General features: G+C 46.7%; 1 protein-coding gene across 4 annotated transcripts; it reads left to right on the top strand.

Annotated features, from left to right (window-relative positions):
- Positions 1 to 30039: 30039 nt before the first annotated feature.
- On the top strand, positions 30040 to 135936 carry SKOR2 (SKI family transcriptional corepressor 2). 4 transcript variants are annotated; one of them, XM_069626940.1, is made up of 9 exons: positions 30040 to 30274; positions 54302 to 55963; positions 57019 to 57082; positions 58769 to 58843; positions 98489 to 98554; positions 98929 to 99027; positions 102300 to 102367; positions 111516 to 111581; positions 135239 to 135936. In XM_069626940.1, exons 2-8 carry the CDS (start codon positions 54335 to 54337, stop codon positions 111576 to 111578), a joined length of 2064 nt encoding a protein of 687 aa, XP_069483041.1. In that variant the 5' UTR covers positions 30040 to 30274; positions 54302 to 54334; the 3' UTR covers positions 111579 to 111581; positions 135239 to 135936. The 4 variants fall into 4 exon arrangements, with proteins under 4 accessions (XP_069483041.1, XP_069483039.1, XP_069483040.1 ...); XM_069626938.1 differs by having other exon boundaries at positions 54299 to 55963; XM_069626939.1 differs by lacking the exon at positions 30040 to 30274 and adding an exon at positions 51166 to 51524.
- Positions 135937 to 144179: the final 8243 nt, after the last annotated feature.

The raw sequence follows: 144179 nt of genomic DNA, 5'->3' as shown, positions 1-144179 counted from the left end.
CTGTAAGCGGTATTGGACTGAAAGACTTTACCTTTGAAAAATGGAGTGATGCCAGCAGGGCAACCTGAATCAAGATCATGAGACACTGGAAGCAAGTTGGCGCCTGGCATTGGTGATCGCTTTGGTGAAAAAGAAAAGCATTGTGCGACCTGGGTACTTACTATATGGCTTTGTAAAAGCACAGATCAGTCTGAGGTACCATTGACCAGCTATGATTGCATTGCACAAATGAGTTTGTGATTAGGCAGTTACACCCCGTATGGTTGAGTGTAAATAAGCCCCCAGAAACATGCAGAAAGGTGATAAATAATTGCAGTAGCAATGACAAAGTGTGTAGTTACCTGATGAGACTTTTTGAAGATGGGGGTGGTATTATGGGAAGGGGTGGATAACGCTGATATTGAAGTTTTGATGACATCCTAACATTTCTGTTTGTATTTTGCCTAGGCAAAGCACGACAAGACATTTCATAATATCAGAAATTAATATGCAGTTTGTGGGTGACACTGATCAAAGAAGGGTCAGACGCATTCTCAGAGAAAGCGAGCCACTGCGACATGCTATTTCAACTTTAACGTGCCCTGCACCGCACTCAATGCTGTAACCTGCGAATAGTGTCCAACAGAGTAATAACTTTTGCTGAACTGGCACGATGCAGACTTGGCTAATTATCAAGTATTTGATGCTACACATTTAAATGACATGTTTTGCCCTTTCTTGTTTAAAGGACTATGGACAATGAATTGTGGACTGTAACATCAGGCACCACATACAGCTGTGTGACACAGCAATTGAATGCTAACACATTGAAAAATGGTTTTTAAATGCACTGTTGAGATGAATCTGAAAAAACCAAATGGTTTTACTCTTCCAACTGAATGGCTTTAACCAGAGATGTTTTGTTTTTTGAAAAAAAAAAAATATTCTACATTGCACGTAGGCAGGAGAATGATTTATGAACTGTTGGGGCAGCAGAATTATGCAAGCAGGAGTGTAATTAATTTTGAGATAAGATGAGTGCGCACATCAAAGTCACCTGTGCGTAGGTTAAGATTCTTAATTGAAGTAATGCTGCCAAGTGTATGAGCTATAATTTGAAATGGTAATCTTTGAAACACTGGATACTTTTACAGCCAGCTTAAGGCAGGTAAATGAAACCATGACTGACTTGATGTTTGATTTTTATGACACAGAGTGTGACACGGTTTTTGTTAAACCAACCAGTTTCATGTTTTTGTGGGGACAGCTGTCTCCAGCACACTAATGCAAAGAGTCACCTTTTGATTGTAAACATTTGGAATAATTCTTTGGAAAAGCGCTGCAAATGAGTATCCACATGGAATTGCTAGAGTACTGGCCTGGCACATTGTCAGGCATCTTTTGTCACTGAATGGATACCATTTGTTTAATTTGTCTAATGTGATGTTTTTCTGACCAAGAACTGCAGCGAGTGTTCTCGCCAAGATTTAATGAACTATAACTTGACTAAATGAATTTTTTCCATGGTGTGATGAAACAGCCACTGCCGGATAGTAGTATGGTGTTTGTGGCTAAAGTTAATATTGTATATGGTAGATATCCCACTTGAAGAAGGGTATTCTCCAAGTCACAGAAGGTAGACACTGTGAACCTGTTAGATTTTCCAGTGGTAAGACAACATGTAAATTGTAGACTGGTAATGCACACCTTCATTATTACAGTGCTACACTTAGACATAGATTTATCATGAGGCAATGTTTCCTTAGTACTACCAAGCTGCTACAAATGGAGTCCATTTCTATGGCCCATCACTAGAGTGCGCGTAGCTAGGGAGCTAGATTCATTAATTGCAGGAGCTTTATATGCTTGTGACATAGAAACTGTGCACAATAAGCTAGCCACTATGGGTTCTGATGCCAGCTCTGCTATAGAACTTCTGGCCTAGTGGGGCCCATTGATATGCCCAGCACTGCTACAAGTATTGACAGCCAATTGAAGATGACAGAATTTTAGACATGAAGACATTTTTGTCTGCCATAGGGCAGGTCAACAAGACTGCTAAATACACACGATGCATTGTATGGCAAACATTGTTAAATCAGCAGGTGTTGGCTTTTTACTGGGTGGGGGCAACCATCCTCCACACACTGGCACGCAGAGCTACAGTTACCAGCATACATATGGATTGAATTGCTTGCTTTTGATTGCATGAATAACACATGCCATGCTTTGATGTAAATTAGTAGAATTGTTTTTATTTAGACAACCTGGTGCCCATGGGTTCACCTTGTTCACGAAATTAGATGGTTTCTGGTTGGGTTCCACCTACCTGGGGGAAGTGTCTAGTCACACAGCCCATAGTCACGCTTGAATGCCCTGGGATCAGGGGGAGGGTAGGCCCTTAGGGTGAAAGGCTGCCAGGTTTTAGAATTGGTAACCATACATAAATGCAATAATGCATTGTAGATTAGACTACACCGGATTGCCTTGACATTCTAACTGCATGCTGCTTTTTAACTGACAATCAGTTATACAAAATTGATTTAGGTATTTTTGTGTAGGCCATGTTTTGGCTAGAGTAAATGTCCATGTTCACTTGGTGCAGGTATTTTTGTGTAGGCCAGGTTTTGGCAAGGGTATATGTCACTGTTCACTTTGTGTACATTTTTGTTTAGGTAGTGTTTTACCTTGCATGCCACGCTAACTAACCGCTAGAAGATAGTTTGCTTAAACCTCTTGCAAAGCCCCAAGGTCTTTATCACTGCACTAAATACTATATTGATAGGTATTAGTCAGCATTTTGTCGCACAAACGTTGAATAGGGGTGGAATGTAGTGATACACGAAATTGCAACCTTGCCAATCAGGGCTTTAGATGACAGCATTAGCCGCTGAAAGCCAATAGTGTATTCAAAGTATGTGCTAAAAATGCTGACAGTAGTCTGTTGTAGCACTTCCATTATGCAGTAGTGAGCTACAAGGAATATGCAGGCCTAGTATGAAATAGGTCAAATTAAGCATTGTTGATAGACAGGCAGGGAGGGCCCCTAGCTATGTAGCTAATAGGTATTTTTGGAGTGTTTGGAACATCATGGCACCTATATAGCGCTTAGATAGCCAGTCTTAAGCGCTATAAACACTAAGCTATGAGTGCATGCCTCTTAGAGCTTGCAGATGGGGTTAATACATCCCTGCTTCCCTTAGAATATTCAGCCTCACTAACGTTAGCCCTGGCTCCAAGCTAATCTTCCTTTTCTCTGGGAAGGTACTGATAAGACATTCCTCAGCCAGCGCAGATGGGAACAAGGGAGGGGGTAGGAGCAAGCAGGGAGCATCTCAGAGAGAGCTGGGTTTTTTCCATGAGCCAGTTGCACAGGGAAAGTTCTGGAACTGTGCGTCATGGTGACTGACAGCAAGAGATTATAAAATATCCATGCACACATGGATCAGGGGGAGATCGCCTGTGGACTTGATTCGTGTACAGTCAGGTGCCCGGAATTGGCTCTCACGGTGTCCTCCAGCCTTGTTTTTCTATGAGCGGGGCTTGTTTTACAGCTAGCTTATGAGAAACCCAGGTCTCCCAGGGCTGAGATTAAGGGACGTAAGACTGTGTTTCTCTATGTTTCTCTATATTTCTCTATGTTTCTCTATGTTTATCTAAGTTCCATGTTTCACTATATTTTGCATTGCTCTTTGTTTTATGCTTTGTAATATTCTCTAACTTGAATCCCAAATGTATATGAAATTCACTGCTTAGAATAAATATGCTAATAACACTTTGAGGGTGTCATTTGTCACTAGCATGAGATCACTGCTCAGCACAATAGAACCTGTATTTTGGGCTGAATTGGGTATTTTTGCTCTCAAAGGGCTGGCCCCGAGGAAGATTTTGCCCAATATCAAGACACCTACCATATGACCGGGGGGGGGCGTGAAGCTGCCAAACCTAGAAAAGTAGTATCTGGCGGCCCAACTTTGCCATGTGGTCAAATGGCTGTCTGACGACCCCACCTCAGAGACTGTCCTGCTACAACAGCTGGTTGCGCCTCTCACACTAAAAGAAATACTCTGGGTAACCCTCAGGGCTGCGAAACACACTCCAATGGTGGTGACACTAGGGCGGAAGATATGAAAAAGAACGCGAGCGGTACTGGGGACCACACATCCTTATACCACAGAGATACCAATAGCGGCAGATGCATGCCAGGACAGTTCGGGCCTGGCGGCTCTGCGAAGATGGGAAGGACATGGGATGTACACGTGGGGGGGCATGTATGATGAAGGGGTCTTCAGGGAACTCAGTGCAATACGGGAGCGGGAGGGGGTCCCTGGTGGGCAGTTCCTGTGGTATCAACGGGTCCGAAAGGTGGCAAGAGATGGCTGGGAGGGCTGGCCGGACGAGCCGCAGGCTGACCAATTCTTACCCTAATGTACAACCTTGATGGTGGCTGGCGCCCATCCTCTAGCCTGTATAGTACGCTCACAGACATGCCCAACCCCAAGAGTGCAGCATTGAAAGAACAATGGGAGGCAGACCTGGGCACAACATTAAGAGAATGGGATTGGGAGAGGGCACTGAGTTACCCCAAAGCAGTCTCACGGAACAATTGGTTGAAACTGATACAACTAAACGTGCTGTACCTACATGACCCCACACAGAATAGCCACCTTCAACAGGAGCGCCAGCTTGGTTTGCCCATGGTGCGGTAGGGAGGAGGCAGACATGATACATATGTTTTTGGGCTGCGAGCGGGCGAGGGTTCTTTGGGTGTGGATAGAACAAGCCTGTAGAGCTGCTGGCGTCGCCCGGTCTGAGTGGTCACCGAAACCGAAAAAGTGCCTGCTTGGTGCTTACCCCAGGATCAGCAAACATAAGCATGTGCATAAATTCATGGACCTTGCATGCATCCTGGACAAGAGAACCATTGCCATGTCATGGAAGAGGGCTGGGGGGCCACGGTACCAACATTGGCATAGGGAATTCGAGAGGTGGGCAGAGGCTGACACTAAGGTATGGGTGGAGGCGGTAAGCAGATCAGAGCTGGATAGTAGTGACAAATGGGCTGCCTGGAAAGCACTAGTATGGGACATGTTTCACCCCTCCGACGACAAACCTCCATGAACGAACTGCACACCATGATGAGCACTCACCCCACGCCTGGGTGGCAAGCTGCCCACCCCCACCATGCGTGAACTGGAGGGGTTGCCCCCAAGAAGGGCAAGAATGGCACCCAGATGAGGAGACATCCGCTTGCTCTCATGTTTCACATGCCAAGACTGTAACGAGAATCGCTTTTTCTGTTTGTTTGTTTTTTTGTTTGTTTGATGGTTATTATTTAAACTGGCACTACTGCATAATTAACCTCTTGTAACGCGAACGTCTTTTACCAAAATGCCAATAAAAACATTTAAAAATAAAATGGCAGTTATTAGTAAAATTATAAAATGTTTCCACATGAAAATATTTGACATGAGAACAAATGGGGCTTGTAAATTAAGCTGCAATATGTCTGCTCTAGACTCCTAAACCAATCCTGACTGGGAGCCTGGGAGGCTGGGTTTGGGAAGAGAGAGAAGTGTAACTGTCCAATCCTATTTGCGTGACCTCTTTCAGGGTACTTCCTTTAGATTGTAAAATTGGTGGTGTCATTGCTGCTATATAAGGTGAGCTGCACTAGGAGGAGGGGACAGGGCTGCTGCAATGTACCATTGAATAGCACTGATGAAACTTGACATCTGACAGCTGCAAGGTAACACCAGAGGAGATTTCTGAGAGTGCATCTGGGTGAAGCTGTATATTCTAGGAAGTCCTAAATGCTGACTGGGTCCTATGGTGGAGAGCGGGAGGCCATCCTTGATAGTGGAGTGACCAGACCCCTGCTCTATCTTGGCAGAGGGTCCTAGCATGTAGCTGGCTGTCCTGAACTTTAAACAGAGGCTTTCTATGTAAGTAGAACTGAGCCCTGGGAGACCAAAAGGTGGGGAAATCTGGTTGCCTTAAATACTTTCTATTTATAGTGGGTGGGGGGAGGGGATGTGTAGATTCTTAGGCTATTTGACTAAAAAGATGAATTTAATTAATTCCCCATTTGGTGGAACACCAAGGGGTGATTTCTGTTAAAATTCAAAATTAACAAAGCTCACTTCCCAGTGTGTGCTGAAAAACTATAGCCTCTAATTTAATTGTGTAATCATTTTTGTCCTAATGACCCCGACTTTTTTAAGGAAGAGGATTTTTTTTGTTCTTAAATCAGTCCAATCTTTTTGACCAACTTTCCCCTAACACAGGCCTTTAAGTGAGGGGAGGGGAGCTGAAAATCTTAAATTCTCAACTCATACTGTTACGCTCACCTGGTATGTGCGGAGGCGTTGGGGCACGGTTTCAGCCCTCCCTGAACTTGAATCCCCCCTTCAGGCCTCTCCCCCAGTAGAAAAGCTGTATCTGTGATTGTTGTACCTCTCGAACCCTTCACCCCAAAGTATGGTTTCTGTGAGCATACGCCGGCCCATAAAGCTCACCTGTGAATTATGGAAGATAAGCTCTCCGTCCTGCTACTTCTGGCAGGGGCGCGTCAAATGTTTCTCCTATTTATGCCTGCAATAATGTCTCTCAATGTGGCCTCAATGCAGCTGTGAGACGCGAGACGCGGCCGGATGGAAGATGGATGCAACCACAATGCTCGATAGCAGGTAAGTGATGGTTTAAGGGAAAGCGCAAATTATGGGAAAGCGCAAAGTATGGTAAAGCGCAAACTTAAACTGACTGTTTTTTCGATGTCTAACCTTGTTTTCTGTTTTTCCTTGCAGGCGCTGCTGTCGACGATGGAGTGTGCTGTGCTGCTGTGCCAAGATGAAGATTTCTGCGTTCTGGAAAGTGTAAAGATGAATACTTGGTTCGCCGAAGAGATGTACTAGTAAGAACAGCTTCCCCCAGTTGGTTAATATGCTGGCAGGAAGCAGGATGTCCAGGAAGCAGGATCTTCAAAGTTAAGTCTGGCCTCAGGCGACAGTGAGCGTTACGCTGCTTGCAAGTGCAGAATAACGCAAAGCGTCTGTCTTGAGGATCGGGCAGCTTATATAGCTGAGATTGTGGGCACACCCATTAGGGCCGGCTTGCCAACCACACCATGCCACTCCTAGAGAGTGAGCACGTGCAAAGGCAATCCATTAGCAGCCATACCCAAGAATACACTTGGAGCTGCTTAATGGATGGAATGTTCAAGGTTAATGCATCATGCTTAATGGATGGAATGTTCAAGGTTAATACATCCGAAATGCTATGTCCATAATAAAAGTCTTTTGCTGTAAAATGGATGTTCTTGTTTACTTTTGTTCATGAGCCTGGCGCCAAAGGTGCCAGGACAGTGTCCACCCAGGTCTCCTGTGCATGCGACCCCTGCATGCCTGTGCCCCTTACTTCATGACCATGACCACACTCCTCCTCAAGGCCCCTCTCAAGGGTGGTTCTCCTCCTGGTCATGGTTTGGTGGGATTATTGCGATGGAACGGTCTGATTAAACGTGGAGCATGGACGTGTTCACTGGGTTCCCAAATTCGGTCTTGCAGTCCATAACCATTCCAGTCAATTAGGTAATACAATTTTGATCAAACCACCTTGGAGTCCAGGATGGATTTGACTTCATATTCTGGTTCTCCATCTATTACTTTGGGCTCTGGCGGAGAACTAAGCCGTGTATTGGATTTCATTGGTTTGAGGAGAGAGACATGAAATACGGGGTGAATTTTCATGTGAGATGGTAACTCCAATTTCATGGCGACAGGATTGATTATGGACTTTATGGTATAGGGGCCCAAGTATCTTGGGCTGAAAGCTCTTGGCCCCTTACGGGAATATATTTGGATGCTAACTACATCTTTTCTCCAATCTGGTAGGCGGGAGGTAATGTCTCCAGGCCTTGAATGCTGCTTTAATCACCAGTAATTCCTTATCTGTGATGGCGCAGTTCAACTCAGGTGCTGAAAATTTGCGGGTCCAGAATGCGACCGGGTGTAGTTGTCCTGTTTCAGCGTCTCGTTGTGACAATACTGCTCCCATGGCTATTTTTGAAGCATCTGTCTCAACTGTGTAAGGTAGGTCTGGTCGTGGGTGTCGAAGGACTAGTGATGTACTGAATGCTAGTTTCAACTTCTGGAAGGCTTCTTCAGCTTCTGTCGACCAATGGAACATTTGATTTTTCTTTAACAAGAAGGTCATTGGATGTACAATTTGTGAAAACCCAGGTATAAACCGACGATAAAATTTGGCGAATCCGAGCAAGCTCAGCACTCCTTTTGTGGATATTGGTGAGGGACATTGGAGGATTGCATCAACCTTTCGTGTATCCATATGTACGTCTTGTGGTGTGACATGAAACCAAGAAACTCGACCTCGGTTGCATGGAGAAAAAATAATGTCCAACTTGGCATACAATTGGTGTTGTCAAAGCTTCTCTAAGACTGCCCGGACATGGCCTACATGTTCTTCCATGGAATTAGAGTAGATAAGAATGTCGTCAATGTAAACAAGAGCGTAAACGTCCAGTAGTTCACGGAGTACATCATTCATGAAGAATTGGAACGCCACGGGGGCATTGCATAGCCCGAAGGGCATGACCTGGTATTCAAAGAGACCGTACTTCGTGCGGAAGGCCGTTTTCCACTTGTCTCCCTCTTTTACTCTTACAAGATGGTATGCTCCTCTTAAATCCAGTTTTGTGTAGATCTGAGCATGTTTCACTTGGTCCAGGAGCTTTGGTATAAGTGGTAAAGGATATTGATTTTTTACTGTGATCTGATTGATGGCTCTATTGTCGATGCAAGTTCTTAAGCCCTCCTCCTTTTTAGGCATGAAGAATAAGGGCGAGGAGGCAGGTGACTTGGACGGGCGAATGAAACCGTTTGCCAGGTACTGATCCAGATAAGTTCTAAGATGCTGATTTTCCTGTTCTGTCGGAGCGTATATTCGGCTGCAAGGGATCTGGGCTCTGGATACAAGATCTCTTTGACAATCGTAGGCTCTGTGCGGGGGCAGAACGTTAACTTGCTCTTTTTTGAAGACATCCTGGTAATCTTGGCATTCGAGCGGTAAGGAGCTGATGAGACCCAGCACGATTCCTTTCTTCGGTTTCAGATTGGTGTCATCTTTTTTGTAACATGTGTCGACACAATCATGAGGAAATGTCAGAACTCGTTTTCGCCAGTCGATCCCAGGATTGTGGGTCTCCAGCCAGGGCATTCCCAATATCATCTGGAACTGAGGAACACTGATGAGATCGAAAGTAATGTCCTCTTGATGCCCGTCCTGACACAGAAGCTTGACTTTTTCTGTGTATTGTGTCACCGGGCCAGATGATAGCTGAGAACCATCCACGGCAGTGACTTTTTCCGATTTCTGCTTCTGTCGGAGAGGAAGGCCTATTCGGAGAGCCAAATCTTGGTCAATGTAGTTATCCACAACTCCACAATCAATATATGCCTCTAAGGCATGTATTTTTGATGGTTGCTTGTGATTCACCAAAAGCACTGGACTCCCACTCCTGTATAGATTATTGGTTCATTAGTTCATCCCTCTCTGAGGCGATCGCTGACTGTGCAATACACCCCTGCACGCTCTCAGACCACTCGCCGATAACACTAGACATCAGCCTAGATGACTCCCCACCTCCGGCTAAAAGGTGGAGAATGCCCTCTGCGATCCTTAGGGACCCCAATATCTGTGAGGCACTACATATTGAAATTGAGGAATTTCTGGAGTTGAACGAGGGTAACGGTGAGCACATATGCTACCCTATGAGAGGCATTCAAGGTTTGGATCCGGGTACTATACTGGGTAAGTCTACAGGTATGCTGAAAGCGGTGAGAAGGGAACTGGGTGTGGCTGAAGCCACAATAGACGCATTACAGACGGAATATAGCGCCACATTGAACAAGGAAACCCTATCTAAGATGCATGCTTCCCTCAAGGAATTCAATGAGCTAGCCAGTAGGGAAGTCTTATACATGGCTGCAGGTACGGGGAGAGTAATAGAGCGGGGAGATTTCTGGCCAACATGCTTAGAACAGACAGGCACCTCAACCCAATCGCTAGCATCCAGAACCCGGCTGGGGTCACGCTCAATAAAGAAAGTGACATTAATTCTACTTTTGCTGATTTCTACTCTGCTCTGTACTCTGATCACGATGTTAAAACCAGGGAAGACACGTTCAGGTACCTGGACTCCCTCGATCTCCCAACACTTACCCAAACGACACGAAACATTTTGGATCAACCCGTTACTATTGAAGAACTCACTGAGGACATTAAATCTCTATCCGGTGGCCGCGCCCCTGGCTCAGACGGCCTGACCACCGAACTGTACAAAGAATTTCAGGGTGAGCTAGCCCCACTGTTACTGAAAGTGTGGGAAGAGGCCATGAATTGTGGTATCCTTCCAGACTCGATGCGTGAAGCAGTTATTACGGTCCTTTTGAAGCCACGCAGACCAGCACAGGATATGGCCTCCTACAAGCCCCTCTCCCTAATCAACACTGATGCGAAAATCTTCGCCAAGGTGCTGACCACCAGACTCCTGCCGTACATGCCAATCCTGGTCCACCCTGACCAAGCTGGCTTTATACCAACTAGATCTACAGCTGTAAACCTGAGACGATTATTTAATGTGCTGGCGCAAATAGATCCAGAGGCAAAAGCGGCTGTAGAGGCCCTAGATACCGAAAAGGCCTTTGATTCCGTCTCCTGGACGTACCTTAGTTCTCGGAATATTCAGGATATAAAATCAATGTCCCCAAATCTGAAATATTTCCATTGACCCCTAATACAGGTGACCTATCCCACATTACAGGGTTTAAGCCTTCCCCCACGCAGGTAAGATACCTGGGAATCATGGTAGCCAGAGATAGACAGCTGCTGTACTCGCATAATCACGGCGAATTACTTCTCACCCTTACGACCAAGCTCCAACTATGGGCTAATCTCCCTCTGTCCTTATACGGCCGAGTGGCCCTACTTAAAATGGTAGTTCTACCCAAACTCTTATATCTCTTCAACAACATCCCGATATGGCCCGGTAAACCCTTTTTTGCGAAACTTAGATCTTTGGCGTCTTCCTTTATTTGGAACAGGAAAACTGCTAGGCTGGGTTGGGACAAGATGGTGGAGCCATACTCACAGGGCGGTATTGCGGCCCCTGATTTTGAATTGTATTGTATAGCAGCACAGGCACAATTTGTGAAGCATTGGTTTGACCCCGAAGACACAGCCCCACACATTCTTCTTGAAAAGCACGCAGTCCGCCCTAATGATATACGATCGGTCCTTTTGAACCCCACTTATGGTAACAACTGCCCTTTTGACCCGGTACACATCACCACACCAGCTTGGTCCAAGGTTTACAGGAGGATTGGCCTGGAGATCCCTATGACCCAGATATACCCCTGTGGAACTTCTCTAGTATTTTCCCGACTTTTGACAAGGCCCTTCAGCGAACCTGGGACCCAAATAAACTCTTCAGGATGCAAGATATGTTCCCCGATGGCATGTTTTGTGAACTCGCAGACTTCATAGATGCAGTGGGGGGGGTCAGCTTAAGCGGCTTCAATATTACCGTATGAGAACAGCTTTTGCTGCTAAATGGCATGAATGTATCAGAGCTATGGTGACGACGGATGGTCATGATAAGGGAATCTCGTCGCTATACACCTTGGTGCAAACGCACTCCCCCTCACGAAACACTATCAGAGAAACCTGGGAGCGGGTTTTGGGTACCCAGATTGATGACGTGAGATGGGCCCGATATTGTCAACTCACCAAATCGGTCTCCATGAACTCAGGACTCTGACTGATCCAATTTAAAACCCTGAATCAGTTACATTACTCCCCGGCTAGGCTAGCTAAGTTTGTAGAGGGTTGCACAGGGACATGTTCGAAATGTGGTAACCCCGATGCTGGAGCGTATCATATGTAGTGGTTGTGCCCTGTTATTGCAGACTTTTGGCGAGAAGTGGCTGAGCTCCTTGAGGAGATAACGGCGATCCCAGCTGCTCTGCCCCCCCTGAAATACCTGTTTGGTGACATTGGAAAGGTGAAGGAAACCACGAGAAGGTTTTTTAATATCTCATGTGTTACTGCCAAATGCTGCATCCTTAAATGTTGGAAATACGCCGCAGGGCCTACCCGATCCAACTTTCTGAAAGACTTATGTATGGTGAATGATGATGAGGAACTTTTTGTCTTATCAGTCCCGATGCCCTGTCGTCCCAAAGATATATGGTCGCTGCTACATCTGTACCTATGTGATTTAATGTCTGATGCTGATGTAACACCTACTCCGTCACCTTAGGTGACGATGCCTGCCTCATTGCCACAGATGTATGTCATTGTCGAAATTATGCACATGCTGTGCTGCACTGCTTATGAGAATTGTCTTGCTGTGAACCGTTCCCTTAATAAACAAAGTTTTTTTTTAAAAAGCCATAGGTATGCAGGGGGGTACGCCCAGGATCGTCGCCAAAATTTCCCCTTGATGACCTGGAGCCCTTTCAGGTCTGAGTGCAAGAGTGCTTCTAGACCATACGTCATCATTGGGGGAAAACTTGTATGCATAATTGGCGAGTACCCCACAAGGGGAACCCTCCCTGCTTAATCGTAAAACTATGTAGCAAGGCAACCATTTGCGCAGCTCTGGTGGTGCGGGTTTGTTAGCATATAGCATAATCACTGCTGGGTTTGAAATCAATTCCCAGATAGCGATAGTGTGGGACATACAAGATTTTAACATTGCCTACCATAAGGTTAACTGGTGTTGGTCTTTTCCAAATTAATGGTAAGTCCGTTGCTAGCAGCATATACCCATAAGGCTGTTGCAAATCGTCACAACCCACTGATGGTATAATCAAAAATTACCAGATCATCTGCGTACGCTAGAACAGGGTAGGAGACCTCACCAATTTTGGGAGGACAGTTTTTAGCTGCAGATATTGCCACTGATATGTCATACACATAATGATTATAGATTAGTGGTGCAGTGACACATCCCTGCTTAACCCCCCTGTTCTGAGAAACCTTTTGTGTCGTACGCCCTTCCTGGTCTAATTTGAGTATGACTGAGGTATTTTGGTGTAGTAGTCTAAGATAATACAACAGCCTCACTGGGCAGCCCATAGCTTCCAGTTTCCACCACAATCGACCTCTGGGAATAGAATCGAACGCAGCTTTAATATCTATGTACAATGCATACAAGGGGGGCTGCCCCCCTACTCGTGCCCTAGTGCAAAGGATGTCCATCACCATAAGATTGTGGGCGGTGGAATAACCCTGTCGAAACCCACTTTGAAATATAAACAAGATGTTTGTTTGATCAACCCATGTCTGCAACTCTATGAGTATTAATGAAGCAAACAATTTTCCTGTTGTATCCAACAATGATAGTTGACGATAATTGTACGGGTCCAAATGGTCTACCTTTTTGAATAAAGGTATCAGGACAGCCATTTGCCAGGAGCAAGGAATTTTGCCTTCTGTTAAGATCTTCTTGAATAAGATGGCTAACAAACTGGCCCAAAACTCTGGATGACTCTTAATAACTAATTGGCCAATCCATTGGGACAGGGTGCCCTTGAAGATTTTAATTGTTTAATCTTACTTAATATTGTACCATAGGATGATTCAATGGGTGGTATCAATGGGACTTTACTCAATGGGATAGAATTAATTGCATTAAGGTGGAGGCAAAGTCGTCTTTCTTTTATTTAAGTGCCAGGACTTTACCCCTTAGTTCCAGGGAGGTATATAGGTGAAACATTAAGATTGTGTAAGAATTGATTTTTCTGAGGAAATCAAGCAGTAACAGGGTAATTGTGCCCCTGCATAAAGAAAGTTTTACTAAGGTGCAAAAAGCGATTGGGAAAATGACTACTGTACAAATTGGTGACGCCAGGACACATCTCCTAGCTAAATAATTTCTTAAAGGAGAATGGGTTGAGGACGATGCTGGAAACTGGCAACCCCGAATTGTGTGGGGTGGTTACCTCAGAAGGCAATGACATTTGGCTTGAAGGTGGAATGTTACACAAGGCACCTGAGGCATTTTATATGACCACAACCGCACGTGATGAACAGATACAAATGGCTCAGCTAACTGCTCAGTTTTATTTTTATTTGCTTTTAGTGGGAGAGTGTTGGCAGAATAGTGAGGTTGGCAGGATGAATCTGGCTGGAGACCTGTCACAGGCCCAGGATCTAATTGAACAACTCACAAATGAGTTAAAATCCCAGCAGCAAAGGAGTGCAGAGTGTGAAACATAGTTTCCTGCACTGCAAAATGCACATAAAGAGTGTGTGGAAAATGTGAGCAAACTGCAACATAGGTTTAATGACTAGACTATTTAAAATAGAGGGTTGTTCGATGACATTGTGACCCTCAAACAACAAATGAAGACCGTAGAAAGTGAAAATAGCCAGTTTATCATTAAAGCAATGGACTCCCAAAAGGAATTTGATGACATTTACCAAGGAATAAGTACTCTGAAACAACAGAAGATGAAGCAGATTCAGGAAACATACCTCTTGAATCAGGATAACAGCATCCAGTTACAGAGGATACATCATTTAGAAATGGAGGTGGAAAAGGAACAGGTGTCAGGTTCTCAGAAACTGACAAGAATTAGAGAAGAAAGGAATCAGCTAGAAAGGCGTGTGAGACAAATAGAAGCAGAACTATCAGAGGCAGCGGTATGGATGTGCAAGAGAAAGAGATTAGCCTCCTAAAGCAAAAGCGCCTTGAATATGCACGCAGCATACAAGGCTCACAGAGGGAGAATGAATCATTTGAGCATGAGATGCAGCAAACAAAAGATTGGTTGGTAGTTCAGAGCAGAGTGCATGAAAGTAGTCATCCCTTAGTGTCAGAATTAAAAGGCCAGCTCTCTGAATACCAACAGGAAAGAAGGATAGAGAGAAGCAGGTGTCAGATTCTCACAAAGGAAATTCAGAATTGCAAACAGGCTGAGAGGCAGCCTGACCAATCAGGATATGGGATAAGGCCCACTGATCCAGGTGAGATTCCCATCCCTTCAGGGGCCTCAAGCCCATCTTTTACAACCTCATGGGAAACTGACCTCATGTTTGTCACTGACAAAGAACAGGTGAACATGAATCAGTTTAACTTAGTCAGGTTTAGCCCAGCTGATCCAGAAGGCCAGTCCTTGTCTGATAAGGCTGAATACTCATCTCTACCACACAGAAGGGAAAGTGGCAAGACCAGTAGGTCCTGGGAAGTAAGGAATAATACTGTAAGTACTTCACACCATCAAATCTCGTGTGATGAGAAAGTCAGGGAGTTAGATTGGCTGAAGATGTGACTACAAAGAGACCACCTTGCCCGCTTCAGTGAAGGATACAAGCCAGACCCTCAGCCTAGGAAGGGCATTCTAAAAACCTCTGTATATTCAGGGGATGGGGAGAATTCCCCAGACTCCCTGGTAGGATGGATGAGCAAGCTGGGTTCTATCCCGGGCCAAAAGGAAACTCCAGGGAGAGTGACCCTGAGGGTTCACTTTGGTCCAGGCGAGAGTAGTCCAGACACCGTGGTTCTGGGAGATATTCCCAGTTGTTTCTAGAGATGGGGAGTGCCTAGAAGATAGGGAAGGGAGTACTGATAGCATTTCTGAGTCAGAAGGAGAATGGACTTTGGTGCATAAGAAGGAAACAAAAAAAAGGTTTTGTCAAAGACCCAATCGACAGATCAAGGCCATAAAAGGATTTCTGGCCCCATATCACAAGAATGCCAAGTGTTCGATATGGGAGTACCTGGAACTTTATGAGCAGATGATGGCATCATTCTAGATCAGGACAGACGTGAATTGCATAGCACTTGCAAAATAGACGTTCTCATCTGAGCACTCCAGCTTCTTTGCGGGACTGGAGGATCAGGATCATTATAAATGGTCCACCTATAAGGTCGCCATTTCGAAACATTTTTCAACACATAGGAACCAACAAGTGGCCCATAAGTCTGCATATATCTTGCAGTGTGGGGAGGATCAGGCACCTAGGGAGTTTGTGCAGGGGTAAAGCAGGCATTTGCTCAGACTTCCTGGCAGGTGAACACCAATAGTAGGGAGTTCATAACTACATATTTCCATGCACTCCCCAAATACATAATGACTCAGTTGGTGCATGACTTTCACGAGCATAGGACCCTGGATTGGGTGATTGAACAGGCCACCAGGCTTTATGAGGTCCAGAAGCCTGCTGAGAGCACAAATACCAAGAAAACCCCCAAACCATCTAACCCCCCTGCTGCTGCGAAGGTGGTGGAGGTAAAAACAGCCACTCCATTGGATCTGGAGAGAGGGGGGCCTAAAAGTAACACTCCTGCCAACAAGCAAAATGGAAGGCAGAAGGGACCCAATAACCCAGTCTAATTGAATCGTAGTCAGGCAGGGGCCCAGAACAATAATCCCTCTGACCCTCCCATCAATATAAATCCTGGGTACAAGGGTACTAAACCAATCCTGTGGTATGTATACACTCCTCCGGCCCAAGGTGGGGAACTGATCAGGTATGTACTACCCCAGGAAACTTCCCTCCAAACTGTCCTGAGGAGAGAAGTATCACTCCACCACCCAATCTAAGCGTTTTCCCCAGTTATTCCCCAAAAGCATAACTTCCAGAACAATCCTCCTCTCTCTCCCCAGTTCCAGGACAATAGATCCCTGAACCCAGTAGATGGGAGATTCCGGATGGAAAATTATGGGGGACATTTCCAGTACCTGAGCTACTCCAAGAGAAGGGACAGTTACCCTTTTCGGGAGCAGCAGATGTATGACTTGAGACCTCCCTACCACCCAGACAAGGTATCACAACTGGAGTGACAGGTCCAGCAACTGACCTATGATCTGGGGCACATGCTGAGGGCTCCGTCCAACTCTCAACCGAACCCCCAGGTCTGATGCCCCAGGGGGGAAATTATAGGAAGAAACCTCCAACAAATCACAGGTTCCTGAGGAGAGGTGCCCAGGTGGAGGGGAGATGCCAAGCCCTAGAGGAAGTTTCCTTTCTCACCCAAACAGAACCCAGAGAGCAAAATGGTAAGTAGGAGGGGCCAAAGAAGAACCCACTTTGTGGAGGAGCTCCGTTTATCCCCTTTGAAAGAGAAGAATCCCTGGAGGATTCAGGTAAGCAGACCTTCTCTTCCAAAACGGGGATATCCCTCCCAAAGAAAAATGGGTCCCAAAAGACCCTGAGTGGAACAAGGTAAGTATGGGGACCGACTCAGAACCAGAAACTATTTAACCCCAAATAAGTGAGCCAGACAAAATGGAAATGGAGAAGGTGTCCTTTCTCCAAACAGGTTCTGAGAACTGTCACCAGGTAAAGGTGGACAGCCAAGGAGCCAGGCAAAAGAAGGATTCCCCAACAACTCACATTGCAAGTTGCAACAATTATTTTACAGATTCCGGAACTCTGACACAGAAAACTGCCCAAGATCACACAGTGTCAGAGTTCATTATTAAGAAAATGACCACCGGGCTGTCAAATAACTCACACTTTATTTACACCATGGAGGAGAAATAAGGAAGATTTTATGCACCGAACAAGGTGCAGGGTCAGTGTAAATTATCAGCTCTGGAGGATACTGCATCTCAGGCTACCCTCCTGTCCTAAAGAGCCTTTAAACTTAGAACAGAGGGAGGGCCACACATTCCATTCACACAACTTGCCAGACAACTCAAAAATTTCAATGGGAATGAAATTTCCATCGAAGTGACTGCGGATCTAGAAATAAAAATTGGACGGCATTGGCTGAAACATTCGGTAATAGTTGTGACTCCAGCGGCACACCTTGTTTACTGGGGAACTATCTCCTAAGGAGGTTATCACCGCTGATCGACTGTGTAAACAAGGTCTCTGGACTCAGACTAACCACCCTGTAAAATTAAAAATGAGTACCAATTATGTTAGCCTGAATGGTCCTCTCACGTAATTGATCAACGTTCTCAGAATGTAGAGTTCCATTTCAAGAATAGCCAAGTTACAGACATCACTGTCATCTTTATTGGAGAATAGACTGGTGGTGAGAACCCTTCTCCATTCTTGAAACTCAACCTTTCTCCTAGTTTTAAGTGGCAATCCACACTGTAAGAAAACACCCTAAAATATTAAACCAGTCAAAAATCAGAAGAAACATTGAGTCCTGTGAAACCAGACAAGGAAGAACCTGCTCAAAGTCTGACAGACATTCAGAAAAAGGGCGAGCAGTTGCTTTTACCCATACAGTTAAATGAGGGGGAGGAGTGGTGCTTGCCAGAGTATGCCTGAATAATGGAAGGAGCTTCATCAGCGAAGAATTATTCAGGAAACTCGCAAAAGATCAGACCATTCCCACATTTAAATTGATTGAGAAATGGAAAGTAGGTCTGGAAATCTCAAATTCCAAACATCTCCTGCCTGGAAGGAGTTTGCAAAAAATGTCCATTGGTGACAAAAGCATACAGCATAATTGTTGGGTCGTGAGAGATGTCCCTTCTGCTTTTTATCTGTGGAGTGATATTCTCAACCGATTCACAATCAATTTGGACCTAATTAATAATAAAGCCTGGTCCCGACTGGGGGGTAATCCCATGGGCTTTGACAACACTGCAAAAGCATTCCAGTTGGCTCAATTGATGCCTTATGCGGTTGATGTTCTTGTGTGAGAAGAGGTTACCATTCCAGGGCAGGTGCGACAATTTTCTCTCCCCCTCAAAGTTAAGCATGGACAGAACCTCATAGATCAGGACGCCTATATAAATCTAAATTCCCATCTCCAACAACAAGGTTGGTATTTAAATACAACACCTCTAGTAGATCTAGAAAATGACACCATTTGAATATTGGTGAATAACAGCGACCCTCGGGAGTATCACTTTGGGCGGAAACAGCTTTATTGGAATGGCAGTTGATGCCCAACATTATTCTATTGATTTAGGTAATGAAATCAAGGGACTAATCCCAAACTACTGTTTCCACCTCGGCAACGGTATTCCTACAGAAAAGATTTTTACACGAAATGGGGGAATTTCATTGTGTACTCTTCCTGCCCCTACGGTGTGGAAGAGGTGAGCTGTGACATTAGGAGGAGGAGATAGTGTTCAGAGTCAAGGACCACTACCTCGAATCCCCGCTCCAGGTCGACACTATCAAAGGAGATCTCTCCATCCAACTGGAGGATACAGCTGAAATTGCCATACCCGAGGTCTTTCCAAGTTTCAAGAAAATCTGCCTTATGGTTGCTGGGGAAAAGGCCTTAGTTATAATACTCCTTTTAAATTAATTGTACATCTTCTTGTGGGACACATGGTAACTCTCCTGCCTTCAGGCCATATGGTCTCACTGGGTCAGCCTGTAACCAGAGTTTTTATTGTTCGCTTTGTGTTTCAGCTTGCTGTTTGAAGTTGGTTCCCTGTTTGAAGTTGTAGCCCCCAGACTTCACCCTTTTAGTCATGCTCCAGCCAAGGGGAACTTGTACTGCAGTAACTGCCTTCAGAGTCAGCAAGTCTGGTGAACACTGCGCTTTCCACACCTTTAGCAGGACGCACTTTATTGCAGTTGTAATTAGATGGGGGATGTCACTTTCCAGTGGGAGAGTATGTGGTGGCATGTGTCCAACAGCCAGCGAAAGGGTTTGCCTAGAGGCACTTTTTCATGAAAACAAAGTGGCTTTTCAAATGTCACTGGCATTCCGTATGTGAAACATAATATAAATTACTTTTTCTATGACATGTTCCTGTTAGCAGTGGTATATTTTCACATTTAAACTGCAGATACACATGTCAAGCCGCTTTTGGGGTCAGTGCTTAAGAATCCTACTTTTCATGTGAAAGAGACCTTCAGTTTTCACTCGCAGCCACAAGCAAAGCAGTTTTTGTGTCAGTGTTAAAAAATCCTACTTTTCATATGAAAGATACTTCTGTTTGGGGCCTTTGAAAGCACCCCACATCCTTCCCTGTTCTTCCATGACTCTTTGGTGGGGAAGAGCAGGGCAGGGTGGGGATTCATTAGACGCAAACCCCTTCATTAGGGAGTGGGCAATCCAGCCTCCCCTTCCCTCTTTGGGTGGGAAGGATGTAATTGTAATTGTAATTGGATATTTATAACGTGCTTAATACCCAAAGGTTTCTAATTGCGGACTTGTAGATTGAACCTGTGTTGCTTGGCGCCGTCTTGCTCCCAAGATGAACATGTTTCCACTGAGCTATCCTCCCAAGATATATATATATGTCTTGGTTTCCATCCAATTTTTTCATTCTTCCTTTTTATTCTTCAGAGGGTTCCTCTATTCGACTTTCATTTGGCTCTTCAATCAGTTGAAAAGCATGTCTGGGATGACAGATTTTCAACTGATTGATGTGGACCCATTTTTCTTCTGTCTTTTCTCCTTTTGGGATGCGGCAACAGGTGATATTGTATCTACAATTTCAATGGCTATTAAGCTCAATAGCTATTAATTTCAATGCAACTAAGCTCAATGTCTGTAATGCAACTAAGATCAATGTCTGTAACAGTGCCGCGATGCGCCTGGGCTGATGCGCGCTTTATAAATACTAAATAATAAATAATAAAATGGCACCACGCCAAGATGGGAGGAATTTCCGTTCCTTGACCTGATTCCTTTTAAAATTGTACAAGTAAACCTTGTCCCCTACTTCATACTCTTTCTTCGCGGTCTTTAGATCATAATAGGTCTTCGTTCCTTCAGTCGACTTTTCTAAATTGCTCTGAGCATATGAAAAAGCATGCTGGAGATGCTTCCTTAAATTCTCAATGTACTCATGAGTAGTGGAGGCATTCATCAGTGTATGCTCGTGTGTCCTATAGAGCAGATGCTGTGGTAACACCATTTTTCATCTGGTCATGGTTCAAATGGAGACATCTTTGTTGCAGAAGATGTTGCAGACCTAATGTCAAATAAGCAATTATATCGTGCCTCCTATTGCAATAAATATATGTATATTGGCCTATGCCAAGCTGCTTATAAGTCGCTTGCGAAGAAATCCATGTTGCAAGGTCCTGACCTTAAAATCAATGTAAGCCGCCATTTTAGGTCAATCCGCCATTTTAGGTTCGCTTTGTAAAGTCACCCTGTGAGTTAAAATGGTGGACGATGTCATTCCAGAATACAACATGGCCGTCTTGACCTCTGTATGTAGCTAATATTTAACTTGCCTGCAGGCCACTTGTTGAGGTCGTGAACTGAGACCTTGTCCTTCGTTGACCTGTGTGTAAAGGATTACTCGTGCAATGAAACTAAACCGCAAGCATATATTAAGAACAATGTATTCAAATACTGAACGTGGAACACTTGTTTAACTACACTGTATTAATGTTTGAGAAGACCTGCATGGGAAATCCCAGGATACACGGTTGCCGTATAGGCTTGTTGATATATGTATTAAAAGCAAACCAGTTATATGCGGATGTGCGAGACTTGGCATGAACCCTAGATCGGTGATGCATTAGCGGAATATTAACCCAAAGTAGGGCTGGACATCGTGCTCACAAAGAGTATAAAAAACCAATGCATTCTAATGTACAGCATCTCTCACTGAACACACTGAACCACGCTGGTGTTTGTTATGTTGCACTGAGGGCCGAAAGCTATCTGATTTTTGCTCTGTTCTTCGTAACTGGATTCAGTATAAAATAAAGTACTTTGTATGTTCCTTTGTAACCCTTGTTCGGTGTATTTCCTTTTGGGGGTACTCAGCCTCGATATTTTGATTTTGTTTTCACAGTTGGCGCCCGAATAGGGACCCTCAAGATTGATGCCGGATTGTTGAAGGTTGACGCAGGCTATCGGACCGGGATCTGACGGTGTGACAAAAAGGGGCCCCACTGAACGAGACGCGACACCTCAGCATCGCTGCACGACCCGATCCCTGAACGATTAGCTTGTGGTCCGAGACGGCATCTTGACGAGGGTCCACTTACCGAGGCGGGTAGATTTGCCGAAGACAAATCGGTTGCGAAGAAATCTGTGTTGCAAGGTCCTGACCTTAAAATCAATGTAAGCCGCCATTTTAGGTCAATCCCCCATTTTAGGTTCACTTTGTAAAGTCACTCTGTGAGTTAAAATGGTGGACGATGTCATTCCAGAATACAACATGGCCGTCTTGACCTCTGTATGTAGCTAAAATGTAACTTGCCTGCAGGCCACTTGTTGAGGTCGTGAACTGAGACCTTGTCCTTCGTTGACCTGTGTGTAAAGGATTACTCGTGCAATGAAACTAATCCGCGAGCATATATTAAGAACAATGTATTCAAATACTGAACGTGGAACCCTTGTTTAACTACATTGTATTAATGTTTGAGAAGACCTGCATGGGAAATCCCAGAATACACGGTTGCCGTATAGGCTTGTTGATATATGTATCAAAAGCAAACCAGTTATATGCGGATGTGCGAGACTTGGCATGAACCCTAGATCGGTGATGTATTAGCGGAATATTACCCCGAAGTAGGGCTGGACATCGTGCTCACAAAGAGTATAAAACACCAATGCATTCTAATGTACAGCGTCTCTCACTGAACACACTGAACCACGCTGGAGTTTGTTGTGTTGCACTGAGAGCCGATAGCTATCTGATTTTTGCTCTGTTCTTCGTAACTGGATTCAGTATAAAATAAAGTACTTTGTATGTTCCTTTGTAACCCGTGTTCGGTGTATTTCCTTTTGGGGTACTCAGCCTCGATATTTTGACTTTGTTATCACACTAATGGCCTTCAGGACACGTGGTAATCGGATGTTACAATTGTTTTGTTGTATCTCTCTACCCCCCTGCTTGAGGGGGCAGTACGAAATGTGGAGTTTTCTTTTTACCCCTAGAATCTCCCACATCTTTGCCATCACCTCAATGGTAAAATGGCTTCCTCTGTCTGAATCAATCCTTTGCAGGAGGTCAAAACGAGAGACGACGTGGTTGATCATTAGAGCAGCAGCTGTCTCAACTTTATGTACCATTTTTTAAGTAATTTCCAGGTGATTTTGAGATATACAATTCATCCACCTCCGACTCAGGGAACTGTGATGGCTATCTAAGATGGTGACATGTGTAGTTTTGTGATTTCTCTTGCTTTTAATTTAAATAAATGCAAATATATTTCCTATACAGCAGCCTGGCTCTTAGCTCATTGTTAGCTCAGGGGGAGGGATTCAATGGGCATGGTATGCATCTGAAGTAGGGCTAAATAAAAGAATCTGTTAAACAGTTTATTGTGTCTCACCTTGAGTAGGCAGGGAAGAAAGAACTCCCTGTGTTGAGAGTGGCTTCTCAATAAACCGTTACACTTTGATGTTACTGCCTGACGTCATGGAGGGATTACCTTTGGACTTTAATTTCAATCTGCTTTTCTTATTCCATTCCTCATTGATACCCAGTTCTTCAAATTTAATAGGTACATTGTTTGTATCAATGTCACATTCCTTTTCTAGATGTACATGGGCTGACAATATATATATTCAGTCAAAATACTTTATTTGAGACAGTTAACTCAAATCACTGAGAAGCAACAAAACCTTGAAATTTAGTGTAAAAACTCAACTTTAGTTCTAAATATGGTAATGTGCCAGTTTAATGCAAAACAAACAGAAATTCTGTAAGTATTAGGAGCTATTCTGAGACATGCTGCTATGCTCTCAAGAGGGGTGTGAATGTGATTCAGATGCAACCAAAACAACACAGTACAGGAGTTAAAAATAAAAGGATGGTGCAATCAAAGTTCTACAAAAATATACATAGTATAATTAAAAACACCAATGGTAAGAATATTAAATTAGAAAAGGTGCACCAACCCCATCCCTGTGGAAAGAACAGATAATATGCAAAAGAAAACCGAGAATGCAGCACTCTGAGTAAGAATACAGGGGTAAAAGGCAATTCAATGACAACAATGCTATTTTCAAAGGATATGTCGTTGGTGAAAAATGAGCACAAGTGACCTAACCAGTCTCTAGTCTTCAAAGGGGCCTGGAGGGGCAGTTATGGGCCAATAGTACCTTCCTGGCAGTTCAACTATGGTGAAACTGGCTTCTTGATGCTGTTTGTGTGGATCAGCACAGATAGAGTGCAGCTGTCATATTGGTGTGGAATGGGGGTGGTGTAGAGAAGAGGTTGAAAGAGAGCTTGCTGCGGTTCAAAGTCAATGCTTGAAGAAAAGCGGATTGTGAGTGTCACCTTGTACACTCAGTATTCACCTCACTGGTGGATGGCTTTGTAAAGTCAACTCATGAAACAGAGATCTAATGAATTTCTTCCTTAGGGGTTTGGTCCAAAGTGAATCTGAGAAGGTGTGCGCAAAAGGCAAAAGCCCACAGATTATTGGAATAAAGATTGCCAACGTTAATGGTCCAATCCCTGTTATTGCATCAAGTGGACCTCCTGGCATCACACCCAAAGTGTTTTGCCCTACAGGAAGTGGGATGTGTACAGGAAGGAAAGATAGAGGCAGAGAGAAACATTATGGTGGATCCTTTCTCCAGCTGTAAGGAACTCCCTCTGTCTACACAAACACCTCCCCCTTCCCTTCTCAATAGAATTAAAGGCCCTTTTTGTATGCAGCATCCTTGTGTGAGGCAACTCTTTTTGTGAATGGGAGTGCCCTTTGATTACTGTTCCCATGACTTCTTCCTGTGGAGTGGCTGTCTCTTTGGGGAGGGTGTTACCTGCCCTCAATAAAGGAACAAAAAGAGGCAACTTCCAAGGCTACAATCTTGCTGGCAGCAGCAAGGGCAGCCTGGCTGGAGGGAATACACAGAACCTTTCTACAGCTGAGCTGGGCTCACAGAGCTGACACATGTGTGATATCAATTGGATGTGGCTGCAATAATTATGAGAAATACCATCCACCATATCCTAACTCAGGTAAACCTAATATTTAAAGTGTAGCATCTCACCGAGACAGTAATCTCATAATGATGGGGTTATGGAAAGGCGGTGCATATCTGAAATGCAGCCCCTGCGCTGCAGTGACTATGGCTGTCAATACAGCTTCCAAGAGGGCACATTTGCTGTGAACCTGTTCTGTGCTGTGGTGAAGCGGGACCTGGAGATCTGGATACTTATGCAGCTGTGTACAGGTATGTACTATGCTTTAGGTATGGATTTTTGTGGAGAGGGGAATCTAGTCAGCAGAAGAGAGAGAGTGAATTACCAGTGCCTGCACCAGGTCTGCCAGCGCCCTGCGCAAGATGTGTTTTCCCCCTACCCCCGCGGAACACGAAATGCAGAACAGCAGGCACACGGCCAAAAATTCGGGACAATTGTATTCCAAAACAGCACAAAAATGCTTTACTTTGCTTCCTGTTGATCCCAAAGAAAGTTTGGCACTAATCTGTTCCACCTTTTAGATGTCTAAAAACCAAGCATTTCTCCTATGGGAAACCATTTCAAAAAGTAAAAATCGCCCTCTTTTTATGGTTTGTAATTTGATCACTGTTCCGTGGATTTTCTTGGAAAATGTCGAAAGAAAGAAAGAAAGAAAGAAAGAAAGAAAGAAAGAAAGAAAGAAAGAAAGAAAGAAAGAAAGAAAGAAAGAAAGAAAGAAAATAAATGAGGAGGATAAAATTAATGGAACAAAGGGGTAAGAACGAAAGAGAAATTGAAAACGCTCAAGAACGGAAGAAGGAAAGAAAGGCAGACAGATAGAAAGCAATAGCACTTTTAAATACTTCCATAACAAAATAATAATAATATTTTATAAAATTGCAAAGGAACAACCTTCAAGGGAGCTGGAATTTTGCCGATGACATTTCTGTGCGATGAACTATTTCCTGCAGGGAACACCACACACCCGAATTTCATCGGGGCCCGCTGTGAATACACCCAGGGGCGTGAACGGGTGAAAGGACCGAAGGGAGCTCCTAGTTCTGAAATAGTGATGCTGGACGCGGCGGGTGGCCCTCTACTGATCGCTGGACAAGGTCCGGAACTGAGGGGGGGAAGCCACTGGACCGTTCACGAGCGGTATCGCCTGCCTGGTTCCGGGGGGGAGAGGGAAGGGGCAGACTCTTGTGGGTGATGGGCACAGGTGTGTAAGATTGGAGGCAGCAACTTGACATGACCTGCGACCGCGCCACTTCCAAAAAAAACAGTACTAAACGCGTAAAGTCTTAAATTGCACGTGTGTGTAGAGGGCGAAATAGTCAGAGGTCGGACGTACGTGGAGTTGTCCCGGAATTGCACGTAAAGGGCGCATATTAACCCTTTCATTAGAGGAAGTTTTTGAGAATATGTTGCGCGGGAATTTTAATAAAGATAATTTCATGAGAGGACGTCTTTGGGATCGGCCAGCCCCACATTCCAGACACAATGTAGTTTCTAAAAAGCTCATGTTGCATTTGTAACTCCGGGGATGTTTTCGTTTTCATTAAAGGCTTTGCGTTTTCTAAGAAAGTGTCCAAAATTTTCGACAGATTCTGGTGATTCACAAAGTGTTGCTTGGGGTCACTCTGAGATACACTCAGCTGGCTCTACTCTTCCCTTTTGGTAAGCCAGGAGTAAGTCAAAGTTACCACGCTGGCCCCTTCACGGATCTCCTTCAAGCGAAATCGAGGCGGCTGTGCGCAAGTGCGGCTCAGAAGTCGAGGCGGCTGTGTCCAAGTGTGGGTCAGAAATCGAGGTGGCCGCGCGCAAGTGCGTGTCAGAAGTCGAGGCGGCTGCGCGCAAGTGTGGGTCAGAAATCGAGGCGGCCGCGCGCAAGTGCGTGTCAGAAGTCGAGGCGGCTGCGCGCAAGTGTGGGTCAGAAGTCGAGGCGGCTGTGCGCAAGTGTGGGTCAGAAGTCGAGGCGGCTGCGCGCAAGTGTGGGTCAGAAGTCGAGGAGGCTGTACGCAAGTGTGGGTTAGAAGTCGAGGAGGCTGTACGCAAGTGTGGGTTAGAAGTGAGGTGGCTGTGCGCAAGTGTGCGTCAGGGGCTATTGGCTGCTGTTTACGAAAAGTAGCAGACGTCGATAAAACGCCAATATGAAGCCCAGCTTGGGGTGTACGGTGGGTTTGCAGGATGGCATGTATTATGGGGGTCCTGATCTCGAACAACAGCATACAGTTACAGTAGCTGCAGATGACAGGAGGGTGGAGCTAGAACTAACTTGATGATCTTGGCTGGTGCGAAAAGTGACTGTGGTCGGCGCTTCCGGCTCTTAAAAGCTACACTCTCGCTACAACAAATGCCACCAAAAAGCGCCTGCTAATTACACAGCGCGCTATGACTGGGCGCGATGTGTCCACTGGGCTCCCGTGGGCCGGATGGCGCAAATTGTCTTTAGAAGCACTTGAAAATTAACTGTATTCCGGCAAGTAAAAAAAATGAAGTGAATACGATCAATGTTGTACAAACAATGCTGTTGGATACTCCGTGTGTATAGTTTGAGACAGAAAAGGTACCAAATTCCTGTGTCTTAGAATAAAGTTTTGGAGTTGTACGGTGTCCGTATACTCGGGGACCAGAACAGCTGAATCCCGTCGCCCCGTATACCCACCCGTGCGATCCTGGACAAGCCCCATCGATCTGACAAGTGCCACCGCCATGCTGGTCCCGCTCCTCTCCCCCCTATAGACTGACACGCGTTATGCTCAGCAAGGGAACTGGTCGGTTTCACTAGTGGAGATGAGAGTGTGGGGCACGGAGGCAAAGGGGGCAAAACAACAGTTTCCACACGATCACAGTGTGGTCATCTAGAACGCAGGGAGTAAACTGGTGGTCACCTGGTCCCCAAACAATTCATGCAGTAAACGGCATCTCGTGCCTCCAATTGCCGTTTGTATTGGGTCCCGGGGTCCTGCTGGAGCTCTGTGGGGGAAACGGCTATTAGAATAAGGAGGCGTGGTGTTGGGTGGGGTGCTCCTGAACCCACTCCCTTGCCCACAACACGAGCCCTCGGTGGTGGCAGCCGTCCCGACGGGTGTGCGCGTGTGCGCTGTGTAACTGCACACTCTAATTCCAGCCAGCTAAAGGCTGTTCTCTTAATGAATTACTAATGACTTCAAATTGGACAGCAGGCTTAATTAAAGCGTACAGGCGATGTGTTTACCACAGTGTAATTGAAGTCATTAGGACGACGGCTTTTGTTTTTTAAGCTGCCTGCTCCTTTTCGCGCTGTTCATATCATCGCTGGGAACGTGTTCATTAATAAAGGGGCGGGGGGGGGGGGGGGGGCCTGTAAATCAATTGCCAAGGTGTAAAAACAACTCGCCGGGTTAAATCAACATCGCGCGCGCCTGCTCGCCTAATTGAGTGTGCCACGGGTGTGTAAATAATAGAGATCAGGCAGGATGAGGCGGGATCTCAAAGGAACTTTCACGGGGCATTTGGCAGATACGCATACACCATTGTGCCGGTATAATAACAATTATATTAATAATAATAAGCAGAGAAGGGGCGATGACTACAAGTAGGTAGGATTCACACAGGTGCGAGAAGGCCAAAAAGGGATACAAAGGCCAAGTGAAACAGAGGAATGGGCAGTGGAAATAGAGGGGAAGAAAACGAAGAAGCGGCTGAAAAGGACCAGGAGGGGAAGAGAAGGAAGGCGAAAAAGAGCACAAAAAGAAGGGACACAGACGAGAAGATGCAGCAGACAGAAGCAAATGAAGAAAGAGAAAAAATAAGAAGCGTAAAAGGGAAGGGGAGAAGAGTAAGAAGAAGGCGAAACTGGCGAAGACGAAGAGGAGAAGAGGAAAAAGAGGAGAAGAATGAGAAAAGGGGGGAGATTGGGGAAGAAGAAAGAGGAGAAGAAGAAGTCGACGAAGATGAGAAGAAAATGAACAAAGAAGACGAGGAGAAGAATGAGAACGGGGGAGATTGAGGAAAAGGGAGAAGATAGAGGAGAAGTAGACGAAGAAGAAAAGAAGGCGAACAATAAGAGGAAAAAGGAGAGAAGGGTCAGAAAGGTGGGGATTGGGGGAAAGAGGGAAGAAGAAGAAAAAGTCGACCAGAAGAAGGGGAGGCGGAATAAGAGGGGGAGAAAACAGCAAACACAGCAATCACTCCTTTCTTTGCTGCAGCCTCTCTATCCCTTCTTTTTTCAGCTTCCCATGTTCATGAGCGTGTGTGTCCGTCCGCCTGCGTATGTAGTGATCTGTGCATGCACTGTCTTGTGGCGCGTTGCTGGTTTCAGGCCCGGAGCACCACATGCATGTCTTCTGAGGGCGCGGAGAGACATCTAAGGGGCAACATGAGAATGACTAGTAAGACGCAAGTGCACGGAGACAGCAGAAGCCACACTGACGCCCAGGCCTGTAAACAGACAGCCACGTATGTCTGAGAATACAGACGTACAGGTGGGGGATACAGTTAGCCTGGGAATGATATGGGTCTGGCTGCCAAACTGTCAGCTCTCGAGCCTGTAGAAGCGAATTGCAAGAACAGCTCACTCGGCTGACCGCATGTGTGATGCCATGCACATTGGTGTTTCTCAATGTATAACGGTTGCCTGATCAGACGTAACTCCAAAACTGGGCTTGATTTGAAAAAAAAAACGGAAAACCACGAGTGTGTTACAGACTGCTTGTCGCACCCTCTCGCCCTAATCATGCGGCTGCTCGTGGGGGGAGGGTCGTGGTGTCAGCGACACGATGCCTCGCCTGTCCTTTTGTCAGATTTCCCCATCGTGGGGCAGAAATGACTGCTCACATCTAATAGCCGGGATTAAGCGCCTAAACGCTGCGCGTTTGCTCCGGGTGCCTGACACCGCAGGGAGCAGCGCACACGTTGGCTGTCAGCGGTCAGAACGCGAGTGCGGGCTCGTGGTCTTCTCAAGTTTCCGCAGAGTCCCCTGCGTGCGAATACAAAAGGACGCCAATCCCCCGCCCCCACACTCGGGTTGGAGCACGGCAAAGCTCGCGCTGGGGATTGCTGTGGACAGGGAGGATGGGGGCTATCTGAGTGGGTGGATGCCGGGAGTGGCTCGATGTGTATGTGTGTGTGTGTGTGTGTGTGTGTGTGGTAGGTGGGGGTGGGAGCGGTGCGGCCCTTCTCTGCCGTCTGCCACTCCCCAAAACGAGGCATTGAGCTCAACTGGGTGTCGGACTGCACGTGTCCTGCCGTCCAAGATCACAAGGCGACAGAAGGGGAGCGGGATATCGGAGAGGAAAAGCGAGGTGACAGAAATCGAAAGCAAAACCCGCTGGGGAGAAGAAACCCCTCTCAGACAGACCTGGGGTGGGGGCGAAGAGCTGAGAACCCTTCCCCCAAACGGGTGGCCCCACAGAGACCTGATGTTGCCCTGAGACGGTGGCTCGGCTCGCTTGGAAGTCTCCTTCCAGGTAAGTCTCACTTCTGCATCCTGGCCCTCGGCTTGTGACGGGTGTGCCCCTCCTTCAGACCACGCCTCAGCTGGCCTAATTGACAAGACTGATGAGTCCAACTCAGGTGCTGCTTTAATTGAAGCTCGGCTCAGGAGCCGCTTCCTTCCCCCTTCCCCCTTCCCCACAACCAACCTGGCACTGTGGAGTCATTGCGCCAAATGTGCTCCTGAAATGATGGATCGCCGAGGGTGGGTCGCTTTGATTAAGGCAATTAATCTCTGATTATGGGCCCCTGTCCAAGCGCCGTAATAGATCTCTCTGTGTCATTCACGTGCTTTCACTGATCACTCGGGACGCCTCCCTCCACAATATTTGTATGAGTCGCTGCATGCATACAAAGTAACTTGTAAATGCTGCCACGTAGGGCGTAAAATAGATGTTATGTTAACATGCTGTTTTGCTTGCCCAATTCACCACCGTAGCCGTATCAAAGGCTTAGGCTTGTTGGTGGAGTGGGGGCACTCTACCCTCACCAGCGGTATCCATATCTTGCTGTGCTAGAGAAAAGAAAATGAGGTGGGGGCAGACAAGAGGATGGGAAAATGGGGAAAGTATTCCACAGACACAGAGATGGAGCGGGGGAAGAAGGTGTTGTGATAGACAGGAAGCTTTCAGGGCAGTTTGCTTGACCCTAGTTCTGAAAAAGGGAAGGCGCGGATATGCCCTAAACTGGTGTGATAATTGGGCAGATTTGGAGACTAAGGGCCCGATTCATGGAATTTTTTGCACGGTTCAAAGTGACTTTGCACTGCTGGAAAGTGACTGCCGACACAAACCCTGATTCATGGAACCGTGCAAAGGGAATGTTTGCAGTGCAAAGCCTGAGCAAAGTCATTCTGTACTGCAAAAATGACTATGCGCTGACTACGCCCAGACTTTGCACTGCAAAAATGCACTTTGGACCGTGAAAAAAATGCCATGAACTGGGCCCTAAGTTGGAACATCAATGTGCTACTGTTGAAGGCATGAGGGGATCAATCGAGAGTGTAAAGAAAACATGCGATCAGCTATCGATGATTATTAGCATAATTAATGTTATTGTGGGTGTTATTATTTGGAACACTATTAGTCTTATCGTGGACTTCACACAATTGACCCTAAAGAGGCCTCTTAAAAAGATGCAGGCTCACTGCCGTTTCAAAAACCTTGCGTCTGACCTTTCCTATCGTTGGCTGAACAGTGCGCGTTGCTGCGCTTGTGTCTGCGGCCCCCGCGGTGCTATCCGGGCGTGGGCGGAGGCAACAGGAAGCCCATTCCTTAAAATGCCCCTTCCCCGCCCCCCCCCCCCGAATAAGAGGCTTGTTTAGAGTCTCGCTGCTGGCGTGGTGCGCTGTTTGCAAGCGGGGGCCCTGATTCTAGCGTGTCCCTTTCTGCGGTCAGCCCCCGCCCCTCTTCGCTTAGAACCAGAAGTGCGATGGGGCGACTGTGTTCATTAGGGTGGAAGGGGCCTGCATACTGCTTAAAAAGCACACGGCCCGGGCAGGCAGTGCGCGGGGCCCCTGTGCACTCGGCGCTGCTCGGCTTCTGCAGGGAAGTTACTGTCTGTCATTGTTACCCGGGGAGAGCGCGGGGAGCTGTCCCTTCAGCACCCTCTGCCGTCACACGGCTCACGCCTCTCCGGTCGCACCCACTCTGCTGTCCCTCCAGCACCCTCTGCCGTCACACGGCTCACGCCTCTCCGGTCGCACCCACTCTGCTATCCCTTCCACTCTGCTGTCCCTTCAGCACCCACTGCCGTCACACGGCTCACTCCTCTCCGGTCGCACCCACTCTGCTATCCCTTCCACTCTGCTGTCCCTTCAGCACCCTCTGCCGTCACACGGCTCACGCCTCTCCGTTCGCACCCACTCTGCTGTCCCTTCAGAACCCTCTGCAGTCAAACGGCTCACTCCCTCTGCCGTCACACGGCTCACGCCTCTCCGGTCGCACCCACTCTGCTGTCCCTTCAGCACCCTCTGCCGTCACACGGCTCACTCCTCTCCGGTCGCACCCACTCTGCTATCCCTTCCACTCTGCTGTCCCTTCAGCACCCTCTGCCGTCACACGGCTCACGCCTCTCCGTTCGCACCCACTCTGCTGTCCCTTCAGCACCCTCTGCCGTCACACGGCTCACTCCCTCTGCCGTCACACGGCTCACGCCTCTCCGGTCGCACCCACTCTGCTGTCCCTTCAGCACCCTCTGCCGTCACACGGCTCACTCCTCTCCGGTCGCACCCACTCTGCTGTCCCTTCAGCACCCAGCGCCGCCCACGTTGCTATCCTTGCGGCCCTCGGTGCCCCTCTGCCGTGGCATGGGCATGGCAAGGTAAACACATAGTGCCGTATCGGATACCTCAACTACATACCCCGCGCCTAGAAACACGTGCGTACAAGCGCCTTATAAATGCCACATCATATCGTATCATTACATTCTCTACAGCAAGTATGTGTTTAGTTTCAACATTTTCTGAAAAGTCCATATTGCTGTCAGCACCCACTTCCACTGACACCTAGACACCCACTACTGTCCTGTCACGGCTTACTGCTCTTCCGCCGTCCATTGAAAAGCGAACCACCCTGCTGTTCCCTCAGCACTCATGGCCCTGCAGTCCCTCCAGAAGGCACGGCCTCCCCGGTGCCTTTTAAAAACACCACTCTCCCTAAAATGTCCCACCAGCAGCTCCCTTAATTCAGTGCTCTTCAAATTGTGGGTTTACTCCTCCCCCTCACCGCCCCCCTAATCTAACCGCCTCCGGTGACCTTTCGGCACTCACAGTCCCTTCCGCACCACGCCGGCCCGCGCTGCACGCCCTCTCAGCACCCTGCACGGGCCCCTCTAGCACCGCAGCGCCCTCTGCTGCTTCGTCAGCATCACAGCCACATCGGCTTCCTCTTGGCTGCATGGCCCGGCAGCACTCACGCCCCTTCCGTTATCTCCTTAAAGTCATATGCATTTTGCTGAAGAGCAGCGGGGCCGTACTCGAGTAATTTTCCCTTTCCTAACTGTGGTCCTGTTGTCGGCCTCCAAAGGGTCTGTCCCGCTGGTGTGATTAGCAGCTCACATAAGTCCCGGGCCTGCGCAAACGCGTACACCCCATTAACTTAAAATGTCTCAAAGCACACAGCTATGCGTGGGCCAGTTCAGTGTCGGTGGGGGTGAGAATCTAAAAAGAAAGTGCGCCTTGACCATCAAAGCCGTGCCGGCCCATCCCATGCTGCCCTTTGCACGCTGTGGCTAGCCACACTCACGGGCGCCTCCTAGGGGCAGGCGCGTGCACCTGCACACATCAAGAGGTCCGCGTGGGGCACCGGAGGCGAGCCGCAACCAGCCGTGCCTGGCTTACCAATGTCAGCTGACTGTCAGCGTGGGGGCAACTTTTCAAATGCCAGTGGTATTTCGAGAATTATAGGAGATGCCCCCTCAACCCCAGTAACTTTATTTACAGCCGTTACCAACTCAAAACTGTTTACACAAAATGACTCCCATTGTCGAACTGACTCCTCTAAAACATTAAAAACGAAAAACAACTCATTTTAAAGAAACGTTGTCCAAAACATGTGGATTATTTCGTTTTTCCACTCAAAATGATAGTTTATGCGTTCGGGTTATTTATATGTATCCATATTTTCTACCTAACCATTTGCCCCGGGAGGATAGCTCGGTGGCAACGTGATCGCAACGACACGAAGCAACACAGGTTCGATCCCCGGGTCCGCACGCAGAAACCTCTGGGTATTTAAGCGCATTATAAATATGCAACTAAGACCACAACAAAACATTCTGTAACAGCGCCTCGATGCCCCCGGTCTGTGGGAGTGTTTTAAAAATGCAAATAAATAAATTGTGGTAACACAGGTCACATTCCACAGGTGAATGAAACCTGTGTTTTTGGGGATCCTTTGTGCTGATTTTCGCATAGAGTCATCTGTTTGTCTTTCTTTAAAGCCCGTTTTCAAACAGTTCAGGGCATGTAGTAACATATGCACACAATATGGTTGTGTTTGATTCCATGAAGGCCCCCCCTTTTTGAACTTGGAAACTCCTTGGAGTCTGAGGCGTTTTAAACGACCAAACCACTCAATCCCCCTCCCCGAGCCCTTCCCCCATTCTCAATTGGAAACCTCTCCTGGTTCAGTGCAGCCCTTCTTTCCTTTCCTGGTGAGAACGGGGTTAATACGGGAACACGCTTAGAAACCCCGACAGCCTAAAAGCCGATTGAAAACAAGCCTTGTGAATTAAGCCTCGGGTGTCTGCTTTTTGCATGAATAGTATGATGGCAGTGTTTGTGTTTTTCTTGCCACCACTCGTGATAATAAGACACCAGTCACAAAACGTGGCCATTGTGCAATCAGACGCATCGGGTTTGGCAGCCTAGCCTGCCACCTCACGGGCCTGATTTAGAAACGCATTGTACGATGGCGCAATCCCTTTGGAAAACGCATCCTGAATCAGGCCCAACGGCTGCACATTGGGGGCGGTGAGGGCTGGGGACGGGGACAGGCAATGTAGCGCGCACACAACATGCACGGGGCGCATCGTTGTTAGAATATAAATGTCACATAAACCCAAAGTTTAAGAATAGGGCCTTGAAGCCGTGGTTCCTTTTCAAGGCGCTTTGCATTTGACGCGCCTCATTTTCCTTTAGCTGGGTAAACGAGGGCTCTGCCAGTCACTTGACGTTTGGCATCTGGAAAAGTAACCGCAACCCCTGGCCCGCGCCCCTTTTACTCCCACAAGGAGCCGCACTCCCCCAAAACTAACCACGGGACACACCGCAGGCGCGCTCCGGCAACCGAGCAAGGCGGCGCAGGGGCGACGGCAGTGACGTGCACAGCCCCCCATGCCCCCAGAATGCCCGTCACTAGTCCCAGAAAAGCGTGCCGTGCTCCTCCTGCGCCGCGAAGCCCCCCGCCCCGTGCACCGCAGACAGTCATTAAAAGGCACTGTAAGTGAATGTTAGCAGTAACTAAGGGGTTGCCTGATTGTATGACTGGCGGCACGGCGGTAATAACGCGGCGGGTGGCCCTCCGCCGCGATCCGCGCATAATTACCGCTGCCAAGTTTCTCGGCGTCTGCCGCTCCGCGAGCCTCACTCTGCCGGCCGGCCGGGCCTGTGCACATGGCGGCTTCAAATGCAATATCCATTGAACATTAGGCTTCCGTCGTGTTCATTCTTTCGTTCCGCGTTTTTAACACCTCTCCCCTATCCCCTAGAGAGCGAATGCTTTTTGTCAGGTATGTTTTCGAAGTCTACTTTTTAAACATGTACGAGATTAGTTCGAAAGAACAATGGTCGTTTACATGCTTTCACAAGTGAATGAAGGATGTCTCGCTGGCGTGGGCTGATTTTCGGGCGCACTCTGTTCAAAGGGGAAAATGGCGCTTCTTTCCTGTTTGTTTCTTGAACGCCAAGAAATCCAACACATATCAACATGGTGTTTAATTTTGTATTATTGTTATTTTTATTTTTAATGCCTTGTGGCTATTCACTGGCTCGCCACAATTCTAATCAAAACACAAAGCAGGCCGGCTTTGGACGCGCCATGTTATCCCTGGGTGGGCCGCATTCTAAATGTGCGCGCACATGACCTGCCCAGTGCACCAGTTAACACCGTGCTGGTTACACGGCCCCTTTCGCAACTCCCCTCACACCCTGGATTGTATGATCGGGTCTGAGTCGAGTTTAGCATTCCCATGTTCTTTTGTAAAGCGCCGAGAGCCTTCTTTGGCGCTAGTTCAGCTGTATGTCGAACACTTAAAACCCGAAAACGATATTAAAGCAGAGGGCCGCGGATAACGGGTGTGAGCCGCGGGTACGCGGAGTCACGGTCGCGGCGGAAGTCGTGTAATGTGTGCTTCCGCCTCCTAGGCCCGTAGCAAGCCCACGTCCCAGAGGTTGGAGAATGGCTTCCCGTTTCGATTTCCTAGGTGTTTGGCACGCGCCGGGACACCGTGCCAGGGTCCGCGTTCTGTGGTAGGGGATACGTGGCATGGCCATGGTCGAAGAAAACGGCGCGTTTAGAAGGAGGGAAGAACTCGGAATGTGCGGGTCACTTCACAGAACTGATACACACGGGATAACGCAAGAAGCAGGTGTGTGCTGGCAAAGGGGGCGTACTGCCGCCCGCCGATCACGCCCAGTACTGCCAGGGACCCTGCTGTTCCGAACCGAGCGCCAGGGTCCACGGGCACACACCCTCACTGGCGCCTATTCGCCTCTCAGGTCTGCGACTGGGTTGCAAGACGTGCCCCGTGTCCCTCCGTGCTCTCTCGGGCACCCCACCCCGTGCCCAGGGCCTTCCATGGTTGGGCTGTTCTGTGTCGGCGCACTCTAGCGCGGCCAGATGTGGCCCTGAGCCTCCCATGGCCCGCCAGAGGCCATGACACTCAACGCCCTTATGGCATGGGTGGGCCCCACGGATGGAGTGTGGGGGTCGCCCTGTGCCTATCACAAGTGGGGGTTCATGTTTCTCGAGTCGTGCGTGCGTTGGGCTCTTCTGACCTTCCCTCGGTTGTGCTCAGAACGTTCTCCCCGTTCTGTGGCCCTTTCCGTTCCGCGAGCTCTTCCTGGGGAAACCGCCCCGCACCCCTTTTAGATGGATAGAAAGATGACTACACACCCCAAGACTTCAAACCGCGGACCCAGAAACAAGCAAAACTACCGGGGTCACAGGAGAAAACACAAACAGACTTCAGGGGCCGCCAGGCGTGTGAAACACACACGCCACCCATGGGACCCCCCCCCCCCCACACACACACACCGCTCCAGAGAGACCGCACACAAAGCACAGCAAGTGCAGGGAAACGTCCAGAGCACATAGGTTACAGCCCCCCTACAGCAAGAGCAACACAACCCACAGACCCCCGCTCCTCCACATATCCTTCACACCCTGACGGACAGGCCACCTGAGCCTCACAGTGCGAGCGACACCCCACACCCTCACACACGCAGATTGAGACCCATGGCCCTGTGCCTCCCCGCCCCGGGGAGTATTTGCCGAGTCTCTGCACACACGAGCGAGGATGCAGGGCCCTGGAGTAGACCCCACGTTTAAGGACCTTCCTCAATTAAGACTTGTAGTGGCCACCCCCGCGTACGCCCCTTTATCTTGCAATGCCCTCCCTCGATCCTTTTCTAATTTTTAAAGAAAGAGGCGGGTATGTGTGGTCTTGAAGTCCTATAAATACAATCACAATCGAGAAAAAGAAAACACTACACGTTCGCCTCATATTTGTTTTAAGGTGCCAATCATGTCCATGAGAGCAGAGCGCACAAGTCAAGGGTGGCGCCGAGCATAACACGGGTGTTACCCACACTGCACCGCGCTCCACCTTGCCCTCTCCGCACCCCGAATCAATTACCCCGCCTAGCAAGGGCCACGCCAGTGCCATTCATAGAGGCTTCGGCGAGAAGCATCGATTGAAATGTCGCCACACAATTATCGCCTCGCTGGCGGGGGGTGGGGGGACCCGGCCCATAACGCACAGGTGTGCGCAAAGGAACCGAACGGGGTCGGCAACATTGCAGTGGTATCAGAGGCGTTGCTAGGTGGGGGGCTAAAGGGGCTATAGCCCTGGGTCTTTTGGTTGGAGCCCTGGATTGAAGCTCAGATCCGACATTAGCTTAGCCCCAGATCTTTTACACCAAATCACATCAAACGTGAGTTTATATTTTTTTAAAGGCACAAACCAACGCTTTCCCCAAATGTTCTAGGGCTGGAGTTTGATTATATATTTGCACCAGTCCTAAAATATGTTGGGGAGGGTGTCAGTCCAGCGATCACCCATGGACACGGGTCATTTTTCCAAGTCTGTTGTTAAAAAGTAAGCCTTTTAAGTAAGACATTTATGTACATTTCCATACACAGCGCTAGGGGCTGTCATCGTTCATCAAAATGTATTGCCGGAAAGTATTTGAAAAGACTCGAATTAGTCCCCAGGACACGCCCACCGCCCCTGGCCGCTGTCTCGCTGTGCTCTATGTTGCTAACACCGTGCATTCTACGCCCATGGAACGCCAGGCCCCAGGAAATACACAGCATAGAACGAAAGTCCAAAGCCACTGCAAGCCCCTCTCACGCGGGCAGTGCACCCCGAGAAGAGGCGCAAAGGCTCACTGGACCTGAAGCTTTGGCTAGTACAATAAAACCACAGAACCAGGAGCTATAGCTAGTACAATAAAACCAAAGAACCAGGAGCTATAGCTAGTACAATAAAACCCCAGAACCAGAAGGTATAGCTAGTACAATAAAACCCCAGAACCAGAAGCTATAGCTAACACAATAAAACCAAAGAACCAGGAGCTAGTACCATAACACCCACATAATCAGGAGCAATAGCTAGTACAATAAAACCAAAGAACCAGAAACTAGAGCTAGTACCATAACACCCACAGAATCAGGAGCTATAGCTAGTAAAATAAACCCTCAGAAGCGAGAGCTAGTACAATAAAACCCCAGAACCAGAAGCTATAGCTAGTACAATAAAACCACAGAACCAGAAGCGAGAGCTAGTACAATAAAACCCCAGAACCAGAAGCTATAGCTAATACAATAAAACCACAGAACCAGAAGCTATAGCTAGTACAATAAAACCCCAGAACCAGAAGCTATAGCTAGTATAATAAAACTATAGAACCAGAAGCTATAGCTAGTACAATAAAACCAAAGAACCAGGAACGAGAGCTAGTACCATAACACCCACAGAATCAGGAGCAATAGCTAGTAAAAGAAACCCTCAGAAGCGAGAGCTAGTACAATAAAACCCCAGAACCAGAAGCTATAGCTAGTACAATAAAACTACAGAACCAGAAGCTATAGCTAGTACAATAAAACCACAGAACCAGAAGCTATAGATAGTACCATAAAACCACAGAACCAGAAGCTATAGCTAATACAATAAAACCACAGAACCAGGAGCTATAAGCTATAGCTAATACAATAAAACCACAGAACCAGGAGCTATAGCTAGTACAATAAACCTACTGAACCAGGAGCTATAGCTAGTAAAATAAACCCACAGAACCAGAAGCTATGGCTAGTACCATAAAACCACAGAACCAGGAGCTATAGCTAGTACAATAAACCTACTGAACCAGGAGCTATAGCTAGTACAATAAACCCACAGAACCAGAAGCTATGGCTAGGACCATAAAACCACAGAACCAGGGGTTATAGCTTGTACTATGAAGCCCACAGAACCAGAAGCCATATCTAGTACAATAAAACCACATAACCAGGAGCTATAGCTAGTACAATAAGCCAGCAGAACCAGGAGCTATAGCTAGTAGAATAAGCCCACATAAGGGGAAGCCATAACTAGTACAATAAAAACACAGAACCTGGGGCTGTAGCTTCTACAATACGCTCACGGACCAGAAACCCACAGAACTAGGAGCTATAGCTAGTACAATAACCTCACAGAACCAGAAGCCCACATAGCTAGGAGCTATAGCTAGTAAAATAAGCCTAAAGAACTAGGCACTATATTTAGTGCAATAAGTCCACAGAACCTATAGCTATGATATTAAAATAACCCAGAGCTATAGCTAGCAGAACTAGCCCATAGAACCAGAAGTACTAGCTATCAGAATAAACTCAACAGAAGCAGGATCTAATAACTAATACAAACATCCCACAGAAGCAGGAGCTGTAGACAGAACAACAAGCCCACAAAACCAGAAGCCTTGGCTAGTACAATAAGCCCATAGACTCTCCTACAAAAATTAAATCACAGAGAACTAGGGAACTACTAGCCAACATGACAGCAAGTCCACAGAATGATGTGCCCACAAAACCTCAAGACTATGAACTACAACCTAACTAGAACATAGGGCTACAGTCCTACATGCCAGCAGGTAATCATGCCAGCAGATCTACCATAGGTAAGACACCTCTGACTGGCGGGGTGGCCAGTTTGGGCCGGCCCGGCGACAACAGCAGAGGAAATGGCTCTTCGCCACGGCAGGCCCACTCCCTTACCAGCCCACACTGCTGCTGCACAGCGCCAGGCTGGAAGGACCGGTGGCGCCCAGAGAGGACTGGGAGACAGGGGTTGAGGGCAGCCGTGGCATTTTTGCTAGCTTTGCAAGGTGGTGGGTGGGAGGTGACCGTGCGAAAAAAACACCATTTGAGGACATCCCGAGGAGGTCAGAGAGCATCGGCTTCCTCCTCCTTAGTGAACCCGATGCTAGTCCCACCCCACGATTGCTGCATCGTCTACCCCGCAAGGCACTATGACGAATCAACTTCTGGGGCACCAGACGTCCAGGGATGATTATAGGTTTCTAAACCATCAATCAGCTCCACACCTCTTGTACACCAGAAGGGATCCAGGATTCTAACAGATTTGAAACACAAGCAAATTATAAACTTCCTTGTCCAATTTTGGTTACGTGGACAGAACAGCAGGTTTTTCTCACACAGGTCGTGGATCGTTGGTTAGGTGCAACACAGCAAAAATACAATTATTACCCAATGATAAAAGGGGCTGTACAGTCAAGGTTGTATACAAATATCTACTTTATTATTATCACAACGGACAGTTCTAGTGCACTACAAAATACAACCACCGTGTAAAGGAATGCAAACAAAAGACAGTTTCAAAGAAGGCAAAGGGATGCACTCTGGATACTGACAGAAGGGTAATCGGTATAGTAATTAATCGCAATAGTTCCAGCATACTTTGTTTCAACACAAAGGGAGCAATGGGTCATAAAATGTCACTAGGGGCCCTCGGAGAAGGACCTGGGGGTTAGAACCACAATGTACTTGTGCTTTAGGAGTTCTTGCTGTTCGACGGGGTTGACTCAGTTTCAGGTTGCTTTGCAGCTTCTGCAACAGAGTTCAAGGTGGAAGACAGCTGAGTGTATCAAGCAGGAGGCATTACGGCGAGCAAAGCTGGATGGATGGCAGCAGGCTGGCCTTCACGGTGGCTCAGGGTCAGGAGTCATTGTCTCAGTGCTGGTCGGTGTTTCTGAAGCACTGGTCGAGGCATCTCCGATGGCTCTTGCGACTGCGGCTTAAAAACTGTCAGTGGTGCAGTCGGTTGCAGCTCAAGTGGCTGGACTAGTTCCAAAATGTCCTTTAAGGCAGATGTTGGTAGATGCTTGTCGATGCACTCCTCCTAGCTTCTTCAAGGGGCTTGTGTCATCCTTTAACGGGGATGGCACAAAGCTGAGGAGAGTCTTCCAGGTAGCTGCCTTGTCCGTGGTTTGGTTCAGAGACTCTCTGGCACTTCCCACATAGGAAGCTTGCTGCAGAGCATAGCAGGGCACACTGTGTGCCGGCTGGGTACCAGTTCTGGAGCTGTGAAGGGCACTCTGGATTCAGTATCTCCTCTGTTACCTTGGAGATGTTTAGGGGAGGGATCCTGCTTCACTCTTTGAAGGGAATAGCTTACCTTCACTGTCGGAAGATGTAAGGCAGTCTGTACCTTCAACCAGGGTTCAATGATGAGTTCTTCTTGCTACTCCTTGTGAAGTCTTCAGATTATCTGCCAAAAAAGGGGCTCTGCCCTCTTTTAAAGCCAAATGGGCCACAGTGATGGGTGTAGGCTAAACCTACCTTAATGAACCATTCCTGGATCCCCACCAACAATCTCCTGTATGTGTGAGGTCATAACCAGAGTGCTTTGCAAAAGAAAAGGTAAAGGGATGAAAACATGTAATATTAAGTCCCACCCATCTTTCTGTTTGGTGTGGATCAAAGGATCTCTCGGGTTAATGGAGCTCTCTGTGTTTCCTGATTAAAGCAGAAGGTCTCCCTTGAAGCTGCAGTGGGGCCACACTTTATGTCTCAGTCAAACCACATACTCCTACCTTGTGAATGGGGTCTCTCTGCAGGAATGACGACTGTAAACCAGGGACGTCATTTCACAAAAATGCCAAGGGTAGCAGAAGTGACATCATACGACCCTTGACCTCTTGAAGACATCACAGGAAGTGATGTCATTTTACCCCACCCGAAGTGATATCACGGGAAGCAATGGAACACAACCTTTCACCCCAAGACAAAACAGGAAGTGGCATCACATAGCATTGTTCCTAAGCACACTACGAAAAATATGGTTACGATATCACTATAATGTGAAATACATTTCATACAAGAATGGATCGCCATACCTCCTGCTCTTCAAAAAACCTTCCGTAAACACTTCCCTACCCTCAAGCTATCGTCACATTTCTCTTCTTCCCTTTCTATCTAAAACTCTAGAATGAGAAGTTCATTCTCAAGTTTGTTCTCATCTTGATCTTTAGTCTCTCCTTCCACTAACAAAGTCTGGCTTTCACACTAAGCTCTCATCTACTCTAATTCTACTTGACCTCTCTGCCCTGTTTGACATGGTCTACCATCATACTCTTCTCTCTGCCCCATGCTCCCTTGGCTTTTTTGGTACTGCTCTTTCCTGGTTTAAATCGTATCTGGCTGACCATTCCCCTTCTGTTTCTTGGCGTGTGTTAAAGTCTTCTATGTTTCTGCTGACTCATGGTTTTCCACAGGGCTTTGTCCTGGGTTCTCTTCTCTTCTTCCTGTATACCTCCCCCTTATCTTCTATTGTTTCGCCCTTTGGTCTCTGCACATTCCTATGCTGATGACTCTCAGTTCTTTGTCTCTTCTCTTTTTCTGACACCTTTCACTTGACTGTCTCCAACTGTCTCCTGGTCACCCAATCCTGGACAAACTCCCACTGCCTACATCTAAATGTTCTAAGACAGAAACTATTTTATTTCCTGCCTCTTTAGTCCCCCTTTCCATCTCACCCCCTTCTATTCTCTTTCTTCCTTCTTCCCTTTCCTTCATCTGCCCAGAACCTAGGTGTCACCTTGGACTCCTCTCTATCCTTTAATCTTCACATTTCTAACATTGCTCATTCCTGTCGCTTCCAACTCTTTAATATCTGTAAAGCTCGTCCTCTCTTACTTTTCATGCCACCAAACTCCTCATTACCTCCTCCGTTTTTCCCTGCCTTGATTATTACTCTTGCCTTCCTGTCGGTCTTCCTGCTTTTCTTCTGGCCCCTCTTGATTCTGTTTTCAATTCTTCTCTTCACACGCTTTGCCGAATTACCCCTCGTCTCTATTACTTCCTCCTTGCACTCCCTCTGTTGGCTGTCTTTTCAAACGTGTCTCTTGTTATGCTTTCTCTGTTTTATATTTAAATGCTTTCATGAACTTCTACTTCCCGCTCTCTGTTCTCTGGTTTCCCTGTATGTTCCTTCTCGTTCCCTTCAATCTCAATCTCGCCTTTGCTCGTTTTCGCTCTTAGCCCCCAATCTCTGGAACTCTCTTCCTCTTCACGTCAGGTCTAACCCCACATACTCTCTTTTTCGCACACCACTCAAAACTCACCTACTGTCTAACATGTCTTAGCTTTTCTCACTGTTGGGTTTTGTGCTACTATTCATGTGAATTTCAAATGAATAAATACAAAAATAAATTGGTTTGCTCTTCTGCCTTTGCCCTCTCCCCCATGCTCAGCCCAATGTTCAGAGTAAGGAAGCCATTAAAAATGCACTATTAAAGAACTGCAAGCCAGTGGGTAGCGAACCCACACAGGCAGGTGCCCACAAAACCTCAAGCCTAGAGCACCACAACCAGCTACAGTGCAAAAAACTACAAGCCAACAGGACAGCACGCCTGCAGAATTACATGTTGGCAGACCAGCAAACCAACAAGAACACAAATCTAATTGCCCACATCCAAAACATCACAATCCCACAGCACGGCAACCCAACCAGACCACAAGCTTACAAAACCGCAAGCTAGTAGGCCAGACGTCCAAGGAATTACTTGCCACCAGAACAAGCAGAGAGCCAGAGAATCACATGCCCACATAGCCAAACAGCAACAGATCGGAGGCACACAGAAACTGACAGAACCATATGCACAAATAAACTCAAGACCACAGAACCCAAAGGGAACCCCTGCCAACTGAATCGCAAAGCACAAAGAACCACTAGCCAAAAGAAACTCAAGCGCACTAAACCACAAGACACCAGAAATCAAGCCCACACAACCATGTGGACACAAAACAAAAAGAGAACAGAATCACAAGAAAACATAGCAACAGCACACAAAAGTACAAACACAGAGAATTTGAAACCCGGATAAACATCAGTGCACGGGCCCACTCTCTGAGTGGTTATGTCAGTGCCTTAAGTAGCACAATAAAATGAGCCGGGGCTCATCAAGGGGGAGAGGCCTAACAGTAGGCATCCTGCTGGCCTGTTAGGCCGCGCCCCCCAGACAAACCCCAGCTCAATGGGCTACTGGCACCCCTGCCATGCAGCCTTTTGTAGAGATCAGCACCCTCTCTGGAGAGGGTGCTGAGCTCTGCATTTATTTTCTATAGGCTTGCCTGGCAGGGGACAGAGCCTCGCCTGTTCAGCCTTAATGGTGGCGCTGTCCCTCGCCAGCTGGGGAGGGGCAGCGTCACCATTAAGGTTGAAAGGGTGAGGCTGCTGGAAGCTGAGGCCTTTTTCCTAAACACTGAAACTCCCGCAAATGCGTGGGAGCTTCAGGATTTATAAAACAAGGCCTCTGCTTCCAGCGGCCTCACGTTTTCTCCATAATGGTGGCGCCGGCCCACGGGCATCTCTTGTTTAAAGGGATGCCTTGCAGGTGCGGCGCCACCATTATGGCTGAAAGGCATATTTTTCTGAAGCCTGAAGCTCTCGCACACGAGCGAGAGCTTCAGGCTATTGAAAAAAAGCCTTTCCGTGTAGCGGCTGGGCCTGCCACAGGAGATTAGTGGGCCCCGGCAGGGCCTCGCCTCAAAACAAGATTTCGGAGCCTGCCGGGGCCCAGCCCCAGCCCACTTAAAGCACTAGGTTAGGTATAATACAAATGGAGGCATGGGTTATTATGGAAAGAGGGAAGGGTTAGTGGAGAAAGAGGGAGGCAGGTTGCATGTGCTGAGGTTTGGTTGTGACGGTGAATGCTATTCATTTACAATAAAAAAAACATCTGACCGTAAATACAATTTAAAAGGTAGACTTACTGTGCTTTGGATATGTAATGTAATTTAATGTTAATTTGTCTATTATATCAACCTTCTGCAATAATGTTGGCCTTGCTGCACGTGGCTCTGTAAGAACATTCTACAGGTGTGTTAGTTGGATAGCATGATGGCGATGCAGAAAACTGTGGTGTTGGTAGATGCAGGTTGGAAGTACCTTCCACAGTGTGCTGATATGAAAATCTCGGCATCTTTCTGGCCCTTACAGACTGTGGTAGATTTTTTGTGTGGGTAGCCTCCAGGTTGTGGAGGGCAGAATTGACAGAATACTTGTTGATAGAAGAAGTATAGGGTCTGAGTCTATTAATTACCCTAGACATGGTGGCTCGTCTGAAGGGGTGTGGGAAGTGTAAAGTTGCAATATTGTAGTAGTTAGGAGTTGGTGGAGGGGCATGGGGGATAACACATCTTTTCGCTTCCTTGCTCTTGTTTGAAGATTTCTCTGAGAATCAGGTGCGGGCCAGTGTTTAGCAAAACAGGATCCATACATCAAATACATTTCCCAGGGACAATAGTGTGAGGACTTTCACAATTGTTTGTTGTAAATTAGCCCAAGTTAGTGGTGCACAGTTTTTAGTCAGTTGCAATTTTCTTTTATTTATTTAAAAGTGGTTGGCTGAACAGTCAAGTCTTGAGCTGTGTCCTGAAAGTCAGGTGGTTCACTTCTAGGTGAAGAGGTTTGGATTGGATGTTCCAGAGTTTGGCGGAAAGAACTGAAAAAAGGGATCCTCCTTGTCGTTTCTTGTTGAAGTTGGGGACTAGTACTAGTGCAGCAGTGTTGGACCTGCATGCTCTGGAGAGAGTGTAGTGTTAAGACTTGCTTCTGAATGAGGGGGTACCCCCTCTGTGCTATGGGGGACATTCAAGGTTAGGAAATGAACCCTTTTTTCATGGGCAGCCAGTGGAGAATATGTAATGCCGACGTGATATGTTTGAATCGCTACATTCTGAGGAGCAGCCTCCTGGCTGCATTTGGAACTCTTTGAGGTTACCTCGTTAGATCATCTGGGAGTCCGAGATAGAGGCTGTTTGCACCTGGAAGAAGCAGCTTCTCACGATGGTTCTGATTTGGTACATTTAAATGAGATCACATGTCTGCGACACATCATACCAGTGCTCAAAAACACAAAACAAAGCACAGAACATGGGGGCTGGGCCCAAGCTCATGGGGAGGGTGAGGGCGTGCCAGCCTGGCCTAACAACTGCTTAATTGAATTGTGCTTCATCTGTATTAAGTTGCAAAGAGGCCGAGAGATGAGCAGAGAATCAGAGTGAGAATGGAACATGGTGTCCATTGCTGTTCCATGGAGCTTGGTCCCATCAAGTGCAAAGCATTGTGGGCAGCCAAATGCCTCCCTTCAGAGTAAGGTTACCAGAGCTCTCTTTGTCACTGGGGCTTCCCTGTTCTAGTCCTAGGCTTTCCTTTTACTTAGTGTTAACTTATTCCAAGACAACTCCTAGAATGCAATTGACAGTCAAATTAAACCCCAAGACTTGGGTAGCTTGGTATGTTTTGTGGAATTTGTGAGGTGAATAGTCAAGGGACCTCCACTCCCACTAACTGTGCTTAGTTGTGTACTGTTAATGCCCTGAAGATATGTTCTGCCCTTGTTTCTCCCTCCCAGGGACCTTAAGTCCTGTTTAGCTTTTTTTTAGCTCATTCTTTAAAAAGTCCCCACTGAAGTCCAACAGGTACCACCACATTACTACTGCTCCCATCCACCACTCTCATGCACCCTACGGCCACATTATTTTTATGGAAACTCATTGTTTGGACTTTCTCTGCAGCGTATATTCAGATATAGCAACCAGCTCAGTGAGTGGAGGTTTGTAGGTTTCAATCCCAGCAAGACTTACTCAGCATTTCCTCTTTTGAGATAAAGAAAAGGAGTACCAACTCCAGTTGGGTGATAATAACTTGATATCCAGCAGTACAGACATGACAGGTTATAAAGAATGTTGGCTGTGGGTTCTTCGTCTTGCAGGGCCCGCTCATGGCCTGGCTTGTGTTGGAGCTAATTTAGAAGGAACTAGTCTGGGGCTGAAATCAGTTCAGGGAGAAAGTGCTCGTCTCCAGCGAGCCACCCCCTTGCGTCGAGAAAGACAAGAGTAGCGAATGCAAATATGCCCAATGTGCATAGCTCAGACGTGCCATGACCCTTGACACCACTCCCATAATGGACAGGAGTACTCGGCAGTGTTCACCGCTACGTGGGTCCACGAGCGCCTCAGTACTACTTAGCCTGGCTCAGAGCTAATGCCTAGTCAGAGTCTGCGCTGTGGCAGTAGTTGGCCTAAAAAGGCCCTGTTGTATTTACGTGCCATAAATAGTTGTAACTTGAAACATTTAGCAGAAGGGTTTGCACCCGCAGACTGGTTTACCGCTATTTATGCGCTATTTATGGAGGAGGCGTAATCCTATGTCTTTCGTTTTTGACCCTCCATTGCCCTCCAGAGCCCTCCCACCCTGTCTTTCTGTGATAAGTGAAGTAGGTAGGTTGATAACAAAAAACGGGACAGTCCCAGAAATTGGCCCCATGCTCCCCCCTCTCTCCCCCACCCTCCCAATTCCCATCCTGAGAGTTTTTTTTTATTTTAAAATTCTGTCCTGGTTTTGGGGAAATAAAAGGTCTGTTACCATTATAAAGTACTAGCTGGAGTACCCGCGTTGCCCGTGTCCTGATCGAGTGGTGTCTCATGTGCACTGGAGGATGCTGATCTTGTCCTTATGTCAGCAACTCTTGCTGCAGTTTGCTCTGGTGTCTTTTGTGCCCTGGAGAATATTGCTCTTGTCCTCATGTCAGCAAGTCTTGCTTCCGTTTGTTCTGGTGTCTCATGTGCCTGGAGGATGTTGCTCTTGTCCTCATGTCAGCAATTCTTGCTTCCGTTTGTTCTGGTGTCTCATGTGCCTGGAGAATATTGCTCTTGTCCTCATGTCAGCAAGTCTTGCTGCAGTTTGCTCTGCTGTCTCATGTGCCCTGGAGAATATTGCTCTTGTCCTCATGTCAGCAAGTCTTGCGGCAGTTTGCTCTGGTGTCTCATGTGCCCTGGAGAATATTGCTCTTGTCCTCATGTCAGCAAGTCTTGCTGCAGTTTGCTCTGGTGTCTCATGTGCCCTGGAGAAAATTGCTCTTGTCCTCATGTCAGCAAGTCTTGCTGCAATTTGCTCTGGTGTCTCATGTGCCCTGGAGAATATTGCTCTTGTCCTCATGTCAGCAAGTCTTGCTTCAGTTTGCTCTGGCATCTCATTTGCCCTGGAGAAAGTTGCTCTTGTCCTCTGGTCGGCAACTCTTACTTCCGTTTGCTCTAGTGTCTCATGTGCCCTGGAGGATGTTGCGCTTGTCCTCATGTCAGCAAGACTTGCTGCAGTTTGCTCTGGTGTCTCATGTGCCGTGGAGCATGTTGCTCTTGTCCTTATGTCAGCAAGTCTTGCTTCAGTTTGCTCTGGTGTCTCATGTGCCGTGGAGGATGTTGATCTTGTCCTTATGTCAGCAGGTCTTGCTGCAAGTTTGCTCTGGTGTCTCATGTGCCGTGGAGAAAGTTGCCCTTGTCCTCTGGTCAGCAAGTCTTACTTCCGTTTGCTCTGGTGTATCATATGCCGTGGAGCATGTTGCTCTTATCCTCATGTCAGCAACTCTTACTTCCGTTTGCTCTGGTGTCTCATGTGCCCTGGAGAATATTGCTCTTGTCCTCATGTCAGCAAGTCTTGCTGCAGTTTGCTCTGGTGTCTCATGTGCCCTGGAGCATGTTGCTCTTGTCCTTATGTCAGCAAGTCTTGCTGCAGTTTGCTCTGGTTTCTCATGCGCCGTGGAGGATGTTGATCTTGTCCTTATGTCAGCAAGTCTTGCTGCAGTTTGCTCTGGTGTCTCATGTGCCGTGGAGAAAGTTGCTCTTGTCCTCTGGTCGGCAAGTCTTGCTTCAGTTTGCTCTGGTGTATCATATGCCGTGGAGCATGTTGCTCTTGTCCTCATGTTAGCAAGTCTTGCTTCTGTTTGCTCTGGCATCTCATTTGCCCTGGATAAAGTTGCTCTTGTCATCTGGTCGGCAAGTCGTGCTGCTGTTTGTTGTGTTTCTGAAGCTCTTGATATTGATTTTCGCTTTGCATCAGATGGAGCTTTACCAAGTGATGTTTGTTTTTTGTGTGGCATTTTTCAGTCACTCAATGGCTTCCGCACATTTGAGAAAATAACCAAGAAAGATTGATTGATTGTGCTCTCTTCTCGTGAATGAACTTAAGTAAACTGTAACCTTGCCATTTCCCATATTTGGAGTACCGTGATAAAAAAATATATATGTTTTTTAATTCCCTTTAAAAATGCTTTAATAAACACTTTTGAACTGTATACAGTAATAATACATTTCAAAGGAATAACCAACGCATCGAACATTTTGCTTCAGACACTTTTACAAATGTTGCCTCCTTCTAGTACCTACTGTAGTGAATTGGGGCGAGCATCAGTAAATGAGGGTGTCTACGGAGTGCATTATTTGCACCCAAACAGACTACAATCTTGCCCCAGACAAATGAGGAATCCATACAAAATGTGGTAATGGTGTGGATTTGCATAGCCGGACTAACATACACACATACATACATTCTGCTTTATATATAAAGACATGCACATTATAGTAGACTGGAAATGTCTTCACAGTAGGGTGAGCTTGAACACCTAACATTACAGGCTCTGGGCAATTTATATGCAGGGACAGAGCTAGAAATATTGTGAGATGGAGGGGGGTTTGAGTGGAGTGTGTGCAGGGTTGGGGGACGGGCTGTGAGGAGGTTGTCCTTCTTTTATGTTGTTGGCCGTCCGGTTTTTCGTCTTGAAAATCGGGTCACCCTAGACCTTGGAGATTCAGGCATGCATGTACCTGTGTGAGGGGGGCGTGACACCTGAGGTGCATGCAGTGGGGCTGCTCTGCTGCATGCAGTGCATTGCATGGCACTCCCTACACTGCCGTGCTTGCAGTAGGCGGCACTACACCTGCGTACAGCGCTCTAGCAAGTTTACTCCACTACGCACAGTACAATACATCGCTCTGCGGGTGTGTTGCGCTGTTATAAAATGCACTGCACACTGCTTCCCGCCACAAGCTATACCTCTCTGCGTGCAAAGGGTGCACTATACCCCAGCATCTACTGCACTGCACCCAATGCACCGCCTCAATACGTTTCATTGAACGGTGTGCAGTGCTCTGCCTAGAGTATACTGTGTGCCACGTGATACACGGCCCACGATGCAGACAGAGTACCACACTGCACACGGCATACCGCACCCTGAGTGGTGCCCTTCGCTGCCTAGAGTATGCCACGTGATACACGGCGGACGATGCAGACAGTGTACCACACTGCACACGGCATACCGCACCGTGAATGGTGCCCTGCTCTGCCTAGATTATGCCACTTGGCAAAAGGCGGACGATGCAGACCGTGTACCACACTGCACACCGCACACGATGCAGACAGTGTACCACACGGCAAAACGCACCGTGAATGGGGCACTGCTCTTCACAGCCTTATATGGCTCGCCCTGGGGCAGCGTTCCGCTCTCTCCACAGTGTAGCGTTCGTCCCTGCACTGTCTGGTGGTTTTAACACTACGCTGCTAGCCTCTGCATACAAAGCCTGACTGTGGAAAGGGCCGGGGGACACCTCCAGCCCCCGCCTACCCAGCAGGAAAGCTCTGCGAGGTGAGAGCTCTTCCCTCTGGCCACACTCACTACACGTGCACCGCACCAGCCCTGTCGGAGGGGAGGGGCTGGCAGCCAGTGACGTCTCCACGGCACCCCCACATCCAGAAGGAGGGAAGGGTGGTGGCGGACAGCTAGGGAGGAGGGGGCTACAGCACTCAAGCCGGGGTTGAGCCGCGCACACTGCGTTCCGCGCAGATTATCCATTGAGAGGACCGCTATCCGACAGCTCACAGCAAGCACCTCCTGCCGGCTTGCCTGCTGCACGGGGCTCTTCTATCAGGCTGCGTGGGTATGAGGGAAGCCGGCCAGCCCGGGTCTCCTTCCTGCTCTGCCTGCCGGCGCTGAACTCCCACTTGCACTGCTGCCTGCCTGCTCTGTCGGCCTACGCAGCCTGCCGTGGTGGTGACAAGCAGCCGCCTTGCCGGGTGGGCCCTGGCCGAGGACATGTGGTGACAGCGCCCCCGCGCCTCTGAGAGGATGTCTCGGGATCGGGTTTGAGCACTTTGGCGCTTGGACAGGTATGTGTGAAGGGGCGTGTTCCTGCTCTGCTGCACGGTGTGCGTCTGTGCCTTCATGCGGGTGTCTCTGACTGCGCGGGGCTGCATGCCTCTGTTTGCCTCGGTCTGTCTGTGTGCGTCCCTGTGTGCACACGTGCACGTATCCAATGCGTGTGATACTCGGCGTGCCTGTGTATCTTCGCATCGGTCTCAACACTCTCCACAGCGTATACTGTCCCTGCATACATGGTGCTGACTGGTGAGGGCTGTGGGCACGGGTGTTAATGTTCCCAGATTGGGGACTTCGCTAGAAGTTGAGTGCCCGGATATTCGCCCCCGTGAGTTGGACACCTTTCATCTCGGTGCCCAGACCCCCCTCCGCAACCCCCTCCCCCCCACCCCCATCTGCATCTCCATATTCAAACAACGCATGAAAGCGCGAATGCCCACAAGGGAAGCCTGGCCCCAGGCACTCCCAACTCCGGCCTGCAGTGGGTGCCGGGTGACCCGCGGGGCCTTCCCTCGCCCTGACTTGTAGATCCGCTGTAATTCAGAACGCCGAACACGGGCCTTGTCGTGCGAGCCTAGGGATATGCCCAGGATCACACACTGCGGTGGGAAAGCTGGGATTAGAACTCGAATTTCCAGCTCACAGGGCAGGTAATGTAACCGTTAAAACAGGCGTAGAGCACTAGGACGCTAAAAGTCAGGGCCACGAAACTCGGTATATAACGCAACACAGCGCTAAGAAGCGAGCCCCCCGCCCCCTCTGTCTGTCTGCCTGTGTCTTGGTAGCAGGCTGTCTCCAGCGCTAAAAAGGAGCTCGTGTTTTATTAAATGCATTATTCTAGAGGGCCATGTGCGTATGGGACATTATACAATATATTGTACTTGGGTAACCTCAAAAAGTGTTTCTTTCAAAATCTCCCAAATGTATATTTTCTGTGTCTTAATAACACCACGTGAACCCGGATGTTTCGTATTGGGGTTGCAGTTTTGCATTACCTTAAACTCCACACTATGTGCCAGGCCCAGCGGGCACAATGGCAGGATGGGCAGCAACGGTGCCTTGCCGTTAAACGTTGGCAGGGTCCTGCGCCCAGGTGTCTACGGCAGAGGCCGGTGGCTCTTTCCATGGGCCCCGCGGAATGGAGACTTGCGGGGAAGCGCCCGGGCGTTTGGCCCGCTATATGGCCCGAGTGGTGCCCTCTTGCTCCCTGCCGGGGTACCCTTGCGCCTGTTCCGCGGCCCCACGATGCGGCTTTTTACACAAGCCCCTTCTTTATATCCGTGCTCTGGTGCCGCCGCCTGGATGCCTTCACGGGAAACCCGAAACGGGCGTCGAAGAGGCACGAGCTCCCTCCCAACTCACGGGAGGGCCCGAGCGCCGCGCACCGGCTCTAAACCACCAACGAAACAGGAGACGGACGGTTATTCTTATCAAGACGAAGTTAGTTCTCCTCGGGGAGATTGCCGGGGGCAAAGTACTAACGGCCATTGCACCGTTTATTTCCTGGCAAGTATTTCATGCTCCTTTCCAACGAAAATCCCAGTTCATCTGGTAAAGGAGCGGACTCGTGCCCCTTGTGGGTCTGGGTATCCATGAAAGTGTGGTAGTGTGGAGCGTGTTGCCACGATCGTGGGCATGGCTCGCTGAGAACCAACAAACGGGGTCACGCTTCAATTATTATTAGAATAATAATTAGAAAAGATCGTGTGTATAGCAGCTCCTGCCGGATTCCCCGAGCTTTTAGGCTTTGTCATATTAAGTGTCACTATTACTATCCACGGCTGGCATTCGTTTGGCAATCCAGTGCACACTTTCTCCCACCTCGCCCCTAGGTCTCAAGGGTCTCGAGGGTCTGCTTGCATGTCTATGGTGTTTTCTTCGATCCTCATTCCTCTGTTTGGGAACGCGTGCCTGCACAGGTATCTACCTGCGCGCACGTGTGTATGCGTCTGCACGTGTGCAATCGCGCACTCGTTATAGTGCGTGTGGCGTGGGCGGTGCGCTTGAAAGCCACCCGCGACTCGCCTCCACACTGTGCACGCCTTTGCGCGCAGTGTGGTCAAGGCCCTCTGTTGCCGCCCTGCACTGTTTGCAAAGCTTGCACCGGGCACTTTTTTCTACGAAGTAAGCTATTTTTATATCGCATATATTAAAAGCATATAGGCGCTATAAAGCCTGACAACTAAGTGGTAAGAACTCGTATATCGCATTCATATCTGGGTTTATTTTCCGGAGTTTTTAAAAAATTGACGGCCTTGTGAAATTGTGCGTGTGAAGTGGGTTTTGAAAGAGCATACGGGTTTAAAGAAAAAAAAATGTGTGTTTTTTAAACCTATTAAAATTGCATTTCAATTGTCAATTTATAGAAGGTACTTGCTAACCCGTAGCGCTTCTAGGCGTAGATAACAGGTGCGAAATATGTATCATTGCCAGGCGGTCGGGCCTGATTCACCGATGCCTTTTATCGTGCTGGAACCCCACTGGAAAACGCTCAGTGAATCAGGCCCGCCTTTGCTCGGCGGATTTTATCTAAACGCATGGATTTAAAATGCCTATTGATGGTCCTGTGTGTGCGGTAGTATGTTTTGACAAGTAAAACACTGACTGTGCTATTCTGTAATGTGTTGATTGCTGGCAAACGCAGCGATAATTAGGAGCCCAGGTGTTTGCCGCGTGAATGTCAGTTGCACTTGTCTAAGTGATGTGCACTTGTCTAAGTGATGTAAAATGATGGCGAGTTTCATGCGAGTCGCTCAGTCGCTCTTCTTGTTTCCTTCTCGCCCAGTAGACACGAGGGCCGCAGGACGTCCCGCCGAAGAACATGGCCACGAGTCCCCTCCCGGGAAGCAACGACCTCCTGCTGGCCTCCCCGCCCGGCCCCTACCCCTCCGAGCAGGCCCGGGGCGGCCACGGCAGCATGAAGCCCAACCAAGTGAGCCAAGTCATCCTCTACGGGATCCCCATCGTGTCCCTGGTCATCGACGGGCAGGAGCGCCTGTGCCTGGCGCAGATCTCCAACACCCTGCTCAAGAACTACAGCTACAACGAGATCCACAACCGGCGGGTGGCGCTGGGCATCACCTGCGTGCAGTGCACCCCCGTGCAGCTGGAGATCCTGCGCCGGGCCGGGGCCATGCCCATCTCGTCCCGGCGCTGCGGCATGATCACCAAGCGGGAGGCCGAGAGACTATGCAAGTCCTTCCTGGGCGAGAACCGGCCGCCCAAGCTGCCCGACAACTTCGCCTTCGACGTGTCCCACGAGTGCGCCTGGGGCTGCCGGGGCAGCTTCATCCCCGCGCGCTACAACAGCTCGCGCGCCAAGTGCATCAAGTGCACGTACTGCAGCATGTACTTCTCGCCCAACAAGTTCATCTTCCACTCGCACCGCACCGCCGACGCCAAGTACACGCAGCCCGACGCCGCCAACTTCAACTCCTGGCGGAGGCACCTCAAGCTCACGGACAAGGCGCCCCCCGACGAGATGGTCTTCGCCTGGGAGGACGTCAAGGCCATGTTCAACGGCGGCAGCCGCAAGCGCGCCCTCTCGCACGGACACTGCCACTCGCTCGGGGCAGTAAAGAGCGCCGGCGGTGGCGGTATCCTGCCGCACATGATAGCGCCAGAACTGGGCCAGAAGCGGCCGCGCTTCCAAGAGGACGATGAGGATTTGGAGGGCCCGGCCACCCCCAACAAGCCCCCGCGCAGTTACCCCGTCATCCCTGTGCCCAGCAAGGGTTTCGGGGTGCTACAGAAGTTCCCGGCCAGCTCCCTCTTTCCCAGTCCCTATCCGTTCCCGGCCTTTGGCCTCTGTCAGAAGAAGGAGGACGGGGACCCGGGCAGCGGGCACAAGGCGGGCGCCCTATCCGGGCTCTTCTGGCCGGGCCGCAAGGACGCCTTTTACCCGCCCTTCTGCATGTTTTGGCCACCACGGACCCCGGGCAGCCTCCCAGTGCCCACCTACCTGCAGCCCCAGCCTGGCGCCCTCACCTCCCTGGCGGACACCCCCAGCCTGAGGCAGGCTTTCCTGGACCTTTCTGAGCAGAGTGATGGGGGCGGCAACGTCAGCGCCCCCAGGGACGGCCTCTTCGAGCCAGAATGCCCCGGGGAGCTGCCCGCATTCCCGGCCCGCAAGCCCAGCTACCACTCGGCGTTCCGGCCCGTGGTGAAGGACTCCGAGAGCCTGGCCAAGCTGCACGGGGCCCTAGAGGAGCTGGGCCCCGAGCGGCCCCAGTCCCCGGGCACCAGCTGCAGCTATCCCAGCGACAGCGCCGCAGACACGGACGACGAGGAGCAGGAGGTGGACGTGGAGAGTCCCCGGGGGCCGGACGAGGAAGGGGAGCGGCCGTCCCGCTACCTGGCAGAGGAGGCCGAGGAGCGGGGCGCTCCCTCGCCGGTCCCGGCGGAGTCCAGCCCCCGGCACTCACCGCCCGAGCAGGCCAGCTACAAAGATGTAAATACCGCCCCCGGCCTCCGCCGGATAATTAGCCTTATTTAAATTGCGCTCTGGGCCCAACGCTTGCAAATGCTTAATAGGCTGGATAACTAGATGCCCGGGGGGAAGCGAAGGGAGGGGGTGCATGGGGGCTTTCAATGCGTTCAATGTGGTAATTCGTACGAATGGGGCTGCGTCCAGGGGGCACACGCGCCGAGTATTTTTAACCAAGCAACCCTGACTTCTCCCTTGGCTAATCGGGGTCGAGCTGGCCTTGCTGGGATTTAAAAATACACCCGGTCGCCACTCGCATCTCTGACATTTAAAAATGCAGCACAAGCAGTTAAAGAAGACACGGGAAAAAGCCATGTGTGTTTGGTTTGCACCTGTAATCAAAGGCCACGCCCACCGTCCCTCCTCGCTTTTGGAAACACTCGTTGTTTCCACTGGATCCAGTTACTGACATATGTTTTTTGCACAGGCATTGCGAGGGGTGTTCCCGGTGGTTCTGTATGCGGTCCCCTAGTGTGAAACCTCTTGGTTCAGCTGGGATTGTCCTTTAACTGGTTGCATGTCTCTTGATTAGACTGGTGGAGAAGTATTTCAAATCACGTTAGTTTACAGCTGGATCAAGTAGCAACGAGTTACAAACGGTGACTCCTGACCCCCCGCCCTCCCCACCCCCCTCACTCACCCGCATTTGCTGAACCCCTATTTCTGGACTTTTTACACCCTTTACCACTCCCCCAAAAACAAAATCTCTCTCTCCACTGCCCCTCCCCCACTCTCCGCCCCCCCCCCCCCTTTCACTCCCCGTCTCTCTCTCTTTCTCTCTTCGTAAAATAGCCCCACGCCTGCTAAGAGCCGGGGCACGCATTTCAGTTTCCAGGCATGCATGCCTGCACCTTTCTTTTGGGGGCGCCATGATAGATACACTGGGGGGGGGGGGCACAATGGTGGCCACAGAAGAGGAGTTCAGGCGCAGTGTAAAGGGCGCCTCGCGAGGGCAGATGCGCGGCGGGGAACCGGGGTGCGCGCTGTCATCCTTTCAATTGTGCTTTTGTCATTTGCAGAACCCGAAATCTAAGGAGAGCAGCCACACGGACCCGCCCGCCAAAGAGGACAGCGCCTTCCCAGGTAACTTGAGGGAGCAGGGTATGGCATGGGGGGGGGGGGTAGGGGAACAGACACTGAGACCCACTCGCCACAGAGGACAGCGCCTTCCCAGGTAGCTTCAGGGAGCAGGGTATGGCATGGGTGCAGGGGAGGGGGGTGGGGGGCAGACACGGGGACCCACTCGCCAAAGAGGACAGCGCCTTCCCAGGTAGCTTCAGGGAGCAGGGTATGGCATGGTGAGGGGGCGGGGGGAGAACAGACACGGTGACCCACCCACCAAAGAGGACAGCGCCTTCCCAAGTAGTTTAAGGGGATGGAGCAGGCTGGGGCATGTGGGGGGCAGCCACACGGACCCACCCGCCAAAGAGGGCATCGGCTTCCCAGGGAGCTCCAGGGAGCAGGGTATGGCATGGGGGCACGGTTACCCACCCGCAAAAGAGGACAGCGCCTTCCCTGGTAGCTTCAGGTAGCAGGGTATGGCATGGGGGCGGGGGCAATTACATGGAAAGAGGACAGCGCCTTCCCAGGTTGCTCCAGGGAGCAGGGTGTGGCATGGGGGCAATTACATGGAAAGAGGACAGCGCCTTCCCAGGTAGCTCCAGGGAGCAGGGTATGGCATGGGGGCAATTACATGGAAAGAGGACAGCGCCTTCCCAGGTAGCTCCAGGGAGCAGGCTGGGGCATGTGGGGGGCAGCCACACGGACCCACCCGCCAAAGAGGGCATCGGCTTCCCAGGGAGCTCCAGGGAGCAGGGCATGGCATGGGGGCAATTACATGGAAAGAGGACAGCGCCTTCCCAGGTAGCTCCAGGTAGCAGGGTATGGCATGGGGGCAATTACATGGAAAGAGGACAGCGCCTTCCCTGGTAGCTCCAGGTAGCAGGGTATGGCATGGGGGCGAGGGCAATTACATGGAAAGAGGACAGCGCCTTCCCTGGTAGCTTCAGGGAGCAGGGTATGGCATGGGGGCGGGGGCAATTACATGGAAAGAGGACAGCGCCTTCCCTGGTAGCTTTAGGGAGCAGGGTATGGCATGGGGGCGGGGGCAATTACATGGAAAGAGGACACCTCTTTCGCTGTAGCTTCAGGGGAATAGGGTGGGGCATGGGCAGGGGGGGGCGGACTTGGAAGTCGGGCCCGTTTTGCAGAAGTTAGCAAGCGTCTGAGGGGTTCAAGCGAGTAGCTGGGTAAAATAGCTGAGAGGGTTGAGCACCTGCTGTGAAGTGTAATGCCTTGAGGGCCACACCGCACCACAATTCACTCCGCCATTACCACTTCCGCGGTGGAGAAAGAAAAACTATTTTTTTAAAGCGCCGCGAGGCAAAGCTGTGGCTTGTGGTGTGCGCTATTTAACGGTCCTCTGCATTACATGATGCTACAGAGTGCGCGCCTGTCCCCATGTCGGAGTCAGGGGCGTTTCCTAAGAGATGACCAGAAGTTCACTCTCTCAGAAACAGCGGGTATTGGTGTGGAAATTAGGACACTCGTAATAACGCGAGAAAATACCCTGCACTCGCGGGTGAGTTTGGAAAAATACGTGTGCACACACATGCACTTAAGTGTGTGCGCATATATGTGTCTATAGGTAACGACATATGTGTGTCCATATGTATACACATATATTTCGGTGTCTGTATAGCTAATGGCGTGCATGCTGACATATATACCGTATAATACAAATATACATTTCACGTGGTGTCATTTCAGAGAAAAGCAAAGACACCCCCTTGTTCCTCGCAGACTCCGGGCACCTGGCGGGGGACTTCTGGAGAGACATGGCAGGTAGGAGCCGAAAACAGCGCCCCCCCCCCCCTCTTTTCTCCACTCGCAGGCTGAATATTTAGGCAAAGGGGACTTTAGGGGATATCAACCCGAGGCAGCCGTAACTTAGAAATAACAAAGGTGGGGCGGAGATGTGGGGGGGGGGGGGGCATTAATGACAGGGCCGTTATTAATTGCCGGGGACACAGCAGACGCCATTTCAGAATTGTATCAGGTGGCCCGGTGAAAGAGGCGAAACGCGCAGAACACCACAATAATTGAAATGTTCCCCCGGAAAAGTTCCATTAAACAGGATCAGCGCTTCCTGCTTTTAATATCTGTCACAGAGACATTAAAGGTGCTTTATGACAGCTATGCCAACATTTATATTATCTGCATGGTAATGATCTCCGCGCAAAATGTGTAATACATTTACAAAAATTACATTACACAAATTAAATGAAACCACCTTCTGCTGATTGCCAAGCGTCTCCCAGGGCTGCGGGGAGACGTGATTAGGACTTCTGATACCAACTTCTCCGTGGCGGGGTCTTGAGGAGGGGGGCGGGAGGGGGGCCTTTTTTGTTTCTTGGTGGGGAAGAGAGTCTAATTTCCCATTTATGTAATGCAGACTGCCTTGGCTTTGACTATTCACGGTTAATTGACTGTCAAACGAGGTTCTTAGCCTCGGGCAACGTCTGCAAATTTGCCTGTCAAATGAGACACGGCGAGCGGGGGGGTGTGGGAGGGGGGCGCTGGGAGAGGAAGCCCGAGCGAGCGCCGTCGCCCTCCGCAGCCCCCCGGCCCACCCCCCGCCCCACGCAAGCCACTGTGTGTGCCTGTGCTAGAGCGGGCGTGTGAGGCAAAACGCACCCACCGGTGGCGAAGAGTTTCTATCAAGGAAAAGCGACCATGGTGCAGGGCTCCCAGCAAGAAATGCACCCACAGTCCAGAACAAATAGACGTGTCCACGGGGAAGAGCTCCTAGCAAGATAGTATATCCACTGCGAAGAGCTCCTAGCTAGAAAATGCAGCCACATGGAAGAGCTCCTAGCAAGATAGTACATTCACATTGAAGAGCTCCAAGCAAGATAGTAGATCGACAGTGAAGAGCTCCTAGCAAGATAGTATATCCATAGTGAAGAGCTCCTAGCAAGATAGGATATCCACGGTGAAGAGCTACTAGCTAGAAAAAGTAGCCACGCCGAATAGCTCCCAGCAAGATAGTATTTCCACTTTGAACAGCTACTAGCTAGAAAATGCAGCCACAATGAAGAGCTCCTAGCAAATACATGTATCCACTGGTGGAGATTCCAGGAAGGACCTCTGTGCATGCTAAAGATTTCCTGGCAAATAAATGAATCCAAAAGTGGAGCTCCTAGTAAGGAAAATCAGCCACAGTGCAGGGCTCCCAGCAAAAAAATGTAGCCCCAGTCAAGAGCAAATAGATGCATATCAACTAGATAATTCAGCCACACCGAAGAGCTCCTAGCAAATAAATGTATCCACAGTGAAGAGCTCCTAGCAAGATAATATATCCGACGTGAAGGGCTACTAGCTAGAAAATGCAGCCAGACTGAAGAGCTTTTAGAAAATCCATGTTTCCATGGCGAAAAGCTATTATGAAGGAAATGTGTGCATGGTGAAGAGCTTCCACCAAGATAATATATCCAGAGTGAATGGTCACTAGCTAGAATGTGCATCCACACTAAACAGCTCTTAGCAAAAAAGTGCCTCAAGGGGGAAGAGCTCCTATCAAGAAAATGTATCCATATGAAGAGCTCCTAGCAAGAAAATAAATCACGTGTATAGCTCCTACAAAGAACATATATTCCAGTTAATATTGCCTAGAAAGAAAAAGAGAGCCTAGCAGCAAAATGTACCAACCAAGCAAAGCCCCTTGGAAGGAAACATATCCTGAAGCCAGCCAAGCAAAACAATGTATCCACGGTGAAGCGCTCCTAGCAAGGAAATGTATCCTCGAAGAAGATCTCCTAGCAAGACAATGTATCCTCCAAGAAGATCTCCTAGCAAGACAATGTATTCTCAGTGAAGACATCAGAGTGTTTAGTAAAACATGTATCCATGGTGAAACTATAGCACAAGGTATGACTGGGAAAGCATTTCTAGAAATAGCAATGTATAAACAGGGTATAATCCATAGTCAGAAAGTGTACCAATGGGAAGCCCTCCTAGCAAGATGATGTAGTAAGCGGAGAACTCGTTTCAGGAAAATGTATCAACAAGAAATAATTCATAGCAAGAAAATGTATCAATTTCAATTACTCCTAACAAGAAACTGCCTTCACGTGGAAAATTCCAAGAAAGACAAGAGGACCAATGAGAAGAATTCCTAGCAAGAAAATATATCCATGAGTAGCGCTCCAAGCCATGAAATGGAACAACAAGAAATAGTTCCTAGCAACAAAAACAATCATTTGGGAATCATTCCTGCAAGAAATAATGTCCACAAAAAAGTGCCCATAGCAAAAATAATGTTTCCATGGTGAAGAGTTCCCAGCAAGACGATCTATCACCCAGAAAGGATTCCTAGCAAGACATAATATCCATGCAATGTATTCAGGACAAGAAACATGGATCAAAGGGGAAGAGATCCCAGAAATCAAAAAGGTAGAAGAGGGAAGAATCCCAACCAATGCTAATGAATCAATGGGGAATACTTTATAGGAACAAAACTGCTGAAATGTAAAGAACTCCTGGCAAGAGAATACCAACGGGAAAAACTCCTGGCAAGACAATATCAACGGGAAGAACTCCCGGCAAGACAATATCAACGGGAAGAACTCCCGGCAAGACAATATCAACGGGAAGTACGTCCGGCAAGACAATATCAACGGGAAGAACTCCTGGCAAGAAAATATCACCAGGAAGAACTCCCGGCAAGACAATATCAACGGGAAGAACTCCCGGCAAGACAATATCAACGGGAAGTACGTCCGGCAAGACAATATCAACGGGAAGAACTCCTGGCAAGAAAATATCACCAGGAAGAACTCCCGGCACGACAATATCAACAGGAAGATCTCCCGGCAAGAGAATATCTACGGGAACAACACCGAGCCATAAAATGGACCAATGGTCGAGTTCCTAGCAAGAATAATGCATCTATCAAGAAGAATTGCTAGCAGGGAACTATATCAGTATTTAGGAATTCCTAGGAAAAAATAAGACCCATGAAAAAGCAGCCAGAGCAAGCCAAATGTATCCATGGGGAGAAGGTCCCGAAAAGAACTGTATTAATAAGAAGCTTTCCTAGCACAAGAAATATGTTAATGGTGTAGTATTTCTAGCAAGGAAACAATAAAACAGCAAATAATCCCTATCAAGAAAATATGTAGCAAAAGAGAACAGATAATTGCAAGTAATCATGTCCACAGTGAAGGACCTCTAGCAAGAACACGCATTCATTGAGAAGCACTACAGAAAATACAACCAGGATAATCATTTCTGGCAAGAAGATTGTAGCAATGGGTCAGAATTCCCAGCTAGAGACTTCATCAGGCAGAAAGTATAACCTTCCGCGAACAAGTACAAATTGCCAGAGTACAAATACATAGGTTACCTATAGGGTAAACACCCAAGGCCCTATTAAAAATCCTTTAGAGAATGCAGAAAACATGATAGGTCAAAGGCCCACATATCTGTGTTTACAAAGTGAAAGACATAACCGAGAAATAATTGGGTGGGGGCATTTGCTGTAATGTACATGGACAAGACACCTTCCGCAAGAAAGTCGAGGGACTCCAGCACAGATTCTAAAGAGCGTGGGCGTTATTGCCCAAGAAGGAGTCCCATGTTTTTAGTTCTCTGCTTTCAGAACTCTGATTGTCTGGTATCTTTCACTGGCAAACACATGTTTATAGTTACCTATATCCACAATGCTTTAAGGGCAGTGGTGTGCAACATGCAGCTCTCCCGATGTTGTGGACTACAACTCCCATGATCCCTTTGGAGTATAATATTTATATCAAGTTTCGTCATGGCATCTCAGAGGTTGGAAAATGGCACTCCCCTTGGTGAGGACGTGACTACCCACAGCTGCAGCTGTACCCTGCTTCTGGGCGCAGTGTTTGGTCAGGAATTTCCTCCTTAGCTCCCCCTTTCTTTTATGTTTTACTCGTGAAATTTGATTATGAAGAACTCGGCAAACTGGAATTTCACGCTGTGCATAGGATAAACCAAAACACGGAGCAAACGCACATTCTTAGTGCAAATCTGACACCAAATGCCCATCTGTGAACCTCTCTCAAGAGGTGATGTGCTCTTGGTATGGCCCTCTTAAAGACGAAGCGATATTCTTAAGGCGACAAGCACTGCGGTATCCGCTTGTGCTAAAGAATTATAAAATGCACTGGCACAGAGCACAACTTTTCAAGTTTGAATCCAACCCTTACCCTGACTGGGTAAGGCACAGAGCACAACTTTTCAAGTTTGAATCCAACCCTTACCCTGACTGGGATGTAGAGAATACCGACTTTATATATAACTCGGTAGTGTTTAACGCTGAGGCGTATTCTGCTTCTAGCCACTCTCAAGTTATCCATCCAAGAAAACCGATGCTTAAGGAAATCGGATTATTTGCAAAGGATCACACAGATTGTTTAAGTGGGAAAACAATCATGTTAACACCTATCACCTCGCTTCACAGTCTCCAGCATATTCCATTTATAAATGTTCTTAAAAGCCCCCACGCAAACTTCTGCACCTGGATCAGCCCCAACTCAAACTCTTTGTGGAGCTAGCATGAGAAGGACGATGGCCTTTTCTCTTATGGGTCAAGGTTAAAATCAGCCCATCAATAATCTTTCCATACCCTATAAAAGATGGCAAAGTGCCAGAGGAGGTGTTGGCACCAGCAGGAGCACGCGCAAGGCAGTGCGGGAGCAGTGAAGGTCAAAGAGAAGGATGCCATGCCCCGTCGCCCTTATACAAGGAAGGGTCACGCGCCACAAGGCCCCAGCCAACCAGAACTGCCCTGGTGAATCTTAGCCACTTCATCCGACACTCACCTAGCGCGGTGAGGTGAGATGGCCGACCCACACCAAAAACAATCTGTCACGCAATCGCTGTACCCCCTGTGCACAGGAAACAGAAGTGTACCTTCCAATCCCAGCACCCGGGGAGGGCCGTGCCACTCAGTCCATGGGTAGTGCCCCTCTTTTTGGGTAGGGTTCCTCCAAATATTGACTAAAACGAAATGAGCTACTTGTAGTGGCATCGTGCGCTTCATACCACCATCGTGAAAGGAATTGACTGCACACAGCCAAGTTCAGTTGAGGTTGATTTACCTCTATTCCAGCTCCAGGTCAATCATTTCTGGGGGCACGTGGATGATTGTGGGCATGGTCAAGTCTTATTGCATCAATAGATTGTAAATGCAGGTGGGGATTATTGCTAGAGAGACTGTGAGTCGGGCTTGTAGTGGGGAGAGGTAGATGCTTTTGGTGAGATTATACCCTGACAACCACTGCCCTCTTTCTTACTTGTAGTTGCTCATGCCCACAACAAACAACTATGGCTGATCTGATTCACAGAGCATTTTCCTATGGGATTGCGCCATTATAAAAAACGTCTGTGAATCAGGCCCGTAGTCTTTGTACGCGCTTCCCGCTGGAAAAGCCGAGGAGAACAAATTTAAACAGCCTTGATTTAAGTTGACCAAATTTGGTGGAAGCAGCTTCCCAGCGCTGGCCCGTAGAGAATGGAATGCACTTCCGTTAACGATAAGAACTATCAACTATTTGACAGCTTTTAAAAAAGAAGTAAAAACACACCTGTTCTTTCAAGAAATCCGTTAAAGATTTTGGACTTACCTGAACACCCTGTATTCCTGGTTCTAATTCTTGTTCGTTTGTCTCAGTTATGTGCGCGTCCTGAGGCCTATGGACACGTGGCGAGTAACAAGAAACAAAATAAATAAATAAACAGCAGTCAACGACATCTAACAAGAGGCTCCACTCCGGGCAATGGCAAAATTGCGCATCGCAGGCCAATGGATGCCACAGCTGGGCCTGTTCAAATTCCCGGGATCTGGTCGTTGTGCTCTGCCTCATCTACTCTGTAGGCCGCAAAAAAACACCTGTGCGAGCGATTCCCGCCTTTCTTGCGGTCTTAGAATACAGACCGTCGCCACTGATAGATGCTTGGAAAGCTGTATGCTAGAATACATGTGCAGATTCTGAATAGCAAGTGCCGGCGTAGGCAAAAAGGCTAACGTCGTCAATTGTTTTTAGATGAAAAAAACGTTGTTCGTGTTGGGAGGCCGTTTGAATCAATAATCAGATTTCACTTGACATTTAACCAGAAAGTGGAAATATCAAAAATAACAGGTATTGACATTCAGTTTCATTTCAATCATTTATTTTGAATCCATCAACATTTCAAGGGATTCTATATTTCCCAGGCAATTTCTCGTCACGCCACTGAAGGTCTCCTTTTCTATTTCCATTAGTTGTTTTTGGCCTGGACCTTCTAGCGCCACCTTCCTCTTGCACCTCACCCGATCACACTTCTATGTGTTTCAGTATAGCCTTTTTTATTTCATAAATTCAGAATAATACATTATGACTTTGCTTGTGTTTTATGGGATTTCTATTGTTACTGACGTGCCAGCGCTTGTTACAAAAATATGAAACTTGATTCTCTGATAGTGATTTTCCAGTGCATTGAAAGGATTTAGAAATTCTATTGACCAATCTCGTGTGCTAATGGTGATTTTACCTTGGTGGGCGGGGCAACCCTGTTTCTTAATTATGCCACCAGAACTGTGCTAACGGGCTAGTGTAAACATAGTCGGTGGACCAATCTGATAGGGCAATAAGACATCATTAGGGCTACCTCACTAGAATGATCATTCTGATCTTTGACTAAAGTTGGCTTCATCGATTACATTAAAGCATAAAACATGATCTTTAAGTGGAACAGGGCCTACCAGCACTGAGCCTGGAAGGACTTTTAATTTGGCTATGAGGCCGCATCATGCTACGGCTTCACACCACAGTGAGAGTCCACCTTCCCCTTACGAGGCACTGCTTCCTTTTCCATGGCAGGGATTAACCTCCAAAGGCTGGAGGCATTGAAACTGTTTCAAGGCATTAACACCGAGCTCCAGTAATGGGAAAAGGAAACACGTAATTTTTTACAAAACCGTCCTTCCACTTTTCTGTGAGAAGAATGTTTTATTTATTTTTCATGATCAGTACATTTGAGGGTACATTTTGATTGTATTGGTTGATGGGAGGGACTGTGGACCAAAGCTATTCTGTTGTTTTGGTGATTGGAGTAGTGCCCTCCATGCTACATAAATGTCTCTGCAGTGAACACATTATTCAGCTATTGGACTGCAATGAGAAATTCTGAAATGCAGTGTACAAGCCTACATCAGCAGCAGGCACTTAATACCCTGAGCTATCTTGCAGGTATTTGACCCTTTAATAAGCTATTTTGATTAGATTTTTATATATTTGAATATTTTTATTTTACTAGATTTGTTTTTACTACTGGCTAATTATATTTTGTTCAAAGCACCTTTTTACATAGATTCTGTTCTCTTTCAAGGTAGTCATTTTTTGCACTTTGAGGCCACGCCAGACACTTCTCAGGTACCATCCCCCAATATTATTTCGTAGCTCATTAGCAGCGCCTCAATTTCCCATCCATTCAAAGTACTGACTAAAAATAAATAATAATAATCAGTGCTTTTACATAGTGCTTTATTCGATATTCCTCCCCATACCCAATGTATCGACCACGGTAGGCTAAAAGGCCGAGTCAGCCTTGCTGCAGGATATTAGTTTGCAGAAGCGCAAGCTGTCCCCCTTTGAGAGGGCACCCCTAACTCGTGAGCCGTGCCTCCGAACCCAGTACAATTTGATGGTGGATGAAGGAGGCCATTCCTTGTCTGTTCCAGACGCGAGTCTTTCAGAGTCTTCAGCACTATCCCATCTCACGCTTCCTACATTTGTCTGCACCACTTCTGCTGGAAGCTTGTGTATTAGAACACTTTCCTTCCCAGCATCACCTATCATACCCCATGCTTCCTGGAAACCAAGTTATTTCCCGTGGTCTAAAAGCAAAAGCACTCTGGTAGTGCTGCCCCGGTGATATGCTGCCTGTGAAATGCTGCAAAGAGGCTTGAATCACTAGTGTGAGTGAGGCACACCAGTCACTTTCTGCAGTGAGTCAAAAAGTAGCCGGTCTTCATTCTATATATTCCTTCATGAACTTATAACAGGCGAGTAACATAGCGATGCCAGGATTTTGCTGGTACACTTCACCATCCTTTTCCCTCACTCTCTGGCCGGCCTCCCTTGGCCCTCCTCCCACCCTCACCTGCGAGGCTAAGAACCGCAGGGTCATCTTTGACTCCACACTTTCCTTCTCTGCCCACATCTCCTATGACTCTAAAAAGTCACACTTCCTATTGCACCGCCTTAGAGGTACTCTGCCTTTCCTCTCCTTCCCCCGGAAGCTCACTGTCTCCCAAGCTCTGGTTCTCTCCAGACTGGATTACGGTAACAGCCTCTTTCTAAATCTACTCTCCGCCCTCTGCAACTATTCCAGAACAGGACTGCGAGACTTGTCTTTAGCCTCAAGCCCTGGGAACGTATCTTTCCAGCTCTGAAATCCCTTCATTGGCTCCCAGTGGATGCAAGGATTCAATTCAAAACCCTCTGCATTGCCCACAAGGCTTTCTGGGGCCTGGGTCCAAAATACCTTCAGCTATCCCTCTGCAAATACCTCCCCTCTCGCGCTCTTCTCTCCTCTACCTCTAACTCCCTAAGGGTTAGTCATTTTGCAAAGAAAGGAGCTGGGGGTAGATCTCTGTCCTCGGCTGAGGCCTCCCTCTGGAACAACCTCCCTGCCACTCTAAAACTTGAGGAGAACCATCTCCGTTTCTGGAAGAACCTTAAGACCTTCCTCTTTGCTTCTGCCTTCACCCTCCCTCCCCTGCTGATCTGCTATCTCTCAGAAACGTGCACCTGGCCACCCCCTGTCCTCCGGGCCCAGGTACCTGCTCACCCGGCCACTCTTCTGCACTGCCTCTGGGCCATCCCTGCATTGGGGTCTGTATCTGTACCCATACAGTCCCCCCTTCTTCCTGCACTTATCAGACCTACCGTGTCTGCTACTTTAAACCCAGCACTGGCCACTTACTGGCTACAATAACACCATTATTTATTTATTATTTTTATTTTTATATTTATTTATTTCTCCTTTGCTCCGTACTTTCCACTTCCCCCACCTTCCATGCACTTTTCCCCTCTCCCTCTCCCATGCACTTATGCATTCTCAATGTCACTGGGCCTTGTAAGATTGTTGTTTTTGTTTCTCCTCTGTTCCCTTCCCTTGCATTGTCGCGCTCTGAAACACTTGACTACGAGCACGATATAAATAAAATATCACATCATATATCGTATAGAAAATGTCTTAATAAAATAAGAATAAGTATGCACACAGTGAGTTACAAGAAGGTGTGGATGTGGATAATGTGGGCGCTGCGGACCATGCAGCATTCACTGAACAACCACACACTTTTACTCAGAAAACACATTTAGTGAAAGTCAATTAGCTGGAAGGCAATTATTTCACTGGATTTCAGTTCAGCAAAGTTTATCATTTGAAAATGAGCTTTATAAATGTGCTGACATTGTGATGAATCAACTGCCGGCCACCAGTGATACAGGGATGAATTTCGGTTTCTAAACTCTCAATCAGCCCCACAGCGCTAGTACACCATAAGGTATCCGAACAGATTGGAAACACAAGTCAATTATAAAGTTCCTAAATGGCAGGATTATCGCTGCAAGGTCGTGGGTCGTTAGTTGCAACACAGCGAAAATACAATTATTACCCAATGAATAAAGGGACTGTCCAGTCAAGGTTGTATAGAAATATCTACTTTATTATGATCACAACAGACAGTTCTAGCACACTACAATACAACCCATCTTGTAAAGGAACACAGAGGACAGACAGCTTCACGAAAGAAATTGATGCACTCTGGACACTGACAGGAGGGTAGTCGGTAAAACAATCAGTCTTAACTGTTCAAGGTTATTTGGTTTCAGCACCAAGGGAGCAAGGGGTCATAAAGGTCACTGGGGGCCTTCGGAAAAGGACCAGGGGGACAGAACCACAATGTATCTGGTGCTTGAGATGACCTTGATGCTTGACAACATCGAGTCGGTGCCAGGACGCTTTGCAGCTCCTGTGACAGAGTTCAAGATGGGAGACAGCTGCGGGTATCAGGCGGCAGGCAGTTCAGCATGCAAGGCTGGACGGATGGCTGCAGGCTGGCCTACATGGCAGCTCAGGGTCAAGAATCTTTGTCTCTGTGCTGGTTGGTGGATCTGGAACGCTGGTTGAGGCATCTCCGACGGATTTAGTGACTGCAGCGTGACAACAGTCAGCCATTCGCGTTTCAAGGGATCAACTACCTCGAAAATGTAATTAAAAGATGGACTCTGGTTGATGCTTGTTGCTACTTCACAGGGCTCGTGTCGTCCTTTAAGGCGGACAGGCCAAAGCTGAGGAGAGTGTTTGCAGGCAATGGCCTTGTCTTTTGTTCAGAGACTCTCTGGCACTTCCCACCTAGGAAGCTTGCTGGCAGAAACTAGCAGGGCACGCTGTGTGCTGGCTGGGTACTGGTTCTGGAGCTGCTGGACGAGTCCTCTGAGTCTGGTATCTACCTCTGTTCCCTTGGAGATGTTTGGGGGAGGGATCTTGCTTCCCTCATGGAAACCCTGGCCTTCCTTCACTGGCGGAAGCTATAAGGCAGACTGTACCTTCATCCAGGTTCCAAATTAGTCCTTCTTCCTACTCCTTTCAAAGTCATCAGATGATCTGCTAAGTGAGGGGCTCAGCCCTCATTTAATGCCAAATGGGCCCCAGTGATTAGTGCAGGCTAAGCCTACTTTAATGTCCCAATCCTGGGACAACACCAACATTCTTCTGCTATGCGTGAGGTCGTAACCAAAGTTCTTTGCAACAAGAAAGGTAGGGGGTGACAACATGTATTACTAAGTACCACCCATCTTCCTGTCTATTGAGGATCAAAGTGTCTCTCTGGTTAATTGAGCTGTCTGTGACTCCTGATCAAAGCGCAGGTCTCCCTTGAAGTTTGTGGTGAAAACAGACTTCCTGTCTATATCAATTCACATACTTTGTCCCTCTGAAAGGGGGTCTCCCTGCATGGCTTGCCTACTGTAAACAGTTGTCCCACACATGCCATTCACTGCCCTTCGTACAGAGGGGTTGGAGCTAGCTTCAAGGTGACACATTGCATATCAAAGCGGCATTGGGGTTTCATGTCCCCTTTTGTCAGTTCTATGATCAGGCCTATCGCAGGCCTGTTTCAATTAACTCTCATCAGTATGTACTGCCAACAGCAGAACCTAGACAATAGAGAGGGCGGATCCATGGAGCTTTTGATATTTTAATTAGGTTGGCCGTGGCTGGAGGAATGTGTTGCCTCCCCCTTTCCTGAGATGCTTTGATGCAGTGGCTGTCACATGCCAGCTAAATGTGACAGGAGGGACTGTGTCTGTAGACTGTGTCTTCACAGAGTACACATGACTATGTGTTTGTTGTGCGGTGAGCAGAGGAACATGTGTACGGATTAGCCCCACACATTTTCTGAGGTTGATCTCTCATCATTCATTTTACTGCAAACATTTTTTTTAAAAGCCCAGGAAAGCTCACAATCACCATGCAGATGGTCAAATTCCTCAGAGGCATAGTGCAAGGATTTAAATTGAGCATGGCAACATTATGCACAGATGTATTTTTTGCGTTAATCTATGCAAAAGCTTACTTTTCCACATTCGGCCAAGTTTCTGTGGACTTCAATGCACTTTTGTAATTCGACGGACATGCAGACTGTAATCCTGATCCTGTCCTTTTAGGTCAGATTAGTTCTTTCAATTTGTCATTTTGCGTGTGTGTCATTTCTTCCTCTTCATTTTTAAATATGTCCCTTTGGTCAGTTAACTCTTCCACGACACTAAGTATAAATTAAATCTCTACCTAGAATCCTTCCAGGGTTCTGCGTGCAGGTCTGAATATGCATAAATAAAATTAGATATACACACATACGCTTGCACAATGAGACAACTATTGTCACATTCTTCTCTTCCTAAGATGTTCTTGTTCATTGGTTACAGTTGTTTTTTGTGGAGGGCAGGGAGTGACACACGGGAATATTTGTTGGCCCAACGCAAGACCCTAGTCTTAAAAATGAGTCTTGGTGCACAGAAATTCAACTGGCCCTTTTTAATAAACTTGAAAAAATTTGAGAGGTAACAGAGGAGAAAAAACTCACTCTGAGTAAACAAGAGTTGGAAGACAATATTAACACTATTACCTTTAAGGATAAGGAGCAGCCTACCTTCCATTTTATGCCCATCTCCGAAGAAGAATTGGCTAAAACTAATGCCCAACTCAAAAGTACGAGCTGTAAAGGAGACCCCTGCTCCTCTATCATGATCAAGGAGTGCTCCCCTATTTTGATCCCAGCACTTACCAAATTTGTTAATGCCTCTATTACACAAAACAGTGTACCTGATAACATAAAAAAAATGCCTGGATCGCCCCACTTTGGAAGAAACCCAACCTTTATCCAATAGCATCGTCCAATTACAGACCTATTGCGAACAGCACTTTTCTGTTGAAAATCTTGGACAGAGTTGCTTATAACCAAATCTCCAAATTTCTGAGGCAAAAGCAAATTCTTCATAATAACCAGTCAGGCTTTTGAAACAATCATGGAACCCAGACGGCTCTCCTAGCCGTAAAATCTCATCTTTTACAAGGCATGGATAAAGGGCAAATCGCCCTAATTATGATCCTCAACCTTTCAGCAGCCTTTGACCTGGTGGACCACTCCATCCTGTCCCCCAGGTTAAGGGACAATGCCAATTTCTTCTCCATTGAGCAGCACAATGGATCTCATCCTTTCTGAAGCATAGGCAAGTGAGAGTACCAAGTGACTTGGCAGAAGCGAACCCCACCACACTCTTATATGGGGTTCCGCAGGGAGCATGTGTTTCCCTGTGCTTCTATAACATCTTTATGATTCCCTTCTTTCAAATGCTTGAACAAGAAGGGATCATATTTGCAAACTACGCAGATGACACTCACTGCGTCATCCCCATCTCTGGTTCACATCACGAGGATGAAATCTATATCAATAAAGTATACCTAAGGATGCAAAATTGGATGGTGGCAAACGGCCGGCCATTAATAGCTCAAAAACCGAACTCTTGCTCGTAGTGTCTGAAGTAAAACTTGAGAAATTTGGTTCGATTTACAACAATTTCAATAAAGACAGTTGTGTCATTGAGGTCATGAGCAAGGTGAAGACTCTGGGTGTCTACCTAGACAAAGATCTGAACATGAAAGCCCAGATGAATAGCTTGATTTTCTCCTATTCTTATTTCATCAAACTTTTCCGCCATCTGCGACCCCTTATTTCCGAAAAAAAACTCGGAGACTCTAGCTAGGGCCATAATAGGATCCAAATTGGACTATTGTTGCAGCCTGTTGGTGGGCATCCCTCAATCCGACTTTCAACGACTCGAGGTAATCCAAAAGGGGCGGTGAGAGTTGTTAAATGCCTTCAGAGGAGAAACCACGTATCAGGAGCAAGAAAAAAGTCTCCATTGGCTCCCGTACTGGGCTAGGGTATCCTTTAGATTTCTACTTATTACCCACAAATACCTGATGGGCCAAATGCCTGCCTGCCTCACGGAAGCCATTGTAATTAAACATAATACCAGGTCCTTAACATCAGACAGCACTAATCTTCTTAACACCTCTTGGTGCAATACCAATAAGGCACCGTTTGGTGCCTTTAGTTCAGCCGTCCCCTTGGCCTGGAATGCCATAATGCCCACGTTAAGAATTATATCTTCTACAAACTTTTTTAAGAAGAAGCTTAAGACTTTGCTTTTCGCTTAAGGTTCATCAAGTCATACGTCTTCTGCATGTCCCTGAAAGCTTGTATCGCTCCAGATGCTTCTCTGTTGTTCAGTTTTATGTATGCGAGTCTGTGCCCGTCAGCTGTAGGGTACCTGGTGTGCGTTACAAATACTAAACATAAAAATAAACACATAGGGCTCTTCTCCTGCTGTACCAATATGATGGAGGTGAGGGGGCCGGAGCCAGGGATGACGTGTCTACCTGCTCCTCTACACCAATATCCCATATATGTTCAATCTAGCCCTGTCTGTGACTCATATAGACCCATATAGGGCCCTCACCCTTTAGCAAAAGGTAAGCCAAGAACTAGGCCGCTGTATAGAAAGAATATATATTTATTAATGAATAGGAAAATTTATATTTGTACAAAATCACAAATCACGCAACCTCAGTCTGTGGCCCAAATGTTTTTACTTTCTTACCAGTTCTCTTTTTACACAATTTGAAAACACTAGTTGGTTTAGGATAACACGGATCACAAACTCTTTAACCCCACAGCATGTACAGTCAAAATGCTTTGCAGGAGGTTCATTTTTAATAACATGTAGCACCTTCAAACATGACAAGATCACAAGCTTGTCACTCTACTTTGTATGAAGTTTACTTTAAATGTTATTCAAAACCTTTCTATTTGCAAAAACAATTGCACACATGCAGTGCTCTGTATTTTAATATCTCCCTGCGCACTAGGCAATGCAAGCAGTGTTGGATCACGCCAGAGTTTCAAAACACTTTTTATTTGTATAGAAATTCCTTCCTTCACCAGAATGCAAAGAAGAATCTCACTTCTATCAGGAGTCACTGTCTCACTCACTCCCTGTAGAGAGTGTGCTTTTCAAATCAGGGACTTAACTTTACTTGATTTTGGCAAGACCCTTTCCTGCCCCAGCTCACAAACCCTGATATTCAGTTTACACTCAGCACCCCTCTGCTTTAAGGCAGGGTCCTATAAATGGTGAACAGTTGGGAGTTTAATTTTCTATGCACCCCTCCTTTTAGGGCATTTTGAGGTTGGCAATCAGAAATATGAGTACCCAATTAGTTTACAGATTATATTTTTATTCAAGTGGAAGCGATGTTGTTGAGTTCAAATTTCAACTAAATCACCCTGTGTTAGTTGACTATAGTGGAGTTAATTTACTATATAGTAAAAATACTAATGATCTACTTAGTCTTCCCATCCAATCAATAATGGGAAAACTATTCAGTCAAACAGATGTTTGGCTAGCTGAGTTCTGCACTCACCTATTCCTAAACATGGTATCTTCCATGCAAACCCAAATCAGTGTTCAGTGCTGTTTCTTTTTCTGCAATGATTAATTATGTGTATTGTCAATGTATCTAATAATTCTCGAAATATAATCAAAAGAGGTAACATTTCTCTAACTATCTACCTCCGTTTGAGGAATCAGATCTTGCAAACATTATTTCAAATTCGAAATTCACATTCTAGTGTTTCATAACAAATGTCTATGCCATTACATTATTTGATATTTTATAGAATGCCTACCATTGAGGTTTACATGTGTACTTGGTAACGTGATGTGTAGGTATAGCAGTATATTCTCTGTCAAAACAAGAAAATATTTGTGACACTCTCTCCACCCTCCGATCTCTCTCCTCTGCCCTTTTCTCCCCTCCACCTACTAACTCCTCTTTTTACTCTTTACCGACTATATTTCCCTGTGAATTTGCACCTGTTCTTAGAACTGCCAACATCTCCTGTGCTCCTGCTGACAGTTTTGCCCCAGGGATAGTCAAGAAGCTTGCAGCTCAGACCTGCTTCCACCTCTTATCCCTGTTTCACCTCTCTCTTTTCCTCTGAGGGCCTGATTCATATAAGTGTCTTATAATGGACCAATCCCATAGGAAAACGCTCTGTGAAGCAGGCCCAGAGTCATTCTAGCCTCCCTCAAGATGGCAACAGTTCTACCAGCCCTCAAGAAGCCATTGGTGGACCCCAAAAATGCTGCCAAATATTGTCCTGTTTCTTTCCTCTCCAAATATTCTAAAATCCACAAACGGCTCATTTTAACAAGCGCTCCTCCTACCTGGACAACAATAACTCCTGCAATCCTCTCCAACCGGTATTTTGCAGTCGTCATTTAACTAACTTGCCTCTCATGCACCTCTCAAACTTCCTGAATTCCCCCTCACCACTCCAGACTCTCCCCAATTCTAATTCTATTTGACCTCTCGGCTGCTTCGTTGGACAACTCCGTTCTGAACTTGACATTCCTGGTTCTCTTATTACCTGTCTCATATGCCTTAATCTCTTGAAACACAACCACCTTCGATTCAACTCCTCTCACCATTAGAATACCCCAAGGCCCCAGGGCTCTGCTCACCCCCTTATAGCTACAACCGGTCTCCTCCTTTAGGTTATCATATCACCTTTGTGTCGATATCACACAAATCCAATTCTCCTTCCCTACTTTCACTCCAGTCTACGCTATATGGATATCGGCTTGTCTCTCTGCTATTTACCACGGAATGACACTTAGTCGTCTTATGCTCAACTCCCCCAAAGACGCAAGAAATCTACTTGTCAGCCTTAATTGCCTCCCCTTCTCCTTCCCTCTCCCTCCTCATTCCACTCTGATCTACTCTTACCCTCCCTCAACGCATGATGTCCTTTTTTACAGCAACTTGAACCTTCACTTTATTATTTCAACTGTAGCTGTGGCTGGAATGAATCTGATTAATATCAGAAAAAAACACCCCCTTCTACACTTTCAATTCTACCCACACCCTCACACTGACTCTAGTACCCAATCACCTTGAATACTGAGCCAACCGTCTCCTCTAATTCTTCTCAGCACTTGACAAAGTACTCAACGTCATCCCCTGCATCCTCTACAATGTCCCCGCTCTTCTCCCACCACAAAATACCTCCTCCATGCCAGTTGGCTTTTCATGAAAAACCAGTACATCTTTACATTCTTTATGCTTTTAACTCTTTATGGGCTGCCCTCTTACCCCCACAGAGCCAGCACTATCTCCCTCATTCTCACCTCGGCAGAATGTCTACTATAGTTCGCTCCCCAACTTCTCTGTCCCTCACCACCTTGTGCCGCCTCTCTCGTCTGCCCCTTCCTCCTTCAGATCCAGAGTCACTGGCACTCCCATCCGTCCCACATGAGACATGCTGCAACTATTCACTTGTTCTAATCTACCTTAACGCTCTGCCTCCTCAATCAAGAAGGATCACCCTCTACCTGCTCTCATATCGCTTCCCCTCCCTGGACTACCTGAACCTACCTTCAGGGTACAGTAAATGCCTTATGATTTTACTTTTTTTTTTATTTTTTTCTAAACATTTATGAAGCGCACAAACAGCCCGCAGGAATTGAGACGCTGTTACAGGAAGATGACTTAGTTACATGTTAATTACTATGTAGCCAGCCCCTCCGACTACTGTGTGCAAATGTTTGTTTTGCCCCGGTATATGTAACATGTACTCCCCATCATCCACCAGTCGCTTGCTTTGTAGCCCCACTGCTAATGCAGGGCTCCTGGCTCAGGACTAACCCGTTGGCTGTTTATGCCATTGGGAAGGTTTCTGGGCAAACAGCTGTTACCCTCAATAAATACAATACAGAAATACGTATACCCCTGCATCTTTATTTTTAAAAGTAACACATGGTCATGCACGCCTCAAGCCCACACGTGCAAAGGGTGTTATAGGTGTAGTCCACAGAAACCGAATCACACGTGGATGAAGAAAAGTAGCAGGCCAAAGTGAGAAGCGAAATGTAGTGCAAAACCAGCAAAAAGCTTAGCAGTTTGCAGAAAGGCAAGATGTCTATAATTCCTGATGTAGTGAAATAGGGCCCAATTCATGGCATTCTTTGCATGGTTCAAAGTGACTTTGCAATGCTGAAAAGTGACTTTGCACTTCCCACACAAATCGTGATTCATGGAACTGTGCAAAGTGTATTTTGTGCCGTGCAAAGTCATTTTGTACTGCAAAAATGACTTTGCAATGACTTTGCACGGACTTTGCACTGCAGAAATACACAGTTCCATGAATCAGGGTTTGTCTCGGCAGTGCAAAGTCACTTTTCAGCAGTGCAAAGTCACTTTAAACCGTGCAAGAAATTCCATGAATCGGGCACATAGTGGGTGAAATTTGTGAGCAGAGATGAATTCTCTATTTTTAAATGCACCCATGTCTGCACATGGAGAGAAACGAGCTGTGTTTCTGATGGGTAGAGTAGTGCAACAGTGTTCAAAGTATTGGTGCGCACATCTAGTTGCCAGGGCAGCAAGACACGCCCATTCTCCTTTATAATTGTGAGTTCGGAAGAATGAAACTAGGAATAGCAGCGACAGAAGCTTGCACACCCCACAACGAGCCTAGGTGGAGACTATGGGCCTAATTCATGGAATATTTTGCACGGTGCACAGTGAGTTTTCCCTGGTGCAAAGTGACTTTGCACTGCCAACAAACATGCAAATTCATGGAACAGTGCAAACTGTCTTTTTGCCGTGTCCCTTTGCACGGCAAAAATACATTTTGCACTGCTTCACCGTGATTCATGGAACAGTGCAAAGTTTATTTGTGCCTGGCAAAGCCTGGGCAAAGTTATTTTGTACTGCAAAAATGACTATGCACTGAATTTGCCCAACTTTGCACTGCAAAAATACACTTTGCACGGTTCCATGAATCAGGGTTTGGGTCAGCAGTGTAAAGTCACTTTTCAGCTGTGCAAATTCACTTTGAACTGGGCAAATATTCCATGAATCGGGCCCTATGCTCTTGAAGGCTGTCAGAGTTAATTTCAGGTCGTGATGTGGGCCACGCTATTAAACAGTGTAATCATGCACGTATGGGGATGTGGGTGTCTGAACTAAGACACTGTGAAATTCTCAACCACCCCATGCATGGTTACTCATGACAAATGTACTCTTCCATGGTCCAGCCCCTTTCCGTAGACCTGAATTCTAAAAATCCATTGGGCCAGATTCACAAAGCATTTTTCAATGGGATTTTCATACATTGGAACAAAGGACGCCATTAGCATGTACACAGGTTTATAAATGCTATATATTTCTGCCATGGCATCATGCCAGTGGGACCAGCCAGCCATACTCCATTGGGGTGACCCCACTGCATAGGAAGGTCGCATTTTCTCTGCCTCCCTGAGTTTCCTGTGGTGTGGAGAGGGCTGTAACAGCAAGGAAGGTGTGTGTTGAGGAGTGGCAGGACACTAGGTATTTGTTTTCAGACCAGGCTGTCTATTTATCTCTCGTGTTTGCCTTCGCCGCCCCTTGTACTACTGGTACATCGGTACAGAGCATAGGTGTAACGGAGCGTGTTGGGGGTGGGACAAGGCTGATATGGTCATAGTGGGAAATTAGGTTTAGTTAATCTATCACTGTGTTGGGTCGAGTCATTGATATTTGATTTTGTATTTGCACTGAGTAGATTGATGTATTGAATTACAATGATGTGTGTATATGTTTTAAATGTTTTTGATATGAACAGGTGGTTAAAATTGCGCTTTGATATACTAATAAAATGGCCATGTGTTTTTATAAGAAACATCTATGTTGACCAAAGTGTTATCATCTTGTATTTGTTTAGAGGTTGATAGCAAGAGTCCTTGTTTGTGAATAGGGGGTGCACATGGTTTTTACTAATAGATAGTGACCTTTCTTTTGTTTGATCACAGGGGGTGGGAAGAGGGGCGTGCACAACGTAACTTGAAGATGAACCCCGATCCACATTGGTGATCATTTCCCCTTCGGGCTCCTATTGACATAGATAATGTGGGCGTTCAACTCGCCTTTGCACGCCTCAGAACAGGAAGTAAGAAATTTGACCACATCGCCCCCATTCGTAGAGAATCAGAATGGCTACCCATCCCAACCAGGACACTCCTGTGCGTGGCCCCTCTCCACCTTACCGTATTGTGAAACCTGCATAACCGTGTAAAATGACTGCGCAACCTCCCTCCAGGGGCCACTTGGGTGGTAGCTCACTTGAAGCAGTTTGTTTTGAAATTGTCGCATCCTAATGTTAACTGAACGTGACATTGAAAGTTAAAGATTTCTCCTCTTTTATAGATAGGAACTAATAGCACAACTGTCAATCAGGGGCACGATGACCACCCACACAGAAAAATCCAGTACCATTTTCAGGCACCCCAAAGCAAAAGTGTACATGCATCAATTTCTAATTGGGGATCAATTGCAGATGTCTCGGCCATTCTGAAAACAGGACTGGATTTTAATGTTCAGTGGATCGAGGCCCTCAGCCCCACTCTTAAAGAAGTGGTGGATCCTGGAGCTGCCCCACCGTGGCTTTAACACTATCTACCCGGGAGCACCGACGGGCACGGATCGGCGGCCGCTGCCTCAGTGTGGTGGATCTCCCCGTCTGGATCTCACCGCCGGCGCCCATCACAAGCACGACTGATCTGCCTGAATGCGGTACTAAAATAAATGTACACAGAGTCCCAAAAGTAAATGTATGTGCATTCTCATTGGCCAAATGTAATTTCGAAATAGGATCCAATCGTGAAGTGAAAAATAGGATGGGCAATACCAAGGCTTCTCGGTCGTTTACTGGGGTCATTTGTGAAGTATTAAATATGCATTTTAACTAAAACACTGAAGAACTGTATGTGGGCAATGCGTTCACAGGCAATGTGTCCACAGCATTATGGGTGATGGTTGCAAATCACTAGCTGTAAAAGTGAGTTGGCATTTAGACTAAACGTCAGCTCATGTGTGCATGCCCTCGTGGAGACCTGGGGGTTGGATAAGTACTGCCAGGACCCACAAAGTGCACAAGAAGCATCTTCATTCCAATCCTCATTTGCATATAATGTCGCCGACGTTTAAGTTTATGGGAAGCCCAGGTGATGTCATGTACTGAGCCCCACCCATTTCCTTAACCCGACACATATCGTTGTTCTTCATAATACCGGGTCTTCCAACAAGGCCATCCCTGCTCCTCACATAAGGCCCTTGACTCTTGCTCGCCAGAGACCCATCCCTCTCCCTCACCCAATAAATATCCCTGCGCCTCCCCGGAGGACAATCCCTATTCTTCCAGAAAGACCATCCCTGCTCCTTGTATGAGTCCCAACCCTGCTCCTCACCCGAGTCTCATCCCTGCTCCTCACATGAGTCTCATCCCTGCACCTCACATGAGTCCCATCCCTGCTCCTCACCTGAGTCCCATCCCTGCTCCTCACATAAGGCCCTTGACTCTTGCTCGCCAGAGACCCATCCCTCTCCCTCACCCAAAAAATATCCCTGCGCCTCCTCGGAGGACAATCCCTATTCTTCCAGAAAGACCATCCCTGTTCCTCGCATGAGTCTGATCCTGGCTCCTCCCATGAGTCTCGTCCCTTCTCCTCAGTCCCATCCCTGCTCCTCACATGAGTCCCATCCCTGCTCGTCACCCGAGTCTCATCGCAGCTCCTCACACAAGTCTCACACCTGTTCCTCACATGAGTCTCATCCCTGTTCCTCACATAAGTCCCATCCCTGCTCGTCACCCGAGTCTCATCCCTGCTCCTCACCGGAGTCTCATCCCTGCTCCTCACCGGAGTCTCAATGCTTCTCCTCACACGAGTCTCATCCATGCTCCTCACACAAGTCTCACACCTGTTCCTCACATGAGTCTCACACCTGTTCCTCACATGAGTCCCATCCCTGCACGTCACCCGAGTATCATCCCTGCTCCTCACATGAGTCCCATCCCTGCTCCTCACCTGAGTCCCATCCCTGCTCCTCACCTGAATCTCATCCCTGCTCCTCACCGGAGTCTCAATGCTTCTCCTCACACGAGTCTCATCCCAGCTCCTCACATGAGTCCCATCCCTGCTCCTCACCCGAGTCCCATCCCTGTTCCTCACCGGAGTCTCAACGCTTCTCCTCACAGGAGTCTCATCCCTGCTCCTCACCTGAGTCCCATCCCTGCTCCTCACCGGAGTCACATCCCTCTACTCCACCCAATGCCTATGCGTGTTCCTTCTCTGACACAAATCCTTGCTCCTTTCTCGATCCCACCACACGCTGCGCACCTGAAGCATGTTCCCGTCTTCTCCATCGGCGCCTGTCCCCTCGTGTCACTAGTGTCAGAACGAGGGCGCTATGGCAAATGCGGTTCATCTAAACGCTCCGATTGAAATCCATTCCACTACATGGCTTTAGGAGTTTTCTTTTTGTTAATAAGTGGAATAATTCCCTTCAAAATACATTGTGGGGATATGCAGTCATCTCTGAGTTCTCTTCCTGCCGGGATTCTTTGGTGATTATGATATCCTTACGATGTAGCATTGATGGTCCATCACCCTATAGCGCTGAGTATAGCTGCTAGAGCTGGCGTGAGTTTGTGTGCATGTCGCCCTTCTCGGCATTTCTAGGACCATTCTTCACGTGTTAAGCCTTCAGGGTTTGCCGCGCTTTTTGGTTGTCAGTAGTAGCTGATCTCCTCGTGAGATTCAGCGCAGAACCTTCAACCAACGCCCAATCTTCTTTCTTACTTTAGGGTGACAACATTTTGTTTTTTTAAACCGGGTCAGGCCATAGCCATCAAAGTAGGACTAAAGTAAACATAAAACGGTAGTCCTCCTTGTGTGGCTCTGGCCTGTTGCGGGGGTTGTGCTCACAGGCACGCTCATCTCATTGGAAAAGTGCGGCCGAGGAGGGGAAGGGGAAAGAAATGTGGGCGTGAAGAGCATTCACGCCCCCATTCACGCGCAGGAAGAGTCGCCAGGCCCGATTTCAGGATTTCTAAATCGCGTCCCGGCAAAAACCGGCACCATAACCACCAACCCTTCCAATCCCGGGACGGGGTTTATAAAATTAAAAAAACTCCCATGACGGAGGGCAATTTCCCAGAACTGTCCCGGGAAACCAGGACATCTGGTCACCCTATCTTACTTTAATATTATTATTAGTCTTCTGCCGGATTTCACTGAGACAATAAGCACCAGGTGGGCCGTCTGCACCATCTGGTAATGGACAACCAGCAGAAGCTTTCCAGGTGGCAACTACGGCTGGGAGGATAGCTCATGGGCAACAGGCTTGTCTTGAAAGCAAGAGACCGCAGATCAAGACAGGTTTGAGTCGCGGTCCCGTGCTTAGGGACTGGTTTCCAGTGTTAAGCGTGAAATACACAATGAATTAATTGCCTCCTGAAATGTATTGCAGTTGTCTCCAAGCCAAAAACATCTCAGGTACTGATGGCATGTTGTGCCTTCGTTCTTCACCCTCCAGGCACAAGGCGCTACCAATGCAAAAAGCTTACTCCGAAAGAAAAAAGAATGGCCACCAACCTAATGCGCAAAAAAGAAAGAGTCCCATTTTCTTGTTAGTGCAGAATCAGGTATTGCACCGTGGATTCAGGTTCACATGCAAAGGAGGGGACAGGAAAGTGATTGATGTATGCAAAGTGCAAAATCGAGGAGGGTGATAGCAAGAGGGCGTGGCCTAAGTACTGGACGTAGCCTAAATACGAATGGGTGTGCCCTAAACAGGACACAGCCTGGCCCATACAATACATCATGCGACCCTGAAAACATGTATTTTGGGCCGCTCAGGTTGATCTCAGGTGGTCTTGTTTGCATACAGTCAGTATACACCTCTCTCTGGCTGGGTTTGTAAATAAATTGGTGTCTGTAACAAATCACTCTCGGTATATAAACAATTTAATCATTGAGTAAATCACCCTCCTTTTCTGAATAATTCACCTTTGAGAAAGGAAAGTGGAACAAATAGCACCAATGTGATTCTTGGTTTCTTTTCATAAAGTCAAAGAGCATTTTGAGACTGATTTTAAATGTTATAAATATGTATGTGATAGTGATTCAAACACAAAGTTATCCTGTGCACATTCTGCATAATTGGCTTTTCACAAGCAACCCCAAAGGTTGATGGCTGGAAGGTTTCATTTTTCACGCTAAGAGTAAAACCTCTGCAGCGCACAAGCCATACATACTCAACTAGACTCACCTTATGGGTGTGAGGGTTGGGTCCCTCTACTTGAGTGGAGAATGACCTCACACTTCCTAAATACATTCCTTTCACAGCTTGTAAATCATAGCATGGGCCTGAAAATCTCTCTGAACCTGATTCTCTGAGTCAGATTATTAGTGGGTGCCAGAGGGATCCCCGGGCCAGCAGCAGGTTTGGGAGACTGGCCGGTCTCTGCTCCGGCCAGCCCCAGCCACTTAAAGGTCTGAGAAAGGAGTCAGAGATCATGGGAGGTGGGCTTCTACTAACAGACATAGCCTGTGTTTCAAGCAACCTGTTTGGCTGATGCAGGAGAGGCGGGTGTTAATGTTAGTGTATGCCTTGTCTCACGCTGGCATCACAGTGAAGGTTGACTTTACTGCAGTGCCAGCTCGGGCACTATTAATACTCCTGTGAAGGTATTTAGATGTGAACATCACCCGTGTACTCTGCCTCACAGCAGGGAATACGGGTTTCAGTAGGCAGGCTGCTATAGACGAGTTCTAATGCTATTTTTCCCTCCATTCAAAATGGTGTGTTTTGGGCCCAACATTCCCACCACCCCCCGCCTTAATTGCCATACCTGCTCATAGTGCAAAGGGTTTACATACAATATTAAGCGCTTGTAAATAATTGCCACTGCAGCTTCAACGTGCAATCAAACACAGTAAAAGACAGAGCAATGGCAATAAAAAACCATAGTATTAACACACTGCATTCGGCAGTCCATTCTCTCTATTGAATTTCCCTCAGTGCTGGAAGACCCCGTCCCCCCGACTCAACAGTTCAGGTATTTTTATCCCCCACTACCTCAAGGTGACTTGCACCTGCAAAGCACGTTCCCTTTTCACACTTAAGAAAAGTCCTAATGACCGGGCATTGTCTGATGGGTTCTTGGTGCAAATATTGTTGGTGCTGCGTGGATCTAATGCTTGATCTGTGTGGATTCAAGGCTTGATCTGTGTGGATTCAATGCTTGATCTGTGTGGATCTATGCTTGATCTGCGTGGATTGTGGATCTATGCTTGATCTGCGTGGATTCAATGCTTAATCTGTGTGGATTCGAGGCTTGATCTGTGTGGATTCGAGGCTTGATCTGTGTAGATTCAAGGCTTGATCTGTGTGGATTCAAGGCTTGATCTGTGTGGATTCAATGCTTGATCTAACGTCTGATGGGGTTCTCATGTGTTCCTGGAATAGTCGATTCTCCCCCCATACTATGCCCGGTGCCTTGGTGGCGTAAATTGTCAGTGCCTGGTTGAGTGTCACACTCCTGTTGAACAGTAGGGGGCACGATATCCTTTCAAACAGTCGGCGCCCGGCCCTTCCTTGTCCTACAGGATTTGTTGTGCATGTTTCGCACAATGGGATTTGACTTTAGGGTCTGTTTCACGGTGGCACAATTAATGTTTCTTGGTATTGTGTAAAGGGTGACAGATTTCCGGATACAAATGAATTCTACCAGACTGCGGTAAAGTAAAAAAATGCAAAACCCTCAAAATCACCCAGCAGTCTGGGAAAATACAAACAGAGTAAAAAAAAAGGAAAAAAAGGGCAACGGAGGCCTGGGAGAAATGACAGACCCCGCAAGGGTATCTTGCAAAAGGCCTCATCTCTCATGAGTTATAGCCCCGCATGTTCCCCGCCGAGCAGGAATATATAGCCCATCCCCAGCGCCCCATCTCGTGCAATCTACATACATATACATATGCTTCCTAGACGTCCTCTCCATTATATGCATATAAAGCGGGAGGTGAAAGGGCTCTTCATGAATTGTTAACAGGGAAATCTGTGCAAGTTCCCATGGGGTCACCGAACCATTCATGCATCGCGCCCCGAGGCGCCTCCTTTCACATTTTAAATCCAACAAAACTGGGGGAGAATTCAGCAGGGCTGTTGTTGTGGCTATCTATGTGACCAAAACAATACATTTTCCCGCCTCTGCAGATACAGTTGCATGATTTTCTTAGGAAAAATGGAGTGCGCCCCCGCGCAGCTTTGTTTCGCTGTGCGGCTGCGCGCTTCTGTTTCAAAGGCCTTTTCAGTGGCGTGACTCCACGCGTCCATTTTAATTTGAGAGCTAACCAACCTGCCATGGGTTTGTAGACAGAGGTTTGTGATGTAATATGCAATAATTGAGGGAGATTTGCCTCCAAACCCCCAAACCTTTGACATCCTGATACCCTCGTGTTATGCTCTACTCTTCAAATGTCCCTAAGTAGTCGGCACTTAGCCAGTCAGATATGATATGATAGTTTATTTATATAGCGCATATACACACTGTGTTTCAAAGCGCTTCAAGGCAAGGGAGGGAACAAGGGAAAATACAATGACATTCTTACAGGCCATGAACAGTAAGGATGTGAAATTAGCTTTCGTACTCGGCCTGACGACATTTCAGATCGTGCAAGAGCTAAGACATAGATAGGAAGAGAGGGGGAGAGTGGGAAGGAAATGGAAACAGATAGGCGACTACCGTACTAGGCCTGGCGACATTTCTGGCAGAGCCGGAAGAAAAACAAAAGGTGAGGGAGAGGGGTTCAGGAAGGGAGAGGAGGAACAAAACAAGCGACTATCGTACTAGGCCTGACAACGTTTCGGATAGTGCTGGAGGGTGGGCTGGAGGCAGCGCGCTTCTGACATTTGTGTGAAGTCTGCTGACGCAGGTTCGAATCCCGGCAGCGACAACTCAACCTTTCATCCTTCCAAGGTCGATAAATTGAGTACCACGCAATGGGTAATGATATCGATTGTTATTACAGCACTTTGATGCCCTCGGTTGAGCTAGCGCTATATAAACACTATTATTATTATCATTAAGGAGTCGTAAATATGCCTTGTGTTTTCTGACATGGTAGCATGGCTAGTAAATGTCTGTCTTGACTGGGCGAAATTAATTCTCTCAGTCTGACCGCAATATCTATTTAAATATATTTTTAAATACCGCAAAAAGTGCAAAGGTTAAGATGCACTTTGATGAGGGAAACCGTAATATGTAGGATGCTATTAAATAAACTATGCACCAGTGCAAGTGCAATTAGCAATCGAGTAAACATGGACTTATTGCAAAACACATTCTTTGAATGCGTGTTTGCACCTGGACAAACCTTTCTCACATTCAGGCTGCTTTTCTGTGGTGCAAAAATGCACAGCAAGGATCTGTTTTTTTTGCACTAGGGCAAGTTTCTGTAATGTGGGCCTGTCTCCTTTCTGTCAGTGCTATGAAGGTGCAATCATCCTAGTTTTTTTCCGACCCATTGTTCTCGAAGTGAGGTCAGTTTTCCCCTTCATAGGCAGTTCCTCCACATTCGCTTTGGGACCGACCCCCTACCCTCTTTTCCCCCATAGCACTGTATAGAGAGGGGTGGGAGTCGGTGTTCGGAAACCCTGTTCGAGATTTCCATGTGGTGTCTCCCTTTTTGGGAAACTAGTCAGGTTTTTTCGGGGCTCAAGCCTCTGTCATTCAAGGCACTTCCTTCTGAGCCCGGAAATGAAGGTCTGTCTTTATGGCTGGAAGTGAAAGTTACCGGATGACCCGTCGCCACAGTGCCGAGATTTGAGCCTGTGACTGCGGTCCACACACAGACCCCTGAAGCAAACGCTTAAATCACTGGGCTGTTGTATGGACTACTGATGAAATATCTCACTGACTATTCCCTACCTACTCCTCAACGAACATCCGGCCACTCAATGATTGGTCTGCTCCTAACTCTCCCTCTCTGGCTCTGTTCCCTACCCTACTCCCCCGATTCGTCCCAGATCTTCTGCTGACACTGCACCCCTCCTTGCAACCACCAATGTTCCACGCCCTCCTGCTACCAGCTAGGTTTGCACTTTGTAAATCCCATCCATGCATGGATAACATGCTATTGTGAGCTCTCATGGGCTCCAAGTGTTAAAATTGCGGCAAAAATTGCCGTTTACACAAAAAATCACGGCAAAAAGGCTGTGGTTTTGCTGCCGCAATCCATGTAAAGGATGCATGGGACGCCCCCGCAACCCCCAGACCTGTTATACCTTTTAAGGGGAGCTGGGGACATCCCCTCAAACCCTGCTCCCCTTAAATGGTCTAATGGCGTACACCTTTACCGGGCCAAACCATAGCATTTTTGCCGCCGCGATTGTATTACTGCATACCCTCTCATGGACGATCGAGTACTGATAATAGCGAGGGAGGATTCCAGCATGAAGATCTATATGAAAGCTTGTTGTTCTTGTAGTCATAGAAACTGCTTGGCAGCATGAGCGGCTTCAGATGAGGCCACAGTACACCACTGATTTTTGTAGGATGCGAGTGGGAAGCCTGGTTATTTATAGAGTGTGCTTTGGTATCCAGTTATTTTATCGCACACATTACAGAGTGGTACATAATAGGGACGACAATTACACTGAAAAGATTAAATAAATATATAAAAGGTAGTGGGGTAAGGGGTTAAAAAGGGTTGGGATGGGGTTGGTGTGGTATTATAAGGTTGGAAAATAGGGGTGGGGGTTGGAGGGAACCCCCAAATAAAAAAAATAAACCAGTTTTTTTTTGGTGTTTTGATCGCGATGAAATGTAACACACTGTAATTGTGGTCGGTAAAATCACATATATCCTTTGCTTCTTTACGTTCCTTGCCAGATACCTATTTTCTTTCCTCTTCTAAAATTTCACGTGGGCTGCACCTTATTTCACTCATGTATTTATTGCTCCCATTTTGGTAAATTATACAAGGTGCACAGGTGGACATGTGATTAAAAATGGGGCCAGATACGATGATATGACATGATAGGTTATTTATAAAGTTCTTAATACCGAGAGGTTTGTAAGCATGGACCCGGGGATCGAACCTGTAGTGCTTTGTGTCGTCTTGCTTCCAAGGCGAGCACGTTGCCCCTGAGCTATCCTGCCGATCATCAATCATAATGAAGCCATGGCATAATTTAATGAACAGATGCTTTTCTCTCAATAGCAGATATATTCCATGGTGTGTTTCCAAAAGGTGGATTAGTCGATTGCAAATCTATTTTGCATAAAACAATAAAGAATGAAGTGATCTGACCGTCCTGAGTAAGGGGAGTATTTCACACCTGATACTCTAAATATTTGTAAGTAAACAAATTATTGGCATTGGAGATGTTTCTCCTCACCTGAAAATTAATCTTCATCTCCTAAATCTCCCACGTGGCTTCGCCCTTCCAGTGCATGTGTCACATTGTACTAGCACAACCTTGAGGACCCGAGACTGGCTTTAAACCAGTGGTGTTCTGGCCTTTTAAGGGAAGTAGAGCTTGCCCATGGGGAACGCAGGCCTCTTTCAAAAGGGAGTATGGTGAGTGCTTTTAATAGAAAATATGAGCATTTCTGGTATTTTGGGGGTCACAACAATATTTGTACCAAGCAAAGATGCATTATAAAGCTCGCTGTCGAATGCCCGGACCCTGAGATGCCGCTCCAGTCTGTCGCAGTGGTAGCAATCAGTTAAACATCTCTCCTTATCCTTCGACAAAACACACTATGGTCTGGATTCAATGGGTGCATCCCATTGAAAAACGCTTTGTGGAACAGGCCCCATACCCTTGACCAACAAAAGAGCAACTCTTGGCATGAACATCCCTCAAAGTTTAAGGGGCAAACCTCAGCAACAGAGCCTCTCATTCCAGCTGAGCCTCGAAGATGAGTTATTCACAATGGCAAAAGGGCCTACCGTGGCCACTGTGATATCCCAACGCAGCCTATCCCACCTTTCCAAAGACTTTACTCTGCAGCACCGGCAAAGGAGGGTTTAACCTGGTCACCTTTTGTTTAAGGAAAACATTTTGAAAGCAGCTTTTAGGCAGAATGAGCCCTATACAAGAGCAGCACAAGTATCTTGAATTAAATTAAATCTAATAAGTTGTCAGGGAGAAAGGACGCTCCTCGTATGATGAAAACGTGTCCTTCAAGTCCTCTGGGTGGAGGGTGTTTGGAAAGGAATGGCCTCCCAGAACCCCCACTGTTTTATCTTGTGCACAGAGTCTCCATTCCCTGCCCCAGGCATCTTCTTTAAGTCCATTATCTGCTTGGTCTGATGTCCTTGGTGCCCCAAGCATGTGTCCTTCACACTGGAAGTTGCCCCAAAAGTTGGCATCTATTATGAGCACTGCGGATTCCATTGTATCTTACGTTTGCCTCGGGCACGGGCTGGGTATAAGACTGGTGTCACTCTGGATTCAGGAGACTATTAGCTAAGGGACTGCAATGAGGCCATCCAATGAAAGCGATGACAATCGAGTGATCTATCACCAAATCAATGCCACCACGAGGCCCGCTCTAGGTCTGAGCCCTTTCTCTCCTCAATATTCTATAGATTAAACCTTCAAGCTGTCCGAGTTTACTCTCCTGCACACTACACCAGGAATAGCATCCCTCTCTTTCTGATGCTAAGATATGAGTATATTCAACACAAATTCGCTTTTTCCAGCGTGCCATGAAGATGCCACCACTTGATGTTGCAGGAAGGGAGGTTTAGGGTGGAACTAGTGATGGTATCGGGTAATATCATCCCCACCAATGATATTGCCATATATATGGTCGTCAAGAGCGGCCATAGGCGATATTATTAGTGAGGTTCTTTTTTGTATGACGATATGTTTGGGGGGATATTAACACATGGAACCCTAGTAATCAACAAGCAATGTCTTGAGAGAATCTGGCAGGATAGCTCATGAGTAAAGCACTCATTGTAGTGCTTAGAAGCTGGAGGAACCCAGCATGAGGTGCTACATTAGAACACACATTCATTTATTATAAGGAGTATTGACTTCTTTTGGATGGTACATGTTGCAAATAAATGAGAAATGGGGATGGACACCCCCCGGCCCCAAAGCTCTGCGCATCACAAAACCCATCACTGTTTCCCCAAGGTTTTCTAGCATTTCCCTGCCTGTTCAATTCTCAGCTGCGGCTGTCTCACTCTATCCAAGGAGTCCTCGTTCGGGCATCTTGGTTCGGAGTGTGTATAATGTATAAGGCCCGGAACACAACTCAAATCTAGTTTATGCGCACGTATTCTCCCACCCAGGAGTGGACTGGGAACCGAAAGGGGCCCTGAAAATTACTTTTCAAAGTGGCCTCATATTACACATGTCCAGCAAGCCCCACCCTTTCCCTATGAGAACATTTGGAGATAAAATAGATTACCACACAAAGGAGGCCCAGGATGCAGAGGACCACTGGGAAATCTCCAGAGCTCCCTTTGGGCCAGTCCACCCCTGCTCCCCCCTCTGACTTTAACACATTTTTCAGCAAAAACAGGCAAATCTCCTGGTTCTGAACTGATGGCCTAGATTGGGGAAAACGGCAGACACTGCGAAAGGATGGCTGCAGGGAGACAACCGCAGACCTGGACACGAAACTGAATGATTAACGCGGAAATAGAACTTTGTGAAATGGCTAGTTTGTATTTAGCCCTCAGTGCTGCGGCAAGCCTATATCCAAGTGATGCAGCAGATAAGGGAACTGGGGCAGTAAACTATACATACGAATTGACGTAAAATGACAGAATGGGCAATGAACCAGGATAGTATTTCACAATACAAACTATACCGCAATGTGGGCAGATTGCATAGGCGGCCGTCCAGCTTGCCGCCATATTTAGGCAGGCTCCTGAATTTTGCTTTTCCCAATATTATTTTGCCTCTTTGGTTGAACTTCCTGGGGGCACCGGAGCGGTGGAGAGAGGATGTAGATAGACCGTGCAATGTTACTTCCTGCAGGGGATCCCTCCACCATTGCTTCACCATCTGTGGGGGTACTCTGACTTGGAGACAGTACTCAAAAGTTACTCAGAGGATCCCAGTATAATCACAAGCGAGAGGTTTGGGGGAATCCGCTTCAGTCACGATAGCACCGGTTAGGATTTGGATATCAATTCATCAGGTATTAGGGGAAAGGGTTTATAATTCATCGTGTATGTATCACCAGAAAAGGGGCCCGGTGGGTAGTTCAATGAACTAAAGGGCTCAAAAATGGATGTGTCCAAGATCGCACAGTTTGGCTACATGATCACTCACAATAACTTGCAGCAGGCAACTTAAACAGTAGATTCTCCTTGAAAACGTTTATTTGTATTTTTATTTTTATTTTAATTTTTATGCATATTGCGCTATATGATAAAATGCTTTACAGGAATAAAATAAACGGTACAATTCATGAGAAACAATCTGAGAAACACAAATAAACAGGCAAGCAAGTGAGTTTTAAGGCATGAGCGGAACGCGGGTGAAGAAGAGAGAGACCGAAGAGGAAGAGGGAGAGGAAGTGCATTCCAGTATTTGGGGGCCAAGAGAGAGAAAGAATGAAAACGGAGTTAGTGCAAGGGAGACAAAGAACCGTCAGAAGAAAGGGAGATTCAGAACTGAGAGAGCGCGATGCGGCATAGAAACAAACAAGAGAATAAAGAGAGCAATGGGCAAGATTATGGAGACATTTAAAGACCGGGGAAAGGAAGTTAAGGAGAAAACGTTATTCAAAAGGGGGACAGCGGAGCGAGGCAAGAGCAGGGTCAGCGGAGTGAGGCAAGAGCAGGGGCAACAGCCTTGCGAGAGAATAGAGAAAAAAGGGGGTGAATAGCAGAGTTGTAGATAGATTGGACAAGAGAGATGAGTAGCAAGGAGGCCAAGGAGAAGAGAGAAGCAGTAGAAGAGACAGGAAACAATAAGAGATGAGACAAGAATTTTGGTAGCAGGTAAAGAGAGAAACGGTCTAGCCTTTTGGATATTAAAAAGGTTAAACCGACAGGAGCGGGAAAGAGTCCAAATATGACGGGAGAAAGAAAGGGAAGAGTCAAGAACAAGCACTATGAAGCTAAGAGAGTTCCCAACAATGAGAAGGGTGAGGGCGCAGGAGAGGGCGGAAGCTGAGCCAGGGATGCAGCACAAGGGCCAGGGTGGTAGGATGGTGATGGAGGCAAGGCAACACAGCAGAAAACAAAGAACAACAAACATCGTGGATAGCAAAGAAAATAGTAAAGAGCAAAGAGTAAGGAGTTTCTATCAACCGCTCACAACTGCGGACAACAGTGACATGTCTGTGACTTTGCCGGGGCTTCACCCTGGAAGCAGTTTAAATGACCTCCAGGTCACTGCAAGCAAGGGGCGGGGCTGCAGGTGGAAAAAGTGGGTAGAGCCAAGCACTCCGAGCCGAACAGCAGGGGAGGTGGCACTCCCTCCAGGTGGAACACAGTCTGGTTCAGTCGCAGGCAGGGCAACAGGCGCCACAAGACAGGAGACCTCCCAGGATGACACAGTCTGCAGGACACAGCAAAGCAGGGCGGGGGGGGGGGGGCTTTCCTCTTCACAGTGCAGAGAGCAGGGACTTGTGAGTGACTTCACAATGAAAGCAGTTTAAATGACCTCCAGTTCACTGCAGGTAAGGGAGGGAGGGACTCCAGGTGGAAAAAGTGGGCAGACCCAAGCACCCCGAGCCAGACAGCAGGGGAGGAGGCACTCCCTCCAGGTGGAACAGCCTGCTCCGGTCACAGGCAGGGCAACAGACACCATGAGACAGGAGACCTCGCAGGACGACACAGGCTGCAAGATGTAGCAAAGCAGCTCATATGCTGTGTCCTTTACCTGAAAATGGATAAGCATAATTCCAATGTATGTGATAATTGCCTCATGGATTCACATGGAGACATCCTTTGGCAAAGATACTTGCACTAGAAAAAACATATAATTTCATATCAAAATACAAAATATTCACAATAAGCACCCTGGCGATGGGACAGGGGGCCTCCCAGCCAATCAGGATGCTCAGAACAGGGGCTTTACCTCATGGTAAAACTAGTGTTCCCAGCCTCCTCAAAAGCGGGGAGCCACCACCTTCCCTGGAAGGCTGTAGATAAGTGCTCCCCATGGCCCCACCCCTCCACCCTCAATTTCCACCACCCTTAATTTCCACCACCCTCATCATCCCTCCTACTTACTAGCAGCTTCCTCGGGCATCGCCAGAGCACATAGGGCCCGATTCATGGAATATTTTCCCGGTTCAAAGTGAATTTGCTTTGCTGAAAAGTGACTTTGCACTGCCGACACAAACCCTGATTCATGGAACCGTGCAAAGTGTATTTGCAGGGCAAAGTCAGCGCATAGTCATTTTTGCAGTACAAAATGACTGTGCACGGCAAAAATACACTTTGCACGGTTCCATGAATCAGGGTTGGTGTTGGCAGTGCCAAGTCACTTTTCAGCAAAGCAAATTCACTTTGAACCGGGCAAATATTCCATGAATCAGGCTCATAGTATTTTATTGTGGAGTAACTATAACAAAACCTTAATGAAAAATAGCAAAATTGCCCTGATTCTGAAAGTGAATTTCTCTATCAATTTTTTGAAATTGACACAGAAAATAGAAAGGGTGTTTCACTGAGCAGTCAGGAAGTGGCAATCAGTGGAGGTCATGGGGATCCCCTAACCCTTGGAAGCAAGGGCGGTCAGCTTGTAAAAATGCAATTTCTGAAATAAATTCTGACTGCCAAATTCCTAGGAATGACATACCTTTCTGTTATTGCAGCCCCCTCCCCTCCACCCGCACACACACAACCTCTGATGTACAGCATGGTTTGGCAAAACAGCCCCAACCTCCTAGGGACTGATAGATTGGCAATTCCTTCATTATAACAACCTCTATTACAGTGCATAGAAGCGGGAGGAATCCGGCATGAAGCGCTAAATACACCCTTGATCTTATTATACCTTATTTCACAGCAGTGCTCAAATGCTGCGATAAAGGTGCATTTCATGGAATATCTTAAGATTTTGTAAAGTTGTCACAGGGCATTAACCTTGGAAATCACAGACAATCCGTTGATGGATGCTATGCTTAATAACAATAATAATAATAATAATAATAATATGTCGTAAAACCCGATGAGAGCATTGAGGCAATGCTGGATGAGGCCCCGGCTTGCATAAACCTGCACAGAGAACCTCGGGTTGCTCAAACCTGTGTGATTTCCAGAGGTAATGCACTGTGACATCTTCTTCTAATATCTACATTGATCCAGAAAAGAGCGCTCATTCTCCACTGCATCTTGCTGTTTTGTACTGGAAGAACGAGGCAGGAGAACGCTGCCATGCACAGCAAGCATACAAAGGACAGCGCGCGCGTCAGTGCGCGCGCGCGCACAGAAACACACACACACACAAACACCTGCTAATCCCATTGCTAGTGTCTGAAAGAAAAAGAAAATAGGGGAATATTGGTGTTTCATGGGTTCGCGATCACATCTTTTTAAAGTTTTTTATTGTCCAATGTTTTATATACACAGTAAAACCTTTCACAAAATAAACCAAATAAATGAATACATCTCTTTAAACACTCAGTGCCTGGTTCACAGAACGTTTTCCTATGGGATTGCGCCATTTTAAAAGGCTTTTGTGAATCAGGCCCTCCGAGTCGTAGAGGTTGTGAAATATTGCCAGGATCGGACAAGGTTTATTGTTAGATGGTGGAGAAGAAGCAAAGTTTTAGGAGGCTTTAAATATATGGGTAGGAGGCAGAGGCGTAGATAGCGTAGGGCCTGAGCGGGCAAGGCCCATCCAAAATCTGCAAATGCCCACTCAGCAGCTCCGTGTCACTGCGGGGGGCCCGACGACACTATCTCCAGACCCCACCTGTGTACAGGCGCGTTATAAATGCCATATCATATCACTTGTTGGCAATCCTGGCTACGCCTCTGGCAGGGGGGAGTAAAGTCAATCAATTCAGCACAAAGTGCTATTAAAAAGAACAAATAAAACCAAACAACCCATGGTTTTGCTGAAACAGAAAGCTAAAATAGCAAAAGCAGAACTTGTTCCTAATACCTAGGTAATGCAGAGAGAAAGCAGATCCCCGCAGGGGGTATAAACCAGGCACAGGCCACTAGAACCCATTGTTGGGTTGCACCAGTGATGGGTGACTTTAAGTAAGAAGGCCAGCTGTATGTGCGAGGGGCAATGCATGAGAACAGCAGATGCCATCGGAACGAGTATGCCGAAGGTATCCGAGGCGCGAGCCAGGAGTGCCATCTACCAATAGGGGAAGACATATTTCTACTCTATAGCTGTGCTTTTGTTCACAGGGGGCAGCCCCCAAACTGCTCCAAAAGAGGTTGACCAGGGTGAGGGCCTGAATGCACTGAGGCCACACGCCCCTGTTGGCAGGGAGGGCGCTGGTTGCTCCCCGAGCCAACCTAAAGCACCAGTAATGCAACGCCTCCATCAGGGCACGTGAGCCTCTGCCCAAACCCTCTTCCTCAAGGGCCACCCAAGGGCGTTTTCTTTCGGTATCCAGTGATTTCAGCGGGAAAAGAAACAGAGATGTATTTTTCAGAAAAACAATGACAGCAAAAAAAAAACATTTAAACATTTTTTATGGGCTGGGTAAGGGGATAAAATGGGTGGGAGGGGGTTGTGGTGGGGTTATATGCATAGGGAACCGGGGGTTTGGAGGGAAACCCCCATAATAAAAAAAACAAAATCGGTATTTTTTCGATGGAAATGTGTCTCTGAAAAATACCTAAAATATATAATCACATGGAACCGTTCTTTCATGCTGAATAAAGCATAAAATAGATCCCCCCCCTGTGGGAATTCATGTCGTTAATTGAAATCCAGGCGAGCCCTGGATGCTTGTCAATGGACCATAGAACTTCTTGGAAACCCCCTGAGAATCTTCCTGCTGTCCAGTCAGTCCTGGAGGGGATGGGGTGATGGAATGTGGTCTTGCTAAAGATTTGACAGAAGACACTTGCAAATCGGCCAGTAGATGTTCAGGCCGTTCCCACAACCTTTCTTATAGAGGGGTACGATCCCTCCAACATTCCAGGCATCTTGGATTGTACCCCCAACTCAGCAGGCATTTAAGCGAGTCCAGACCGCTGGGTTGTGAAGCACTAGATCAGCTGGAATTGTGTCATTTTCTGGCATCCTGTCACCTTTCTGGGAAGCTCTCGCTAGCTTCACCTGCTGGAGTGAAAATGGAGCGAAGTTAATGGGCTGTCATTTCCCTTGGGAACCCTACCATCACCACCCCCAAGATGGGTCTGACAGCGATTTTCAGGTAGACTCATTCGTTACCACTGAGATCCCTGGTCTGTGATTGGCTATTCTTCCGAATGACTAGATCCCAAAATCCCTGGAAATTATTTTGCTGAATTGGCTGGTGCGGGTCCTCACAAACGCCATTGTTAGCTCCTTTCTCTTTACTGGTGATGAAGGGTTTGCCCGTCCCTCCAAATGTTCTCAATCCTGCACGAAAATACCGCTGACTGCGCCGGAGCATCCTTAAGGATTTGCGATCTACCATTGCATTATAGAGCGCTAGCGGTCAAACCACTTGTATATTGAGTGCGCCCTTGCCCAGATCATGTGTTGCTTTCTGCTCCCCTGCACTTCTTTCGGTGGGACCCTCACAGCAGACCTAATTATTTCAAAGTCCTCACTACCGGCCCTTTTATTGCAGACCATTGTCGCCTTGGCCATAAGGATGGTTGCCAGCTGCCTGTACAATGCTTCCAAAATACCTGTGATAAGTTTGCCTTCTTATAGGAAGGGCCAGTACTCATTGAAGGCATTAGCCGAGAACCATGTGTCTCTTACTGTCATGGTGGGCTTTCTCAACTCAAAAGGAAAGCATTACAGTCACCGCAAGAGGGACATGGTCACTTTCTAACCGCTCCCCTATAGCCATACCTGCTATCAGCTCTCAGTCATCTGCATTAATTGTACCGCAGCCCCAATGCGCTCTAGGGGGTGATCGAGGTGGGGTTCCACATGTATCGTATTCGGGGGCAGTGTTGGTGATAAGCCCTCTCATGTTTTGGCTGGATTTACTTATATGGGTCACTGAGGGGATCCAAAGAGCGTATGGATCTGTTCCCTCGCGGGTCATTCACCCATTCAGATCGCTGATCAGGGGCATTGATCACCTGACATCTTTGTCCACCTTTGGCACAAGCGACCATGTCTGCTGGGCAGACTTCGGTACTTGGCTCTACCAATGTTCGTCCAAGGGTGTGTTGGCGGGGATTCATCTTTTGGAAGGCAGGACATATCCCCAAATCCTGCACCCCTCTCCCCCACTTTGTATTGGTCTGGGTGGAAAGAAGAAGGTTTTGCTCGCCAACCTGGCTCCCCGCCTGCAGGTGGGCCTCTTGGCTAGCCCATAGAGTTTAATATAAGAGGGGATGGTTTGGAAGGTATACAGAGTGGAATGGGTTGTCGGACAGCTGTAAAAGTTGGGCACGTTCAAGCAGTTTGTGGGAGGGGTGTGAAGAGTTAAGATGTTGGCGGTATGAGGAGTTTTCAAGTTTTAAGAAGGTTGTGAAAGGAATTGGCAAAAGTTGACAAAGAGGAAGCGTTATGAAATGTGCTTTGGGAATTGAGAAGGGGTGGGTTGTCAAAGTGGTTTTGAAGAGTTGAAAAGGGGGCGATTGTGTTTGTGAAGAGTTGGGTAGGTGTGGATGCTGGACAGAGGTTTGCAGGAGTGTGAAGGGAGAGAGAAGCGTTGAGGTATTCGAGTGATCGATCCCACCATGCTGAGTCACTTTGACAAAAATAATTGACAAATCCCTTTTTAATAAGATGTATTTGGAATGGCAACCATTGACAAATAGTGCATGAGGGAAAGTAAGAAATAGGATTGAAAAGAGAAGAAAAGGGAGAGGGGTTAAGTGGGATATGCTAAAGAGAAAGGATAGAGAAGGGATAGTGGAAGATTAATATTGGGTTTGGGTCCCTCCCATTTGTAAAAAAAATGATTACAATCCAAGTTATCAAACATTCGGGTTGCCAAAAAGGGTAATTTTCAGGAAGTTAGTGTAACATCACCATTGTGTCATACAACTCAGTCCCACGTTATCCTACGCCACAAACTGAACTACTTAAGATCTTGGAATCTTCTGCATTTTAGATCCAGACACAGAAATGGAGCCATTTCAGTATTGCAAGTATTCAGCAGATGAATTGTATAACATATTTTAAGTTGCCACCGAGGCGACTCTTCAGAAAAAAAAGATAGCACCTTCTACAAAACTACTAGGGTTGCAAAGTCCTCACATAAATTCTGGGTATAAAGGTCCCCCTGCAAAAACCTAAATAAATAAATTAGGGCCAGGTCCATGAGTTCTCTTGTGAGAAGTGTCAATTCCCCTGCAGCAACAAGCAAACCCCATGCAAACCAAAATGTAGGTTCATCCCCCCCACACCCACAAAAGAGGGCAAGGCAGATCCATCCGGGTTGACTAGGAGAATGATCGCGTGGTCTCCAAAAAAGGACCATTGATATTAGAAATGATGCCGGCGAAAGGAAACACGGCGCGGCACAAGAAGCTAAAGAAACAATGTCGCCGTACCAGCTAAACCAATTCTAAAAGTCCATATTGCCTCAGAAGCAGCGAACAAAAGCTAACTGGAAATTCCGGCGGCTTCCATTATCCGCGAGTTGCTTCCTGGTTCTTGCCCGTGGCAAGAAGCCGTAGTGAGCAATGGGATCCAAGCCACAATTTGCATAGTAATTTTACTATCCTGGGGAGATTTGTAATCTTGGAAGTCAATTACATTAAGCGGTCATAAAATACGGTTTGAAGAGATGAACTCTAAAAAAAAACAGAAGCCGACAAATGAAATCCAGTTCCGGTGAAGCGACACATAAGGGACAACGTTCTCCTTTTTGTTTTTTAGGTGAACCGACGCAAGACACCACGTCGCCACATTCGTTGAAAAAGGACGTGGAGAACATGGGGAAAGGTAAAGAGAGCGGCATTTGGGAGACTCTGCTAAGTGCCCTAATGTTTTAATTGAAAAACTGCAACCCAGCAGGAACCTGAAGCAGGTTTTAGAGCCTGACACGGGGCATATGAATAATATATAGGCCACGGCTTGTAAAATAATTGAGATTAATGCATACATATCAATCAATACATGACACTGGAAATTTAATACTTTAAAATAATATATTACATCGATTTATATTCATGGATTTCTGCGCATTGTAGGAAACACTTTTTTAAGCTGGTAAAATATTTTGCCCGGCCCTAGTAAATTGGCAAGTGCAAGGGTCCCCTGGAGAGGTATTTGTATAAATTAGCGGAATGAACGTCTTCCTTCTTTTTTTCTTCCAGAGGAGCTCCAAAAGGTCTTGTTTGAGCAGATAGATTTGCGGAGGAGGTTGGAGCAGGAGTTCCAGGTGCTGAAAGGCAACGCGTCGTTCCCCGTTTTCAGTAAGGCTTCATATCTTCTATCGCTGCGCGCTCCGCGGTCCTGCCATCTTGTGTTCAGGCCAAGTCAGGGAATATTAGAATGCAAATCAAATAATATAATCCAGTTTTTACATACCACTTCATGCCAGATTCCTCGTGCTTCTAAGCGCCATGGTATTAGATTTCACTATTTCCCAAATTAATAATACTCAGTGCACAGGCCACATAGTTGCCACCATGACCCATACCAATATGTAGGGGTTTATCCATTCCTGGGTTTTTCTTTGCATTCTGGGACTTGTAGTCCGAGTTATATAATGGGAAAATTGGAACTACAAGTCCCAGAATGCAAGGAAAAAAACAGGACTGGATAAGCACCTACAGATTGTAATGGGTCATGTTGGCAAGTATGCAGCCTCTGCAGGATGAAGGGATTAGTAGGCACTACTGGGATTCAGACCGGTGCCTTGCGGGCTTGACAGGTTTCATCCCAATGAATTAGAAAGTGGTAAGTTATTTCGTGGCAGAATTCATCAAGATGTTCGTGTTTTTTATGGGGTGTTCACCCCATGCCCTCTTCCCACCTGCCTACCCACCATATTCCCAACCTTTTCCAACCTCTCCACATCCCCTACCTCTCTACATAGATCTGTCTATTCCCCCCCACTATGAAACCTACCACAAAGTAACGTATCACTTTGTGATTGATGGTAATAAATGAAATCACAGCAGATGGGCTGGATTAAATAAAGACTAGGTGGTCGCATATTGGCTGCCAGGCTGGAGGAGTCTGAGCTGGTCACCTGACTAGGGACACTACTCTCAGTCTATTGGAAAAACACTGCAAGGGAGGGGGAAAACAAGCACTAAATGAGTCACCGCTGGAGGGGGTGGAGCTGGTCATGTGACCAGGGACACACCAATCCCTGCAAGGAAGGGAAACATCCTTAAAAGGACAGCGTTTGGAAGGAGAAGCTGGAGGTGGAGCTGGTCACATGACCAGGGACGCTGCTCTGAGTCCGCTGGGAGAACACTGCAAGGGAGGGAAAGAACCAAGCCCTTAAGTGCTCCCCTTTTGGCGGGAATAGTCGCAGGAGGTGGAGCTGTTCACAGTACGGGGTAAACGCATCTGCACTTGGGGCAAGAGCACTGCAAAGGAGGGGAGACACGACCTTAGGTCACGGGGTGGTGGGAAACAGTTGGAGGCTGTTTGGAGGTGGAAAGTTGGAGGAGTTACTCCTCTGAGCCTAGCGGAAGAGCACTAGGGCACTGGGCCACTGGGCAGAAGATGGCATGAACGTGGGGGGAGGGAAGAGGAAGATCATTATTCACAGCCAGACAGGTCGCTTTGCAGGCGCCTGATTACATGTCACTAGCCTGTGCGCTTCTTACGTCCAGATCCACTGGCATGTCACCATCCACACATGCAGTGTTAGGTGCAGGTCAGGCCCACTAGAGGGCGTCAGTGAATGCCAACATGTTTAGGGCCTTCCAGATTTGCACAGGAAGGGGGGAGTATGTGTGTGTGTGTGTATGTGGGGGATGTGTGTGTGCATGCATAAGGTAGGCAAACACTGTGTTGCCAACTATAATGACGACTCATCCAGAGCAAACCAGAGTGCATGGTCCTCCCAGCCCTTGTTCCGCTAAAGGCCCAGTGCTGCGGGCAGGCGGTCGCTCTTGGTCCTGTGCACCTATTTAGAGGAAATCACGTGAGATGATAATAATAATAATAATAATTTGGCATTTATATAGCGCTACGAACCCTCAGGTATCTGAGCGCTGCTTATTATTACCCACGGTGTGTGGTGCTCATTTATCGACCTCGGAAGGATGAAACGCTGAGTTTGGCGCTGCCGGGATTCGAACCTGCGTTCGCAGGCTCTGCACTGATGTCAAAGCGAGCGCTCTACTCGCTGTGCCACTTGACCAGCACTGGATGATGCACTGGGGTACAGATTCTCCTTGGACCACATGCCATGAGCGTTTTCGCCATGGAAATAAAAGAATCACTGATTTGTCCTGTTTTGCTATGTTCGCTCAGGAAGAGAGTAAATACAATGTTCTTTGCTGTTTAAATGTGGAACGTCTGGCTATATTTAAGGCTAAATCCGTGGGTGGCATTCATTAATTCAGCACAAAAAACAAGACAGACAATTACACCATTCATGGATTAGGTGCAATGATGTGTAAGCAATACATGCTTTGAATGTGTTTGCAGGAGGTTGACAAACCCTTTGCTGCATTTTCCGGACTGAAGTCAAATCTAGCTGTCCTTTTTCGTATTGCAGTAGCAGTAGAAATGGGGCAGCCCCGTTTAGCGCTTTCTTTTACCCAGCCCTGTGAAAACCTGATGCAGCCAGGTGACACTGCACTGCTCACCTGGCTACCCTCTGGGCTTTGGGTCCAGGTCCCTACCCGCCCAGTTGTACACCTGCACTGCCTCCTGGCAAACCTTGCACTTGGGTCTGTGTCTGCAACCCTACTGTCCCTTACCTGCACTTCTCAGACACTTGTTGCCTGCACTTAACCCGTGCACTGCCACCTGCTGGCCGCACTACTTGTTTTGATCCTGTGTCCGGCACTTGCCCTTCCTACCTTCCCCTGGCACTTTCCCCTGCCGTCTCCCTTGCACTTTCGCAATCTCAATGTCACTTTGCCTTGTAAGATCGTTGTCTTTGCCCTCTCTCTGTTCCCCCCCTTGCCTCGTCGCGCCTTGAAACACTTGTGTATAGGCGCATTATAAATGTCATATCATATCATATAAAAATATGGCTGAAAGGTTTTATTAGCTAGGTTTTCCATATTCATGGAACTGACAGTACTGGGTCACATTATGCCATTATATGACACATCTATGGCACCTGCACACTGAGGGGGGGCCCCACGCCCAGGCGGGAAGTTTACTGTAAAGATTTGGCAAGCTTATAATGCTGCGGAGTTGCCCGGTTATTGGAGTGTGCTTGATGTCAGTGGTCTCGGTGCAATGCAGTGTGATGCCATAAACGCTGTGAAAGTTTCCTATATTTGGGCGTGAAGCGGTGCTGAACACAGCCTGCTCTGTTAGTGACATCTAGTGGCTAGAATCGGGAATAGCAGTGCCACTTCAACAATATTGGGATCTAGTTTTTAAAAGATGCCTTTTATGTTGGGCCCCTTCAATAATTGGAAAGATACGATGACAAATGTAAATTGTTCTCCATTACACTATGCATTGGCTTTCTCAGCCAAAGGGATATTATTAATGGCCGCCTCTTGAGTTAATATTTCTCTGCTTTTGTCCTATTTTTCAGATAATTTTCAAGATCAAATGAAACGAGAATTGGCATACCGAGAAGAAATGGTACAGCAGCTACAGATTGTAAGACATTCTTCAGTACACTTTTCAATGAATGTGTTTCTTTAAATCTCCGGAGCTCGTGGTCGCTGTGCTCTTTATATTATGTTATTATGATGTATACTGTGCACCGCTGCCTTTTTCATGGTCTCCAGGTGCTCTGGCGTACCTGTAAAGGGAGGAGGGCTGGGAGGGCTTAGTTAGTGGGATTGAGAGGGGAAAAGCGCAAGAGAGCTTTGATTCGCTGTTGGTAGCTTCAGTTCGGAAAAACCGGTCACTGTTTGTTTTTAGTTGGTAGACATTATATGGTTCTTGGTGTATGAGTGTGTAGGGGTGGTTTGTGTATAATTGGTTAGTTGCTTGTTGGGCGATGTGTAGTGTGTGCCGTTGGTGGTGGTTTTAAGTTTTTGCTGCGGTAGAGGTATGCATGTGTTGGGCTCTGTTTTTGAGGGTGAGTATGCAGAACTTTTGAGAGTTTTTAGTAGGGTTAGTGGGCAGTTGCCTCAAAAGTTCAGTAACTTCGATACAATGCATGGCTTAAGATGTGCTCAGATGGCCTGAGACGTGTTCAGAGCAAAGCGTGCGTGCCCGCCCATTCCCTCCAAAAGGAACCTTGCTCAAAAGATGCATGCACAATAGCACACAAATAGCCCTGCACTTCCAAAAAGCACCAGGCACGTACCCCCTATGACACGTTCACTAAGCATTCATGCATCGGTAAAAACAGAGAGTTAAAAGAGAGACCTGACCGCGTTTGGCTGATTCACAACCAAATACTTTTGCAATCACAAAGTATATTAGCTGCCCTTTGCACTTGCACCGCACGTAAATTGCACGCACATGGTGATGCTCAAAGAACCCCTGTGCCCATTGTGCAGTCTTTTAAGTACACCCCTAATTTTGGTTTCAGGACTGGCTCCCCCTCACCCTATAACCATAGTCGGCTCAAGGTGCGCTAAGAGGGTTCAGCAGCACAAGGGTACACTCACAATAAAGGGCACATTGCCTCCAGCTTAGTGCCATGTAAACAGCAGCTATTTTTTTTATCACATTGTGATTTTTTAATGGTCGCTATTTACATGACACCGAGCTGGCGACACGGCACTCTTTCTAAGAACAGCAGTGGGCTCATTTCTGTTGTTTGGCTGATACTAGAGCAAGTATCAGCCGAATAACAGAAGTGAGCCCCCTGCTGTTCTGAATTTGTGGTGGGCGGGGAGGGGGGAGCACACATCTTGCACACGGCACTGGCAGACCTGGGGCCGGCACTGCCTACAACCACGAAAGTGGACCTGGTGAATCAGTGTCAGATGAAAGCAGGCATTTACGATATTTCGACGTTGGCGACCATCAAGGCACATCCGAGAAAAACATCAGGTGTTACTTTCAGTTTTACAAGTGAAGTAATTGAGGGTAAAACGATAATTTAGGATACATTTCGTATACAAAAATTATGGAATGCGTATATTGAGCAAAACGTAAAGCCAAGAATGGGTACAATTAGCAGAGATGATGAAGTAGCTTGTCAGCAGCAGTGTCATGGCATCGCAACATGGCTACAAGCGAACGGTTAGAACGGTGCAAAATAACTTTGCACTGAAAAAATACACTTTGCACCGGGTCCAATTCACAGAGCAAAGCAAAGTGACTTTGCACTGCAAAAGTCCTCTTTGCACCATGCTAAATGGGCATAATTACCAAAATAAAACACTAGTTGCGCAGACGTAGTGCTTTTTTCTGAATTAGGTCCATTTAGAGCAGTGCAAAGAGCACTTTTGCAGTGCAGAGTCACTTTGCTGTGCTCTGTGAATTTGGCCTGGCAGAACGTGTTTATTAGCAGTGCAAAGTCACTTTGCTCGGCTCTGTGAATTAGGTCTGGTGGAATGTGTTTATTGGCAGTGCAAAGCCACTTTGCTGCGCTTTGTGAATTAGGCCCAGTGGAACGTGTTTATTGGCAGCTCAAAGACACTTTGCTCCACTCTGTGAATTAGGCCCGGTGGAACGTGTTATTGGCAGTGCAAAGCCACTTTGCTCCGCTCTGTGAATTAGGCCCGGTGGAACGTGTTTATTGGCAGTGCAAAGACACTTTGCTCCGCTCTTTGAATTAGGCCATGTTGAACTTTTTTATTGGCAGTGCAAAGACACTTTGCTCCGCTCTGTGAATTAGGCCCGGTGGAACGTGTTTATTGACAGTGCAAAGACACTTTGCTCCGCTCTTTAAATTAGGTCCAGTGGAACGTGTTTTTTGGCAGTGCAAAGTCACTTTTCTCCGCTCTGTGAATTAGGCCCGGTGGAACGTGTTTATTGGCAGTGCAAAGCCACTTTGCTCCGCTCTGTGAATTAGGCCCGGTGGAACGTGCTTTTTGGCAGTGCAAAGTCACTTTGCACCGCGCTAAACGTTCTGTGAATTAGGCCCTTAATCTTTTCAGCAAATTGTAACCATTCTTAAGGATGTCTAATTAAAATATGAATATTAGAAACCTGTGGACAAAACGGCCATCTCACCTCTGCCCCCACCTCCATTAGTGATGGAGGCAGATGCCATTAGCAGAAACATCGCCACACACTTTATAAAGGCAGAAACGCAGAACGCGGTGTGTGAAGGTGAGACGGGGCTTATTCATGTTGTCTTGCGGTTTTGTTACACCAGTAATAAAAATACAGGAGCATCATTTAGCAAGACAGAGCAACACTGAGCAATGCACTGCGGCAACCAAACCCCCCTATCCCCCTATCCCCCAGGCTCGGATTGGCCCAACATGATAGGGGGAGCCACGTTGTTGGTCAAAGTGGGCCAGTTTGAGGAGTTACCTCATTCTGCAGCCATCAGTTTCCAATATATGAACAGAAAACAATAAATACAAATATTCTTTAAAATGCGCAATTTCAGCGCATTTTACAAAGAAACACTGTGGCCCAGATTCATAGAATATTTGCCCGGTTCAAAGTGACTTTGCACTGCGTAAAAGGGACTTTGCACTGCCGACACAAACCCCGATTCATGGAACCGTGCAAAGTGTATTTTTGCCGTGCAAAGTCCGGGCTAAGTCAGCGCATAGTCATTTTTGCAGTTCAAAAACGCACTTTGCACATGAATCAGGATTTGTGTCGGCAGTGCAAAGTCACTCTGAACCGGGCAAATATTCCATGAATCGGGCCCTGTGGGTACTCCTCGATCTGTCACAAAATGAAAGGATCTCCATTCGTAATTATGGGCCCCATTTTGATTGGTGCCCAGGCCAATTTGATGCCTCGCCTGACCCTTTCCCCCTGCCCGCCTTCATGTCTATTAATAAAAGCCAATGTTTGGCCTCTTGATACGGACAAGATATCCAGACCCACGTGCTGCAGGTATATTTTGCGAAGAGTCGCCACGTGCGCAATTACCTCATGAATAAAATACACGTTTATTCGATTCTCTTAATGAGGTTAAGGAGTACCATATGTTGTACATGTGTTACTGGATTTCTACCACCGAAACTCTGAATGGAGCTCATATCAGCGTTCTGTTCAATAGGTGGCAAGCCCTGCTACGTGCCATTCACTAAAAGCTGCACCAACATATCACCAAACCCCTCGACGATCAAGTGCCTGCTGTGCTTCCACCAGGCCCACCGCAGTACTCTAGCGCCATCTTATGGTATTTTTGATGAACTGCGCTCTCTAGAAAATCTTTATTCTGTGGTTTGGTCGCTCAGATCCGAAGAAGGCATTTCAACAACGCCCTTGGGTACCAGCCGTTTGCATGCATAGCTTTTGACGCAGGTCCTCCTTTCTCACGCCCCCTTGGCCGCGGCCAGCTGGGTGCGTCAAAGGCAGGGGTGGACTGGCCTATACGGACCTCTGGAGATTTCCCAGTAGGCCTCTGCACCCCTGGCCTCTTTTGTGTGGTAACCTGTTTTATTTCCTTTTTTCTCCTAGGAAAACGGTTGAGCTTGCTGAAAATGTGTAACATGGGGCCACTTTGAAAATTATTTCCAGGGCCTCTTTTGGTTACCAGTCCACCCCTGGTCAAAGGGGAGCATAACACCAGGGCCGTATTTTAAATATAGTGTTAATAAGTGCAGTGTTTTGGATGACAATATATTCAAAGAGTGCACGTCCCACTCAGCAAGTGAAGCTATGCCGCGCATTCCTTGAATATACTGACATGGGCTGTTACAGATTTTGGTCAGGCCTGGGGCAAAAAATGTGCTGAGGCCCCGTTGCTATTTTTTGCACTGGGTCAGCAGCACCACCAATAGGCGACTCGAATACTCTCCCATTGAGTTTGTGTGGAGGGCATAGATATGTAGATGAGGTTTCTGTATGTTGCTTGGTTAAACTAAAATCTTGCTGTTGGTCAATTGCACTTTCAATCAAAACGGTGTGTAGGGTACATCTGAAGAATAAACACTGACAATCTTGCAAAGATCATACCATGAGCGCCCAACATATGCCACCTTTCACCAGTATCTAGGGTACTGAACCATGAGCCTACCATATACACTCTGGTCACATCAACTCTGTTCACACCACTGCTTATGTGAGCAGCAGTATGACATTCCCATCACAATATCCCACTCCCAGAAGCCCTCCATATTTCCTATGTGTTTTGGCTTCCTCTCATTTGATATATATTCACAAAGAAACCACTGGAGAGCAGTGTTTGTCTCTTAAGGCCAGTTGACTGGATGCCAAGATCCAGAGTTCATCTAGAGTCAATTTGATTGTGTTATGTTTCTAAGGCCTTTCATTTTGTGCAAACTTACTTCACATTTTGATGTCACAGTGGCCGAATTGTTCCTGTATCCAGCTATAATAGTTATGATATCATATTTCTATGTATAGCGCTTCATGTTTGACTCCTGCTGCTCCAAAGCACTGTAGAAATAGGTGTCAATACTACCAAACGTAATAGTACTTAATTACTCAACCACAGAAGAATGAAGGGGAGATTCAACCCTGCTGAAAAATGAACTTGGAAAGTCTAGGCTGGCACGTGTCAGCGTTGAGCTTGTACCTTGCTGAGCTGTCCAAATGTGACAAGTATGAAGTTTAATTTACTGTGCAGCTAAAAAGGAACATATATTAGGATACTTACCCACTAGAATCACTACTATTATCACGTTTAGTAGGGGCCCATAACATATTCCTCCTGCTTCTAAGCGCTGTAGTAATTGTTATATTGATAAGAAATTGGTGCAGAGCCAATGCATCACCAAAGACTGTGGTTTGCACATGGAAGGAACATTACCTGGCAAGATAGCTCAGCGGGTTAAGCGCTCACTCCTGAAATCTATGTATGATCTATAAGTCACATCTTTGAATCCTAGAAAGGCCTACTCAACGTTTTATTCTTCTGAGGTTGACGAAAAAGGTATTAATTTCAGTTGGCAGGTACTCATTTTGTGGGAGTACTTTATGCAAAATGCTTTGCTAAAGTGCTTTATAAGTAATGGTTTATTACAAATGTTCAGATGTTAACATCAATCAATCCTAGCAAAGGCTCAGAATATTGTCATATATTGTCAAAGTTTTCCCTTACTGTGTGACTTCTTTGACTCTTATTCAACTTCATATATGCCTGTATAAAAGTCATAATTAAGGGTTTCGTTGCTTCTTTGAGATATGTGTTATTTTTTATTTTAAACTGCAATGTCTGAAGCAGAATGAAACTGGGGTTTGGATGGATTAGAGAGGTGATGAAGAAGGACACAAACATCTACTCAAGTATTTCATCATCAGTAGTTTCCTCTTAATGCCAAAATCCCCTCGATCAGTTTTGTGCACATTCACGAGGAAGGAAATTGCATAGGGAAAAAGGTGAGAAAATGCTGGGCAAACACCAATAGGACAAATGGAAAATAAACACTGCTAAGCAAATGTAGCCCAACAAATGGCCACTGGGCCACAAAAAATAGCCCAACATGAAATGACTGTGCTGCTGGGAAATCAAAATCTTGCTTCTTACAAAGCTGCTGATTGGTGCTAATATTGTTAAGGAACTCCTCACTGGGTAGTACGGCAGTGGAGTTTGGAAAAAATAATTGTATTGATTTGGCAGTGTCATGCCAGAGCATTGCCGTCGCTATGCCAACCAGATATTCTCAGCTCAGAAACCCCATTCCCTCTCTCTCTCTATCTTCTGTAACAATGGTTACAGCAATTTTGCGGCGCAGCTGCCACAAAAAGTCACCACGACCACAAAGGCCCGGGAACATATCCAGATGCATCTGCAGTTGTAATAAATTGCGAATAAAAGACGAGTTGCTTCTAAATTAACACATTCAGGGGGATTTTTGTTCACCTCCTTTTTTAACTAAATGGTGATGAAGTTGTAAATAAAAGACAGAATGCTTTTTATTTAATGCTTTAGAGGGTGTGATGCATTTCAGCTCCAACTTAACTCTGTAACGACTAATAGGATGTTCTTTATGAATTATACACCTGTCGGAATCTGGCACCCTGTCATGAAAGCCTACTGACACGGGACGTTACACTGCCGGTAATGGCCCATCGCCCAACTAAAGAGCCCAGGTGAAGCGAAGGCCCACTGACGTGGGCAGTGGTACCGTTACCATCATATTCGGGCCGCTGCCAAGTGTTATATCGCTGTTAGCACCCGCAAGTAAGCACAGGGGGGTTCTAAAGAAAACAAAGAAGACTTCCCTTACTTCCTGGAATGGCTCTTCGATGGTAAGGGAGTCTGTTGTCAATGTTGATTATGCTATTGTCATCCACGCTGACCGCGGGACTCCCTCACCATGGAACTGCCAACGCATCAATGTTGACGACGTTAGCGTCATCAACATTGACAGCAGCTTCCCTAAAATGTAATCACTGTGCGCGGGAACAAAGCGTATACTAGTGTATCCAGCCCACGTTCAGAGCTTCCTGATTGGCTAGTGCCCCAGCCCACGTTCAGAGCTTCCTGATTGGCTAGTGCCCCAGCCCACGTTTAGAGCTTCCTGATTGGCTAGTGCACCTGCCCAGTGTGCTGTTTGCACGCAAAGTGCATTATCTGGCTGGTGCGCATGCGTTGTTGGCAGGGGCGTTGCTGGGGGGGGGTAATGGGGCTATAGCCCCTGATCTTTTGGTTGTAGCTCCTGATAGAATCTCAGGAGCTACAGCCAAAAGAGTCCCTCCAGTCCCAACAGTTCCTACATCAGCTTAGCCCCGGGTCTTTTCCAGACCTAGCAACTCCCCTGGTTGTTGGTCCTGCGTTCAACAGCAAACGCTCTTCCAATGTCCTCAAAGCTCCAGGGAATATTGTTTTGATAAACAGGAGTGGTCCATAAACTGATTCAGCAAGTGCTTTGAAGTTTACACAATGAATTTACGGAAAAACACTACTCTGAGTCAATGCGCCACAACAAACACATAACTCTTGCTAACAAAGTTTTGCAATTTTGTAGCACTATAAACAACAGTCCATTTAATAATACCCAATTCAGACCTCAAAAGCTTAGCCTGTGCCCCGCCAAATGAACATCGATCTCTGCAGAGAGCGCTTAGCTCACTGAGCTATTGTATTAAAAAAAAACATGATTGTGAAGAGAGTTTCCTCTCTTGAAGTCACCCCACTCAACAAAGAATAGTCCTGTTACTTGGGAACCAGGTTGCCTATGCTCTCCTCTATGCACAGTCTTTAAGTCTGCCACACCATTGCATAAAACCAAAGCAGGACAAAGTGCCAAGAGGCCAAGTCCAGTGCCCCCCTTCCAGAAAAAACCAAAGCGTGCATCGGTCCAAAACACCCTGTTACGCCTACTGCACAAGATACGATAAGCAGGGCAGAGATCCCAACGATACTGTGGGGATGCTTTAATAAATGTAATATTAAGTGGCATCACAGGAAGGGAACACATAATAGCGAAGCATGAACATTGAATTAAAGTGGCCTTTCCATATTGAAGAAAGTGCATGAGAGAAATGCGCATTTGTCTTTGCAGCAAGAGGTGGTTTCCTGTAACTTTGAAGGTGTATGTGCACAGTTACTGTGCATTAAGGTTAAAGCAAGCATAAGTGCTAGACGGAACTACATGCAATGGTGACAATTTAGCCAGGTAATAACACTTCCCATGTTTGCCTTTCCCTTGATGCACAGTAACTGTAGATTAAAGGAAAGGTAAGTGTTATTACGTGGATGGACTGGTCTACATTAATCTAGGCCCATCTATCCATGTAAAAGCACTTACCATTTTAGCTTTACCCTTAATGCATGGTACTGTGCGCATCAAGGGTAAAGCAAATAGGAATACCAGGACCCCAGCATCCCCCACCCCTATTCTTAGAGGTGGAGGCTGAGACACACACACATGCACACAAATACTTTCATCTGCACATTATTCATATAACTCCTTGCATGCACGCATTCATATAAACAAACACCAATATACATACATGCATACAATCCATACATGAATCCATACACATTAAATTATATTAAATAAAAAAAAACATGTACCGTACCGCTACACACCCTTCATAACACCCGCGCAGCCACAGGGAGGACCTCTCCTCCCTGGCACGTGGACAAGGTGCCGGACAGGAGAGGAGGCCTCCACTGTCAGTCAATGCGTTCACTATGCTAGAGGAATCTCCCCTTGTCAAGCAGCTAGTCTATGCTGCTGGCATAATAATGAGAGCCGATGGGGCCAGTCTTTCAATGCCCTGCCTGCTCTCATTATAAGCCGCTATGTTACAGAGACAATAGGGCTCCACAACAAACAAACAAAAAAATCATAGCGGGGGACACTACCCTGCTGAGAGGAAGGTAGTACAGTCCCGCATGTAAATAACGCATGCCTGTCACTCAGGCAACGTGATGGCCTGTCGCTGATGCAGGGGCGGGAGGGGTTGAGGGGCAGGGTACCCCATAGTGGTGGGCCGCCACTGATCCAACCTGATTGAAACCAATATTTTAATGATTCAAACCAATATTCAAGTTGATCGTTGTTGATTGTGCCCACCTGGAGATTCAGAGATAGATTCCCCTGCCTTTGTGCTTCTCTTGCAGTTTCCTTTGCTGTAGCCTGTCTCTCTGCACTCCACATGCCCCTGTGCTTGTCCTTGGACTTAAGATAAGGCCGGAAATGGGACCAGGGTGCGGCCATGTCAGCTGTGAAGTTGCCTGCACTCCCATTCACTGCCGCACCTGATGTTAACATTGCTCTCCCTCTCTCCCCAGATCCCCTATGCAGCGAGTCTGATGAGGAAAGAAAAACTAGGAGCACATCTCAGCAAAAGCTAAGAGGTGAGTGAGCTGTGTGCTGTGCAGCTGATGAAAGGGAAGAGAAAGACTGCACATTGACCTGTTCCTCTGTACCTAAGTGTTGCGCGAGCTGTGTGCTGTGCAACTGATGAAAGGGAAGAGAAAGACTGCACATTGACCTGTTCCTCCGTACCTAAGTGTTGCGCGAGCTGTGTGCTGTGCAACTGATGAAAGGGAAGAGAGAGACTGCACATTGACATGTTCCTCTGTACCGCATTAAAAGCTAAGAGGTGAGTGAGCGGTGTGCTGTGCAGCTGATGAAAGAGAAGAGAGAGACTGCACATTGACCTGTTCCTCTGTACCGCATTAAAAGCTAAGTGTTGCGTGAGCTGTGTGCTGTGCAACTGATGAAAGGTAACACGCAGAATGCACCCTTTTAAACTCTTATGAGGTGAGTGAGCTGTGTCCTATGCAACCGATCACTAGGAACAGAAAGGGTGCACAGGGTCCTGTTGTTCTGCACCTTATTAAAAGTTCAAAGGTGACTTTTTCCCCAAGAACTTCCCTGGCTCTTAGTCAGGCCATCTAGTTATGGCCAATTATCAGTGCTGCTAGGAGAGGAGGCCTCTATTCTGATATAATGAGAAAAATCAGGAGCATAAATCAGACTTAAGCCAGGAGAGAAATTCAAAGCACGTGTTTTACAAGTTCAGAATCAAGTGAAACTTGGCAAAGCAGGTCCTCCTATGATACTGTAGGATATATCATGTATCTGTCAACTGCACATTTCCGTAGAAGAAAAAATCAAACATCAAGGTCCAATGCTGACACGTCGTAAATTATGCATGGATGCTATGTTCATCTACCCAGTCACCTTACCTTCTCATGAAAGGCACGTTGAACTGGGTCCTCACACCAGGTCTTTTCATTTCTAGTCATGACACCCCCAGTCAGTTGCAGTATGCATGCCGTGAGATTTTGAATTGCCTTGATAAAGCACACCAGCGCGAAACACACGTTACTTGTCAGCACACGCTACTTCCTCTAGGTACTGCCTCATAGGCAGACGCGTTTATGTTTTTTGCTCACCTTTACACAATTATAGAACATTTCTCATTACTTCACAAATGTTTTACTCACCTTAACGCAATTATAGAGCATTTCTCATTACTTCACAAATTTGAACCTTCCTTCTAGGCGTAGTATGATGATGTATATTTATATACCGGAGGAACAATGCTCTTTTGATCTCAAAAGAACATACAATAGATAAGAAATCATATTTGATGGGAAGCAGTGGACTTCTTACAATGGGGTGAGTTTGAGGAACATTCTGACCCAGTTGTGGAGGGGAGTAAATGGAACAGTCGCCAGAGACAATACATAAGTGAACATACATCGATGAAGGAGAATTAACATTGCATTTGTAAGTACACGTAGGTGTGTTTGGGATGTGACTATGATGGGTGAAGTGCTGTGGTGGAGACAGAGGAAATAAGGGTGAGAGGCAGGTTATAGGCGAGAGAAAAATGTTAGCTAACAGGCAGATAAGCAGTCGGTTAAGAGGGTAACTCGGAGGCAAGGAGGTAGGCTTTTAGTTTGGTTTTGAACAAATCCATGTGGACTGTTTCTTGGATGTTCGGGGGAAGAGAATTCCATGCAAGTGGAGCAAGAGGAGACAAAAGGTGGAAGTGAGAGGAAGCACAGGGAGGACGAGAAGCCACAGGGGTAGTTGAGGAGGCAGAGCAGAGATTACGAGAAGGCAGGTAGAGCTGGATAGAGGAGGAGAGATACAGTGGTGCCTTACCATGGATAGATTGGTGAATCAAGAGAAGACATTTAAATCTGGCCCTGTTTTGCATCGGCAGTCATCTAGCCTGGTGACAGTACGAGGAAGTAGGTGTGAAGTGAGGGAGTTCAAAGAGAGTCTTAGTTGCGAAGTTAATGATCTTGGCGAGAAGACAGAGAGCATTGTTGGGGAGTCCAAAGAGGATGCAGGCACAGTAGTCCAGTTTAGAGTAGATAAGATCAGTTAAGAGATGCCTGGCAGTGTTGATTTTCCTAATATTTAGGAGGTTGAAGCAAGCTGCTGTCCCAGTTTTGGAGATGAAAGTAAAGAAGGTGTGGGAATGGTCATAGATGACGCTGAGGTTTCTAACTGAACAAGAGTAGGGGACAGTGTCAGGTGGGACCTGGATAGGCAGAGGGCGAGATGAGAGAGAGCTTTTGGGAGGGAATAAAAGCACCTCTGATTTGGAAGAGTCTAACATCAGAGAGTGCAAAACCATCCAATATTTAATGGCAGAGAGGCAGTTGGAAATTTTGATAGAGCGATCAGATGAGAGTTCAGGAAAAGAGAAGTAGATTTGGATGTCGTCCGGGAAGAGTTGATACGAGAAAGCAAAGGAGGAGATAAGTGCCACAAGAGCAGAGGTATAGAGTGTAAAGAAGAGCAGTTCCAAGACAGAGCCTTTTGGAACACCAACAGATAGAGGAGTGAGCTGAGAGAGTTGTTGCTCCAGGAGACAGAGAATTGGTGAGGTGCAAGGTATGATTCAATCCAGGCAATGGCTCGATCGCGCATCACAAGAAGAAAGACAGTGTTAAGGAGATCAGAGTGATCGACAGTATCAAAGACGGCAGACAGGTGAAGGATAATTAGGAGAGAGGATAGGCTGGAGGAGGGAGTGTGAGGAAGGTGAGGAGAGAATCTCGAACTTTGGACATTTTTGCAGTAAAGTATTCCTCTAAATCATTAGCTGTGAGAGTGGAGTTGATAGTCATAGACTTAGGAGGAGTGAGGAGTGTGTTTAGGGTGCCCTATAACCAGCGAGGATGATTGGAGTGAGAGTCATGGAGGGTTAGGTAGAATTCCCTTTTCACTCTATCAAGAGTGGACCTTAGAGTGTTCACGGTAGAGAGGTAGAGTTGCAGTACCTCATGTGAGTGGGTACACCTCCATTTGCGCAGCAGCCATTGCATGTGGGAAGTGAGAGGAGAATGAGTCATATAGTAGGGATTGGAAGCTGAAGAACAGCAGGGTTGGTGGAAGAGGCATTGGGTGTGAAAGAGGAGAGTGAGAACTGTAGGTCGGAGATAAAAGTGGGGAATGGCAGATGGTTTAAATGTCCTTTTAGTAACAGGTGCAGCAAGTGGTGAGGAAAGGTTAGAGGGTGGAAAGGAGATGGTGGTGGAAACAATTGGCTGATCAGATATGGATGGTGTGACAGGGGTATTAGTGGATGAGAGGGAGGTGGAGATGAATAAGGGATACAAAGAGTTACCCTCCTGCGTGGGTAGGTAGGTTGTGAATAGAGTGGAGAGTGTGATCCATAAGGAAAGACTAAAGTTCAGGTTTCTGCAAAGTGTTTGGAGAGGGAAGGCTAAAGTCACCTATGAGAATAAGGTGATGATTGGTGGAAAGAGAATCAAGGAGTTGCCCAAGATCATCAAAGAATGGTCCATTGGGACCAGGAGGGCGATAGATGGAAATGATGTGAACCAAGTGCGGCAGAGCAATAGTAGAGATGGTGAATTAAAAAGAGGTAGGAGAGTAGGTGGCATTGGAGATTTGTGAGGCATTAAGGGGGAAGAGGGTAGGTGTCTGACGCCTTCACCTCTGCCAGTCAGTCGAGGAGAGTGAATGAAGGATTGTTTGGAGTTGTGTAGGGCTGCCACAAGGGCAGTGTTAGATGGAGAAATCCAGGGATCAGTGATATCCAGGGAAAGAGAGCTAGAGTGAAAGTAGTCCGAGATAAAGCAAGTTTTGTTGCATACAGACTAAGCATTCCAGAGTGCAATAATCAGATGATGAGGTAGGGAACAGTAGAGGAGTTGAGTCTCAGTGGACGATAGGCGAGGTGGATAGGTGTGAGAGGAGGTATGGTTGGCTCGTCGGCTTGGTTTATTGGAACGAGGTGGAAGAGAGTTGGAGTAGAGGGAGTTTCTGGTTGTGAGTTTTATAATAGGAATAGGAAAGGAGGAAGTTGAAGCGTGATTGGAGAAAGCATAGGGAGATGTGAGTAGGATGAGCAGCAGGAGGAGCAGGAGTAAATGCATTATAGACGATTAGCACAGTGTGGCGAGACAGTGCAGTAATTAGGAAATCTGGGGTACTTGCAGGTACAGGGAGAAAGACAAAAGCAACGGCTCATAGAACAAGAGGCAGAGAGGTTGGTGAATGGCTGGTCTTCACCCTTCATTGTTCCGCCCTTAACTGGGACAATCCTGGTTGGACGTCCTTAGGAAATTCAGAAGGGATGACACATGCTCTTGGTACCTGATCACCTAGTCCATCAGTGGTTGGTTTCTCTGGTATTGCCCCTGGTGTTGCTGGGATGAGTGATTTCTACCTGATTGGTGTTCCCAGAGAAGCCTCTTGTGGCCTTCAGCTGGAGATAGGGGTTGATCCAAGATGGCCACGGGAAGTGAAATCACCGATCCAAGATGGCCACAAAAATATGTTTGGTCATCTGAATTATTATACTAAGAGTGAGATTTTTATGTATATCCAGAATATAAAAGAAAAGTGTTACATTTTTATTTAAATATTGAAAACCTATCCACATCATATGTACGTTTCAGACCTATTGAATATGTTAACATTAAAATGGGCTTCTACACACACCTATTCTGTATCTGGCAGATCTAACTATACGGGATGCTCAGAATATCATTACTAGAGCATCACCGCTAACATGATAATATTAATCTGACTTCATTGAACTTGGCAATGGATAAGGCAAGCACTTGCAAAACCAATGGGACTGCTTTTGTGAAATAGTATTTGGGGCAAAGGCGCACATCAGAATGGAACATCAATGGGTAAGGAGAGAGAAGCATAGGATCAAGCACAGAGAAAAGGAGATTGGGAGAATGGGTACAAAGCTGCCAGTGTCAGGAAGAGAGATCAAGAAGGGACAAACCGGGTTTTAAGGAGCACAATTCGGAGAAGGTGTGTGGCAAGGTGTACATAGTTGTGTGTGCTCAAGGGGAGTATGAAACACAGAAATGTACATGGGAAGGAGTATTGAGGCAGTGAGGAAGCGCATCTCTAGTTGTTTGTTTTGCGCATCCGCATGAAGTGCATGGTGGGACATTGAACAGGTTTTTATTGTCTGGTCTTTTTTTGACCTATTTAGTGTCCCAGTATGATAAAATAACTACAGCTTTGCTGGAGTACAGGGATGAGTGGTACATAAAACCTCTACTCAGCCCACGACTACTGCTAAACCAGTCGTGATCGCAAGCATAAAGGTAAAACAGGCACAACCCAACAGGTATCCCTCCTTCGCCTCTTCTGATAGCATGAGCCGAGGGCGGGCAATCTTCCTTAGGAGGCAAGTTAGCTGGCAAAGATGCAAACAAATAACAAAAGTGTTGGAGTACCAAAATAAAAGAATGCCCAAACAATGTTCTATAAATAAAATAGGTGACTTTAAAGTGAGACTACAAGCACACAAATCAGAATACGCTTTAGCCGGCCCATGTAAGAGAAGACACAGAATGTGGAGACTTTAAGATGAAAGAGGCACTTTGGGTCTGAAGACAGAGCATGTCAGAGATGGCTCAAAATATACTGCAACTCCCAGAGACGGTTCAAGGCATGTATTGAACTTATTATCAGCGTGCTAGAGATGCCCCTCTCTCCCTTGTCTAAAAGCACCAATCCCTCACTAACCCAGGTGTCCCTACTCCCCAGGTTAGTATATACCACAGGTTTCTCCCTACCGTCTATGTTCTGACTTTATACAAAGGGAAAACCCAAAGACCAATGCCTTATCTTTCTAAGCCTCCTTGCGGACTTCCTAAACTGACCATACACTATCAAAGTTGTTAGTTGATTAGGAGGGATTATCTGGTGTGCCTTTCAGAGACACTACCCGATTCAGTCTTCTTCCTTTCACACCCCACACTCCTCTCCCTTTCTCTGTCTGATTTTCTCCTCTCACTACTCTCCTGCTCCGAACTCTGGCAACCTTCACACCTTCTACTCCTTGCATCTTCCTCCTCTGTTCCTCCAATCGCTCTTACTATTCTAACCACTTTCCTCCATCCTTCCAAGTTACTTTTCTATCCTTCAAATGACTACTACCTCCTCCGCCCTTTTACTCCCTCCCCCACACTACTATTACCTTTGCAACACTACCATCTATTCCCCTCTCCACACTATTGCTCCCTCCTCCACACTACTATTACCTTTGCCACACTACCATTCCATTCTCCACAATACTGCTCTCTCCTCCACACAACTACTACCACTCCACACCACCTTCTCCCCAGTCACATTCCTTTCACTCTCACAATCACTTCCCACTCACTGTAACAATCTCACGCACTAGCCATGCACACACACTCACTAATCAGTACCACTTGCTCTCACCAACTAATACCTCACCTTTTCCAAAAATCACCTCCACTCTCCAATCCTCTGTCCTTCCTCCTGCTGGTCTCTTGTTCTGCGACATCCTCCTCCTCTGGCCTCAACCAAACAACCCACAACATCCTGCTTTGCTTACTACTGTCTCTCTTATCCTCTGGTCCAGCCTGCAGTAGTTATCGGCTCGAATCTGGTGAAGAACAGGCAGGCAATGGTCGAATCGACATTTCAAAGTGGTCGAGCCAGTTCTACAAGGTGCAATAATGTGCTACGGTTTCTTCGTGGCAATCGCATCAAAAATGGTTGGAACACAAGCAGGCGATGGTCAAGTCAGTGGCTCGATGGCTCAAATCGGATCAAGAAATTGTGTATTCAAAAATAGCTCCCAGGGATCTGCAGCAGTTAAAATATTATTAAAAAATAACCAAGTCAGTTTGAAAGTCGATTGAGGTGACAGAACCCAGAGCTGATTCCTGATTCCTGGGGGGCCCGCCCAGGGTTTCCATGGATAAGGAGGGTCCGTGTTGTGCCCTTTTCAGCCATGGGGCTGCCTCTTCCAGAGAACAGCATCCTGGTTCCAGTGTTCAGGCAGGAGGTATGCCTGCCCCACACTGCTGCTCAAACCAAGTGTTACTCTGGGAGGGACGAGGGAAGGGCCGCTCTTCATTTCTGGAGCCTTTATTTTCATCCCTGTGGCAGGGGACCTTGGGCAGACTATACCCCAATTCATGTAGATGCGAATTCCTTTAAGAAATGATTCAATTACAGGAGGGTCTCAGCCCCTTATGTAGTCAATCTGTCACAGTGGACTGGTCCATTCCAAGCCTTCAGTAAGGGTCCAATCCTACTGCTGTGACCAGTTTCTTTTCTTGGTGATGTCATCTCCAGAGAGCTTTGTCTGCAGGAAGTGGGGAGGTGTCACAGGAAGTGTGGAAGCCCTGTGGGATTCCAAGATGGTGGGACCCTTCACTTGACTGGTACTTTTCCCCCTGTGACTCTAACTCTGCCCTCTGCTCTTGCTGCCCTACATCAAAGAGACTGTAGTAATTACAGCCCTGGGGTGACTTCCCTCTGGCTTGCAGAGACTGTTCTTTGAGGCGTGGGGCCTCTCCTTGCCCCCTATAAGCAGATCATGTCCTCCTGGAAGATGACAAGCCTTTACGAATGAGAATAAAGGCTTTGCTGGGGCTGAGCTCAAATGGACTGCTTTGGGTGAAACTCAGTCCCAGGGAGCGAATATACAGAGGACAATTATAGAAGGGGTCCCTGGAAATCAAAGCTGGCAATACAATGACACCAAAGGCTTTTTGCCAATACAATTGTAGCTTTCTAGAGGCTACCATGTCAAAAACAGACCTGGCTTATTTTTAGCTATTAATGCACCAGCAGGGCTTGGGATCGCATAAGCATATAATTTAGATCAGAGCTACCCACTGCTAAAGGCAGTTCCTGGCTGTTTGCAGGAATCTGCATGTTACTCTGTAACTTGGATGTTGCCAAATAACACGGCCGCTGCTCAAGGTTGTCAGTACACAGTTTCAGCAGATTTACATGTTTGCAGAATGCTTTTCAGGATGGGGTATTTGTGAAAGTGAGTCTGAGTAGCAGAACCCACTTTCAGGGGCAGAATTACCACAGTCATTTTAGGTTTCAAATATCAAAAGGCTCTGTTTATTCCACCTTCACAGATGTTGTTCTGCCACACCTGGCATGCCCATGCTAACACGCACAAACAAAATAATGGCATACTAGGACACTGATCTGCACATATAGTAAATGACTCAGTGCTCCAGCATCACCAACGGGCTTAGAGCATGGGGGAAGGCCAGGGAGAAGTATGGGGCTATGGAGCACAGAAAACAGGTGATGGGCTAGCATATTGAATAACCAAGTGAGAGAAGAGGTACAGAAGGGGAAGGTCCTTTAACACGGGTGGTCTGGTGCATGGGGGACAGAAGCAAAGCAAAAAGAGTGCAGAGCTGTGCAAGGGTAAAAGAAGCACTGAGGGAAGGAACTCAGGGAAAGGAGTACACTGGAAGGTGCATGGGAAAGGTGAATGCACATGATGAAAAGGTGCACAGCTGAGGAAGGTTAATGGGCGGGGAAGGTTCACAATGAGAGAGAAGGTGAATAAAGGATAAAGTACACAGACAGTGAAAGATGCACAAGGGGTAGACTACCCTGTAGTACACAGAAGAACAAAGGAGGGGAGGATTAGAGTTAGCAGAGTAGCGCAAGGGGCTTGGGGTGAGGGTAGAATCAAAGGGAAGTAAAGAACAGGAAGGAAGGAGCATGGAGAAAGGAGCACAGGGGGGAGAGTGTAGGAGGAGAGCAAGAGGCGGCACAGTAGACCTTCCTCTTCAAACACCTAGGTCCACGCCCACCACTCCTCACGCTACCCGAAACTGAGTGATCTGACCCCCACTGTTCCCTCCCCTGGCTGCCCGTGGATCCCTTGCTGCCAAATATCCTCGTGCCCCCGACCCCTTGTATCTTCCTTCCTTCCTCATTCAAGCATGGATGGCCACACATGGCCTCTGCCTGAACGACGATAAAACTGAAATCCTGCTCCTCGGTTCAGACCACAAACTATCCAAACTCACCCCGGACTACACCTCATTTAACATTGATAACAATACTATTAAGGTTATGCGCGAGGTCAAAACGCTGGGTTTTTACCTTGATTCAGCTCTCACCCTCAAAAAGCAAGTGAATTCCCTCGCCTCCTCAACCACCTACACGTGTAAACTCATCCGTGCCGCCAGACCCTTCCTGTCCAGTGCCAGCTGCCTCACCTTGGCCAATGCCCTTGTCATGTCCAGACTCGACTATTGCAACGCCTTATACTCAGGTGCCAACAAGTCGGTCACTGACAAACTCCAGAGATTGCAAAATAACGCTCTTAGAGCAGCTCTGAACATCCCACGCAGAGAACATATCTCCAAACACCGGATTGAAGCCCACTGGCTAAAGATAAAGGACAGAATCCTTCTTAAAACTATTTCCCTCACTTCTAAATGCCTCAACAATCAAGCACCCCCCTACCTAGCGGAAAGAATCAACTGGAGACCCTCTAACCGACTGACGAGATCTGCCAATACCTTCCTACTGGAAGTCCCCAGATTCAAACTTACCACAGCGGGCGGTGCAAGTTTCCCAGTTAGAGCTGCACACTCATGGAACACACTCCCACCCGACCTTAGATGCCCCTTACCCTACACAAGATTCAGATCCTACGCTCTCAAATGGCTGCACAACAACGACATGCAACGTCCCTCACCCTAGTGGAAACGGCACAACCTGTTATAATGCTGCTCTTTTTGCGTTTAAAGTTGATATTTTATATGCATTGTATCACCTACTGTAACCAACCACTGTTTTTCTGTAATAGCCTGTGTCAGGCTTTGTAACTAAGTTTCGAGTCCTCTTGTACTGTTGCGCCCAGATGCCCACGGGCTCGAGCGCATTACCAAATAAATAAACAAACAAACAAACAAACTGTATCCTTCCACCTATAATTGTAAAGCGCTCTGTTGTTTCCTGAAGCTAGTTCTGCGCTCAATTAATACCCTGATAATATTAATTTGAATATTAGTAATAATAATGGTATTAATAAAGAGTGGGGTGAAGGGTCACAAGGAAAGAAGGAGCACAGGGGAGGACCCTGCAGGGAAAGGTGCACCGGAAGAAAATGCTCACAGGGGAGCAAGGAGCAGAGGGAAGAAGTATGGTGAGGTGCAGCAAGAGGGAAGGTGCATTGGGAGGAAGGATGCATGTAGGTAAGAAGCATGGGGGCAGAGCACGGGCCAATGAGCACGTGGATAAGGAGCACTAGGTTCAGTGCATTAGGAAGGGTCATGGGGATGGTGCATGAGTGGAGGTATCAAGGAGTGAACAAGCTGTGGGTAAGGCACACAGAAGAGGAGGGGCATGAACAGAAGACACACCAAGTGGCATATCATAGGGAATTGAACCCTGGGAAAGGAGCACTGAGAAATGAGGCATCAGAGAAGGAGCACTTAGAGAAGGAACTGTAACACAGGTGGAAAGGTGGAATGGTGGGCAGAGGGCAACAGTGCCGTAGGTGCATGGGACGGAAAGGTGCATTGGGGAGGTGCTGCACAAGTAGTGTATGTGTACAGGGGGAAAGGTGTGATGGTGGGGAGAGTGCATCAATGTGGTAGGTGCATGGGTAGGAAAGGTGCATTGGGGAAGGTGCTGGACAAGGAGGGATATGTGTACAGGGGAAATGTGTAATTGTGTGGAGAGTGCATCAATGGGGTTGGTGCATGGGCAGGAAAGGTGCATTGGGAAAGTTGCTGTACAAGGAGGGATATGTGTACAGAGGAAAGTGTAATGGTGGGGAGAGTGCATTCATGGGGTGGGTGCATGGGCAGGAAAGGTGCATTGGGGAAGGTGCTGCACAAGGCGGATATGTGTACAGGGGAAAGTGTAATGGTGGGGAAAGTGCATCAATGGGGTATGATATGATATGATATGGCATTTGTAACGTGCCTATTACACAAGTGTTTCAAGGCGCAAAACTGTTGGGTGGATGCATGGGCAGGAAAGGTGCATTGGGGAAGGTGAAGCACAAGGAGGGATATGTGTACAGGGGAAAGTGTAATGGTGGGGAGAGTGCATTCATGGGGTGGGTGCATGGTCAGGAAAGGTGCATTGGGGAAGGTGCTGCACAAGGCGGGATATGTGTACAGGGGAAAGTGTAATGGTGGGGAAAGTGCATCAATGGGGTATGATATGATATGATATGGCATTTGTAACGTGCCTATTACACAAGTGTTTCAAGGCGCAAAACTGTTGTGTGGATGCATGGGCAGGAAAGGTGCATTGGGGAAGGTGCTGCACAAGGAGGGATATGTGTACAGGGGAAAGTGTAATGGTGGGGAGAGTGCATTCATGGGGTGGGTGCATGGGCAGGAAAGGTGCATTGGGGAAGGTGCTGCACAAGGAGGGATGTGCATGCAAATGCAAAGGTGCACTCGAGAGAGGGAGAGCAATGGGACGAGCAAAGCGGCCGGAAGGATTGCAGGGGGCAAGAGATTGGCAACGAGGTACCAGGGAGGAACATGATGGGACATGGCATGGGGAAAAGAGCCCGGACAAGGCAGCATGAGGGCATGTGCCACTGGGTCATGTGCATCTGGCAAAGACCAGAAGGGGAGAAGCAGTGCCAGCAGGGCACCGTGGACCCATCAAACTATCTGTGTCCTATGCAAAATTCATACACAGCTACACAGAAGGCTCAATAACCCACTGAGCTATATGAACTGGTGCATGAGTGAGTATGTGTGGATCGGTTAGGAACTGCATGAATACCGGTGGGTGATTCAGTGAGTGAGTGAGTGTATGAGTGAGCCAGCAAGTGTGTGAGTGTGCAATTGAGGGGGTGAATGTGTGGGTGAGTGAGTAAGTGAGTAGGTGAGTGTGGATGAATCTGTAAGCATGAATATGGGTCGGTGATTGAGGGAGCAAGTGAGTGCCTGAGTGAGTGAGTGTCACTGTGCACCGGCAGTCATGTGCCATATGTCCGCCATCTTCAGTCGGTCCTGGGGCAGCAGTGTCCTGTCTACTTGATAAATCATGCTTGCTTACAAAGAGGCTTTTTGCGGAAATGTCATTCCTCTTTCCTTTATCCAGCCATAATGGGTTTCATCCCCGCTTCCCTGTTCCTTGATGCACCTATTTGGACCTTTGCATTCCGACACCGCACTGAGCTAACACCACAATCCCTTCAATCTCCTGTTCTGCTCTAATCATACCGCCAGTCTGCATCTTGCTAGCACTGGTAGACATGGTTTGATTGGAAGGGACTTCTCACAGAATGAACGCAAGAGAAAAGCAATGGGATTCAACAAGGTCTACAACAGGCAGAGGCGGGGGTCTGTCCCTAAAGGGTGGGGGCAGAGGGACACAGAGGACGGCCAAATTCTAACATCAAAATGATCTGATATGTTCCGTCAGTCCAAAGTAGCCCAACCACACAAAGGGACTGGCAACTTCCTTTTAGTTACTGTTGCAGGTATTGTATTCCTTATAATACATTGTGACACCATCAACATAGTTATAGCTTCACTACCAGTAGGGTGGGCGGTAAGAACATAAATTCCCAAAATTAGGCAACTAAAAACAGCTAACGCTATTAGTTTGGATGCCAGATTTTCTCAGGCTCAGGCTCCATAGCTGGTAAAATAGCGCAGCAGGTTGACCGCTCACTGCTGTGTTCTATACGTGATCTCCAGGTTACAGGTTCGAATCCCAGCAAGGCCAACTCAACCGCTCATCCTTCCGAGCTCGATAAATGAGTACCCACCTCGGTTGGGATGGTGTATGTAAATATGCTCTATGTACAGTGCTTAGGCGTAAGCGCTATATAAATGATGAACCCATCATTAACATGATCATATTATAGATGTCCATCCCCAAGTACTGGTGTCTATGGCACTTCACCAAGACCATCATTTGTCATTTCACCAGATGGCCGGAAAGTTGATTAGTGTACTTTGTGGGTCAATTAATGTTGTTTCTATCTTAAACTGTTTAAAAAAGGCCAAGAATTACTATACATGCATGAGCAGAGGTAGTGAATGTAGGTCGCTGGTTCCTATTTCCCAGCTGATGGGTGTTCATTCTCGTCTGTTCTAATGTCATTTTTCTAATTAGGTTAATTGTCAAACGTGCAAAGAATCTTTGCAGTTAACTCTGTCGACTTTTCTGCAGCTTGAGCTTCCTGTACGACAAGGTTCAAACCTATCATATATTCCCTTTGTAGTCGCCGATTGTCACTCTACTGTCCGCTTTCCATGACTAAAAGTCCTGTCTGTGTATTTAGGTCAAGGTGTATACTCCTTTTATACCTCAGTTGCTTAATTCTGATTTCCTCTGAGGGTGGCATCCATTCCTACCAGCATCACTTGTACATTGGCCCATAATAATTCTGACCTATCAAGCACTGGCAAAACCGGCTTAAATAACTCAATAAACGTCATGTCATGACTATAAGGCACCATTCTAATCCCCACCATTGCAAGTGAGAAAAATCATTAAAGTAGTTAACACAAAACAGGTACCAACTTCAAACAAAGAAAGCAGAGCACAATGAGCACTGTTTCATCAAGCCTCAGACATCTGGGACTCTTTCCTTTAAACTGACAGCTGCAACAAGCAATTGAAACTAAGACGTATAGAATGCTCTCTTTTAAGCAAATCACAATGTCAGATACATACAAACTGAGGGAACAACCATTTCTAGCTAAGGTGTATGTACATACACACACATATCAGATCAGGGGTGTTGCTAGGTCTGGAAATATCCGAGGCTATGCTAATGTCAGGTCTGACGGGATACAGGGCTAGCTATCCTTTTGGTTGTAGCCCCTCAGCTTCTAGCCGCGGGGGTACAACCAAAACGCTCGGAGCTATATCCCCCTCAGCCCTCCCTAGCAGCGCCTCGTCCTATATCCATGCCAATAATCTTTGCCCCAGTAGGTGTTGCTATACTGACACCTATGAGCTCAAACCTAAAAAGAGACTGAGTTCTCTTATGACATTGTGTGAACGCCGTATGGCCTCATTCCTCTCCTTTGCGAGCTACACGGGTGAACCGATATGTGGCTGAGAGACTATGAACTAATGCAATACTGAACATGTTCGTTTTTACAATCATCTGCATGGGCTCTCTTCAGACTGCATACTGTTGTTGCTATGGCAAGTGATTGCATTGTGTAATACTCATCATTGTAGCTTCTGCACAAAATCACTGGCAAAAAACGCAAGGCCTCATTACGAGTTTGGTGGTATCTGGGCGGTTAATCTGCCCAGATACCACCAAACTATATTACAGTTACTGCCACTTGGTCCAGTGGTATTACCCGCCAGATTACGAGTAGCGGTGGCGGTGCAAAACCCCATTTTGTTTGAGACTATGGGACTCAATGGGGCATTTTCAGCAGAATTACTGCCAAAAATGGGCTGAATTGGGCGGATTTATCTCCTGCTCAGAGCTAGAGGTGAATCCTCCAACTTTCCGCCCACCTCATAGTTGGCCAGTGCAGTAATGTGGCAGTATACGTTAACACCGCCGCATTTAACACGCTCTGCCCGACTCGTAATGAGGCCCAAGAAGGTCTTGACACCCTGAGAAAACCTTTGTAGGAGCTTTTCCAGATAACGGTGGGCGGAAGTTCTGTAACTATAACTACCCGCAGAGGGAATGTCCTGCCAACTTAAGCTGCCATTTCGAAATGCGGCAATAGACAGAGGTTTATCAGTAAGAAATAGGGTGAGCAGTAGCCCACAAAGGGAGGGATAATATCTATGGAAAATGCAAAAAGATGTAAATCGATCATGACAAACGCAGTCATTGCTTCCGTCATTGCCACAGCACAGTTATAGAACAGATTAAAGAGCTCAACTGCTGATTGCCATTACTTGGGCTCCATAAGGTCTATGCTGTCATACGGACTAATATTGTAACCTGTAAAGGCACTTCTAAATATTCATAGAGGGACCTAATGTTGAGTCAGAGATGTATATTAGAGTTGTTAAGATAGCTCAGATAGTTCAGCGCGTGTCTCTGACATCAGCATGCTGCTGGGAGACCATGAGTTTGAATGATGTCAAGGATCAACCCTTCATCTATACATTGATTTGTGCTAGCATCAGGGATAGGATCGTCTACCAATCAGGTTGCTCAGTATGTTTTGAGCATGCTAACTACTGCTCACACCCGCCCCTTCCTACTACATTTCACAAAGCGAGCCCCACCTGATTCCGCTGAGGTTGTTCACTACCTCAATTACTGGAAATGGAACACTTGCCAGCTCAGCTCCTTTGCCACACCTCATCTACAATGCCTTGTAACGCTCAGTTCCGTCACCTCCAGAGCAATGTACCCTGGTAATTTGGCCGGGGTGCTGATAGCAATATTGCAGGGTTTGGTGGGTCTTTCTGAAGATAACGGCCTGCCGCCCCAGTCAGCAGGCCCAAGTGTGGCATGCATTGGATGAAGGTGAGCTCCAGAGTGAGCTTGATGGGTATGTGATCCCATAATCCTATGGTGTAGATGAAGAATGCTTGTTTCCTGGTCCTTTTTATGTGCATTTCTGCAACTTCAGACCTGTGGTGATGTGTTGACCAGGTATGTTTGTCTGCCAGGTATCGTGAGTGCACATGGTGATTGCTGTATTTAGGATGCAGCTGGCTTTGAAGGTGATGCATGCTTGTAGGGGGAGCCGGGGAAGATCGATGGGTGGGCGTATGTGGTTGTATTTCCAGGGACTGTTGAAGATGGGAGGCGGCAGTGTGACGGGTTCTTCGTAGAGTTGCTATGGTGGCGGTGGGTTGGCAGTGAGCAGGACGCTTCCTCCATCCAGCTGCGTAATAGCTCCTGTCATTGCAGTTCCTAGAAGTGGGAGGCACGTGGCATGAAGCACTATTTAAAATGTGGAATGTCTTACATAGATGTGGCTTAAGTAAAGGAACTCCTCCGCTGGTAATCCCATATTCCCTCTGACTTGTTGGTAACTCCTGATCGCACCCAGATGGTGGAGCAACGTAATCATACAAATGAGCTGGGCGGGGTCTCTTGTCCACCCGCTTATAACGTATATCCGCATCCTCCACATCTACGCGTAAAGGCCTTCCTTAAAGGTGCTTTTTTCTAATGTTGATGATCGCTCCAGCATAGGAACTTCACATTAGGATGTGGGCTGCCACACTTTATTTTATATTTGATATTACATATATTTATACTATATGACTTGCAGTCTTTTGCAAATGCAACCTTTTTAGCCAGTTAATTTATGCTTCTTTATACGTGGGGTATATATGCCAACATCCCATTCCAATCGGGAGGTGGTAGATCAGTCCTGTCTTTTTTCTTTGCATTCCGAGATTTGTGGGCCTGGATTTCCTCATTACATATCAAGGAGGACACTGAGATCCAGGGGTGTTGCTAGGTCTGGAAAAGATCGGGGGCTATGCTAATGTCAGGACTGTCGAGACTCGGGGCTAGCTAACCTTTTGCTTGTAGCCCCTGAGCTTCTATCCAGGGCTGCAACCAAAACACCTGGGGGTATAGCCCCCTTAGCCACCCCCCTAGCGACGCGTCTCCTGAGATTCAAGAATGTGGGCCTCCTGCAAAGTCCTAGAGCTAAGCTCGATGGGGTGGCAGAGGGGTCTTTCCGCTATGCAGCTCCAAAACGCTGGTATGCTTTCCCCCCACACGTGAGACTGCGTCCCTAAATGTAAACACGGCTTGAAAACCTTAATCTACTGACCCTTGACCTCGCTCTAGATCTGATACCATGTCTCTGATTTCTGTTTTCCCTTGTGTTGGTCATGTTTGCGCTACTTAATCTTATGCGCAGTATAAATTAATATAAATAAATAAGGACTTCCGGGTCAAAATGCAATGAAAAAATGCTACAACCTTCATTTACGAACAGACATTTTTGTTCGATTTTTTTTGGCCAAAATGTTTCGAAAAGCATGGAGGGGAAGTGGAGGTAGGGTATGGAATAGTGTTAGATTAATAGGAAGGAGGCCTGGGGGGAACCCCCCCCCCCCCAAAAAGAAAACAAAAAATGCGATGAGTTTTTAGAAAACAAATTTATGGCAAAAACCGCATAGAAAAAAAGACCATCAATGAATGAACATAGAACCGAAAAAATAGGACTGGATTAGCATTTCCGAATGGGCCATGTCTCTGTGTGGCTGCGGTTGTTATTTCTAATAATTATTACATGCATGCTCTTTACCTGTCACCTTTTGAGACATGTCCAACTACGTGCGCTTCTCCGTTATACCGCACATTCCGGATCTGTTCAATGAAGCATAGGGCCACATTCAATTCAAAATGTTCTCTCTCTACGGCTTAAGGACACACCAAGCTCTGGCCTCCTGACTCTAGGCAGCCAATGCCATTGTTTGCCCACTGCCTCCCAGCTTAATGATCGCTAATCGGTATTTCGGTGATCGGACTGCGTCTCCTAGGCCGCCTCTAAAAGAGAATACCCGGCAAACGCCACCCAGAGAAACCCGTCACGTGACAAGAGATGAGAGGCGGCGGGTCGTGCAGTGGGGCCAGAAGGGGATAGTCAGCAGGGCCGGCCTTAAGGACAGCAGCGCCCTGGGCGAACTGGCGCCCCCTGGTTTACAGGGGCCAGGATGGGCAACTTTTTTTTTTTTAACCTCCACGCTCAGGCGAGGAGGTTAAATAGGTGCCGTTAGCACCCCATTGTCATTGAATGAGCACGCCATCGCGGGTTCATTCAATGACAATGAGGCGCCTGCCACACCTTCTGCCACCATGCCAGCTCGGGGGGGGGGGGGGGGGGGGGGGGGAGTGCTTGAAAGACTCCCCGGAGCTGGCGTGGTGGGAGGATAATGGCGCCTTTTCTTGTGAAAAGTATCCAGGCGGAGGGGCGCATTTAAATGCACCCACCGCCGCGGGCACATGTCACACTAAAAGGCCGCCTGCTGCGCCTTGTCCCACAACGCCAGCTCAGGGGAGCCCTTGAAAGACTCCCCCGAGCTGGCGTGGCAGGGGCAAAAGGCGCCCTGGGGGGCGTGGCGCCCCGGGCGGTCGCCCGTCTCGCCCCCCCCCCAAGGCCGGCTCTGATAGTCAGGAATCAGTTACGCGGATATTTGGTGCTTCTGGAGGTGGTTGGCTAAGAAGGAGAGGCCTTGAGGAGTAGAGGGGGACAAGGGTTTGTGGGGGGTTTGGGTCAGGGATGAGACACAGAGGTCAGGATGGGCGGGGGGGGGTCGCAGGACTAGACCATGGTAGGGCTCAGGGGATGGCGAATTTCAACACCCGATGACAGACAAATCCCACCCATTGAGGCCACTCCAAGGTGGTCTTTTTTGATGTGACCTCAAACGGGAGGCCTAAAGACATAGCGTTAATAAAGCTAATAATACAAGTAGCCGCCTGAAACATGTTCCATCTACCTAGCTATCCTACCTAACCATCCATGTTCAATTGCATTTAATTATCTGTGTTTTCTCTACACTCTAGTCAGTGCTACTCTTTTCTATACACTTCTCTTGTTATCTTCGTCGCTGTTTCAAAGGCTTTAGCTTTCCTGAAATAATAATAATAATAATAGTAATAATAATAGTAATTTAGCATTTGTATAGTGCTACGAGCCCTCAGGTATCTGAGCGCTGCTTAGTGTGTGTGGTGCTCCTTTATCGACCTTGGAAGGATGAAAGGCTGAGTTTGGCCCTGCCGGGATTCGAGCGAGAAACTCTACTTGCTTTGCTATTGCTTCTGATAGATATATAGGCGATTTGCTTTTGTAGCTTTACCATCTAATGCATCTTCTATTAATTGTTTAGCCCTCTTATCTATTAACCAATTCTTGACTGTTTCCTAATAATTCTGTAGTCCCTAACTTCTAAGAGCTTTACTAATAGCTCGTATAAGTGCTTTAAGTGGGATGGGAAATTGCTATGAGTGCTAATAAGGGGGCGTGGCATGCTCTAAACAGTGATGGGGTTGGCCTCTGGGTGGTGGTGTCAGTCAGCAGGTGGCTCATGCAATGGCCGTCTGTCCTCAGCAATACACCATGAGAGCCTGACAGTATGTACTATGGGTCATTCTGCATGGTCTCAGGTGATTCCATTTGCATTTTGTATATAAATCACCTCAAGGAAAGGGGGGGCAGACATACGCCACCAATGTGGGCAGGACCGGACCTAGGATTTCCCCGGGGCCTTTGGTGGCAAAACTAATGCAGGACGCCCTAATTTGCATATGTCTGCATATCAGTGACATCACAGGAAAAATGCATCACAGAATGAGTCTGATATCAAATGGAACATGGGAAGTAACATTAAAAGAATTTCACAGGAGTCAGCCAAGAGACAAACACTTTCTGATGTTCAATGTTTGACTGGTGACTTGTATTATTATATATAGCGCAATATCACGAAACAAGCATTTGTGCAGTAGTGTACAGTGTGAGCTGAAACTCCTAACTTTGGCAGATAAGACACAGCGAGATAACATTATCTGCCCAGGAGCATATACTATGGTTAAGTGGCGAAGCCAGGATTGAATACCAGTCTATAACTCAGGCCCGTGAGCGCATATTTTCCCAGCTGTAGTTGGTATACAAAAAAATTCACCATAGGTATTTTTTACAAATTTGGCTTGGAAACACATCTGACCTTGCAATAAACAGCACAACAAAAAAAAAAAATTTATTCTGTTAAATGGAGTTAACTATTTTATTTATTTATTTTGCAGGCTTGCATGATCGCTTTTAATTTTTTTTTCAAAACTGTGGGGATCAACATTTTGTTAAGTCAGTGCAGCAGAACACAGAGTTAATCACTGGAATAGGGTGCCGAAGCTAAAGTATCAGCACCATATCGTTATTAAATGCACCCGCTCCCATGCTGTAAAGCCCGGCGCCAGCACAAGAGCGGGGTGCATTTCATTTCAATAGTGCGCCTGCTGCACCTTCTCCCACCACGCCAGCTCGGGGGAGCCCTTGAACGACTCCCCAGAGCTGGCGTAAGGATCCCATCATTAAGATTATTGGGGAGTCTAATCAAGTCCTATTACTCCCCAAGAACATTTCCTCCAATCTGCATTTCCTCTAGGGAAAAATATCACACCACACATGCAATTTCAAGCAGTCCAGAAAAGATGCCATATTCGAGACGCGTGATGGCGCACGGGGCGCGTTCGTCTCAATCTTCCATTTTAGTTCCCTTTTTAGAGGCTATAAATTGCCTCATGTCTGTTGTGGTAAGCAGGGAGGTATTTCTGGTCTAATGGCTCAACCAACACTACTATCATTATGGGAAGCCAACAGCAGACATCATATACACCAATGTATAAGTCTGATAGTACACCCACAAGAGAAGACCTTTGCTAAAAATATATTGCACAGACTTTTCTTACAAGTTCGATGCAAATGGGCGACAACTGAACATATTTGTTAATGGAACAGGTCTAGGTTTGCACTTTTTAACAAAGTATGGGCCAATACTTAAACACAACCAATCAGAAAATTGTGATGACCATGTATAAGTACTGTCTGCGCCCCAATGTGTAATCTGCATTGCTTTAATATCTGTGGTGTTTCATGTAAATAGGCTATTCTGAGCTGTTTGGTCCATGCAGATGTGTATTAAAAATCAAAAGGAGGGGGGAGGTACCTGAAAATATGGGGAAGCGGAAGAAGGTCATGGGGTAATGCAGAGAGCAAGACCCTCCAACGATGCGCGAACAGGGAACATTGGGAAGGCCCGACTGGTATTGGGAGGGAAGGGCAATGGGTTGGGTCGGTTACAAGAAGGGTGGGTAGCATAGGTCCAAATTGTGTATGTTAATTTTGCTAGGTTATGCATGAAAATGTGAATTAACAGAGTTATGAAAAAAATAATCAAAAAGAGGCCTATCCTGTTCGGACCAACTGTAACAGACATGCCTCTTCCACCTGTACTAGTCACATCCAGAACTAAACCTTGGAGATCAGTGCATATGTGTTCACTTTGTGTGTAACAGCCAACTACTGATGACCGCTTCAGTTAAGAATGGATGTGGGACCTGTGCACCTCAATCTGTTTTTTAATGAAATGTCTTGGGAGGATAGCTCAGTGACAACGTGCTCGCCTTGGAAGCAAGACGACACGGACCAACACCCAACACAGGTTCGACCCCCGGGTCCGCGCTTAGAAACCTTTGGGTATTGAGTGCTTTATAAATAACCTATCATATCAAGTTGTTGTCATGCCTATATACGAATCTATGTGCTTTCACTGAATTAAATAACGGAGAAGGAATTAACAACGAAAAAACATCGTTCTTTTATTTATTTTATTTTTTTGGTGGGGTCCCCCTCACAAGCCCCCCATTTCCCTATGCCTTTAAAGCCACCCTAACCCCTTTAACGCACCCCCATATATGTATTTAGAAAATACTCTGTATTTTTTCGTTATTAAAGATTCGTTATTAAATGCATTCTCTGTTCTCTATTCGTTAAAATCAGTGTATACTCTATATACAGCTGCTCACAAGGACACATTATTATGCCATATACCACACTCTTAGTGTGGCAATTGCTGTATTTTCTTTTCTTTTCCATGCTCTTCCACTGCACTAAAACACTTTCATAGTGAACTGATAGGAATTAGAAGATCACCGCTTGAGGCGGAGGAGCCCAGAGCTCTATAATGTGTATATATCGTGTCCGTCTCTCCTCTCTGAGTGATGCACCATTGGTCTTAGAGGTGTTTCCCCCTAGTTGTACACAAACAAGGTGTTAGGGAGAGTTCCCCCGTGACATTGAACATATGCCATTTATTCAGAAATCATTTTTAATGGCCAGCAAAGAAAAAGTTGCTCCATAAATGATCTGATTATCTTTAATCTCCCCATTATTTGATGCCAGAAGAGCAGCTCACTCAACAAACCATGCTCGTTTGAGGGCCCTGCGCACCTGAGCCCCTGTCTATGCAATGTGCTTGTTGTCAATAGTAGAATGTTAATGACGTCTAAGAAATTGGCTATTGGGGAAGACCTGTGGTATGAGATGCTAACTTGCGCAGCGCATGATCCCAGTCCTGGCTGTAGATTTATGAGAATGTTAGCTAATATGAACTCTTCTTACACATCAATCATTAAAATCAAGAACAGCAACTTATTCTTGAATTTCATAATGTTAATTTCGAGGTTGGAATGCCCCACGCTTAGCCACTCTAGATTGGCCCCCATTCCCTCCCCAGAGGACACACATATCTCTATAATGCCTCCTGTAGCATCAAAAGCAACTGGACAGATCATTGGAATATAGATGTGTGTCTAAAACTCTACCATGAAAAAGTTAACAAGACTGGGTAGGGCCATTGCTCGAAATGATGGAAAGTCAATTTTCACTAATCCAATACTTATCAGATCAACAATAAAGTTTGTAAGTACTATATGTGGCATCATTCAATGTTAAAGTGTTGAGACGAGGACCCTGGTGATCTAGTTGCTCATTCTAGTGTGAAATTTCTATACCTTGTCATACTATCAATTGTGAACTGAATGTCAAGGTGCTTATAACATTTCCTGGTACCTGTCAAAATGGGCTCTGCTTGCTTTAGTAAGGCCTGATAGAGGATATTCATATATTTACAGATGGATTCTGAAATCACCCATATCAAGGTTAGGTTGAGACTTCCACACAGTCATTGTAGCAAAGACCTCACAGCATTTAACACAGGTGTATCCACAATACAGAGCCCTAAGAAGTCCAACAGGGTATGATACAAAACATTTGCTAACAGGCCCAGGATAGGAGAATATTTAGGGCCCCGAAGAAGTTACATTTCTATCTGGGGCCTTTGAGAAGGCAGTAGGGGCATGCATAATGCCATATAGCATTGGGATAGTTCCCGTATCCTTGAAGTCTGCCAAATCTGGATCCTTTCCATAGCTCATGTCCCAGACTAGACTCCTATTGGTGCGTACAGTCAAAGAAATTAAGGAATGGAATTAGAAGAGCTTGCATTTTCTGCGTGAAAATGATACAGTTCGAGCCATCGTTCACTTCGTTAATCACCTAAGGGTATTAGTGGCTGAGGTCCCCAGCGTTGATCGGCCTCAGTAGCTTTGCTGGCCATTTATAACCTGGAATTCATATATTGAACTGTGGATAGATGTGATGCTACGGTTTGCCATTCTGCATCCATTTCTGCATCCTAACCTACTCTCCCCCTTCATGTCCATGACCCCATTTTTTAACCTTCAATTGGCCCTTTTTTCTCAAATGAGGGCATTAGATGAGATGCTTTTGGCCCAGGCGAGCTATACAAATAAATATATAAAATACAAATTGCAAATTACAAATCACAAATCACAAATAGAAACACAATAGTATTTTATTTGGGCACAATGTGAGAACAGGAGAATCAATTATATTTGCTCTCAATGCAAAACGCATGCTTTATGTGATTTTTCTTTGAACTGTTTGGGGCCTCTTCATGATGCTTACAAGTGTGTAGAAGTGAAGCAATCAAGCTTCTGAAAGAGGGCATTGCAGCTTCTATGAGTTTGAGACAGTGGCACAATCTGCGATGGATTGTGAGCTACACAAGGAGGTTTGTATCTGAAAAGTTATACACAATGTCAAAAGGTAGTTGTCATCCATTGCCAAATGTCATCCGCTTCAACATGATTGCTTGAAGGCTGTTACGTCATAACATCTAAGTGTTGAGTCTTGTTATATATTGCATCATGTTTGTGTGAGCCTGTGGTTTAATTTAATGCATCCCTGTTTGTTTCTTTCTCTCACAGAAGTCCTGGGACCTTTTGACAGCTGCTCCTGTAAAATATTATTTAATTCCTGAAAGGAACTGGACTTGTACAAAGTTGTAATGAAAAAGGGCTTGGGAACAAACGAATAGGGTCTTGTAAGACCCACGAACAGATGCCTCAAAGGCTCATGGCTACCCACTTAAAGCAGAATGTAGCAGACAATACAACCAAACCAGTCATGGAGCTTCTGGTGGTACCAAAGTCATCGGGGTCCTTCTTAGCCCGAGCAAACTTGTTCAATCCTGAAGTGTGACTCTCATGAGTGCTAAGGATCGAACCCGGCGATGGGACACAGCTGGTTCTTTCGGAGCAACCGGAATTCAAAATTCTAGCCATTGTACATCCGGATTGTGGTGTCGCGCACAGAAGGATCCCTCCACCTTCTTGAAGGAGCTGCTCGTACGTTGAAACCGAAGGGTATCAGTCGCAAACAGAGCTTGCCGAAGAGGGCTGGACGTTACGTTACGTTACGTTACGCCTGCCCCGCCTCACTTGTACTACGCCTGCCGTAACCAATTAGGATTGTATTCTCCCCGGGAACAATTTTGCAGTTTACTATTGAGTGTAATTAAGAATATAATCACTGTTATAAAGAAAGGTATTTAACTCTGTTCTTGTAGTTTCTTTAACATTCATGTGGATAAAAAAGTCTATAATAAAAAAGAGCTATGAAGTAATTTGTGTGTTCCCGGAAATTCAATTTACATTTTGATACTTTGAAGGAAAGCGTAAACGAGGGGATTTGTCAGCAATCGCAATGGAAAGCTGACACCAGTCTCAAGGCAAATCACAGTCGCTGAGCTTTCACAGACAGTGTACACCAGGCCTCTGGGACATATAATCTCAACTTAAAATACAACCTCTTAGGGAGAATCATTAATATGTAGCTTAGCCATGTTCCAACATTTTAGCAGCTTCAGAGGAGTACCAAAACCATCAGTTCATTGTAGAACATCTGGTGGAAATCCATTGAGACCCAGGTGACCTATGGTTTTCTTAGCAATAAATGATATGATATGATAGGTTATTTATAACGTGCTTAATATGATATGATATGATATGGAATTTATAACGTGCCTATACACAAGTGTTTCAAGGCGCGATGAGGCAAGGGAGGGGGAACAAAGGGAAGACAGAACAACGATCCTACTAGGCCAGGTATCATTCAGATCGCGCAAGTGCATGGGGAGGGGGAAAGGGAAAAAGTGCGTGGGGACGGGAGAGGGGAAAGTGCAGTACATGGGATAGTAGAATAAAAAAAGATAAAACGGCCACTGGTGGCAAGTGCAAGCAAGTGCAGACATGAGTGCTGGTAGGGGGACTGTAGGGATACAGAAAACAGTCCCCAGTGCAGGGGTTGCCAGGGAGAATAACCAGAGGTTTCTATGCACGGACCCGGGGATCGAGCTTGTGGTGCTCCGTGTAGTCTTGCTTCCAAGGCGAGCATGTTGCCCCTGAGCTATCCTCCGGAGACTGCATGATATAGCTTGATAAGCCACGGTATAGTTACAAAGCACAGATGTTATGCTACAGCACCAACACACATGACTTAAAACAGGAGCCACACTGAACATTATCTGCCCACATCCAGCCTACAGCATACATGACACTGCTTCAGAATGAGGCATATCAACAGTTGTGTTAAACAGCAGAATCAGGGAAACAAACAAAACATTGGGTTTATTTTATTAGGGGTATTTATAAAGCATCAACCCATCATGCAGCAGACGGAGGAGGAGAATTAGGGCTAAATATACATACAAATCAATGCACGTATTGCAGGTATGGGGTGAAAGGTGTACACCACAGTATACAGTCTAACAGGTTGTAGCGCAGTGGTCTTAAATCAGTGCGGATGGCCCACCTATGGGGGCCCGAAGGAGGTCCAGGGGGGACCAAAGCTCTTTGAAAAGGGAGTACGATGTCAGCCTTCAATAGAAAATATAAGCAGATATGATATGATAGGTTATTTATAATGCGCTTAATACCCAGAGGTTTCTTAGCGCGGACCCAGGGATCGAACCTGTGCTGCTCCGTGTCGTCTTGCTTCCAAGGTGAGCACATTGCCCCTGAGCTATCCTTCTGAGACATGCATCTAGGGGGGGCACAGAAACAATATGTTTACTCGGGAGGGAGGGGGAAGGCTCTGCAACAAAAGGTTTACTCAAGGGGGTGCTCAGCACAAAAAAGTTTGAATACCACTGTTGTAGCGGAAGAAGGGGATATGCCAAGAGTAATAGTGAAGAGGATTTGAAGAGCAGGACTCACAATGTGCACTTGCCACCAGACACTTGCGAGTAATAAATCACTCTTGGTGAAATGGAGAGCTGTGACCAAGTGGAAAGCTGGCATTCTTGCCATGGGGTGAGGGGCTTTTATGCATGTCTAGCAGTATACAACTGGAAATGTTGAAACCCGCTGAGAGCATCAGTAAGTTGATAAGCTGATCCTAAGCTATGATGAAGAGTGAATTTGTTGAAGGGATGTATTTTTACCTCTGTTAGGTCATGTGAACCCGTGGTAGCTCATGTGGCCCTCCAGATGTTTCGACTTTATTTCCAGCATCCCTAAGGGAGGAACATGGACGTTAAAACATCTGGAAGGCCACTGATGAGTAACCACGATGTAAAGGGCGAGGGGGAGGTCTGATCTGAAAGGGAGCAGCATTCCATGGACCAGGGCCGTGACATAAGAAGGTCTCCACCTGTTTTTTCTCCTCTGTGTACTAGTTATTGATTTTTGCGCATTAGTGTTCACCGCGTGGGTGGTTTCGCCATGCTCAGCGCTCACAGGTACTTACCTTTGAAGAGTACTTGCAGGTACATCCGGAACAGCTGCTCATCCTTATGGTCACAAAAGGTAACGCTAGGTGAGGAGCAGTTCTTCCATCATGTCTTATCTGCTCCCCGCGGTTCCTAGTGATAGTTTCGACAGTGAAAGTTTCGAATGCCAAAAGTTCTGACACAAAAGTGGCCAAAAAAAAGTTTCGATTTTTTCTTTTTTTCTTTTTTTTATGGGGGCCCCGCCCCCCCCCCAAATCCCCGTTTAAAAAAAATAAAAACACTTATTTTACAATACGAAATTAAAATAAACCCTTTAATATAAAAAAAAATACATTCAAAACTTTTTTTCCGGCACTTTTGTGTCAGAACGTTTAACATTGGAACTATTGTTTCGAAACTTTGACTGGACACCGCTCCACCCATGCCCACTCATTCCTGGCTGTCTGTGTCAAGTGTGTTAGCATATCACTAAGCAGTCCTTTTGCCCCCCACTCCACAAAAAGCAGTAACTGTCTTTGCTTCAGAAGCACTGTGGGAGCTTAACTTTAGAGAATCAATTACAAAATGTACACATTTTAAATTGTGAGACTTGGAGGAGGAACATGAGACACCCAAAACCTACTTAAGAAATGGGTGTTCCAAATCATTCCCAGGTAAATGAGGGCACACCCTAGTTGGTCTTCAATTTCCTTGTCGCTATAAAAAAAAAAAAAAGCAACTGACCAGTTCTTTCATTCAAATCATAAAAAGGAACTGACACACTCAATAGCAAAATGTAGTCAGGTTTTCAGGTCCCCTAAGTTACATGCATGAGAAAAATATGGATATGGTCAGAAATGACCTTGTCCCAGGCAGAGACAAGACTCCATAGAGCGAAGCAGCACAAGATAATACCTGCCACACCCAGCGGTCTTTATGCATCTGTTTGAAGGCCCTAATCTTAGCAAGCATTGGGTCATTTGTATCCTACTGGACACCAATAATCCCTTTGCCCCACTCCCCTTTTCATCTACACCCGCACAGATCTGCTGTGCAGTGCCCCAGGGAGCAGCACTGTCACCTGTTCGGTTTAATATCTACATTCTGCAGCATGCCAAACATGTTCAATCGTACGGTCTGCCGTTTTAGAACTAGGGTGACAATACTCAAATACTCCTTAAGGGAACCCCAGCTTCTTTCTCAGGCATAAGCGACTTCTTGAAAGCCTGTATGTTGGCCCTGGATGAGTGGCAACCCCAATGTCTTTCTTAGGCATAAGTGACTTCTTGGGAGCCTGTGTGTTGGCCCTGGATGAGTGGCTACCGCAGCGTCTTTCTTAGGCATAAGTGACTTCTTCGGAGCCTGTGTGTTGGCCCTGGATGAGTGGCTACCGCAGCGTCTTTCTTAGGCATAAGAGACTTCTTGGGAGCCTGTGAGTTGTCCATGGAAGAGTGGCAACACCGGCTTCTTTCCTAGGCATACGTGACTTTGTGGGAGCCTGTATATTGACCCTGAATGAGTGTCAACCCCAGCTTCTTTCTCAGGAATAAGCGACTTCTTGGGAGCCTTTGTGTTGGCCCTGGAAGAGTGGCAACCCCAGCTTCTTTCTTAGGCATAAGTGACTTCGTGGGAGCCTGTATATTGACCATGAATTAGTGGCAACCCCAGTTTCTTTCTTAGGCACAAGCAACTTCTTGGGAGCACGTGTGTTGGTCCTGGAAGAGTGGCAAACCCAGCTTCTTTCTTAGGCATAAGTGACTTCGTGGGAGCCTGTATATTGACCCTGAATTAGTGGCAACCCCAGGTTCTCTCTTAGGCATAAGCAGTTTCCTGGGTGCCTGCATGTTGGCCCAAAATGAGTGGAAACACTAGCTTCTTTCTCAGGCATAAACGACTTCTTGGGAGCCTGTGTGTTGGCCCTGGAGAGTGGCAACCCCAGCTTCTTTCTTAGGCATAAGTGACTTTGTGGGAGCCTGTATATTGACCCCGAATTAGTGGAAACCCCATCTTCTTTCTCAGGCATTAGCAGCTTCCTGTGAGCCTGCTGTTGGCCCAAAATTAGTGGCAACCCCAGCTTCATTCTGGGGCATAAGAGACCTCTTAGGAGCCTGCACGTAGGCCTTGAAGAGTGGATTTAAAGGAACTTTCTGAAGTTGATACCCAGCAAGATGGAGCTTCCGTTGATGGCTTCCACTGCTTCGGGTCAGAACATATTCTGGACATGCTGGGCCTCTTTTCCACACCTGCCACACAAGTAAGTATGGGATTTGTAATTTACAGTGAGTCCTCATTGGTCCTTCAGCTCAGCCAAGAGGTGACATTTAGCCTTTTCCATCTTCAAATGCTGACTAAGAGTTTGCCCTATTTGAGTCCCTCTCTTCTGACTGAGACTGCTCTAAGAGCATCTGAGTTGGTATGTTTAAGTAAATGATGGCAGGATTGCAGAGGCTGCAGAATGCAGTGGCCCCTCCTTAAGTGAGACACACACAGGATCATCATATTTCTCTGGCCCCTTCTTTCCCCTGCTTAGAATTCAGAAATATGCTCCCATAGATCCTTGCATATGATCACTGCTATGTAATTCGAAGGGCCACATGGAAATGATTTAGGTCTGGGAAACACTCCTGCTTCACCCCCGCAAATTGGGAACTGATTCCCCACTCATATAAGGGTGACATGCAACCATTGGACGCGCAGTAAAGCAATACGGCATGTCTTTTTCAATTTTAAATGGTTGCCCTCTTCCCCTCACTGATCCATTAGTGCTTTCTCTTTAGTGCCTGGAGGCCCCCTGTTGGCACATTGAGCACTTTAGAAAATGTGCAAGGTTATAACATACCACACCATGCACACTTCCCCTCGGGATAAGAATGCAGGATGCATCATGGCCTCTGGGATAGATAGTGCGGTATACAGTCATTATAACGAAAAACAAATAACGAATAGCTTTTATAACGAAAGATACATTTTAGAAAATTCGAATTTTTGGATGAAGGTATGTATGGGCGGTGGGATAAGGGGTTAAAAAAGGTGGGGGTAGGTTGGAGGGTAATAAAGCTAGGGAAACGGGGGTCTTTGGAGAGGACCCCAAAATATAAAAGAGAAAAAAAATCGAAATGTTTTCGTTATTTTTCATTCACTGAAAAAGTTTTCATTATTTATTTATTCATTGTAAACACATGGAACCGGATAGTACACACTCAGGTGTGGTGAATTATGAATATTTTAATTGAAGGGGGTAAACATTTCCCACATAAGAATACTCATCAAATTGCCTTTTCCATGACGCCAGTTAAATGCCATTCCACTTTAAGAAAACACGTCCATGCTGACCGTGTCAATGTATGTCAGTATCCCCAAATTAGAGTACTCATTGTGTTCACTTTGCCTATAATGCCTGTACAAATGCTATGCCACTTTAAAAAAACATATCCAAGCTATCTGTGCTAATGCAGGCCCGTATCCCAACGTAAAAACACTGATAATTTTGGCTTTGCCAATAATTGTAGTATAACAGTTCCCATGTAAGAACACTCATCGGGTTGGCTTTGAGCATAATGCCAGTAAAAAATGTTCCCATGTTACATCACTCATCATGGTGTCTTTGCTCATACTGCCTCTGAAAATACCATGCCACTGTAAGAAAACATGTCCATCCTGGCTGCGGCACTATAATCCAGTATACCCATGTGAGAACACTCATCGGGTTGGTTTTGCCCATAATGCCAGAAAAAAGGCCATGCCACTGTAAGAAAATGTGTCCATGCTGAGTGTGGCAATGTCGGCCAGTATCCCCAGGAAAGAGCTCTCATAATGCTAGGTTTGTCCATAATGCCAGAAAAATACCATACCAATGTGAGGAAACATGTACATGTTGGTTAGGCCAATGTAGTCTAGACTCCCCACATATGAAAACTCATTCTGTTAGCTTTGCTGATAATGCCAGTAAACATGCCATTCTAATATCAGGGGTGTAGTAAAGTCAACCGTCCACAATCAGAGCCCCCAACCAAAACATACATTGATACACATACACACAGCATTCACACACACTCTCTCTCTCACACACACACACTCATACTCAACAAAATGCACACTGCACTCTCGTTCGCATGTCCACGCATTCAAACATGCACTTATACAGACACAATCACTTGCATATTATAGGTTGGTGGTAGCTGCCCTGTCGTTAAGGTGAAACCTATCATCCATAGGAAAGTGAACATTCAATGGTTAATATCTTTTGAGCCATAGGACGGATCAGCACAGCGTTTGACATTGCGTTATTACAGCCCAGGAACCCCAGGACTGGAAAGTTTCATGCACATCCCTGTAACGGTCGTAAAGACAAAGTGTGAAAAAAAGAGTTTGTTCTTCACTTTTCCATTCATTTTCCTATTGGGAAAATCTCAAATTCTTGCTCACTTGCACAGTCCAAACCGCTGAACTGATTTGCGCCAAATAAGTCAGACACAAAGTGCTACAAGGAAATCTTTTCTTGATTTAGTGCAAATCCATGCAATGTCTTTTTTTAAATTTGGTGCAGAGCGGGGTGTCCCTGTAAACAAAACGTCAGTCCTATCTGTGATGATGCATTGCAGTTGCCAAGCTTTCAGTCCTGAAAGTTTGCCATCATGCAATTTGGAAAACAAGTTCAGAAATGACATTGCAAAGTGTCCTAAAATGACACAAAGGGTGTAAATTAGGAAGTTTGTAGGCAGGGTGTGGAAGGATGATTGGTGATGGGTTGGGGTTTGGGGATAGCGTAGTTTTTTTTTCAAGCATTTTGCGGAGCTCGATATGCAGCACAAATGGGAAAAACTAGTAAATGATCTACAACTTTGAAACATTGGGATGTGGTAACCAGTGTGGTGTCTAGTTAGGGAAGATGAGTATTTCAAGTCAATAGAGAATTATTTTGTTTTGTTGAAAATAGAAAAATAACGATTTAATTTAACTTTGTTTTGTGAATATAACGTGCATCACTGTGACATGTTAACAGCCAAGGCATTGTTACATTATGTTTTGTTTTGACTGGATGAGGTTTTCACATGATCTGAAGGCATGATTTTAAGGTCCGCATCTCAATTCAGTGTTCTTTTCGGTGCTGATCTCAAAGTCAGGCTCTTTACAGAAGTTTGAACAGTTAGTTTTTATATTGTTTAATGTATGATTTGGGTGGATGTAAGTGGTATAAAGGAGGAAGAGTTGTGTTGTGAGTTATGGGAAAGAGACAGTGGGCACAGAGATAAACTCACACTATTTTTTATAATTGCTCGATTTGTTAGACATGACTAACGAAGAGTATACAATGTAAAAAGGGTGTTTGTTTGATGCATGGTTCTCTACAGAGAGGTTCTCAGAGTCAGGAAGTGTGCAGAATTTTAGAAAATTGCTTTCCGAATTGTTTACTCTTTGCTTTGGTTGAAGGGTGGAATTGAGGGGTATAAAGTTATTGGGTTGTGTTGTTAGCTTTGGGAAAGTGGCAGTGAGCACAGAGATAAATGCACACTATTTTGCATGATTTCTTGCCTGTTAATTCAGATTGTATATTAGAAGTTGATGGTGTTGTGTTTACTTTGTTATGCTTTTAAGTATATGAGAAAGAGTGCAGGAGGATTAGGCAGTAGTGTAGCATAAACTAAAGGTACGTTTTTCTTTTTTTTTCATTACGTTCCTGGAAGAGGGCGGTAGCCAATCAGGATGCTTGGAGCGTGAACTGCATTCTCTGTTACATGCCTGCCATATGAGCAGCCTGAGTGGCCAGCACTGACTTCCCTTGCGCATCCTTCCCCTCCCCGCTCTGCCCTTGCCTTTTACCATCCGTGTAGATTCCTAGGCAGCTGCAAAGGTGTTTTAATAAAAAGAAAAAAAAAATATATATATATATATATATATATATATATATATATACATACATACATATATATATATATACAATCCGACGAAGCCCGGAAGGGTGAAACGCGTAATTGTTTGTTCTCTCCTGAAACTGCTTGTCCACCGTGTTTCTAAAGCAAAATAAAGGACGTATGACGGAGATCCTCTTTTGCGTCTGGTGCATTTCTATTGTGGGAGAAGAGTGCCGCCTAAAAAGCTTGGATTAGCTTTTTCTTTTTTGTTTTTCTTTTCTCGATATATATATATATATATATATA

This window comes from Ambystoma mexicanum, chromosome 6p, assembly GCF_040938575.1.
Source record: "Ambystoma mexicanum isolate Mex_15411 chromosome 6p, UKY_AmexF1_1, whole genome shotgun sequence".
In the NCBI taxonomy this organism is placed as follows: Eukaryota; Metazoa; Chordata; class Amphibia; order Caudata; family Ambystomatidae; genus Ambystoma; species Ambystoma mexicanum.
The sequence above is the reverse complement of the archived record's forward strand: the minus strand, read 5'-3'. Positions and strand labels throughout refer to the sequence as shown.

Excerpts from the sequence above, each read along its gene's own strand:
- SKOR2 (XM_069626940.1), top strand. The coding sequence starts at position 54,335 with ATGGCCACGAGTCCCCTCCCGGGAAGCAACGACCTCCTGCTGGCCTCC. Across the intron at positions 58,844-98,488 it reads CTTCTGGAGAGACATGGCAG|GTGAACCGACGCAAGACACC; the intron begins GTAGGAGCCGAA and ends TTTGTTTTTTAG. Across the intron at positions 102,368-111,515 it reads TGGTACAGCAGCTACAGATT|ATCCCCTATGCAGCGAGTCT; the intron begins GTAAGACATTCT and ends CTCTCTCCCCAG.